The following is a 141,770-nucleotide window of genomic DNA, read 5'->3' on the forward strand; positions in this document are numbered from 1 at the left end:
CTTCCTTGCCTGCCTGTCGCTCCTCCTGGTTCTTACGTTCCTTGACGTGTCTGCTGTCTCGCCTTCCAGGCTCAGCAGAGACCTGCCTTTTCTGCCAGGATCAGCCGCAGGTCTTTTCTGGAAACGTGCAGGCAGTTACACAGCACGGGATGGCTCACACAGCGCCTCGGTGGACTTGAGCCCATTCTCTTGACCGTCGTCCCAGGGAAGTCTGGTTGGCGTCTGAGGCGGCCAGACTGAGGGGGCTGAGGTTGGCTGGCTGGAGCAGGGTCATGCAGCTCCGGTGAGGCGGGCTGGGGTCTGACCCATTCTTCTGCCTCCAGAGCCAGGCGATTCCATGGCCCCTGGGATTCACGGAAAGGTCTGCATTAATGCCCCTGACTGTGGAACGAGATTTATCTCCATGACCCTCACTAACCTGCTAATTGTGCTCGGTCTTTATGGGCCACTGGGGACATTCCTCTGAACTTGATTCTCCATGTGGTCTTTATCTCAGTCGATTTTAGCTTTAGCTCTGCTAAAGGGATCCCGTGGGGGATCCCTCGTGGTCCTGTCCGGTCCTCGATAACCTGCCGACGTGCTGGGGCTCAGGGCTCAAGAAGGGGAGCTTCCTGTCGCGCCCCGTCCTCCTGTGCAGCGGTTCCCCGACCTGGAGATCCACACCTCACCCCTCCACCCGCAGCCTCCCTCCAACACACCACAGGCGTGGTGCCTGCAACCTCACTCACTCACGAGCACACATGGCACTCTTCATGCTCATGTGCTAGTTCACAGTCACCACACACGTGCTCACACCCTCATTGCACAGGCGCTCACACCAAGGGCCAGTCACGGTAAACACGCTCACGCACAGCCACGTACCACATGACGCACCAGTGCTGGTGCGCCTGTGGTCCACACCTTGACACGCACTCGCTTACCTTTTGGTCACTAATTGGTCCCGGAAGCGGGGGACCCCACCCCCACCCCCCCACCCCCCCAACCCAGCATGCTCCAAGGATGCTCTGTAATCCAGGTTCCGGAGGAAGCCCCACTGCCCTCTTCTCCAGGGCCCGTAACTCCCAAGTGCCAGCTGTCTCCAGATAATCAGGTAGTTTTCCTGGTAGACTGATGGATGCATGCTCAAGGTATCCTTGTCTTTCGGGTGAGGGAGGGAAGCGGGAGAAGGAGGAGAGCTGACACAGGAAGCAGGACTGCCCGCCACACTTGGGAAATGCTCCCGGCAGTGCGTGAGGTTCCCTTGGGCAAAATTACGACTTTAGTCTCCGATTTGAGCATTGCCCCGCCCCTTCCCGACGCCTCCAGTTAGTCTGAGCGTGTAAATTCCTTTTCCTTATCGAGTATTGCAACTTCTGGACACACGACTGCATGTAGTTTGGCGAAGGGGTCAGTGTGTGTGCATCCCCGAGGGCATGGGTCTCCGTGCAAGGTGCGTGTGTCTGTGTGTTTGCCCCGTGTGTGTGTTTGGCCTTGTGCCGGAACTATTTGGGAAAAAAAGAAAAGGATTCTAGGGTGCCTGATGAAAAAGTTCCCGGTGTGAACACTCGGGAATACTTAGGAGCTGTGGAGTCGTGGTGTGAAAGGTTGACCCCTTTCTCCAGGCTGGCGCTTCACCCTTCTGACTTGGTCTGTGACGATCCGGAATGGGCCACGGGGCCTAGGATGTGGTGGGGGCCCAGTGTCTTCTCCTGTCCCCTCCCCCCTGGCTTGGAGGAGTCTGGGGGCTGCAGTGGGGGCTCCTGTGGAGCTAGGGGGTGTGGCATGCTGAGGACTGGGCCCAGAGAGGAGGCGAAGGGCCAGTCCCCAGGGATGAGGCTGAAAAGTGTGTCTGGAAACGAGGCATGGAGCCGGGCATCTGGGCTGCAGGCCCCTGCGCAGGACCATGGGAGCAGCGGGGAGCACACGGGTGGGCTCTGTGCAGCCCGAGGGGGGAGCAGGGAGGAGCGGTGAGCGGGGAAGTGGGTGTCAGCAGCATCCACGTGGCCAGATTGCCGTCTGCACCACAGCGGGCGGGGTGGGGGGGGGGGGCGGGGGTGGCGGGGAACCCCTCGCAGGGAAATTCCAGCCCAGAAAGCAGGCACAGAGAGAGGCTGCAGGAGGTGAGAGCCGGGCGCTCCCAATCCGGGGTATGTGCTCACTACGCTTTGCTAGAGAAAAGAATATTTGGAAACCACTTGTCCTGGGAAGGATGAGAATTAGCTTCTAGCACTTTCGAATTGGCTTGCTGGCCGAATGACTCATCGGAACAGATATGGGTGAGGAGAGAAGGGACACGTGCAAGGGGAAAATTTCTGACGTGGGGGGGGGTGAGCTTTTCGCTCACAGGACCGTGCTCAGCAGCTTAAGTTTGTAATCAGATGGGAGGACGTTGGGCATAGAGTCGCTGAAGGCAGAGTGTGGACCACGTTGTAAGGGACCCTGGTGTCTGGTTCTGGATCTCGTGGTTCTGGATCGGGATTTGCAGTGTGACAAGCGGGCACAGCAGGGATCCTTTCTCAGGCCCTGGGGCCGTCTAGTGACAGCTGGTGACTCCATGACTCACGTCCTTTCTGCTTTCTGCTCATTTGCATGTTAGTACCCGCGTGTCTTTCCAAGGAAAACACATTTGTTATGAAGACAAAAAACAAACTACCTGTTATTTACTATTTAACATTTTTTTTTTGGTATGTGAAATCTCAACGTGCATCTAGAAGAGAGTCATTCGAATAAAGAGAAACATTAATTTTTTTTTTCTTTTTTTTTTTTTTTAATTTTTTTTTAACGTTTATTTATTTTGAGACAGAGAGAGACAGAGCATGAACGGGGGAGGGGCAGAGAGAGAGGGAGACACAGAACCAGAAGCAGGCTCCAGGCTCTGAGCCATCAGCCCAGAGCCCGACGCGGGACTCGAACTCACGGAATGTGAGATCGTGACCTGAGCTGAAGTCGGATGCTTAACCGACTGAGCCACCCAGGCGCCCGAGAAACATTAATTTTTATGAAGGCATGGGCTGGAGGGCAATTTTAGTCTTGGGTTCTTATTTTATTCTTTATTTTATGGGTTTTTTTTTTTTCAATAAAATAACAGCAGGAAAAATAAAAATTTGTTTTTATGGTGTATTTTTTCAAGGGTTTTCACCGGATGGAGAAACAGGCTTCATTGTTTCCAGCTAGGCAGAAAGGAAGAAGCCCACATTGTAGCTTGGGCTAAATGACATCTTTTGAAAGTTTAAAAGGGGCAAAAGCCATCGCCAAATGTCCTCCTGGTTTTGGTGGGTAGATGCACTTTCGGCCGTCTACAACCCTTCTTTCCAGGCCAGCGGCTTCCTGCGGGGAAGAGCAGCCTTAGCAGTGAATGAACGTGGCTTCCCAGCCAAGACGACACTTCTGGGCTCCTGGCAGCTGAGGTGTTCTCTCGCGAGGAAAATGAAGTTAAGGGCGTTTCCGGGGAGAGCTGGGGGGCTCTCTGCCCCGCTGCAGGGGAGGCGCTGGCCCACTTAGAACCCCACTCCATTCGGCCTTCTCCACGCTCCTGGCTAGGGATCCAGCCCACCTGGGCGCCACCCAGCAAATGAAGCTACTAAGCGTGTCTCCTCAGAGCGGGCAGGAAACAGAGGCCTGGACACATTCCGTGGATGGCCCAGACCCGCTCTTAAAGTTATAGCCACATTGTTATTTATTGAACAGGAAAGGGAAATACATCATGTCCTCCAAATACATGGCCATGGACGTTTTTGGTCAAGTGTGCCGTGGCCTGGGGCAAAGCTTTACCTGGGGTGGGGCGGGAGGGCAGGTGGAGGTAGGCAGCGAGGAGGAGAAGGAGAAATAAGCTGAGACTGTTTCATCACACAGGTCAGCTGACACTTGAACCCCTCTTGTCACCTTGCAAAGATCTCCCCTTTCTCAAGGTGGTGCCGAAATCGGGATTTACCATGGGCTATAACCAGTGCTTGAATCAGTAGGAGCAAACTTCTCTTTTACTGAGGCATGGACGTGTGTGGGGGACAGCCCTTATAAGGACTTTTAATCCACCCTTCTAATGAGGGCAGCCACAGAATGCTCCAAAATGAGATGAAAAATATGGAGGCGAGAGATAATTATTCATTAGTTTACTGGAACTGCCATAAAACTGAATACCAGACTGGGTAGCTTAAACAACAGGAATTTACGGTCTCCCATTTCTGGAGGCTGGAAGTTCAAGATCAAGGGGTTGGTTTCTCCTGAGGCCTCTCTCCTTGCCTTGTAGGCGGCCACCTTCTCTCTGCTTTCTGTTCCATCTTGGGATGAATTCTCAATGTGGGACGAGTCTGCATGGACCATGGGCCCTGCAGCGGCTTGGAATTCTCCCCCTCTGGCCTTCTAGGTTCTTCACAGATATGATCGTATGCATCTTTGGAGAGACTCTCGTAGAATTATTGCTTTTTTCTCTTTCAGCAGTGTCTGGGTGATGGGCCATCAGCCAAGGATGGATTTTTACTGGGCCTTCGGAACCCTGTGCTGATTTTGGTCACCTGCACAAGGTGAGAAGGGACCAGGTGCTATTTAGAAGACCGTGGACGGGAAGCCGAGTGGCTCCCCAAGGCTGAAGTTAGTCAGCAGCAGAGCCCAGAACAGAGTCAGGTCTCTTATCGCAGCCCCAGAATCCAGCATACCCGTCCCTTCTGAGAACCATCAATCCCACCTTGCCGACACCTGATAAGCAGGGAAGCCACTCAGGCATGTGAATGAGGGGAGGCTGTCGCTCAGGATTCAGCCAAGAGCCCTCTTCTCGAAGCTCTGTTCCTGTTACATTCTGCTCCCCACCTGCCCCCTCCCATGGACTCTTGGCTTCTAATGATAGTCTTTGTATGTGTCTGTCTGTCTGCTAACTGGTGATCTGTCTGACTCAGGGCCTCTGTGCCGTGGGGAAATTTGTGCATTGCAAAACCCGCCCAGCTGGGCACGACAGCCCTTGTCTCATCTATAGTGTCAGACTGTAACCCCCTGAATTCAGGAAAGATTTAGGGTTCAGCTTTCTGTGGGTGACTCCCAGCATGTTGCTGGGCATAGAGGAAGCTTTCTGTATGCTTGTTGAATAAATGAATGAATGAATTTCAACATGGAATTTTGGATATGGTAAAAAAAAACACCGCTTCTTTCTTCTGACAGGTGCAGACATCTCTACGATGTCTTTGACTGCATGACCTTGAATGTTGTCAGGGATGGGGCACCCACTCACCAAGTAACAATTTCCCTACTGGGAAACATGGGCACTAAAAACAATTTGTTATAGCCGTTGAACTTTGGTTCCTTCTCTTTTACCCTGTGCTCTTAGCTCAGGGCAGGACTTTGGAGGTCCCTCATGCAGGGGTTCTCAGAAGGGAGAAAGAAAATGCCTTCTGGGTGGGGCCCAGTAGGGTGGAGAAGTCAAAGATCAATTGAGAAAACTAACGCACTGTTATATATTTTGAAATTTGGAAAATGAGAGAAAAACCCTATTATTTTAATGATAACAATTATTAGCAATAAAAGGATGAGAAATTATAAGGGGAGGGACAAGGTGGGGGGGGTGATCTGTCATGAGGAAACCGATTTCTCAGAGTTCACCTGGTTATGTTGTTTTGAGTTTTGAACCACATGAATATTACCGCCTGGGTGGAGTGGACATTAAAATGTTAAAATGAAAATCAGGACAAACACAATAAAAGGAGACGAATCTTACTCAGTTGGGATGAGAAGGACATAATGATTCCCTAGCCCATCCCCCACCCAATTGCTTTTGGCTGCCAAAACGGGGTCCCTTTTCGTGAAGGTTACCAGACACTTGGGTGATTAGGCCCCCTCTCTTTGGGGGAAGAACTGGAAACTAAAGAGGTAGTGTTCAGTCCAGTTACCAAACAGTCACCTCCATTTCTCTGCCTTTCGGACGCCCCATGTGCATAGGGATTTCAGATGCATAGGGATTTAGTAGGACACAGTTTGGCCTGAAAATGTCTGTGAACCCCTCCATTCAATTCCTTATGAGTTATTACCTTGGAGCTGACATCAGGTGTAGGTATTTGCTCCTCAGCTATGGAGAGAAACATTTGAAAACTTACTTCTCAACTTCTCTGCACCTACATTACATGACAAAATGAAACACCAGTCACTTGGGAATACGCAAAAAGGATGCTCATTTTTGACTTTATTGACTCATACTTGCAAATCAGATCAAGATGCCATTTCTTTTCCAATTATATTGGCCAAGATGAGAGCGTTTGGTCGTCTGCAGTATTGACGAGGTCGTGAGATAGGGTTCTCAAACGCTCTCGGTGGTAGTCCCCAGATTTGTGTAAATTGATTTAGATTTCATTTTATTTGGTGGCAATTTTACATTAAATATCAACTTCACAAGTGCATATATTTTGAGTCTTCCTTTTATTTTATTTTTTATTTTGGAAGGAGAGCAAGTGAGCAGGGAAGAGGGGCAGAGGAAGAGAGGGAATCCCAGGCAGACCCCAAGCCTGATACTAGGCTTGATCCTACAACCCTGAGATCATGACCTGAGTCGAAGTCAAGAGTCGGACACTCAATGGACTGAGCCACCCAGGCACCCCGAGGCTTCCATTTCTAATTCTAGGGATTTATGCTGCAACTATACTCTGACAATGTGAGTATAGGTAGGTGAGCAAGGTAAGAGCTTGGTAGGTAAATTCTGATACACTATAGAACAGAATATTATACTGCCACTGAAATGAGTAAGACACTTTTTGTGTGGAAAATATGACAAGATAGGCTATTTGACGTAAACAAAAAAGCACAAACTAGTGATGATGATATACAACTATTCTTTGCACAGAGATATTTGTACGTGTCTGTGTAGATGAAAAATTTCTGGATGGTTGCATAGAAAACTGTAGACAGTGATTACATCTAGAGAGTGAGGGGCTCTACGAAATGAGCCGGAAACTGTCTTGAGATTATATAACATTTTGGAGTGACCAAATTTGTTCTCTATGGGCACATGAAATTTTTGTTTTGACAAGGCAGCCCCTCCTGCCACCAAAAATCTAACCCCTCATAAGCCATTCTGAAAATCAGATTGGATAATTCAATTCTCAATTCAATAAACTTTTATACACATGGATAATGTTCCAGCCACTGGGTAATGTATGTAAAAAAAAAACTGCTTCACAAACTGTTAACCACCATAAAAACTGAGAGCAACGATTTATTTTAAATAGTACGGCTAATTAACCAAATATTTATAAGAACCAGCTTCCATTTATAAGAAGGAACCTTCTAGAACATCGAGATTCATTGCAAATAAGCAGCCATTTTATCAAGTGCGGGATTTTAACAATACAGAATCACAGCCTTAAAAAAGCACATACCTAACAGCTCCCTCCAAAGCCGTCCAGAAAGCCAGAAAGCGGTGTGAAGAAATTTTAGGAGCTTGGAGAGGCGGTACATGTCACAAGGCCTGTGATGGGCGGGAGGCGAGGGGACAGAGAAGGCTACGTCGCACCCATCTGTGGGTCACAGGGCAGGCATCCTTTCTCAGGGGAGCCATTATACCACCTTCATTCTCTGACTCATCCTTACTGTGACTTCTCAGCTTGTAGAGGTTTAAAGGTGTTGTAAATATTCGTCATTCCATTAAATAACATCTGGTCTGAGCACCCACCACCTCTGACTGCAGTGCTGGGCAGGGGGGTGGGGTTGATTTCCATCTCCCTGGACACTCCCAGGGCACTGATGGTATCAGGCAAGTCTCTTTAGCTCAGATTTCTTCTGTAGCCAGGTGGCCTGCCAGCTCTGGGCAGGTTTCTCCTTGGATTGTAGGAAATGGGCTATAGCGTGTGTCCTAATGGTCCTACGAGGCTGCGGCCGGTGCGTATTCCAACCTCGTCCCCCAGACCAGCGTGAGTCCACAGATCAATGAGCCGGCCATCCTGGCTCTTCCAGGACTATTCCTAGTAGGTAGAAGAGGATACAATTTCTTAGAGTCCAAAAGACACTACACTGCCCTTCGGGGTTTCACACGGCCGTCCTTCCTCCCCCTTCCCTGCAGGAAGCAGTCAGTGTGCATGGCCCAGCTGCTTCGTGCTTTGGAGGAGGGAAGACAGGCTGTCCTGCAGGCAGGATGGCTACTGAGATCGGTCTCACCAGGCGATGCTCTTCCTGGGGAGACAGGCCTGGAGCCATGTGACTTGGGCTCAAGTCCCAGCTCTGGTGCTAACTAACACCCTGGGTGGTCCAGGCAGCCTCTCTGTGCCTTAGTTTCCTGTCTGTGAAAGAGGGATAACAACAGTGAGATCACCCAGTGAGCCAGGACAGGAAGAGCAGAGGGGACCGGACTTTGGTTACAGAGGATAAAGGGAGCACAGAGCCGCGGGCACCTTTCTTCTTCTCTCCTTCTAGTCATGCTTTGGGTTGCAAGACTGTTCTGGTTGATCTGTTTTGGAGGCTTTTGACCTGAGGGCCTGTGGGACTCTGTGGGTCTCTGGGAAAGCCAGGGGGGTCAGTGTGGACCCTGAGCAGAGGAGGGTGAGGAGGGCTGCTCAAGGCCAGAAGCTCTAAGGGGAGGGGTACGAGGCTCTGAAAGGTGGACCCGGCTTCAAACGGGGCTCTGCCTTTGACTGGCTGGCTCTCCGGGTTCTGGTTTCCAAATCTGTAAAACGTAGATGGCCTTACACCAAGTTGGTTCAAGAACTGGAGAGATTAGGCATTTAGTGCAATGTGCCAAACTGGTATTTATCACGGAGCTGTTGGCTCTGCGACTGGAACTGGGGGAGGCGGGCGGGACTCAGGACGAAAGCCCTGCTTCGGGGAGGGAACCAGAGGGCTTCCCCTGGTTGTACCTGGGTCCTGCAGCACCCAGGCTTGCTGCAAAGCCCTGCCATTGTTCCGTGGCACTCATGGTTGGGGCCTGCTACGGCGGGCTGGCAGCTATGGTGACATTTGTTACTGCTGGAGGACACCTTGAGTGAGACAATGAGCTGGGACCGGGGAGACGGGGTGGATCTGGGAGTACAGGGTGTCTGTGCCTTGGCGGTGCCGCCGGTATATCCTGCCTGGCAGCCTTCTAGCAGGCAGAGCCCTTAGGGGAAAGCCAGGTTCCCCAGGAACCTGGGGAAGGGAAGGCCCCCCCCCCCCCCCCAGGAAGGCCGGTGGGGGAGGGGAAGCAGAAGTTGGACCGCTCACTTCCTCCCCTCTCTGGTGCGCACTCAGCACGCTGTACTCCTTGGGGTCTCGATCGGGTTCACCCCAGAGTAAGGCCGGCAGCCTCGGAGGGTCAGATGGGCCCTTCCAGCTGGGCTGGGCGTCTGCCTGGGGCGGCCTGGTGTTCACACCTGGGGTCCCAGCCCCAGAGCAGGCCTCCGGGCAGCCAGGGAGACCCTGCTATTCCTGCCGCACCGCCAAGTGCCGAGTCTGCCCTCACCCCTCGTTTTCTCACTTTACGGCAAAAGTGGGTAGAGTTGACAAGGTTTTTGACCTTCCAAACTCCAGTCTTTGGGTTTTGCGGCACACCCATCCCAAATTTGGGGCGGCTTTAAGATTTGTGGCTGGCTGTCTTGAGCTCTTCCATGCCCTGTCTTGGAAATGAGCTGTTCTGGCTCTGGAGGGGGTGATCTGACCCAGGACCGCCTTCGCGGCCCCTGTGGGGTCCGGCCTGGCCCCTGGCTGACTCTGACTCCACCCACGTCGGTGTGGACGGCTGCTCACCCCGCCCCCACCTCGCCCAGGCTCTGCCCCACCCCCTTGCTGCAGCCCCTCTCTACTCTACCCTGCGGCTCTCAACTCCTAGGCTTGTTCTGAGCGGTACACGAACCAGCCAGAAGTCCCCTGGCTCTGTACCCATTGCTCTGTCTTCTGAATTTGGCTCGAATCCTGCCTCCTGGACCCTTGGCACTGTGACCCCTGTGGCTTGCCCAGACCTACTCCGGCGTCCCCAGGGGTCCAATGTGAATTCGACTTTAGGAAGAGGCAGGCAAAGCTGGACACCTACAGAGGGGTGGACCGTTACTCGCTGCCTTCCCTCCTGCCCCCCGGCCTCTGAGACCTGCCAGCCCCTTTCTTGGAGCCCAGCGTCTCCTCCTGTGTTGCCAGCAGCTGAGGGCCAGGCTCCTGTTTGTGAGCTCAGAGCTGTGTTGAGGACAGGGTGTGGGAATACCATATGATTTCACTCATATGTGGAATTTAAGGAACAAGCAAAGGGAAAGAGAGAGAGAGAGAGGGAGAGAGAAACCAAGAAACAGACTGTTAATTACAGAGAGCAATCTGCTGGTCACCAGAGGGGAGGTTGGTGGGGATTTGGGTTAAACAGGTGATGGGGGTTAAGGAGTGCGCTTGCCGTAATGAGCACCCGGTGATGTAGGGAATCGTCTAGACGGTAGACCTGAAACTAATACGACACTGTAAAAAAATAAAAATAAAGTTACACTTACAAAAAAAGTAAAAAAGAAGTCTAACTCCACCCACACACGAAAAACATAGGGGAAAATAAAAAAGAAGGGATGTGGGAGCTGGTATCATGGAGGAAAAGCTTCTTCTAGAAGTGCCCAGTGCCACCTCTGGGGGACCAAGTTCCGCACTCCGTCGCCAGGAACCTGATCACTTCCGGGGCGCCTTCAACACGGCCACCTTTCCTTCTGTTTCTGAGCACGATGGCTTCTCAAATGTCAGTATCTTCAATTGTCACCTTGCACCGTCCATGTCAGGTGACTTGCGGCCAACTTAGAAGTGGAAATTCCAGACATTTCTGTGTGGTTTGAATAACAGTAATGAAAAAGGATCCTAAAACAAAATGCAAAAGGCCCCAGAAAACCCAAACGTTCACAGATCCCCAAACTCAGTTGTGCTTCTCCTTCCTCAGGAAAGCGACGGAGACTTGAGCTCTTGCTGCTGAGGTGTGTGACCGAGGGCACGTTTCAGGTGCTCTGGTGCCGTGGGGGCTCGTGACAACGGCGAGCGGGTCGCTCTGGTTCCAAATGGACCGGGAAGGTTGCAGCTTGTATTAGTCTCTGGACTAATACGAGGGTTCTCGGGAGAAACAGAACCAGTAGCTGATAGGAAGGGTATGTGTGCCTACATCAACAATTTTCTCACCCGTAAAACAGGTAACACTACTTTTTAACTTGTAGGGTTCTTATAAAGATTAAATTAAATGATGGATGATGTATATTTGATATGCTAGCCAACACTGGCTGGGTGTTTCCCAACAGTCCTGGACACTGTTCTAAGTACTGTACAGACTCATTTAACTCCTTCCCACAACCCTATCAGGTAGATATATTATTATTATTAATAATAATAATTTTTTAATGTTTATTTTTGAGAGAGAGAAAGAGAGAGAACTGGCCTGTGTAAGCTGGGGAGGGGCAGAGAGAGATAGAGAGAGAGATCCAAATGATCCAGGGGATCCACAGCAAGCTCCATGCTGACAGCAGAGAGCCTAACTCAGGGCTTGAACACCAAATATCACCTCCACGTATTTTTATTTTTTAAAAACAGTTTTATTGAGACATAATCCACATCATATGATTCATTGCTTCTTGGTAGATTACATTATCAGCTTTGTAAAATTGTGATAAATCATACGTAACATAAAAATGTCCATTGAAACCACTTGAAGTGACAATTCAGTGACATTAATTACATTTACAGTGCTCTGCAGCCCCCACCACTATTTCCCAAACTTTTCATCTCCCCCAAACAGAAACTGTGTGAGTGTTAAGCATATTATACCCATTTCATGGATGAGAAAACCGAGGCACAGAAAGGTGAGGAAACTTATCCAAGGTTACTCAATAAACACGTGGTGGAGGCAAGGTTTGGCTCAGGTAATCTGGGTCCAGAGCTTGTGTTCTGAATCTCCAGTCCACACTGGGTATCCGATAATGGCTAATGTGCACTGACAGTCCGGAAGTGCCCCCTCTTTTCTTCATTCCTTACAGGAAGGCTACAGATAGCTATTTATTGTCCCTATTTTACAGTTGAAGAAACTGAGGCTCAGGGAGGTTGCCTAAGCACAATCATGGTGTGTGGCAGGCAGAGTTGGCCGGCCTGCCTGCCCTGAAGGGTCACGGTCTTCCCACCTTGCAGCACACCCTTGCGCCGGACCAACGGGGTCTTACGGCTCTACTGGTCCTCTAACGCTCAGCACACGTCCAGTGCCCGAAAGACCAGCGGAAATGCCCTCCAAGACTGCACTTGGGAGACAAGCCCGGCGGTTTCCAGGAGCCAGAGGACAACGCAAGGCAGGGCGGAGGAAACTTCAACCGAAAGGCAGGGCCCGGGGTTCCTACTCTGGGTCACGAGAGTCGGCAGGGGAAGGCTCAGTGTGGAGCTGGAAGTGCGCGCGGGGGAAGGGATGCGAGTCCTCTCCATTCCATTCCACAGACGGTCCTCAAGGAGCCCCCAGGGTCCGGCGGCAGGGCGGCCCCGGGAATCTGCCTGAAGCACAGAGAGTCTGATCAGCCGTAGAGGTTTGCACAAGTTGCGAGGGTGGGGGTAGGGTTTTGGGGGAGTGTGGAGGTGGGGTGATTAAAAGAGAGAAAAATTATATCTGGGTCCAGGAATAACGAAAGGCCTCCTCTAAAAAAGTCTTGAGCAAAGAAACGGGATTTAAAAAGAGGTGATTTTGAGTTTCAGGAGATGCCAGGAGGCAGGCCCCGGAGGGCGTAGGGCGGACCAGGCTGGGAGGTTCACCAGGTGGAAACCCGGGCGGGGCGGGCGGCGCAGCGAGCGCGGGGTGGGCGGGGCCCCTCCGAGCCCCGCCCCGGGCCCGCCCCGGGGCCCGCCGCCTCTTCCCGTGAGAGGCGGCGGGCGGGTCCCGCCGCGGAACCTGCGCCTGCGCCCGCGCTGCGGACGCGGCGACCGGTTTTTCTGACCCAGCTGGAAGGGCCGGCGCGGGTGGCCTCGAGTGCGTGTTCCTCTTGGCCTCTGATGTCTGCGAGGGGAATTCAGCAACAGGGACTCCTGTCTGGTGCTCAGACCCCAGCTTCCTCAATCCAGGCTCTAGAGAGGCGCCCTCAGCCGAGCCCCGGGGTCCCGCGGGCCGCGGACCCTCCCTCCCTTTCCCTGCTCTGCACCCCGGGCCGGCGCTCCGTCCTGGGCGGATGCCCCTCTGCGCCCTGTGGGCCCGCGCCGGCGCTTGTCCCCGTCCCGACCTGGGTTGGCCATCACCCTGCGTTGGGTCGGGTAAGCACCAGTCTCCCCCCCCCCCCCCCCCCCCCAGCTCTGAGACCGCTTCTGTTTTAAGACCGCGCGTCGTGAGGCATCCAGGGCGTGTTACGGGACGAACGCGTGAGTGTGTGATTCCCGCGTGCCTCGGGCAGAGCGCCCCTTCCCCATGGCCGTGAGCAGGTGGAGAAAACACCGTCAGGGGGCATCTCCAGGGCAGGAGTGGGGCCTCCTCCCCGCTGGGGCCCGAGCCGCGCCTCTCCCCCCAGGCCCACATCCCACAGCGCAGGTGTGCCGCCCCTAGCCTGTCCTCTGGCATTGAGTCCCCAGGCTGGGTGAGGCCTGGGGCGGGGGAGGAGGAAGCAGCTCCAACACGCAGAGGAAAGGCTCTTTCCTACCGATTTGGGGCTGGTGGGGGTGGTGGCAGCCCGGCCCCCGCGTCTCGGGACTGCCTGCCCTCAGAACAGGAGCTGGGGGACCTGTGACTGGGACAGTGCCCTGTATTTCAGGGCTGCGGAAGGCAGCTCTAGACTTCTTCAACATTCCTGGAAAATGACCTCAATTTTCTGGAAGAGGGAAGGAGGATCTGGTTCTTGGAACATTCCCACTTCTTCACACAGATGCCACTCACTCAGTTGCACGTGAAGGCTGGGGCATCTGTGGTCAGCACTGGCCACCGCCCGCGGTCAGGCTGTCCCCAGCCAGGGAGCCCAGCCCTGGCTCAGCTCCTGCGGTGGCGATCCGTCCAGCGGCTCTGCGTGGACCTGCCTGCTCTCTCATGCCTGTCCTGAGCCTCCTTGACCGGAAGCCGGTCAAGCAGGCCAGTAACGGCCCTGGGGGCTTCCTGGGGGAACTCTTTTATGCTGTAAATGGCGTCCTCGGGCTGCTCTGTCCCAGGGCTGACTGGCCACCTGCCACCCATCTTTCTCTCTTCTGCCACTGTGCCTTTCCTGCGTGTGGCCTCTCTGACCAAGTCCTGCTGAGCAGGGAAGGACTAAGAGGTTAAGCAAGGGCAGGAGGAAGGTGGGGGTGGAAGGGCTTGCCACCTCTGGGCTCTGGGACCATGTTGTGACCAAGGAGGATAAGTGTCAGTGGATCCGTTTGGTGTCAGAAAAAGCAGGCGCCCTGGCCCTTTTCCGGAGGTGCTGGGATCCTTTCTCCATCTTTCCCTCCAGCAGGTGCTTCTGGCCTTGGTGTTATTCCTGCTTCCCTCCAGGGTGTCCTCATCCTAGAGGGCCGTCTGGGGGGTCCTCTGGGACCTTGGGTTGGCGGTGTCTCCGGGCCGCAGTCCACTTCACCCGAGCCCTTTGTGGCACGTGGCTCTCTCACGATTCCCCAGCGGGACTTGGGGCTTTGTTGCTGCATCTGGCTGTACCCGGGAGGCACTGACATGTCTGTTCACCGCTTGACCCGCAGGGGCTGTGTTTGTGCTTTCTGGCATTGTATTCGGCCCCGAGCGCTTACTGGACACTCAACAAATGGCTGTCCCTTCTCTGGCTGCTGTCTGCTAGCCCTCTCACCAGCCTGGGCTCTGTCACTCGGCCTGTCTGCTTTAAGGAGTACTCAGTCTACCCCAGCACGCTCCCTCTGCTTGAAGAGCAGGTGAGTTCTCTGAGTGTCTCTCCAAGCCCCGTCTCACATCCTCTCCCCCTCTCCTGGCTTTCGGTTCACAAAGGGCTGCCCCAGGTCCTCCCATGTACACAGAGGTGCTGCAATTTCCAGAAGAATCCTGGGGCCTGAAGAACCCACCCAGCAGGCAGTCGGCCCCATCACCCCGCTGGCCATTTCCTGGCCTCCCTAGGCCCTTCTCTCTACAAGCCCAGCTCTTGGGAACCCCGGCTCTTCCCTGCCAAAGGGGAAGGCCTCACCCCCACCTCTGTGACCCCAGGACAGTTTTGTTCCCCCTGCCTCAGCAGCTCTCCCACCTCTGGTAGGGTCAGCAGATTCTCTCCTGCCTGTTGGGCACCCTGCTCCAGGCCACATGATCTGGGCCACGTCACAGCTACCCACATATCTGTTCCGTTGCAACCTGTGACCTTGTTCTCTAAGACAAGGCCGTAGGTTTTTCTCATTTGCCCCAGAGTTACCTAAAGGGCTGTAGGGTGGTAGGCAGCCCCCACACCCTGAGGGCCAGGGCATGATCTGATGTGGTCACCCAAGGTTTCTCAAGGGAGCGTCATGAAAAATTTCTGAGTTCCACATTGTCGCAGAACAAAATAAAACCCTAATTGCTTCACACCCTATACCACCCTACCAGGGACAAAATCAGAGCTTGCACTGGGGGGGCAGTGATGGGTGCCTTTGTCACGGGGTGTGCAAAATTGCGTGCCTGCCCTTTCCCCTGCCTAGCCCAGTTCCCTGAACCCTGGGACGTATGGAAAGTCACAAGTGTTTTTTCTCGTGCTCGCTTCGACAGCACGTAGACTAAAATGGAAGCAACACAGAGAAGATTAGCGTGGCCCGGGCGCTGGGATGACACCCAGATTCACGAGGTGTTCCGTATGAAAAAAATAAAGTCACAACTGGTTTTTCTTTTCAAGTCTGTTGACAAGTTGCAGAGTTTGCCTTCCGAAAATGGATGCTCTGTTCAGTTTAACGCATTCGTTAAATAAGTAGAATTGCTTGAGTCCCTGCTATGGGCCAGACAGCATGCTGTGTGGACCGTGGGGACACAACAGGGAGCAGGGCAGACGCAGACCGCCCTCCCCGTCTTTGAATTCGGCTCACATCCCAATTCTGCCGTTTACCGGGTCACCTTGTGCAAGTCTTCGAATCTCTCTGCGCTTCAGTGCTTTTTTCCTATCAGACGAAGATGGGAGTTCCTGCCTCACTGTATTTGCCTGGCAAGTAGTAGGTGTTCAATAAACGGCCGCTATTCTCATTGCTCTTTTCCAGGCTGGAAGGAGAAAGGTGTCCTCTTTCTGCTCATGTGGAAATTGCCTGGGAAGCTAGTAAGCTGTTGGCTCTGAAGGCAGTTGGCTGTCCTGAGTTTTCGAGTCCCTTGGAAGGATTCTGGGGAGTTGGCCGATTGGCTGCAGGTACCTGCCAGGCTGCGGGCCGTGCCGAGTGACCCGGAGTTGGGGCTGTCGCTAATGTCCTGTTCTAATTTCTGTTTCTCTGTGTGCTTTGTAATTGGGCCACTCTTTCAGTCGGCTAGAGCAGTTAATGACCTTGAGAAATGATCCCAGCCCTGAATATAGAATCCTGCTCTGTTGAAGTCACCCACTTCCTTTGTGGGTCTAAACGTGTTTGTGTTTTCCCTCTCGGGCATGCCTTCTCTTCCGCTTTGATGCCCGCCTCTGTAACAACAGGGCTCGGAATTATTAATTCCTACTGCGCAGTGAGGTGCAGTTTTATTACACAGAAAGGAGGAAAATATAATTGCTGTCTCGAGTAATCATTTTCTGAAGGCTGCAAGCATAACCTTTCATTAATATTTCATTTGCGGCCAGGGTGGGTAACTTGAATAGGCCTAAAAATATTGTCCCCTTTGCATGGCGAGATCAGGAGCTGGGAGCCAGTGGCTCTTCAGTTGTTTGCAATTATTTCTAAAATTAAAAATGTTTAACCCATTAACCCATAAAAAAGCAGATGAGAGACTTACAGAGACACAGCTTTTTACTGATTGGGGGAAAGGTGCAAATCCCAGGCATAACGCATCTCAGCCCCTCCATTTGGGGAGTCATCTCACTGCCCTCGCAGTGGATTTGGGGCACGGGGTCTGGGGGCCAGTGACTCACTGATCGAAGTGAGGCCGTCAGGTCATGTCCTATAGGTGCCATGAGGCCGGACATTCGCAGGTCACTGGGTTTAAGGATGCCGTGGGAAGTGCCATGGTCTTTGATGTTCCCTGGAGAGAGGCACTTGAAGCCTTCAAAGTGTCTCCCTGGAGAGAGACAAAAGCTGATTCTCAGGTTGGGAACTGGGGAGACTCTGCTCTTGGGGCAGAGAGGAGGCAGGCCAGTGGGGAGGGCAGGAGCTGAGCAGGTGGAGGGAGCGTTTCGGAGCCTCAGTGACTGCTGGCCATTCTGGGCAGCTTCCTTCAGCTTCCTTCCCAGTCCTGGGGAGTCCAGCTGGTTGGGGACCCAGTGATGGCTCCTGGGTGACTAAAGTCCCTGCTTTTCATGTCCTCACATATTTCACAGACCCGAGCTCATCTGACGATGTGAACAGCCTCCTGAGACCTGCAGGCATGTGATGACATCAGTCCTTGTCCCCCTAGCTGGTCCACTTTAGCTCATGGGATCCTCTGACGACCTCCCTGGAAGGAGACGCTCCCTTACAGATGGGGAAGCTGGGCCTTTTGGCTGAAGTCATTGATTCCTGAGGTCACATGGCTATAGGTGAGCTGGGATTACTCAGTGGCCTGGCCGGGTGTGGGCGCCTGTGGATCCTGGTGGGGGTGTGGGCTGCTCAGCGCTGGGTGACCACAGCGGGACTGATGTGCGAGGCCACCGCACTGTGGGTTCTTGCCCGCCGGGCCTCCCTCCACGTTTGGGTTTGCAGGGGTCCTGGCTCCTAACTCCAGGTGTGTCCACGTGAAGGGGGGAAGATCACTAAACTCTGTAAGCATGATGGGGATTTTTAAGAACACCCTTGCTCAGGCCTGGGGTTGCTATGTTTCTGTGTTCTTGGCTCACTGTGTTTTCCTGGAAAAATAAATAAAAAACACTGGCCAATAGGTTTATTGCCATATATCATTCGTGACAAAGATGGTTATCTTTCTTAGTTACTAATCACCTTGGGATTTCTAATGTTTATTTATTTTTGAGAGAGAGAGATAGAGCGTGAGTGGGGGAGGGGCAGAGAGAGAGGGAGACACGGAATCTGAAACAGGCTCCAGGCTCCGAGCTGTCAGCACAGAGCCTGACGCGGGGCTCGAACCCACAAACTGTGAGATTGTGACCTGAGCCGAAGTCGGACGCTTAAGCGATGGAGCCCCCCAGGTGCCCCAGTCATCTTGGGGTTTCTAGATGTGCTCACGTTTGGGCCCCAAGATGTGGTGTTGTCAGGGGCTCTCTCTTCAGAAGAAAGGCCACAGGGTCCGTAAACCCTGAGACCGGGCTGGGGGCCCTGGGGGAGGCTGGAGAGGAGTGAGGACTTGAGGAGCAGCCGTGAGATTAGTTTTTCTTTTCCTCTGCACCTGGAACAGGGCAGAAGGCAGCAGGACAGACACCGATGGCGGCCCCCCTGTTCCGGGTGCTCGCTGTTGAGCCCGTTTGACCTGCTGACCTCGTGTAACACACGAGGAAATGGAAGTCCTCCGAGGCGAAACAACACCCAGGCCCAGGTGAGTGCACAGAGCAGGGTTCGAAGCCAGGTCCTGTCCCCGCCAGCCCAGGGGAGAGCTGACCCCACAAAGCGGTGGCTCCTGGCCTCTCCCTCTGCCGGACGTTTCCCCTCTTCCTCCCTTTGCTCCGTGATTATGTGGCTCTGCTCCTGCCAGATCCAGACCTGCTGGTAAAACCACTTCTGAAGAGGTTTAGACAGTGACTGCATTTCGTTTATTTCCCCCCCCGTACTCATTCCGCTTCATAAACATAAAGTATTGCTTACCGAGAGCCTGAGTTTTCTTTCCTAATCCCGTGCCCCAGAAGGAGCCGCAGCTGATGGCCTGGTGTGTGATGGGCCGGACTTCTGTTTCCAGGCAGATATGAACCTTTAAAGATATATGTAGATCTCTACACGCAGAGAACTTTTTATTTATCCAGAACGAGTACCTATAAGCAGATGATTATAGTGATGCTTGTGGAAGTCAAAGATTGCCAGTAGCCTTAATAGGGGTTCGGTTCGATCTGTGATAGAGCCTTCCAGAGAATTACTGTTTGTCTGGTAGAAAAAGGGCTCTGCACACACAGCCGTGAGAGCTGTTTACAACATGTCATTAAACGTAAAAACCGAAGGACAGATTGTCGGCATCATGCGGACACGGCGTCCTGGGCAGCTTCACATGGAAGCGTATCCGGCTTGGGCAGCCGTGGCAGACACAGTCCAGAATCCCCTGGGCCGACTTGACAGCACGGTCGGTGGCTGGATGTCTGTGGCCCAAGCTGCCTGTGACACCGGGACGCGTCCAGAGAGCCCTGGGCTCCCCTCCCCCCGGAAGTTACTCGCTGCCGTGTGCCAGAGAAGTCCTGTGGAAAGTGCTCGGCGGGCAGGGGTGGGGAGGGGCCGAGGGCAGGGGAGACCGTGGTGATCCCCAGCTTGAACTGAATCCTCCCTGGAGGGCACCGCCTCAGAACTGTTCCATTTGCACACAGGCAGAAACCCAGGCCCGGAGGGGGAAAGTGTTGTGTCTGAGGTCACACGGCAGGGCTGTGGTGGGGCTCAGCAGGCTCCCCAGAAGCACTCTGGGTGTGACTCTGGCGTCTGTGCTGGGGTGGGGTGGAGGGGGCTGCCGCAGGTCTCTTCTAGCCTTCCGTGGCATCTCCTCAACTTTCCTCTTCCTCTCCCTTCTCCCTCCTGTCTGCACCCCCCTCAATGTGGTCTACATACCCCCTTGTCAGAGCTGAGGAAACTGGGGCAACTTGTTGGGGAAATCGGGGCAAGCAGATCCTGGGTGAGAATCTGGTTTGATGCCCCTTGGATGTTCCTGGTGTGTGCTTTGTGCCTGTGTGTGTGCGTATGGGTGTGTGTGTGCACATGTGTATGTATGTGCGTGTGCGCGCGTTTGTCCATATGTGTGTGTAATATGTCCATATATGTCCAATTGTCCATATATGTGTGTATAATGCTTTTACATGTGTGCTGTGTGCACGGGTGTGAGTGCCCATATATGTGTGCGTGTATGGTGTGGGTGGTACATGCCTGTGTGTGTGCTGTGTGCATCTGCGTAAATGTGAACGTGCATGAGTATGTGCACACACGCATGCTGCGTGTTAGAGGAGACAGGGTGACTTCCAGCCACAGCAGTGTTGGAAGTGACCCCGGAGCAGGGGCAGCCCCCGGCCGCCGCGTCACCCTTCCTGCAGGCTTCCACGGGAGTCGTGTCTCCAGAGCCCGTCCCTCCCGGCAGAGCCTGGGGCTCCGGGTGAAGAGAGGCGCACGCTCAGAAATAGTAAACCACTGTTTTCTTGCCGGCTGTTTGCCCTTATTAATTCAGGTAGCAATTACCCATTGCGAATATTTGGCGACTAATTAGTTTTTCCTGTGGAGAAGGCAGAATGAGGGATGGTTTGCTCTGACCCGATCCACTTTCTGGGTTTCCTGAGGAGGGGGCTGGAGGGACGGAAGGAGGGAAGGGACAGAGGCTGAGAGAAACCTGCCCGGCGCCTGGGATGCCCCTTTGGCTGTTGGGTCTTTGCTGCAAGTCTACAGTGTGATAAAAATAACCCACCCAGTTTTGGTTTTGTTCTTGCTTTCATGTTGCCTGGCCCATTTCCCCTGCGGGTGCCGCTCCTGGCAGTTTGCCTGGTGATGTATCCGTGGTGTCAGAGCAAGAGTTCGAGGCCGCTTGCTAAGCCGGCGTCACCCCCTTTGGGAGTTGTGCCCCCTGAATCCACCAGGGGACCAGGGACCCTGCGTGCAGGGACGGCACGCCTGCTGAGAGGAGAGGCACCGTTGTGGAGGCTGGGAGGCCGAGAGGTGCACCTTTCGGGGGGACAGGTTGGGAAAGACAGCCACGTGTCCTGTCTGCCTGAGCTTAGCTGTGAGTTGACTTGGAGGTTGCCTGTAGTCAACATCTGGCCTTGGTTCATTTCGCCTTTTTAGTTCTTGAACTTTTTGTTCCTGGGGAATCGTCATCAGGGCCTGTATTGCTTGTGTGTGTGTGTGTGTGTGTTTTTTAAAGTTTATTTATTTATTTTGAGAGAGAGAGAGAGAGAGCATGCATGCAAGCTGGGGAGGGGCAGAGAGAGAGAGGGAGACACAGAATCCGGGGCAGGCTCCAGGCTCCGAGCTGCCAGCACAGAGCCGGACGCGGGGCTCAAACTCACGAACCGTGAGATCATGACCTGAGCAGGAAATCAAGAGTCGGATGCTTAACTGACTGAGCCACCCGGGCGCCCCAGGCCCTCCCTTGTTCTTCGAGGCACCTCTCAGAAAGAGTTCCAGTAGGCAGGAGGGTTTGTAAGTCAAGTCGGAGCAGCCTCCTGAAATGGAGCATGTGATGGGCATGAGTCTAGTTTGGGGAGGTGGTAAGTAGGTAAGTCAAACAAATATTGCTATACCTTCTCTGGGGACTGGGGAACCATGGCACCCAGACTGTGCGGGGGGAGGGGGGCGGGACACAGATCTGGGCACTGCAGCCCAGCTCACCAGAATGGGGAAGTGGGGGGCTTCCTCTGAGCCCCTCATGTGCTCGCTGCCTGCAGGGACACGCGTGGATCCACGAGGTCCTGGCTCTCCATCCAGCACTGTTGTGGTTTGTGTCCCTGAAGGGCACTCTCTACCCGCCTCCCATTTCAAATGAAAATTTCTGACCGGGATCGGAAGGCCTCCCGGCCACCTTCTTCCTGCAGCCGTGTCGTGGGGCCTGGTCTTGGCCGGGCCTGCCACCCTACTTCCTCGTTCTCAGCGGCCACCTAGGGCGGGCATCAGCACTTACGGCCCGACACTGGCTGGCTGCACCGGCCCCGCCCCCGCACAGCTGCAGAGGCCTCCTCCAGCCCCACCGTGCCCCTGACCGCTCCGCACGTGCTTGTCTGTCTGTCTGACACAGCTGGGCCGGCTCTGCTGATGCAGGAATTTGGCTCTGGTCATTGCACAGTTGCACGGCCGCCTCACAGCTTTCTGTAGTTCAAGGCCACAGACCTTGTCTTCTGCTGTGTGGGGTTTCCCCGGAGTGCCAAGGCTTGTGCTCTGTGGCAGAGGGTGGCTGATGCCCGGCGACCCATGCGGGCTGGTTTCCCCAAACTGTGGTGGTTCCAGTTCCTGCTCAGGGAAAGTGCCAGGGCCTCGGAGTCAGGCTTGGCTCTGTGTCCCGCTTCTTCCAGTTAGGTGCGACCTTGGGCAGCTTACGTAATCTGTTTGAGCACCGCCTCCCTTGTGATGCCTGTGTCTGTGGTGTGTGCTACCCGCATAGTTGGCATCAGAAGGAGCCGGACGCTCAGAGTTCCCGGTGAGCAGCCTGGACAGGTGGCCCTGCGGGCTCCCTTTAATTCCCCAGGAGCCTGTGGGGAACAGGCCATGGCCCCCTCCTCCCTGAGGCCCAGGCCGGGAGTTGGAGCGCCCTGTGGGAATGGGTCCGCTTATAGCCGAGGGTAGGGCGACTCCCAGATGGGTTCCAGGTTACCGAGGGGTGACGTTTAAATAAGCCCCCGCACCCAACCGTGTTTCCAGGCGGGGATGTGAAGCGGCTCGGGGCCCAGTCCAGCTGTCCCGATGGCCACAGACGGGTTTCCTCCAAGGCGTGAAGCTTCCTACACAATCCCTTCAGCTGTCTTGGGAAATGCAAAACACCAGGTGCAGGACTGTCGGTTAGAGTTTCCATTTACATTACCTGGGGCTTTTCTGCTCAGCTTTCCCCACCCCCCTCCTGCAGCTAGGACTTCGCTGTTCCCAGGCCAAAGCCACCTGAGGAATGTGCCAGTCAGCTGGGCTGCTTACAGCGGGCGAGGTACCTTCCACAGGGACTTTTGACCCCGAGAGTCTGGGCGGCACAACGGCTTTGGAGGCAGGGATCCTTGGTCCAGATCTCTCTCATTACCTGGGCGGGCTTGGGACAGCCATCTGAGCGTGGAGACTGTAATGCTTCCTTGGGGGCCGGGTGAGGCTGAGGTAAGCTAAGGAACAGAGACGTTTTGGCACAGGGCTTCATAAGTGACAGCTGATAGTATATTAACAGCAGCCACCCATGCCAGGCTTCCCAAACGTCAGCTCTGCGGAGTGCCTGAGAGCATCCCTCCTTCGGAGGGCGCAGCGATCTTAGAAAGCATGATTGCCCCCATTTTACTGATGGGGAAACTGAGGCACAGAGAAGAGAAGTAACGTGCCCAAGTTCACAGAGCTGGTAATAGGCAGAAGCCCACATGTGCACCCAGGGAGTCGGGCTCCAGGGCCCGTGGGGTCCCCATTCCTCTGTCCATGCAAGATGTCACCACGCTTGGAGGCTGCTGGCCAGTTTGAGCCTGGTTGAGATTCTCTCTCTCTCTCTCTCTGCCCCTCCCCGCTCACACACTTGTGCGCTCTCTCAAAAGAAATAAATAAACATTAAAGCAAACTTAAAGAAATTGTTTTCAACATTTTTTTTACATTTCTTTTTTTTCTAGAGAGAGAGAGCGGAGGAGAGGGGGCCGAGGAAGCCTGACATGGAGCTTGATCCCATAAGTGATTGAGTGATCTTCTCACAGTATCATTTCACCTTTCCCAGAACATCATATAGTTGGAGTTCTGCAGCACATGGTCTTTGCAGAGTGGATTATTTCACCCAGAAACATGCATTTACGTTTCTTCCACATCTTTTCATGGCTCGCAGCTCATTTCTTTTCGGTGCTGAATAATATTCCGGTGTCTGGAGCGTATTTATCCATAAGCGCAGCTACCGAAGGACGTCTTGCTCGCTCCTGAGCTTTGGCTCTTAGGAATAAAGCTGCTATGCACGTCATGTGCAGCTTCTCATGTGGATATGCTTCCAGCTCGCTGGGGGCAAACACCGAGAAGCACAACCGCTGGGTCACAAGGTAACGGTCTGGTTTTGTAAGGGGCCACCCGGCTGTCTCCCAGAGTGGCCGCTCCCCTCTGCACGCCCTCCAGTGAGCGTTCCTGTTTCTCCTCGCCCTGGCCCAGCGGGCGGTGTCCTCGGGGCTCCGGGGTTTGGTCCTTCTGGTCAGCGTGCAGTGGGGTCTCCTTTCAGTTCCAATGGATGTTAGCTTTCATTTCTAACCTTACCTAGGTTCCCCTGCTGTTTCTTTTTATGCTTTGCTTATTCAACAAACCTTTCCGGAGGAACTTTTCCTTTGAAGTGGGTGGGTTAATGGGCACGACTCAGTCCTTTCTCATTGCCTGTTAGAATCTGCATTGTGCCTTGTGTGGGTGCGTGTTGCATGGGTGATACCTAATTATAAGGATGTATCGGTGAAAGGGCTCTGCAAACAGGGTTCTGGCAGAGGTACTGGGGGCGGTTGGGGGCATGAATCACTGCAGCATTTACCTGCTCCTTGAGGGTCCAGGCAGGGACCCCTCCTGCCTGTTCTCTGCTTGTCAGCCCTGCAAAGTGCCTGAGCCCGGGGGGGACACTCAGGAAATGTTTGTTGAATGAAGAAGAGGAAATCAAAGAAGGCTTCCTGGAGGAGGTGGCCCTTAAGCTGAGGCTGAAACAGAATTCCCGTTTCATGAGGGAGAGCAGAGGGGAGATGGCAGGGGCCAGACTCAGAGACGTGGAAGGTGCACACAGCTTGTAGACCGTAATCAAGCAAGAGGTCTGGTTGGGCTTTGTTTTGTCACAAGCTATGTGTTTGGGGCAAGCGAGTTCCTGGAAGAAAGTAATAAAGATCCATCTGTTTGTTCAATAAACATTTACTTGCCATATACCCTGTCTGAGGCTTGCGGAAGGCTGACACGAAGCTGTGGGCAGCGCTGGCAGGCGAGTGGGGGAGCCAGTGGGGCTCCCATGGTGTCCTGGGCGCTGGGTGGGAGTCATGCAGGGAGAGGGCGTAGGAGGAGGGCGTCGGGCCAGGGTCAGAAAGGAGGGCGCCCTGTGGGAGTGGGTGTCAGAGAGGGAGGGACAGGCGCAGCAAGGAAGCTGGGGATGCAGGAGCCTCAGTGTGGGTGCCCTTGGGAGGGCCCTGGACGTGCCACGTGGAGGTTGGCAGGCGTGCAACGTTTTCAGGGCAGTGTGCTCATGTCTCACTGAGCTAGGAACTGCTTGGTAAAAGTGCAGATCCTTGGTTTCGACCTTGGTGCAGAATGCAGAGATTTTGACCCCATGGGCCCAGGCATGTGCATTTTCATTTTGTGGGCATGTTTTTGGCACCCCAGGAAATTCCGATTCTGCTGACCCTTCGACAGAGCAGAAATGTCTCTCTCAGGGCCTCGGGAACCCCTGCAGCGCAAACCCATTAAGGTGCCTAACCTTGCCGCTTCTGCGGGGGCCTGAGGCTTGTGTCTGGACTGCCTGTTCTGCTGTCAGCTGGCCCCTGGGGACACATGGTCCCGGAGGCCACGTGCAGGGACATCATATCAGGGCCTGATTTCCCTCCTTGGTCAGGTGACAATCTGACAGCTCATCTTGATTTCATCTCATTTCACATGTTGCCTGTTCAAGAAGCAATTTCAGGTGGCTTATAAGGCATAAAATACATGAATATGGCATAAATTAAAAGTGGAGAAAGATAGAAAAACAGGGGACGAAACAGAGTGAAGAATAATGACGCTCAGTTATCGGGCGTCACTTCCCTGAAACCTGTTCTAATTTCTTGCAGGGTTTATGGCTACTTTGCGGGCCGTGTGGAGGATTAGGGTTTAAGCTGCCAGTGCTCCTTCCGCTGCAAAAAGCCTCGAGTCTCTATAGAAGCTAAAGCCACCAAATCCGTACTTGATTTGTTTAATGAAATGTGCTTCTTAGCAGGCGCGCGATGTCGAGCGAGTATTGTCTGGCGGTGAGAAAGTCTGGATGCCCGGCCCGCAGTGCCGAGCGCTGCTAGTGACTTTTTTGTGCCGGTGAATGCGGGGTCCCGTGGCTGCTCGCTAAGCCGGCCCTGAATGCACAGCAGCTGGCTGCAGGGCCGCTGGGCTCTGTCCCTGACCCAGGGGGTTCCCAGGTCCCGGAGACTCAGGCCTCGGGTCAGCTGTAGGCGGCCACCCCACACTCCGGGGCCTTCCGGGAGCCAGCGGGACAGTGGGCCCCCATCTTTAGGGTGTTGGGTTCTAGGGGAAGCATCTGTGATAACATTTGCTTCATGGAGAGAGAAACCCCTGGTCCAGTAGGGTTAAAAGCCTCCACTCTTCTGTGATCTCCGTACTGCAGACCTGCCCTCCCCCCCCAATTTGCTTTTGTGTTCCTGGTGGTAAGAATACACTTGTGAGTGAATGAACCTCCGGGCTGACAAGGTCAAGCAAGCTAAGCTGGATCCGCCAGAGCAACAGCAACCTCCCTGTCCCAGCCTCTCCAAGGAGGGCGGGGCCATGCTGTGTTGTCTCCGAGGAGGGCGGGGCCATGTGTGGTTACCTGCCCAAACATAGGATTTTTTTTTTCTTTTTCTTTTTTCTTTTCTTTTTTTTTAGGTTTGTTTATTTATTTTGAGAAAGTGAGTGAGGGACCAGGGGAGGGGCAGAGAGAGTGAGGGAGAGAGAGAGGATCCCAAGCAGGCTCCTTGCTGTCAGCGCAGAGCCCGACCCAGGGCTCGAACTTACCAACTGTGAGATCACGACCTGAGCCGAAACCGATGATGGGCCCTCAACCGACTCGGCGCCCTGAAATATAGGATTTCTGAGATCTGTGGTAATTTCAGTCAATGTTCTTGGAATAGAGAAGTTGATTCTTTAATTCAGTGATCTTTCTTGTCTCCCCTTCTTGAATTTCCTCAGGAGCACTATGCCAGTGCAGCATCTGCACTGTGTGTGTGTGTGTGTGTGTGTGTGTGTGTGTGTGTGTGTGTGTGTGGGGTCGCGACTTTCTCTGCAGAGTAATGATTAAGCAAAACCAAAGGGCAGTCTTCTGTAAGGGCGCTGTTGACAAATATTTCGGTTACATAACCGTGAACTGAGGTTGCAAAGTGTTGTATCCCTAGGTCCTTAACTCACCCCTCCCGCCACTGGCTCAGGAGCTGGGCCTGGTCCCCTGGTTGACACCACCTTGTCCACAGGGGTGGCTTCTCTCCTGGGACATAGTCTTCACCCCTTCCCTCTACGCTCCCTCCTAGTGTGGCTTTTCCGGGGCCCTTCATGCGGGTTCCTGCTGCAGCGTCCTGAGGCCCTGGTGCTTTGGCTCATCTTGGCTGGTGAGAGCCTTTGGCTGTAGGGAGGAGCGTGCGTGCGGGTGTCCAGCCCAGGGCTCATCATCTTGGCCCGCGAGGCTCCTGGCTGCCAGTGGGGAGGATGAGGCAGGGCTTAGGTTGGGCTGCTGGTGCAGTGCCCACAGGGGGGCCCCAGGAGTGTGGCCTCAGGAAGTGTCCCCTCTGTGCAGCCCAGGGCTTTGGATGAACAGGGGCAGGTGAAGCAGTGGAAGAAGAAGGGTGCTCGGGGGGTGAACACTGGAGCTGCTTTCCAGGCTGGGGATCTATGGGTTGTGTGGGCGGGGAGAAGCAGGGGCCGGGAAAAGCGAGGGGCTGGTAGAGGCGGGGGGGCCAGAAGTGGGGGGCCGGGAGAGGTGGGGGCAGGGTTGGGCTCACCTGGGTGGCAGTCACCGTGGGTCCCAGATGGGTCACCAGGGAAGCGTGATGGGAGCTCAGTCCTCCGTGGGGTAGGAGCTGGTCTTACAGCCTCAGATGGCAGGTGGTTGGCAGAGGCCCAGACCAGGCTGGTGGGTGACCTGGAGGGAGCATTTAGCGGGGCACAGGGCTGGGACGTAACCCTCCCTCCCTCCTTCTCTCCTGTCCCTCCTTCCCTCACTTACTCATCGCCCACTCTGTGTGTCATGGCCTGGCGTTAGGCACCGGGGAGGTGGAGAATGTGGCACGGCCCACACTCAGGAGGTTTCTAGCCCCTGACTTCCTGGGGTAGGAGGGTCCGTAAACACCAGAGGGCCAGGCCCCAGAATTTCCAGCAGTCTGTGTGCCTCAGGAAACAAGGATTAGGGGTGTTTCTGTAGTAGCTTCCAGCAAAGAGTGACACCCCCTGATCTGGGTCCCGCCTCAGCCCTTGCTGTGTCAGGACCCCGGCTCGGGAGAGGAAGTGACCTGCCCCCGGCCCAGGCAGCGTGCCCCAGTCTTTCACAGAGCCAACCTGCTGCCCATGTAGACGGGATACTGACACGGAGAACATTCTAGAGGATCTGTAAGAGAGGACTCTGGGTGTCAATGGGGCTTTATTCAATGTGATCTAAATTATGAGGCATAATTAGATGTATTAGGTTAACTGTATAGAATTACTGTTTTTACAGGGCAAAGATGGTCAAATACGGTTTCATAGGGTCTGGCTAATGGTTGCAGGGAATATAAAGAGAACTCATATTGTATTTTAGAATATGTTAGTTGCCTCATTCTGACTGAGGCAGTGCCTCCAAGAATACTCGTTCGACAGTATTTCTCGAAGAGTAACCTGAGGATCTGTTTGGGGTTGGACTTGGGGGGTCGGGCTTCGACAGTCAATGTTTGAAGGCATAGCCCCATATTCTCCTGGGTTTAGAGATGTCCTGTGACTTGTTAGTTCATTAGCCATGAGTATATTCAGCCTCTGTTCCAGTCTGTGTGATATACTTTAGTATCTTTTGGGATAAGCAGTGTTTACCGTCTGCTGTGAAATGTTATTCCTTTTTTGCCTCTATATTAGGGTTTTCCAGAGAAACAGAATCAGTTAATGTGTGTGTATATTTATCTGTCTGTGTCTATGTCTGTGTCTATCTCTACCTGTATCTATCTCTATCTCTATCTCTATCTCTATCTCTATCTCTCTCTCTCTCTCTCTCTGTATCTATCTGAAAGAGTGAGCAAGCAAGCAAGAAATTTTAAGGAATTGGCTCACATGATTAAGACTGGCAAGTCTGAAATCTGCAAGGTGGGCCATCAGACTGGAGACCCAGGGAAGAGCTGACGTTGTATTTCAAGGCCAAAGTCCCTCTGCTGGCAGATTTCCCTCTTGTTTGGGGAACATCAGTCTTTGTTCTATTCAGCCCTTCAACTGATTGGATGAGGCCCACCTACATTAGGGAGGGCAATCTGCTTACTCAAAATTCACCAATTTAAATTTTTTTAAAAATGTTTTTATTTAGTTTTGAAGGAGAGAGAGAGACAGAGCACGAGCAGGGGAGGAACAGAGAGAGAGGGAGACACAGAATCCGAAGCAGGCTCCAGGCTCTAAGCTGTCAGCACAGAGCCCGATGCGGGGCTCGAACCCACAAACTGTGAGATCATGACCTGAGCCAAAGCCGGACACTCAACCGACCGAGCCACCCAGGCGCCGCTCAAAATTCACCAATTTAAATGTTAATCTCATCTGAAAACATCCCCATAGGAACTTCCAGATTAATGTGTGACCACATATCTGGGCCCAGCCAAACTGGAAAACAAATAACTATCACAGCACCTAAAATGACATCTTTCAAATAGCCAGAAGTTCCTTTGGTTCTAGAAGGCCGATATAATTAGTATATGCAGGGTAGGTTCTAGATCCCATGGGGTGACAGGAATGCTTAAAAATGATCAATAGATAGAAAGCCTGAGTTCTTTCTACCAATTAATTGGTAGGCATGGGATAGCCATTCTGTGCCCATCTTGGACAAGTGCACGCATTACATGGTTAATAACATATGTCAGAGTCTTCCTTATTGCAACTCAATTTTTTTGCCAAACCCACCCTTCCATCCTCTTCCCCTCCTTTCCTCCCCTCCCCTCCCTTCTCACTTCCTCCTTCCCTTCCTCCTTCCTTCCTTCCTTCCTTCCTTCCTTCCTTCCTTCCTTCCTTCCTTCCTTCCTTCCATATTTATTGGGCATCTAGCATATTCCAGGTACTAGGCCAGGCCCTGGGAGGTGGGGGGGAGGGGGTCAGGAATGAAGACATCCTACTATCAACAGTGGCTTAGAGCCTGAGAGGGGCTCCTGGTGTAGAGTTAGTTTCCCGAAGGTTTGAGGTCAGCCTTGGAAATCAAGTTCCTTTCCTTTTCTCCAGGGCTTCCTCAACAACATGAGGTCTTAACACGCAGCCTGCAATAGTCCTGGGTGGTCCTGGGGGGCAACACCGTGTCTTTCTTATAATGCGTCTTTTCTTCTAAACAGAGGGACCTTGCCCTCTTTCCCGAAAGGAGGGATGGAGGGCCAGCACCTCACCTGGCAGCTGGTTCGAAGTGCAGACCTCAGGTGCACTCACAGCAGCCTACCCAGGGAGCACCTGCATTTTAACAAGATCTTCAGGAGATTCTTGTGCACGAAAGCCTCACATGTGCTTTCCTAGTCCTCCTTTCCCTCAAAGACACAAAGTTCCCTTTAAGATCTGGAAGAAGTGAAGGTCTAGCCAATGGACTCGCTTCCTCGGGAAGATTCTCAACAAGTGCAAGAGGTGGAACTTTATTCTGAAACCAAGCAAAATAAAGCGTCCTCTTCTCAGGCTCCGACGGATGCCGACCGAGGCTCCCCCCGAGGGGGAGACGCTGTGTCTCTGCACCTGAGCTGTCCTCTGGAGGGAGCTGGGGCAAGATGCTTCACTTCTCCAAGACAGTTTTCCCTTCTGTAAAATGGGGATGAGAAAAAAGATCCTCCTTTCTGAGTTGTGGGGAAAGTTCACAGATCCACACGGGGTGGACGGTGTGTTGGGAGCCAGGTGTGGCTTATGATGTCACTGCAGTGGGGAGGGCTGGAGCCGGGCTCCTCATCGCTAAGTGGGGGTAATGCCTGCTGCATGGGCTGGCCCAAGGATTAAGAGGCTATGCACGCACGATGCCAGGGTGACAGCTATTATTTTCATAACCACTGGCTTGTGTAACTGCCCTGAGCGCATGGCAATCAGCCGTGGCTTCAGGGAGGCCCTGGTACCTGAATCATCCAAGGACAGGTGGGGGCAGGTGGAGGAAGAGGCCACTTTGGGCTGTGGCAGTGCCTTCTAGATCATTCACAGAGGCACGGTTTATCCCAGGGCACTCAGGCCTAGATTCCTGAGAGAATCCGTAAGAAGCACTGAAGTTGACATGACATGTTGCTAAGTAGATTTCTTTTAAAAGGTGTTCTCTCTCTGAGGTAATGACAGATGTGAGTGTTGCTATGGTGACAGGTTGTCTGTTTGGAAGTACACAGCACAACGGTTCAGGTGGCTTGCCTACAATTTATGGTCGTAGAATGTAAGCAAGGCCCCTTTTGGGAAATTTTACCAAGGGGTCTTCTCCTTCTGGGTTCTGGTTTCCAAAGCCGAGTTTATTTTGTGCCTTGGGTGACTGCGCAAGATGGGGAGACCATTGCATGTATTTAGAAGGACAGAATCTATGCACACCACGCGGTTGAAAGTTCAGGGCTTTCCAGGAACTGAAGGTGATTGAAAAAAGTCCCACGTGGAGCTTAGAGCGTCAAAGGGAAGCAGAATCTGCAGCGAGCCTCGAAGTTATTTTAATACGACAAGCGCTCGGGGAGTGCCCGCTGTGTGCTGAGGGTCCCATGGAGGTGGAGGGTGGGTGATGAGGTACGAGTGAGCCGCGGTCCCTGCCCTTCAGAGGTCAGGGCAGAGAGCCCAACGCAGAGCGGACTGGGCTACAGGCTTCAAGTGCTATGGACACAGCTGGGTGTTTGGGGGCTGGGACCAGTCCCAGTGTGAGGGCCGTGGTCTGGGGACTGTAGCAGGATCTTGAAGGATGAGCAGGGTTCCTGCAGAGTCCATTTATACAGTTGCCTATCATTTCATCCTATGGAAACACAACATGTGTTTGTTTTTTTTGCGGGGGAGGGATCTCCTCTTCGAGGCTCACCTAGGCTGCTTCCAAATCATCTCTGTTATGAGCAGGGTGGTGGTGAGCACTGTCCATGCCTTTTGAGCAAGACAGTTGAAATAGGAGATATGTGAGTATAGGCAGTGTGTTGTTTTGTTTTAAGAAAGCAGACTCCCACCCACAGCGTCTCATTCGGACGTGTCTGGGGTCTTGGAAGCTTGTCTACCCTACGTTCTCCTCCCAGTGGTCCTTGAGAGCTTGCTGGGAGGTCCATTGGTAGGAGGGGAGCACAGTCACTCATATACCCTTGCCCCAAGAATGGTCCTCCTGTGCTGGGGACGATCATCCTCTTCTACCGAGCACGTAGCTTCTGGAGGGACACACATGGGTGGAGGGGGACACCCGCCTAGCCACCCAGATCAGCCAGATCAACTCTGGAGATCAATGGGGTGACAGATGTCGCAGCCAGAAAGCCCCAGTATCCTGTTCCAGAGAAGTGTACCCCCAGGTCTCCCTGTCTGCCAGGGCCTGGCCTGCCAATGTTTCACCTTGAGCAGACGCAAATCCTCGTCTTGGTGTTTTATGGCCTCTGCATCTGTTCTTTGATTTTTCTGTATTGTGTCTCTTTTGAATGAGAGGAAAAAATGCCCGTTTATGAGAACAGAAAAAAAACAAGTTTCAGGAAGTGCGGCTCATTTCTTGGTGTACCAATGAATGGCATCTCGTTGCTGTCCAGCAAGTGGTCTGCTGTGGTTTGTTCACCAGGACCGTGAGCTGTCACTGACACTGTCCCGGGAACTTTCTTCTCAGGCGCCGGCTCTAAGCTCATCCTCTTGGGTTATTCTCTAGTTGCTTCTATTCTCTTTTCCCGGCACAGCCCAGAAGGCAGCCACTCTCTCTAGAATCCAGAGCCTGCCCTGCTCTTCTTCTCCTACTGGATCTTCTGATCACAGATCCACTGATGGAGGAGGGAGACTGTCTGAGGACAGCCCCGCTCCAGTGACGTCATTTCCTGCCTAGTATTCGGGACTCCTTTTGTTGGAATTACGAGAAACACGTGACACCTGTAAGGGGCTGCCTGGTACCTTTCCTGTGACAGTTTCCAGCAGGGATGGGACAGGGAAGGAAAGGAGATCGCCATCTGTGGGCCTCTATCAGACGTGGACCCTGGCCTAGGTACCCACGCACCAGCTAACAATTGGCTTTGACCTCACATCTGGGCTGTCTTGTGGCACTAAGTCGCAGACTTGCCAGCTGGCTTGTACGATGGCCGGTCAACTGTGTGTAATCCCACAGATGTGGACCCAGCAGAACCACCCAGCTACGGCTTGTCGCTGAGCGCACAACTGGGCTTGGACAGAGTCAGTTTGGATGACAGCTGTGTGAAAGGTCACATAGCAGTTTGCACATGGGCAGTGGGCAAATTCTCACAGTCCAGGGGCTGGGCTAGCTGTGCAGGCTCAGACAACAAATCGCAAATCCCTCTCTCTGGGGTAGACTCACATTAACCACGCTCATGGCACTGATGTCTATGCTGGATGTCAGCTTGTTATTTTACAATGAGAACTCCATCTGTCGAAGGGTCTAGAGGGCTGAGTCCTCGGCTTACCCTATTCTGTGTGGAGAAATCTACCTGGCAAACGGTTGATCTTAATCCAACGGTTGCCTGGTGACTGTGGGATCAGAGCCAGGGAGCAGGTTAGCAGATTTGAATGCTTAGTGACATTAGGTTTCCATGCATTTCTTCCCCCGATGTGTTGTGAGAGGCGCTTGCCATCGGGACTGGAGAATTAAAACCCATTCCTCAGACAGACCTGTTTCTCTTCTGGCTCCCTGTTGTTCTGGGTTTCTGTGGCTGAAAGCTTCTCTGCTCTAAAGAATCATTTTCTTTCGTTATGAGACTTGTTTCACAGGCTGTCTTGACTTTCTCACTCGTTCACTTACATCGTGGCTGTTCTGATCTCCAGGCTAATGGGGTTTCCTGTAAAATTGCCCGAGTTTCTCAGCACACACTGAAAAATGACTTCTGGGGTTTCACTGGGGTTATGTCTGCCCATTGGTAGCTCTTTGTTTTGGGGGGATTGGTTCTTAGTTCCTCTTTTCTGACCTTGCTTGTCGCTGCTCAGCCTGTAGGAAGGCCTACAAAAGGCTTGAGTGGGAAGTGTGCCTGCCCCTGTACAGGGCTGTGACACCAGCGTGAGCAGTTGTAAGGGCAGATGCAGCTTTATCGGGCTTATTCTTTTTAGGCTCCGCTTTAAGATGAAAGTACAAAATGTAAAATGTAGTATTAGGCACAAAAAATAACTACTTTTTTTTTTACACTTATTTTTTGGAGAGAGGGAGAGCAAGCAGGGGAGGGGCAGAGAGAGAGGGAGAGAGAGAATCCCAGCAGGCTTCACTCTTGTCAGCACAGAACCCAACGTGGGGCTCAATCTCATGACCACAAGGTCATGACCTGAGCCAACAGCAAGAATCAGATGCTTAGCTGACTGAGCCACCGAGGCACCCTCAAAACGACTACTTATTTAAATAGGGCCTAGGTTAGTAAGGACCCTGAGTTTTATGAAATGCATGAAAAATTGACCTCTTCCAGAGGCTGTGGTACAGATAGGGTGGGTTTGGGTCCAGAGAAGCCTTGATCACAGACCATGGGCACTCAGGATAGGGTCTTAAAAGTTCCTGTGCTTAAGCGTAAAAAGTTCACATTGACAATATTTACACCAATAACGCATGGATTTGCTCTTACACAACACAGAACAATCCAGAGTGAAAAGGACATAATTCTCCTCTAACTAATTCTGTTTCTCAACCTGCCTTCTGTAAGTAATCCCTATGGACAATTCAGGACGCACCCCGCCCCCCCCCCCCCGGGCCTTTTTCATAACATACGCAGATGCACATCTACCTTGTTATTTCAAAGGATTTCAAAGGATGTATAGTAATCCAAGCCAAGTGTACTTGGCCAATCACTTATTGATGAGCATGTGGGTTTATTTCAATTGGTTGCTTTTACAAACAGTGTGGCAGTGATTGTCAAAAAAAAAAAAGAGCATGTTTTTGCACATCTGGATGTATGGGGACATTTCTGCAGGGTAGGTGACTAGAAATGGCAGGTCGGGTGAAAGTGGGCGGGATTGAACGTGCTAGATTCAGTGAATCGATCTCCAGGAAGACGACCCCAATTTACGCTCCTACGATGGTATAATGGTACTTCTTTCTCTGTATGCTTATCAGTATCTATTTTTAATCAACATGATGGGTGAAGAATGGTATTACTGGTTTTTTGGGGGATTCTGCTTCCACATGAACGTATACGATCGTCAGGGAGTACATAACTCACTTGACTTGGGCTAACCCCAGAATGAATGTATTATCTTAAAATCGAGAAAGCCAGAACATCCCATTGAGCCAACGTCCGAAGTATGTACAGGTTCTGGACACTTCCGCCCACCTGCCCTGTTACCACCTGGTGGGTGCCACCATCTTCCTTGGTCTGGGCGACCGCCGTAGAGCCCTCGCTGGTCTTCCTGCCTCTCGTCTTGGCTATTTTCAGTGATGGCCGTCAGATCGTCCCGTTACAACTCCCAGGTTGGAGACCTTCCAGAGCTCCTGACCTCCCCTCCCGCCCATCAGTGAGTGTCCACCGAGGGCTTTGGCACTGGCTGTTCCGTCCATCTGGAAGGTTCTTCCCCCAGATGTCCACAGAGACAACTACCTCACCTCCGTCATACCTCTGTTTAAATGTCATTTTCTCAGTAAAGCCTTCCCACATTGAAAATGGCAAACTCTTAATCTCTCTGGCTGTGTTTATAGATTTTATGGCACTTTCAAACATATTATATAATTACTTACCATTCTGTGTATTGTTCATTATCTGTCTCTCCCAGCTATAACGTCAGATTCTTGAGCAGAGGGCTCTTCCCCCACCCCCTTAATTTATTTAAACAAACAAACAAAATACTAAAAACGGTTCACCCAATTCTCCCAACCCCTACACCCCACCTCTGGCAACCACCAATCTGTTCTCTATGAGCTTGGGAATCTGAGTGTGGATTTTTTTTTAATTAATTTTTCCCCCCTAAGATGCCACATGTAAGAGAGATCATTTATCTTTCTCTGTCTGACTTTTTCACTTAGCATCATGCCCTTGAGGTCCACTCGTGTGGCAAATGGCAAAATTTCATCCCTTTTCGTGGCCGAATAACATTCTATGACATAGATATACCACAGTTTCCTTACCCATTCATCCATCAGTGGACACTCAGATTGGTTTCCATGCCTTGGCTATTATAATCTGCAAAGAATATGGGGGTGCATCCTTTGAAGCTGGCATTTTCATTTTCTTTGGATAAATCTGCAGACGGGGAATTGCTGGATCATATGGCAGTTCTATTTTTTTGAGGTACCTCCATACCATTTTCCATAGTGGCCACACCAATTTATATTCCCACCAAAAAGGTGGCGGTTGCGAGGGCGCCCTTTTCGCCACATCCTCGCCAACACTGGCTATTTCTAGTCTTCTTGATGATAGCCACTCAAACAGGGGTGAGGTGATGTCTTATTGTGGTTTTGATTTGCATTTCCCTGATGATTAATGATGTAGAGCATCTTTCTGGGGACCAGCGGGACATCTGTAGGTCTTCTTTGGAAAAACATCTATTCAGATCTTCTGCCCATTTTTAACTGGATTTTTTTTCTTTTTTGTTGTTTTTTTTGTTTGCTTTTTGCTATTGAGTGGCCTGAGCTCCTTATACTCAGATATTAGCCCCTTATCGGATATAGAATGTGCAATCAGTAGGAAAACAGCAGCAGGCAATGTTGACAACCTTCTCTTGTGACAGAAATTCAGATGAGTGCTAAGGTCACTGCAAGGTGAGGGTCACCAAAGTTCCTCAAGAGGGAAGGCCCGGGTAGGACAGGACTCAGGTTAGAGCACACCTGAAGGACCTCGTGGACAGAAAGCCAGCGGCTGCTGGGTACTCCCTGGCCGCGCCCGGTGGTCCAGGCGTCACCTGTGAGTGCGTGCTGTGTGCTTTGGTTCCAGGTGTCAGTACCTATCTTGCAGGTACTTCCTGTTTGAGTCCCCTGTGCCGACTCCGCTCCTCTCGGAGTGTCTGAGTCAAAATGGTCAGCAGCCTGTCCTCCGCCCCGCCTCCCCTTTGCCTTGACGCCTGTCCCGGAGCACTGTGCCTCGTGGGATGGGGTCTGGCCCTGCCCTGCAGTGGGGGAGAGTCCCTCACGACTGGTACAGGAGGAGGCCCTTGCTGGGCGGGCTGGTGCGCCCCCTTCCCGGCGTGGGGGCTGTGCTTACTGGGGTGGCCGCTCCCGCACAGCTTCCCCCAGATGCAGGGCATCCCTGCTTCGTGCTCAGCTGCCGGACCGGAGCCTGTGGGCACTCCCCCCAGGTCACCCGTACTGTCACCCGTGCCCCCGCCGGAAGGTGATGATGGCAGGTCGCCTGCCGCCATCTCCTCCCGGCCCCGCAGGACTCGGGTGTCGGGGGCCCTGTTGCCCGGGCCTCTCTCTCCTCACTGACAGGAGGGGGAGGAGAGAGCCAGGAGGGCTGCCCATAGTTGAACTTTTCTAGATTCCTAGACACACTGTCACCTGAGACAGGGGCCACGTGCTGCCTGGAGGGTGGGAAAGCCGGCGGGTTGCGGAGGCCCTCCCACCGAGCGCAGGGCCCCTGGCCGGCCTGTCTGCCGAGTGCCAACAGTTGCCTCTAGTGAGGTCGTCATCAGGAGCTCGCTGGGTCCCCACAGCAGCACCGCCAAGCAGGCCCATTGTACAGCCGAGGAAACCGAGGCAGAGAGCAATCGGAAACCGGACCCACTCACGTGGCGGAGCCATGAGAGAGCCGGGATTCCAACGCGGCGACCTGGCTCCGGGGTCCATGGCCGGGAACATCCGTCTCGCTGTTGTCCCACACCTCAGAGAAAATGAACAAGGGTGAAAGAAGCGTACTGATTTTTTAAAATGTTGTTAAATGAAAAGGAATTAAATGATCAGAATGGCTTCGTGTGGCCCAACGTCACGGGTCATCGGCGAGGGGCTGGGTTTCTTGTCCAGGCTTTCTGCACAGCACGGTGTTGATGAAAAGGACAACTCACTGCCAAACCCAGTTGTTTCAGACCTGAAAATAAATGAAATGAGTCTATTTCTTTAAGAAAAATATCTGACAATATTTGTTGCCAATTATAAAATTGTAATTTTCAAGCGGCACCTGGGTGGCTCAGTTGGTTACGTGTCTGACTCTTGATGTGGCTCAGGTCATGATTTCACAGTTCATGGGTTCAAGTCCCATGCCAGGCTCCGTGCTGTCAGTGGGGAGCCTGCTTGGGATTCTCCGTCTCTCCCCCTCTCCCTGCCCCCCCCTCCCCGACTTGTGCTTTCTCTCCATCTCAAAATAAATAGATAAACTTAAAAAAATTGAAACTTTCAAGTGAAAATTAGAATTTTAGAAAACTTGTATCCACTGCTGTGAGTTTGATAGCTTCCTAATTCAGAGTTTTCTGATGAGCTTAAATGGTTATGTTATTGCTATGATTTATGGATGTTGTATAAGGAGATATGTCAACATATCACACATGCTCATAACTCAATGAATCAGTATTTCCCAAGTGATGAATGCATGATGTTGCAAATGCTTGACCAGGTAAAGAAATATCCAAAATATATTACAGTGGGTTTCAATGCAACGGTGTTTGAAAAATTAACTGATATGGTTTCAGATTTGACAGTGCAACTAACCTTCAAGAAAGTACCAAACAGGTGCCTGGGTGGCTCAACCGGTTAAGTGTCTGACTCCGGATTTCTGCTCAGGTCGTGATCTCGCAGTTTGTGGGATCGAGACCCACGGCTGGCTTTGTGCTGACAGGCTGGAGCCTGCTCGGGATTCTCTCTCTCTCTCCTCTCCCTCTACCCCTCCCCCACTTGCTCTCTTCCTCTCTCTCCCTCAAAAGAAATACACACATAAAAAAAAAAATAAAAAGGAAGTACCATATGTTGAGTTTTGGTGTACTATCAAAGAAGAACATCCACAATGACGTGAAAAAGCCATCACGACGTTGTTCTCTCTTGTCCAACTATATATTTGAGGCTGACTTTCCTTCACGTCCCTCAACGAAAACAGCATAATGTGCACATTGAAAGCAGAAGCAGATGTGAGGATACAGCTGTCTTCCATTAATTCAGACACTTAGGGAGCTTGGGAAATGCATAAACTGTTGCCATTCTGCTCACTGTTATTTTTGCTTCGGAAAATGCAGTTATTTTCTTAAAATGTAAAAATGTATGCCAATGTGTGATGAATCTATATTGTGACTTTTGATACAAATTGAAAAATATTCAAAGATTTTCTCAGTTTTAATTTCCAGTACAGTAAATATCTTCAAATACAACTCACATGAACACAAGCTCCTTAGGGATGCTCGATAATTTTTAAGAATATAAAGTGGTCCTGAGATGGAAAAGCCTGAGAGAAGGTGCTTTTTAGAAAAGCCAGCCTTAGTTTAGAATAGTCAAGAGACTTCCTTCGAGGCCCCCGGTCGGGGATGGCAGTGCCCTTCCCTGTCAGCTCCCACTAGCTCTAACTTCTGCCTTCCATGCAAATGGCCTGGACCCCATCTGGTGTGGCTGCGAGAGCCCTAGGCGAATCTCCCCTGTGGCAGGCTATTAATTTTTTTTTTTTTAATGTTTATTCATTATTTTTGAGAGAGAGAGAGAGAGAGCATGAGCAGGGGAGGGGCAAAGAGAGAGGAAGACACAGAATTTGAAGCAGGCTTCAGGCTCTGTCAACACAGAACCCGACAGGAGCTCGAACCCACGGACCATGAGATCGTGACCTGAGCCGAAGTCAGACGCTTAACCGACGGAGCCACCCAGGCGCCCCATGCGGCAGGCTGTTTAAAAGCAAAATGTAATGTGGGCACCAGCGTTTATTTCTGAACAACGTGCGAAAAGAGAAGAGCAGGATATAAAGTTCAAGAGTGAATGTGTAGTGAGTAATGTGGGTGTCATGTCCCGTGGCCGGGGAGCGGGAGGTGGCACCTGGAAGCCTTGGGGGCCACGCCGACACGGGGAGTGTGGGTGCGATGCTCCCAGTGCGCACCGCGGGCCTGCTTCACGTCGGCCTCTCACATCCGCACCTCCGTCTGCTGCCTGCCTGTCTCACCCTGGACTGTTGGACCTCGGGACCTCGCACGCACCGCCTCAGTGGCTCCACAGCTATGGCAGAGGAGGCCGTTGTTCACTGTTGACCTCGAGCATCCCCGTGCTTTCCTCCCTGGCAGGACGGTACCGAGTTTATGTCCTTCGATTTTGAAGTGGAAAGATACCCTTGGATTTCTGCGCACTAAAGAAAGAACGAGTGAAGCACCTTTGGTGTGTTTTATGCAGGAGTCCTATCAATGAACATTCTTCGTCTTCTTCACCATTCCCGACCATGTTTTCCGTGTCTGGGCCCTGCTCTGGATTCAGGGATGAATCAGACTCAGCGGATGAAAGTGCTTAGTCTAACTGGGATTACCTGGGCAGCGGGAGATATGTGGGGCCCGGAGAAAGCCGTCTCTTAGGACATGGGGTTGGGTGGTGGCCAGCGGTCATACAGAAGGGTGTTGGGAACGTTGTGCAGGTGAGCCAGAAGGCTGAGTCCAGAGTGCCCCGGCGGGAGTAAGCAGGTAGTGGTGATGAGGACAAGGCTGTAGGTTTAGGGAGGAAAACTCAGACAACTTTTCTGGAGTGGTTTCCTTGCTTTGATGAGTATTTTTTTTTTTTTTAAGTTTATTTATTTGGGAGAGGGTGATAGAGAGACAGAGAGAGAGCAGGAGGGGCAGAGAGAGAGAAAGATCTCAAGCAGGCTCTGCACCATCAGCACAGCCTGATGAGGGCTTTGAACTCACGAACTGTGAGATCATGACCTGAGCTGAAACCAAGAGTCGGAAGCTCAACCGACTGAGCCACCCAGGGGCCCCTTGATGAGTGTTTTTATTTAGCTGACCTTGTTGAACACGCACTGCCTTCCGCCAGGCCTGGCCTTGGGTTGCTGGAGGAGTCTTGGAGAAGTTCATTGAGAAGGTGGGGCATGGACTTGGCCGTGAAGGGTGGCCAAGATTTGAGTAGGTGAAGAGGAGCAGGAAAAACACTCAAGGCTTAGGAAATGGGGTGAACGGAGGCATGGGAACGGGAAGATTCAAGGCACATGGACCAGCTTAACTGGACCACCGTTACGTGGGGAGCAGGTTTGGGCTGCAGAATGGAAGGTCTTGAACTCCGGGCTTGAGTTCGGAGCCACGGATGGCCTTTGAGTGGTGACCGGGCCTGTGTGCGAAGGGCTCTCGGAAGGGACGTTGATGGCGGTGCTTGGAAATGACGGAAGGAGAAACTCTAGCCCTGGAGCCACAGGGTGCCTCCTCTTTAACGGGCAGTGGGAGAGAAGAGGAAAAGATAGAGAGAGAAGCACTCTAGGGGGGCCGCCCGAAGTCGTATGGCGAGGGCGTGGGAGTGAAACCTGCTGCCAAGTTTTGAGCCCGACGCCAGCGAAATACAAATACACTTGTGTTTCCTTACATAGCCGAGTGCGCCGCTGATCTTTAAGAAGTGCTTGTCTTATTTGGCACTTAGTTTCTGGGAAGAACAGGAGGAAGAATTCTCTCAGGCTGGGAATCAAGTTTTAGCTCACTTCGAGACTATTATTCTTACTTAAGAACACACAGTTGGGATCTCTGGGGTTAGGAACCGGGTGGGGGGGGGGCGTAGATAATGAGCTCACGCCTCACATTGTTTGTGGACGCCTGTCTCCTCCGCTAGCCCGATGTGGCGGGCGGCCTCTGAGGTGGCCCACGGCCCTCACTTCCGGTGTCCGTGCCCTACTGCAATCCGCTTGGGTGTTGGCCAGATCCGATGACCTTGCCTCTCGTCAAAAGACAACAGACAACGGCAAAAACGACAAGATGTCGCTTCCGTGACTGGAATACAAGTCAACGGTGACCTCTGTCCTGTTCTCCCTCTCTCCTGTTCCCTCGCTCTGAGCAGAGTGGCTGCTGTGGTGTGAGCTGCCCCTTGGAGAGGCCCACGAGGCAAGGAGGTGAGGAATCCAGCAACAGCCAGCTGAGACCTGAGGCCTGCCGGTCACCGCGAGAGCGAGCTAGGAACCAAGTCTTCCCCCAGTCTCCCCCAGAGGGGACACGGGCTCTCATCTTACTGCAGCTCAAGAGAGGCCAAAAGCCAGTCCCAGATTCCCGACCCGTGGGACCTGCAAGATGACAACTCTGTGTTGTGTCAGGCTGCTAAGTGGGAGGACATTTGTTACACAGCTGTAGATAGCTAATACAGTCAGATCCTCTTGGTGGTGTCTGAGAGCACTATTGGAGGCCAGGCTGCATAGGTTCAAGGCCTGGCTCTGCCGTTTACAAGCTGCCCAACCTTAAGACAATTACTCCCGAGTGTCCCAGTTTCTTGTCTGCAAAATGAGAACAAGAATAACACCTGTGTTGTAGGGTGATTGTGAGAATTAGGTAAGACAGTCCTCATAAATTGATCAGAACAGTGTTAGCGCTCAGTAAGTATTAGCTGCCATTGTTATTATTTTCTGTTCTTTAAAGGGGAACCTGATGCTAATCCCTCCTGCAGTTTCTATTGTACTGCTCAGCCCATGCTGACCTCTCCTGCTTGGAGTTTCTATGGCATCTTGTCTGTACTTTATGCCCTACTTTTCCATTTAAAGCCCTCGGTCTTATTCTCTGATCGTGTCAGATGTCGACACTCTTCCTAATGCTGAAGGGTCTCCAGGACTCAGCAGTGCGCTTGACACAGAAAAGGGGGTTAGGGATTAAATAAGGCAGGCAGATGAAGAGGGAAACAGGATCAGAAGTGACCTCCTTGAGGCCAGGGACATGTGGAGTTATTGGTTACTGTGCGACCAGGGCCAAGCGCTGCCCCAGCACAGAACGGTACGAAGCCATCTTGTTAAACTGGTGGATCGAGCGCGCACAAGACCGTAGACCCAAGACGCGAGACGTGCTGGACCGCACGCACGTGCACAACGGGAGAGGCCAGCACAGGGGGAACGTGGAGGCGCGTGCCGGGGTGGTCCCGATGACACAAAGTGGGTGCCGGACAGATGTCTGTCGCATGAATGGACACGGAACCCGAGGTGAATTCATTGGTGAAAGTTCACCAAACTGGCTGCAGTGATTGGAATCTGGATGATGGGGAGAGAGGCTCATCATGTGAGAGGAAGTGCAGAGGGGGAAGCCAGAGGGAAGAGCTGGGGCCTTGATCTGGGGCAGTACCCATCCCCCACTGGCCCTCCCCTCCCTGATGGCCTGGCCTGAGAGTCTGGTTCTTCTTGGCAGTCAGCTCCACACGGGGCAGGGCTACGTGGAAGTTTGGCAGCAGGTGGGGAGAAGGCAGAGAGCCCGACAAGCAGAGAAAAGGTGCCAGCGGCTTCTCCTGGGCACACGGTCAAGTGAGGATCGACCTTGTCACCCTGTGCCCGGAGTGGCCACAGATGGTGAGACGGTGAAGGGGCTGACCGTGCTCCTCTGTGCTGGAGCTCTGGGCGGGCACCGCGAGGCGACTCTGTCGCCCGGGAGGTGAGGCTCACTGTCAAGTCCCACCACAGGCCAGATGGCCTCCTGAACCCCCACTGCAAGTCCCTGAGTGGTGCCTGCCATGGCGGACGGCGTGGCTTGTTCAAAACCCTCAGGCGGGAGCTCCGTTCCCTCATCCACGCGTGTTTTCAGAGCATCCACTCTGTACTGGGCCATCCACGGGGGCAGGACACACCTAGATGCACTCCTGTCCCCTCTGCTCTCACCATCTAGGGCAGGAGGCCGGGGGCCAGCCTGCCAGGGTGTGTGGAAATGTCCACGGGCTTCTAATGCCGTCACAGTGGCTGGGAGGGCCACAGGCATTTGGTGGGTGGGGCCGGGCCCTCCTGCCAGTTCGCAGACAATGCCCCAGGGTAAAGCATTACCCTGCTCAAAATGCTGGTCTGCTCTGGCTTTGGGGACTCCTAGCCCAGGGGGAGAGATAAATGTTAATTAACCACACATGTAAGTGAATAGTTCCAAGCCTATTAACAGCTATGACAAAAATGATATAGGAAGGTCGGTGGGGGGGGGGGGGGATAATACAAGGTATCTCCTGTGTGCGGGTAAGGAGCAGAGGTGGCACAGGGAAGAAGGAAGGTCTTCCCGTGAAAGCAGTGCTTAGGCTGGAATCAGAAGCACGAACGGGGCATTGGGTTGCAGGGGTGAGTGCAGGGGCAGATAAGAGGAACATCGTTTGCGAAGAAAGGGGAGAGACAAAGAGAAAGAGAAATAGTCTGAGGCTAGTTATGCAGGCCCTAAGAGGCCACATTGGGATTCTGGTCTGTGTCCAAGAGCGTCCTGGGTGAGGGGGACCTGACCGCGTCTCAGGTGTGGGAGCAGACGGCGGACCGGAGGGCGAAGCGTGGAGGTGGAAGGACAGCTGGGTGGCTGTAGCGTTGCCTGGTCCCTGAGATGGTCCTGGCTTACGCTGGGGGGGTGGGGCGAAGACAGAGGACCAAGTGGATGCCAGGATGCCAGGCGGGAAACAACTCGGGGTACGTTAGTCCGGGGCAAGGGAAGGGGTGGTGGCAAAGAATCCATGGGGGTGACCATTCAGGAAGCTGCCGACTCGGGAAGCAGAACAGGTCCAGGGAGGGAGTCAGGAGCTCGGGTTTGGACGGGCTGAGCCGGAGGCGTCTCTGACCGGGCCGGAGGGGCTGGTTCGGACTTGCGCTGGTGTTGCTGTGGGGGCCGAGGGGAAGCCCGGACTGAGGAATCCGGGGGAGGCTGGGATACACACAGAGCAGCAGAGACCGTGGGAGTGGGCGAGCTTACCCACACGGCGGTGAGCAGGGGCCACGTGACCCCGTCTGAGGCTGGAGGCACCCTCATTTATCGGCCAGGCAGAGAAGGATGACCCAGGCAAAGAGATGGGGAAAAGAAGCAGGAGAGGAACGAGGGACACACATGTCCCTGAGGCTGAGGGGTCAGCAGGTCCTAATGGAAAGTTGAGTAAGAGGATGATTGAGAAATGTGTCGTGGATCGGAAAGTGGGGCCACCGGTGACGTGGGCAAGAACTGACGTGGTGGCTTGACGGGGGCAGCGGGTGGACCAGTGGGCGGGAGGACAGGAAATGGAGGCGGCCTGACATCCCTTTGAAGAAGTGTCGGAGGGAGGAGAGAGAAAGCGGCAGTGAGGGGGCGTCGGGTCAAGCGCAGGCGTGTCTGTGTTTGATTTGGGGTGGGTGAGCCTCTCACGTGCTCCTTCCAGACCAGAGCTGGCCGGGAGAGCCCCGTGTTTGACCTCGGTTACATCATCTAAAATAATAGCTCATTATGTACAGATTATCACCACCAGACAGTTACCCTTATAACGAGGGTGGCGCGACGGCTGTCCTCGCTTCACGTAAGAAGCCCAGAGTGGTTCTGTAACTCGCCCAAGGCCACACGGCTAGTCAGCAGAGCTGGGCTTTAACCAGACACAGTTAACCACAGGGTTAACTGAAGTGTCCACGTCTTAACTCTTACACGTGTCCCCCTAAGCCTCAGGCTGTCCCGCGAGCCTCATGTGGGGCGGCTGGTATATTCATCGCCAGTGATGTGCTGGTCGGTGGAGCTCATGGCAGCTGAGCGTGCTGTCTTCCCACGTCCACGTTCGGAGATCGCACTGGCCACGATGGGAGCATTTCCATCACCGAGGTTGGCACAAATCACACTCTGTTTCAGTCTCTGGCAGAGCCAGCGTTAGCGTCCCCCCGGAGGACACGAGGGTGAACTCTGCAGAAAGCCACCATCTCGGGCAAGCCTTCTGTGCTGGACAAGCCACCTGAGGGCCTCCTGGCTCCCTTGGAGCGCCTGCCCCCAGCGGCTCTGCACTTGGGGGGCCTCCCACCCCTCAGAGGCCACTTGGCCTAGGCTCTACGGGCTGAGCTCTAGGGGGGGCGGGCGGGAGAGAGTCGGGGCCTCCAGCCACCAGGCCGAGTGCCGCCTTCGCTGCCGGTCACACGCGCGGCCTGTGGGTCCCTTCCTGTCACCTTCTTCCCCTCTGAGTGTGCGCCCGCACGGCGTCAGCCCAGAGCGTGCCACTCTCACTTGCCAGAACGCAGCATGGTTTAAGTAAGGACACGTGAGAGGGGAGAGAGGCTGAGGACGCCCTCATGCCTCAGGGAGTGAGCCCGGCCCTCCCCAGCTGTGCATTCATTCGGAGAGCACCTGCCTGTGTGGGGCTCCTGGTAGGGACCCTCTACCCTCCCGGGATGATGTGACTACGCTTTATAGGTAAACAAAGTGAGGGGAAGCGGGGGAGGTGCCCCAGAGCACACGGATGGTGAGTGGCAGTTCTGAGATTTTCTCCAGCCCCACGACAGCCTCGCTTCTGCGTTCTGCTGCCCCCGGGCCTGCCTTGTGTGCGCTCCAGGCTCAAGGTCCTCGCTGTGGCCCTGGGGCTCCTGGGGTCAGCACTGTCGTGGGGCTTGAGCGGGGCTGCGTCCGCCCCGCCACCTGCCTCACACGAGGCCAGGCAGACAGCGGGTGCCCGAGGCTTCCCTTTTCTGCCTTCCACGCCTCGGCCACAGAGGCTGGAGCCCCGGCCCCGTGTCCCAACCTGCAGCCGGCCGCGCCCACCCCCACGTGACGGACTGGCCCATACATTTCCCCATTCAGCTGATGGTGAGTGCTGTGCTATTTTAAGCCCACATGGAAGTATTTTTTTTTTTTTTTTTTGTAAGGACCATCTGCTACCGGCCCCAGCCCAGATGATACAGTTAGAACCTACCCACAGCATCCTCTCCCGCCTTCAGACAGTTCCAGGAACAAGGGTGAGTCAGTCGCCCAGCTGAACTCCTGTCTTGCTACCCTGAGAGCTGGCCTCAGTGCCAGCAGACGGGCCGCTCCTGCCAGAGGGGCAGGTGCCCCTAGCGGCTTCTCAGCCCCTGGAAGGGCACCCCCGCTCCCCCAGCACTGCTGTCTGCAGGGAGAGCCGAGGAAGGCCCCTGGAGAGCTCCAGCCAGCCCTTCTCAGCTAAGCCCCACCCCCTGGGGCTGCAGTCTGGTTCTCAAGTTCCACTGCACATATGACAGCTTCCACCGCAGCTCCTCAGGAAGCCGGCTGCAGAGAAGCGAGGTCCAGAGGTCTCTGGAAGGACCCCTGGGTCTTTTCTGGGGAGTGCAAAGAGGCTGGGCCCCTTCTCGCTGGGCGGGGTGGGCCCGGCCCCGGGAGGATGTCATTAAACACTGACCGCAGGCACTCAGCTGGGGGCTTTGCTCGCCTGCCCTCCTTCCCTCACCTCCACACCTCCAGGCTCGCTGTGAATAGAGGCTATTTCACCCGGCGCACAGCGCAGAGACTGCACTCGGGTCGTGACTCTGGGTGCTGCCAGGGCAAGGTGTACGTAATCCCCTGAGCCTCAGTCTGTTCGCCTGTAAAATGGGGGGAAATCTGACCTACTTCTGAGGGTGTCTGAGCAGTCAAGAGTGGGAGGGACCTGGTACAGCACCTGGCTATTATTTTCTCTATCGTGAACTTCAGAGGGTCTGTCCTTTGAATGGCCCACAGTGCTGGGGGACTTTTCGACAACGTGGGCCTGTAACTCAGCACTTCCCCCCCACGCACTCTCCGTGGGCCTGGCCTCTCTCCTCCTGCCAGCTGGCTGTTTTTGCTGCAGGGACCCAGGTTTACGAAGCACATGGGCTTCAGCTGACTGGATCCCAAGGGTGTGATCATCAGAACCACTGCCCTCCCCACCTCCGCCGGTGACAGAAGCCCCTGGAACTCGCAGCCCCGGGGTTTTCTCAGTGCCCCTCCGTCCCTCTGACCCCGCTGCTCCTCCCCGGGGTGGGGGCCCGTGCCCGGCTGGCCTCGCCCTTCACTTCCCCGCGACCCCCCAGCCGCGTCGCCGAGCATTATCGGGCGTGTGCAGCCGGCGGTAGCCCGGGAGCGCCCCTGGAGCGGGCGTGGGGCCGAGGCCCGCCGGCGCCGCTTCCTGTCCCGGAGTCAATCTGCCGCTGCTCTGCGGAGTCCTACAGTTTATCTGTGGTCAGTGCTCCTACCCATTTCCTGCCAGCTGCTACTGGTTTTCTAGCCCCGCGGGCTACAGTAACTGGGAAGGGGCCCGGGCTTCGTGATTCCCCGGCGCGGGGCTGACCCGGTCCGAGGGGCGCAGGGGGACGCCCCGCCTCTGTGTCCGGGCCTTCCCCGGGCCGCGCCGGCGCCGCCGCCCAGAAGGCCCACACACTCATCGCCAACCGAAAGCTGGCGTGCATGCCTGCGCGCGTGCCCGCGTGTGCGTGCGTGTGCGCTGGCAGGGCTTCCCCTCCCCCCCCCCCCACCCCCACCTCCACCCCCCGAATGTGCCCGAGCCAAAATCAATGGTAGCGTGTCATGAGAAGTCAGAGCGTTCCTCTAGGCTGGGCTTCACCCCTGTCACGGGCAGCCCCGGGTCCCCGAGGCGTAACTGTGGTGAGTTTGCAGGGCCCCGGATTGGGATATCACAGTCACCCTGAAAATTTTACTTCCTGGCATTTCTATAAATGCAGAGCAAAATCCCCCGCTGTCACAAATGACTCCTTCAACTAGAAAACGGAGAATGGGTTCATGAATTTTTTTTTTTTTAGCGTTGTGGGCCAGAGTTTCGAAGTTGACCAGGATGTGGGGTACGCGTGTAGTCGAGTGTCTTGATTGTCTAGAGCATTTCTTCCTAAGGATAAGCTCAAGGCGAGGGAGCGGGCGTGGCGGGGGGCGGGGCCAGGCCAGAACCTGCTGAGGGAGCACCTGGGAGCTCTGGAGAAGTGCAGGATCTCCGGCGCCCCTGCAGGCCGGTGGGGCCAGAACCTCTGATGCTGGGGGTGGGGAGGGGGGGGCAGGCGGTCTGGGTTTTACTTGGCTCTCCAGGTGGTCCTGTTTTGCATTCAAGCATGACTTTCGTAGTAGATTTTATTAATTTTCTTGACAATGTGGTTTGTGAAGAAGGAAAACAGTCCCCCAGTGCTGAATGGAGCTGTTCATTCGGTGCCTATTTCTTGCCTCCTCCCGGGTCGACTGGGCTCTGTGCTGGACCCAGCAAGGCACTGCCTGGCAGCCGGAGCCCAAACCTACTCTCAGGGGTCCTGCTCTGGAGGAGACAGGATGTCACCTGATCTGGAGAAGCTCCCTCTTCTGACCTGGGCCTGGGGGGCTGGGGAGGAGCGAGCAGGGGCTGACTGGAGTCGTAGGTGATTTGGGGATGATTTCATCCATGGTGGGAATTAGACAAAGGGGCGGGAGAAAATGGAGAGAGGGTGGTGGTGGTGGTGGTGTGCAGAGAATGGCCTTGGGGGGCTTGGGACTCATCCCAGGTCTGACAGCGTACAGTGCCGGAAGCTCAGACAGGGCTCCGTGCTAAGCCTCAGTGTTCTCATCTGTATAGTGGGTTTAATGATACTTCCTTTGCTGACTGTGTTGAGCCTTAAAGGAGGTAATACGTGCAGAGTACTGAGCACAGCCCTCTCTAGAGTCTAAATGGACAATGGTGATTATTGCATCTGAAGACCCTGGGGCACCATCGAAGGGTTTTTGTCTCGTGAGTGACGTGAACACCGTAATCACCCCAGGAATGCCTCGTACACTTAGGCCAGCAGAAGCTCTCTGTTGAGCCGAAGATCCATATACCACTAATATTTCAAGCTATAATCATGTTTAAAGTGTGTCTGAGAAAATATCTTAAATCCTAAAAAGCATCCCTCCCTTCTCTCCATTGCCATATTTTTGGATTCTGAAATCAACAAATGCAGAATCTGACCACTTTCCAAAGCAACGTGCCTTTGGACTGAGCACAAAATTACCGAGCAAAGCTTTACTTTTTTCCTCTCAAAAAGACACAATGCCCAGAAGACAAGGGAACCTTGGCTTTCGAAACCGGCGCTTCTTGGGGGTGGCTGACAAGCCCCACTGCGCACGGGCATGACCAGCTCTGGAAGGCCCCGCTCTGGTGACCTGCTCTCCGCACTTGCTGGCGGGAACAGCCGTGGGCAATGCCGAGGAAGTGAGCCGAGCAGGATTTGTTCTTTCAAAGACGGACGCCCCCTCCGTCGCCCCCCAGGGAGCAGAGCGGGAGGTGAGCCCTTGGGAAGCATCACCGCCCCCAGGACCCTCTGGGGAAAGCCCCATTTCAGCGCAGCTCAGCACAGACGGCCTTTATCCTGCACAGGAATGCTGGGCGCCCTGCTCGCTCCGGTCTTCAGCGGGGGAGATGCTGTGCATTCAGCAAATCGAGCTCCAAGAACGAGGGCCCTGGTCCCGCAGCCACGCAGGGCTCTGCTCGGCTGCGTCTCCTTTCTGGCCCTAGGGTTGGCCCGACTGTCTGCCACCGTCAGAAGGGGGGACGGCATTTCAGGTGGGGCACCTCGCGGCACCCGGATGCCCACATTTGGACGTGACACGGGCGACCAGGTGCATTCGCAGGAAAACGCGTGCAGCTGCTGCACCCACATCAAAAGCGTGTGGTCCAAGCGTGGGAGTCCAGGGCGACGGGAGTGCTATTCCCGGCACAGGCACGGACTTCCTGATGCACAGCCTCCCTCTATCTCGGTTTCTCCATCTCTAAAACGGGGCGAGGTCGAATTTTCCTGGTTCCACAAAACCTCGTGGGCAAGCCACTTCCCTGGGAGGACCCGGGGCACCAGGGACACGCCAGACCCTGCAGTGTGCTCCCCGAGGTTTTCTGAGAATGTACCGGACACGGTCTGCACTGTGTTTCTTCGAGGAAGCGAGGCCATGAGAAGCTCCCTGGTTTCCAGGGCAAGCTTCTCGGTGGCTCTCCCAGCTCCGGCCGGGCGTCTGCACTGCCTCGCAAGGGCGGCTCCTGACCCGCAGCCTCGCTCTGCCTCTGAGGTGAACGTGCTCGCAGCCCAGAGCAACTTCGAGTTCCCCAGCGGGGCGGGCCCCTTTCCAAGTCCCGGGGCCTCTGCAAATGCTCCTCCCTCTGTGCACTGTCCTCCCTTCTAGTCGACTCGGCAGACTCCTCTTCATCCTTCAGAACCCAGCTCCTTTCCATGCCCTCTGGGAAGTCTTCTCCGGGCCCTGCTACTCCCTCCACCCTCAGGCTCAGCAAATGGGGGCAGTGCCGTGCCCGGAAGCCTGCTCCCCGCCCCCACCCCCAGGCCGGGCTGGCCGGAGCGCTGCCCCCTTCGGGACTCCTGCCCCCTGCAAGGGGGCCTTGAAGTCTGGGGTAGCCCAGGGCCTGTTCCTTAGGAGGGGCTGGTGCCCGTGGGGGCCCCTCTCTGTCATTTAGCACAAATCCACGTGGGGTCCTTGTTTGCCAGAAGCCTAGGGGAGGGCGGAGGGCCACCGGGTGCCAAGGATCCTCCTGCCCTCAGGAGGAAGAGGTGGCCGTGAGAAAGGCTGGCCCGACTGCACAGGAGATAAAGCCTGGGAAGGGAGGTGCTGGCAGCCGGTCCCCTTCCTGCCCCAGGCTGACAGCTTGTGACATTCAGATAGCTCCCTGGGTCTGGTTTTTCCTGTTCCTGGAATTGCTGCAGCATGGCCGTTTCTCCGGGCTAGGTCAGAAGTGGCCGTTGTGTGTGTGTGTCTCAGTTCACGGAAACAGGAAATTCGGGATTTGTACGAGCACCGAGTCCCACGCTGCCTTATTTCCTAGAAAGGACAGGGCTGATGGCACCGAGCTGGACCCCCACTGAGGTCTGGGCTTGGAGGAAGGGGCTCGCTCCTGGGTCTGACCTGGCTTTGGCCCATGGCAGTGTCTGATCCCGGCGTGTCCCTTTTTCTTCTCTGCTAGGATGAGGCCCAAAGCACTTGCCTGCCAGCCTGGAAGGTGCCGGTGTGGGTGCTGGGCTGGCTCAGTGAGGTCCTGGACTCGGCCTCTTGCCATGTCTCCGAGTTCTGGCGGCCTCTGTCCCGGGAAAGGCACCGCTGATGGGTGACATGGGCCCAGAGTGAGGGCAAGGCTATCCTGGAAGGGAGGGGGGTTACTGCGGGTCAGGAGCGGCTGGACGGCCAGGGAATCGGTGGCTGGGGGGCTCCTGGGATCTGTGAAGTGGCAGGTTCCAGACGGTTTAAGGCAGCGGGGCAGCCTGTGTCCTTCACAGTGGAGGAAACTGAGGCCACAGAAGTTGAGTGACTGGCCCAGGGTCCCGTGGCTCTCAGCTGCTGACACCGCCAGCCCCCACATGACGGTCTGAGACGTCCACGCTCTGAATTCCTGGAGGCGCGTGTTCCTTCCCTCCTCGCTGAGGGAGCCTCCCCTCAGTGCAGGCCGCGCGGGCCTCCCTGCTGGGGCATCTGGGCCAGAAGCCTCCAGTGTAAGCGCAGGGGTCTGGCTTCTCAGGTCACCATGAGGGAGCCGGCCCTGTGGCCCCTCGGGGTAACGAGGTCGGGCTTCCTGGGCTCCGCAGAACAGGTCATGGAGCTTGAACTCTCTGGACGTATCTCTGTCTCTATCTGCTAATCTCACTCTGCTCAGAAGAAACATGGTTTGGGTGTCCACATAGGAGGTACCCTCATGGGACGGGGAGGAGGCCTGGAGCAGCCCGGGGTGGGGGTGGGGGCGTGTCCTGGAGTCTGGGTTGTGGGTTCTGGGCCTCTCCCTGGAGTCTGTTTCTCTGGAGCTCCTGGGACCCAGACCTCAGATGTCAGGTCTCCCCACAGGCCTTCCCTCTGGAGGCACCTCCGCCTGAGCCCCCCCTCAGTGCTCCTTGCTCCCGTGGTTGAGTGGGCGCCTCTGGGAGGGGAGCTGGGACAGAGCCTGGGGCGGCCCGGGCCGGAACAGCTCACTCTGCACAGTCTCCCTGCACCAATTTCCCCCTTAGCTTGTTCCACTTTTAAAAATAGCTAATGAGGAAATTAATTTTGTCACCCAGATGTATTCGGTAAAAACATGTCAGGGAGAGATAATTAACCTCTGCACTGATAAATCCTTCCCAAATTAATGAAGTTAATATTTGTAGGTATTGGGACATTCATTTGGGGAGAGGGTCCATGAAAGTAGGGGCCCCCAGGCAGAGAAGGAGAAACAAAGAAAAGGGGGTAAGAGGGGGAGGAGGAGAGGGAGAGGAAGGGAGAGAAGGAGAGAGAGTAGGAGAGAGAGAGGCAGAGAAGAAGGGAGAGAGAGGGAAGGAGAGAGGGAGGAAGAGAGAAAGAGGGAGAGAGGAAGGGCGAGAGAGGGAGGAAGAGAGAGGAAGGGAGAGAGGAAGGGAGAGAGAGGGAAGGAGAGAGAGGGGGAAGGAGAGAGGGAGGGAGAGAAAAAAGAGGGAGAGGGAGGAGAGAGGGAGGGAGAGGGAGAGAGGGGGAAGGACTGGCTGAGCAACACAGAGAGAGGGAAGGGGAGGCAAGAGGGAGCTTCTAGGGAGCAGGGGAGAATGTTAAACTTTCGAGGCATTCACCTGCTGTAGGCTCTGGGCAGGAGGAGGCTTGACAAAAGTGAGTCACAGAATGAAGCATTGGGATGTGTTTAAGATAAGGAATGTTCAAGCCCACTCTGATGGGGTCTGCTCTCTGCTTAAGGGCTCTGGATTCTTCTTCTCATCCGAGGAGGCCTTGGGGAGCCCAGGCCCCGGGGAGTGGCTCACCAGCAGGAGGGGCCAGGCCAGGGGTGGGGGGTGGGGGGGCTGGCTGGTTCCCGAACACCCATCCCATGTCTCCTTGGAGAGTTCCAGAACCCTGACTGGAGGCGCCCCCAGGTTGAACCTCCCACCCAGCGAGGACGCCTACTTCGCCTCCTGCCCCTTCATGTCCAGGAGTCAGGCTGCAGACAACAACCCCTTAGAAGAGGCCAGCCTCTGCCTGAGTTAGACCTGTGCTTCCCAGGCTGGCGCTGGGGAGAAAGACAGCTGAGCTCATGTTAGCGAGCGGAGCGGTCAGGGGGTGCGGGCAGGCCGGCTCCCCCGTGGGCAGCCTAGCCAGGCCCTGGGCGCTTGCCCCTGTGGAGATTTGGCCCCCATCCGAGGAGCGCCAGCTTGGGAAGCAAACTGTGATGGGGCACTCGGGGAACTCAGATTGAAATGGAAACTTCTCGGGGGACTTCTGGCTTTGGAGACGTCTGCTAGAATGGCCGAGGGGCTGTGTGAGCTCTCGGGGTTCGGCCACCTCTAAGACTGAAGTCGGGCCGCTTCTGGGGTGCTGACTGGCAGGAGGCACCCGTGGAACCTGGCTGGTGTGTTTTCCCAGAGGGGGAGACCTGGCTGTCAGACGCCAGCCAGAGATGCTGCTCTGCTCTCCTGCATTAAAAGACCATGTCTTTATTCATTTCTCCCAAGTGCGTAAAATGCCAGCGAGACACAAGCATTCACCGTTTAATCCTGTCCAATGACCACTTCTGGGAAGGGGGTTCAGGACCGGGGTGGGGGGGGGTGGGGCCTGTATTGCCGTGGAGTTTCAGTCGGGAGGAAGAGAAGAAATGCGAGAGACACGTTCGACCGGGAGCCTGTCCAGAAAACCCAGAGGAAGCGACGATGACCAGCCAATGGGAGGTCCCGAAGGCTTGGGCCGCCATCTTGGGAACCCGAAAGGCCCTTGGGTGAGAGCTAATGGTGTGGAGGCCGAGACCCCGAGGGACCTTGCAAAGGAGAGGCCTGCCGCTCCTTCTACACTTGAAAAAGTGCCGGCGAAGCTTGTGTCATGGGCGCTACGGGCACAGACAGAAGACAACCAGATATGAGTTATCTCGAGTTGGATTTATGATGACCGGGTCCTCACTAATCTAATCTTTGCAGGCAGAGTGACAGGCTTGCAGATTGCAGGGAACCGATAGATGTTACCTATCTTGAGTTCGGTTAGACTGTTGCTCTGCTCTGAGTGACATACGTCCCCCTGCTCCCAACCAGGAAACAGGAGGGATATTTGTCCTGATCTCTGGGTCCCAAGTTGAGTAGGTCAGAGACGTCAAGGGCCCACCCGACTCAGACAGGGTCTCAGAGTGACCTCTCAGGGCCCAGATGGTGGCTAACACCCGGACGGAGGGCAGGACACCCAGCCGGTTTTGCAGAGGGCCCAGTGTGAGCCAGGAAGGCAGGGGGCCAGGCAGAGAGGCTCTAGATCCGTATGGACCGTGGGGAACTGCGAAGTGGAGAGAAATAGAGCCGAGGTATAGGGGCCAAGGGCAGAGCAGGGCTGGACGCACAGGGCGGAGGGCTCGCCTGGGCACCGCAGGGTCTGGGCCTGTTCATGGCAGGCTGTTTCCCAGCACTGAGCAGGACCGTGTACCGTCTCATTCTGTCTCATTCCAGGGAGAGGGGGGAGCCCGGTGACGCCTGCCAACTTCCACAGCGGGCTCTCTCTGCCTCCCACCTGCCTCCCACCCCCAGACCGCTGCCCCCAGAGATTAGTAAAGGCTGGAAAATTAGAAGCAGGAGGGAAGTTTGGGGGAAGCTGAGTCTGAGGGATGATGGTTACGTCTGCAGGAACACGAGGGTTTTTGCAGAATGGGTGTCGAGTGGGTGGTTCTCTGTCTTCTGCTCTGGGCAGAGCACAGGAAGCTGGCTCAGGCTGCTCGGGCCCAGGGCTGGGTTAGAGGTAAGGGGGGGGCGGAGGGGGGGCGGGATTCGCCAGCGGGGTTGGCTCTGAGCTCATTAGCCATGGGAGCTCCCTGGAGGACATTCCTGGCAGTGGCTAGGTGCTGCCTTCCGGTGGGTCGGTCGTGACCCATCCCGTCTGTGACAGGTGCATTGTGCTTCTGGGAGTCCCTCAGGCTTGAATTCCCGCCCAGCTACCCAGCCAGCCCCAGTCTCAGTTTCCCCATCTGTGTATTAACACGACAGCTTTATTTTTTTTTTTTTTTAATTTTTAACGTTTGTTTTTGAGAGAGAGAGGGGGAGAGAGTGAGTGGCGGAGGGGCAGAGAGAGAGGGAGACCCAGAACCCGAAGCAGGCTCCAGGCTCCGAGCTGCCATCTCAGAGCCTGGCGTGGGGCTCGAACCCACGAACCGTGAGATGATGACCTGAGCTGACGTCGGACGCCCAACCGACCGAGCCACCCAGGCGCCCCTGAACACGACAGCTTCCACCTCGTGGGGTTGCCGCGAGGATTGGAGGGAATAACACATGTAACACGTGGGTTTTTGGTTCCGCAAGACCACGTGCCTGCTGCTGCCCCAGTGACACACGCGTCTGCCAGCAAGTGCCCTGGGTTGGGATGAATTGAGCGTGTTTCGGGGAGCGCCCTGCTGCTCTTTGGCACTCACCCACTTCCCCGGCACCTTCCCGAGGCGCAGCAGACGGCACCCGTCTGCGTGAGTAACTAAGTGAGACCCCCCTCGGTTATCTTACCCCCTCTTCTGACCTTTCTCTGGGGGGTGAGGGGAAAGAATCCAGCAGAGCAAGGTCGCCGTCTGGGTTCACTCCCTCCAGGATGCTGACTCAGGACGACTCTTGAGGAGCACCCGCCCCCCACCCCCACCCCAGGAAGGGAGGTTTCATATACCCCTGGCGGCTCCAGGCCTGGGCTGTCCCTGCTGCCCCCAAATCTCTCGGCAGGGGCCCCTCCCTCTGGGCTGGGCCCGGCTGGCCTTAGGCGGCTCTGCGGGCCCCCAAGCCAGGCTTTGCTACTGTCAGGGGTTAATTAGCAACCACGCAGGGCAGAAGGGTGGGTACAAAAGGGGAAAAAGTGGGGAAGTGGCAGAAGTTGAAGAAACCTCCCAGAGCTCTGCGAGCCGGGGAACTAGTTCCTGATTGCTTGTTGAGATAGTGCCTCCGGCTCTCCTTCCACCCTGCGGAGAGCAGGGGGCCACTGACTCAGCTTCTTCTTCAGGGGGTGACCATGGCCAGGGGTCAAGTGCATTTCCCAGCTGGCCTGGACTGGACGCCTCATACTCAGGGAGGTCAAGGGACGAGCGCCCTGCTGAAGTTCACAGGGTCAGCGGTGCACCGCGGCGTGTGGGTTGGTGCCCGGAACTCGGCCCCGCTCGGGTCGAGGAACCTTGGCGAAAAGGTCTCAGTGATCCAGACCTCCCGCGTCCTCACCTGTAAAACAGGTGCCATTATAGCTCCCGGGCACTTGTGTTGGTCTCTGGGGCAGCTCAGAGTGGCGTAGCCGGCAGAGGCCCGTGATCTCCGGCTTCTGGAGGCTGGAGGTCACTATCAAGGTGTCAGCACGCTCCGTTTCTTCGGCGGCTGGGAGGGAGGCGCTCTCCCCTGGCTGCCGGGGGTCTGCTGAGCTCTTGTGTGCCAGGCTGTCCTCCAAGGCCTTGCCATGTCCCCTCACAGCCCCTAAGGGCCCTGCGCCTGCCTCCCCCTGTTGGCTGCCAGCCCTTCCTTGGTGCTGACTAAGCTCCAGCCCCAAAGCCAGATGCGGATTCTCAGGCTGCGGGACGGAGTCCTCCCGCTCCCGCCCAGTTCTGCGTCCTCCCTGCCCCACCGCAGCCGGACCCGGGTTGCCAAGGAAGAGCGTTCTTCTTGCTGAGCCTTAGGGACCAGGCAGGGACTGACGGGGGCTTCTTTTCCTCCGGTCTCTTTTGAATGAAAAAAAAAAAAAAAACCCGAATGTGTCGCCCAGTTTGCGTGCCTCTTGGAATTTGTCTCTGCGGCCGGCTGCTAATCTTACTGCCGTCCTGAGTTGTAATTAGTACCTGGGAAGGACGGTGGATGGATGTCCAGGGCTGGCGTGTGTTCAGCGCGGGGATTCCTCCCGGAGGCATCCAGAGCATTCCTCAGAGACTGCTGCTTTGTGGGGGAGGGGAGCCACCGGTCCGCCAAGGAGATCATGGTCAGGGGCCAGGGGCTGAAGTGCACTTTGGTCTCTCCGTCGTCTTGGCCAGACGTACAGCATCCTTTTCGGAACTGCTAGGGCCGACCTGACCCTGTCACTTGGAGCGGCCGGAGCCAAAGCGGAAGGCAGTTTCCCTTGGACGAGGAGGGTGGGCACACCCCGCAGGAGGGGTAAATTAGGCCCAACTGGGCCCCTCCCTGGCCTCTCCCATCCCCCCCGCCTTCTCTCTCTGTCCCTCCCTCCCTTCTTTCCTCTCCGTAGCTGTCTGTGTCTCTTTTTATTTTTTTATTTTTAGCCCATTCTTTCAGCCTCTGTCTCTGTTTCTCTATGTCCCTCAGTCTCTCTCGCTGCCTGGCGTCTTCCGTGCATGTGTCTTCTGTGCTCCCAAGCCATATCCGTGCTCCTCTTCTCCACCCTGTCCTCGGGTGCAGAGATCTGTGTGGGACCCTGAGTGGGTGCCTTCCACCACGAGGGAGGGGACGCTGTGAGAGCTGTTTCTGTCCCACGGATGAAGGACAGCGGGAGCCCTCTGGAGAAATCCTTGTCCCCTACAGGCCCGGCCGCCAGGATTCGGCCCAGCATCTCAGAGAAGCCCGTGGCCCGCTGGGCACCAGACGCATGCCCTCTCCCACCACGCGGTTCTGTCTTTAAGTCTTTTAGTGGCGGAAGGGGAACAGATATCCTCCTTCCTTTTCATTTTGAGGCAACTTGGATTTTGTTCTTGTGTGGAACAAATTAGTCTAAAAAATTGTTATGGTTTGAGTTTCAGCTGTGCTCCCCGTGTAAATATTTTAACCCAAATTATCAGAAGAATAATTACAGCCTGTGTCAGCGGGGCTCTGAAGGACGGCTCTGTTCTGTCTCCGGTGGCGGGTGCCCGCACCTTTCAGGTCGCCTTCCAAAGCCGTGCTTCCCCCTCCCTCTGCCGCCTCTGGTTTTCTTTCCCTTTTTCCACTTCCCCGATCTCAATAAGACATAGCCCTGGCTTGCTGGCTTGCTTTTTTTTTTTTTTTTGCCAGAAGGCAGCAACATTCATCAAAATCTGCACAGGCCAGACCTCGTGCCAGGACATTATCCACGCTCCTTCCTCGGAGAGCTCATAACTCCCCAGGGAGATAGATAGGCTTTGCTTGTTCCCATTTTACAGATGACCGAAAGGAGACTTGAGGAGCTACCCAGCGACTCTTGGCGGGTCTTGCGGTCAGGGCAGGGCGGCCGGGACCCACGCACGATCGTGGCAGGTCGGAGCAGCTGGCGGCAGACAGAAGGGCTGGGGGGGATGTGTGGACGTGCGTGGACGTGCACGCGCGTGTGCAGTGCGTGCGTGCACGGGAACACACGTGTGCATACCTCTAACGCGCCAGGGTGCGGGTGCCTGTGCCTGCGGTGCCTGGGGCTGGCCCGGGTCGCAGTGAGCCACACGGTGGCTGGCGATGTTGCAGGAGCCAGTCCTGGGACCACGTACGGGGCGCCAAGGACACGGTGCTGAGTCTGACCGCTGTCCTGCAGGACCTGGGGAGACACAGCTTTCAGTGGGAAAGTGTGTGGTCAGGAGTGTGTTTTGGAAGGCTCACCCCGAGAGCAGTTTGGAGCGTGGACTTGGGGGCAGTAGAGAGAGGGGAGGTGAGGAGGCCAGAGCACAATGCCTGGAGAAAGCCAGTGACGCTTGGTGGGGGCAGGTGGCCATGGGGGGGACACGGCTACTCAGGACAAAGGAGGCCGAATTTCCAGGACCAGCGAATGGGCTGGGCGACTGCACACGGGGCTCCGGTCTGGCGGGCATGAATGTGTGTGCACTGAGACCCTTCCCCAGGATGGAAGGGAATGTATAGAGGGAGGAGAAGTGGGCTTGGGGGCAAAGGGGCTTTGAATGCAAGACTTTGAGGACCAGAGGCCCTAATTCTCTCCATTCTACTGTCCCAAATCTAGAGGAATGGGAGTGAGCAACCCATCCCCGGAGGTATTCAAGCCTAGTCAGAGGGCCTCTTGGTGGGGGTTGTTCAGAGGGCCTTCCTGAAGGCCTGGGAGGGCAGGTGGAGGATGTCTTAGCTTGGACCGCCCTCCAGAGCACAAATTGCTGAAGACCGTGGGGTGTGACAGCAGAAATTCTCACAGTTCTAGAGGCTGGGAGTCCAGGTCAAGGTCTGGCAGGGTCAGGTTCTGGTGAGAAGGTGACAAAGAGAGTGCTCCGGTCTCTTCTCCTAAGGCCACCCAAATTGCCTCTCCAAAGCCCTATCTTCAAATACAGTCGCCCTGGAGGTGAGGGCTTCCGCGTGTGAACTCTGGGGGGCACAGCTCAGCCTGTGGCAGTCGATCAGCCCACCTGGTCCCTCTGGCTCACCACGCTGCGGCCCTGCTCAGCCTGAGCCCCTGGTGGCTCAGAGGAGGGGGAGAGAGCCAGCAAGCGGCGGCATGGCCCTGACCTTGGTCACGGTCCTCGGGGCCTCGGGTGTGCGTGGAGAGTGGAAGAGCCACCTGTGTGCCTCTGCCTGTGCCCCTCGGCTTTCCATCGTCCTGCGGAAGTCACCTTGGAGCCGACGAGCTGTTCTCCGCGTCCCGTGGCTGCCGCTGGCGCATCTAATTCGTCCTGCCCTCCAGCTGACAGCCCTCAGCCCCTCTGACTAAATGGCGGTTTCCCCCCAAGTGCTTCCCTCTGGCAAAGCTAAATATTAATTATCTCGCTTTACTTCGTGATTATTCATGGGCGCCAGCGTCACCCCGTGACCGAGTGAGAAGGCAGCACCGGGAGAGGTGAAAAAGTCGTGTGTCGTAGTGAACGGCCCAGCAGTCCTGGAACGCGTCAGAGATGGTTCGTTGCCCGGGGATCCCGGGCCTGTTTGTTACCGGGCGGCCTCGGAGCCGTGCCTGATGCACGGGCCGCCGTCTCGGGTGGGATTTCAGGGCCCCAGGGAAGAGACACAGTTTGCCCAGGCAGGAAGCGGGGGGCGGGGGACGGGGGGCGGGGGGGGGGGGAGACAGATGTCACCTGGAAGGGCCCTGTACGGCTCAGGAGCTAACGGGTGAAAACCACCCACGGGGCACCCAGGACACTGCTGGTAACACGGCGGCCCTGGAGGAGAAGATACGGCCCACTGAGCGTGCCGTGCTAAGTCTAAAACCAGACACGTGGCAGGAACCAGCCCCGGGGGGTGTGAATCTGGGTATACTGGCGTGTGTGGGGGGGGGACATTTGGCACACCGGGGTGACGGGGAGTAAGGGGAATGGTGAGCTGTGACGAAAGATCCATTTCTTCGTATGACACGCCTTCTCGGCACGTGGAGTTCACCACACGTCCGCGTATCAACTGAGACACAGCTGGCCGGGGTCCCGCCCCAGCCCTCAACTCTGGGCGTGCGGTCCCTCCGAAGGCCGCTGGTGTGGAGGTTGCCAGCATATAGCCCAGAGCCCCCAGCGTGGCGGGTGGAGAATGCGTCGGAACATTCTGATCATCTCCTAGTGACAGAGGTCATGAGGTTGTCTTAATTAGAATGGTATATAAATAATGTCTAGTTAGGCACCGTCCCACCTTTTCGAGACTTGTCATAGATTCAGATGGGAAACCTTTCAGCTTCTCTGTGGTGAGCCTTAAAATTCTCCATTAGTGTCCCGTCTCTCTCTCTCTCTCTCTCTCTCTCTCTCTCTCTCTGTCCCTCCTAGCAAGTGACAGGGCAGACCACATGCTCACCTTCCACGTATGCTCAGCCTGTGTGCTGGCCTGCCTTGGCCCATCTGCCATGCAGAGGGAGAGGCAGAGGGAGGGAGCCCAGGGGGAGACGGGAAGGGTTTGGAGAGGGCCACACTGCCCCTTTTGCCCACGGGGACCCTCCTCTTCCAGGAGACAGTGTCATTGAGGACGGGAGGCTCACAGTAGGCTCCGGGACACCTGACCTCCTGCCTTGGCCCGACTTCCCTCGCCAGGCTCCCCTGTGAATGCCCCGTGTCTCTCTGACCCTTGGTTTCTTCATCTGTGAAACGGAGCTGGTTTTTGAGTGGAGGTCAAAGAGGGAAGGGAAATAGCACAATGGGTCTTAAACAGAGTTTCTAGGAATCTCACTTTTCAAGATGGAGGGGAGGGTTTTGCTGCTAAAACCTAATGGTAATATCTCCCCCTGGGTGGTAGATGGAGTGACACAGCGTCCAGCGGCAGCGTTGGGACCCCATCTCATGGACTTGCAGGAGACTTGGCCCCTCTCAGGCATCTCTGAGTACTCTGCTCACTCCTGCTCACCTCCAGCCAGGTTGCCACGCTGGGCCTTTCCCCCTGGGCCCTCGGACCAGCTGGTCGCAGCATGTGTCGGCCCCACCCTTTCTGCCCCGCTCCAACAGTGACAGAGCCCTCCCCGTGTCCCCCAAGCTGCCATGTTCACCTGACCTCACCGACGCTGACGAGAGGGTGAGGCCAGAACCCGGCTCTGCTTCTGCTCACGTTCCTGGTCTGAGGCTGGCCTTTGGTCTCCTCACCCCCTCTTCCTCCTCGCTCGTGTGGCTGGGGCAGGTCTCCTTCCTCCAGACCGAGTGTCCCCTCCCCTCTTGCTCCTCCTCCTGCCCCTGCCTTTGAGACTCGAGGATGGGCCTTAACACCGTGCTCTGAAGAATCTGCATTTGGGGTATTTTACCGTTTAGGGCTTCCCCCAAATAACGGGGAAACACTCACCTCGCATCTGCATGAATGAAAGGCCAATCTAAGAGAAAGTCAGGGTTCTTTCTGAACATCAAACGGATGCAGTCACCAGAACGGACAGACTGCCTGGAAACCCAGTCGCCTCCTTTGTGTCAGGTCTTCTCACACAGACCAGGACATCCTGTTTGAAGTTTCTCTTTCATAAAGATTTTAAATTGCGGCAAAATACTCAAAATGGCAAAATTCACCATCTTAACTGTTTTTAAGGTGTGCAGATCAGTGGAATTAAGTTTCTCTGCCATAATTTTTAATAGCTGTTACTGGTTACCACCTGACAGTTGTACTGTCTTCTCTGAGGTGGGACAGAATAACATTTGAAGTCGAATGTCCCTGTGCCCTCGGGTGACAGGGGGCACCCGTCTTGGGGACACGTCTGGAGCCCTTCCCAGCCGAAGTTTTGGATTCTGCCCAGATTCGATGTCGGCCCAGAATCCTCTGCTTATTAGCTCTGTGGCTTTGGACGGGTGTCTTTGGTTTTCTTGTCCGTAAAATCTAAACAGTGAGACTTCCCCGGAGAGAGAGAATGAGTAAGAGAATAACGCCCAGAGAGCAGCCAGTGCCGGCTGGTGGCAGTGAGAGGCACATCTCACTGAGGCCGCCCTCGGGTGGTCACGAGCAGTGTCTTTGCCAAGCAGGAAGTGCTGAACAGGCCGGATCCTGTTAGAGCAGGTTAAAAAAATGAAAGTAACTCCAGCAGGAAGAGACTGGGTGAAAACCAGCCCGGCCTGAAGCCGATCACTGACCTCCTGCTTCGTGAAGTCGATACCGACTATCCATTTCCTTTCTGAGCCTTCACCTAGTAGGAAAGTCCCTGCAGGTGTGAGCTGGGACTTACAAAGAAGGTCGGGAGATAGCAGCCCTGGAAAAATAATTCCACCTATAAACACCTGTGTTAACAAGTGCTGTATTTGTACAGCTCTTTTCTTTTTCAAATACTGTTTACACACACCTATTCTCTTACCCGCTCAGGTGTGGGTTGCATGGCATCTGGGGACCCACTGGCTGGGGGCCAGCCTGCCTGGCAACGCGCGGCTCTGAGGCCGGGCCTTCCTGCGGCCTGTTGTGGCGCCCCCGCTCCTGGGGCGACCGCCTGGAGCTCAGCCAAGTCCCGACGAGCGAGCGTGCATACTGAGACAGACTTGGGGCCCATTAGGGGACAGTGACCCCAGCTGGATAAAAGAGGACACCTGCTCCCAGGTCGCTTTGCATTTTCACACGGAGAGGAAATCTGAACCCAGCAAGCACCTCATTACAGCCCCGACCCAGGACGTGGGAATGGGAGTCACCAAGGACCAAGAGCGAGTGGACGGCAGGAGAGGAAGCCGGTTCTGTGCAGACGGGTCTGTAGGAGCTCTAGATTTTGGCTAGAATCCCATTGGATTCCAGGGAAGCCCTTGGACGAACCCCTGTCTCAGCCTGGAGAGAGGTCTCCGCCGTCGTGCACGGGAGCCTCACCGTCTTTGGATGCCTGGTGCTCGGGCCCGGACTCCACACGAAAATCTCTGCATCAGCGTGATGTGGGGGCGGTTAAGAACAAGTACCCTGGTGGGAGAGCCAGACGCCTCTGCGCGTTTATTCACTATAAACCTTTCATCTAGAAAAGCTGTGCATTTACACACCCCCCTTGCTAACAGCTGACAAAGCCACGGCGTGTTTGTCTCCAGCAGGCCCCAGCGTCCACCCGTCACTGCGAGCTGAACTCCGCAGGTTGTTGGGATTTCGCTAGTTTTTCCCGGGTCCTTTTTCTGCCCCAGGATTTCCCCCCGGGATCCCTCATGACATTCGGTTTCATGTCTCCGGGATCTCTTCGGCCCCGTGACAGTTTCTCAGACTCTCCCCGTTTTGGATGACCTTGATGGTTTTGAGGTCAGCTGTTTTGTAGAACGCCGCTCAGGTTGGGCTTGTCTGACGTCTTTCTTTTCATGGTTTGTCTCGGGTGAAGGGTTTGGAGAGAAGACCACAGAGGTGAAGTGTCATTTCATGATGTCATGTGAAGGGAGCGTCCCATCAGGTGCCGGAGACTCTCGCTGTGGCCTTTGAATGCCTCTGCCAGGGGTCTCCGCTCTCAAGTCCCCCTGTGCCCCTTCCACGTCGTCCTCCTCAGAGGCAAGTCGCAGAGAGCAGTCCACACCCAAAGCGGGGGGCTGGTTCCTCTCCAGGGGCAGTACTTACAGAAATGATTTAGTATTCTCCTGCAGGGTGAACCCTTTCTTCTCCACATTGTGTATCTACTCAATCGTTTATTTATGGGGGTGCCGTTGATACTTATTTCCAGCTTTGTGCCACATTACCTATTTTGTTGCTCACCTGGGACAGTCCAGCTGAGGTTCCTTCAGGTTGGCTCCTGTGTTCGGGGCACGCTCCCATCCATTAGGTTTTCAGGGGCTCCCTTGAGAAGAAAGGAACTGCTTCGCTCGACACCTGCTGGCTTCTGTTTTGGGCGCTTTATTTGCATTTTCACTGTTTAATAATAACCACTCATTTCTTTCCTTAACACACTCTCTCTCTCTTCCTCTCCGACCTTCAGTTTTCACTCTTGTCCTAAGAGTGGCGTCACGGGGTAGTGAAAGGAACACGGATGGAGAGGCAGGCGGTCAAATTTATCCCAGTTTCACTCCTCACCAGCTGTGTGACCTCGAACCCCAGCCTCCAGCCTCCGATCTATGAGGTGGAGACACCACCGTGCAGCTCAGAGGAGGGCTGTGTGTGCCTGGGACCCGTGCAGACCGTGCCCGGCACATGGGAGGTCCTCACAGACACAGCTTTGCCTTTCCTGTCCCTGGCTCTGTCACTAATGACTGTGTGATCTTCTCAATGCTTTGAAGCTCAGTTTTCTTATCTGTAAAATCGGGACTGGACCAGATGGTCTCCAAGATTCCCTTCCTGACGTTGCCTGTGGGCTCAGGTGCAGTTGGTCGGTGGGGGGAGGCGAGGGGTGGGAGGGGAGAGAGAACAGGACAGAGGCAGCGCGTCCCGCAGCCGGCCCCAGCCCCAGCCCCAGATCAGAATGAGCTTTGCAATCTACCAAGCAGAGAAGATGGCATTTTGCACTAAATTTTACACTGAAAACGTACCCTGCACGTCTGGGCGGAGCCCCCCATGTGATTCAGCACTTAGCGTACCTTGGCTGGCTGGGCACCAGCTGGAGATCATAAGCCAGTCCGGTCTGCCAGAACGTGAGGCACGTTTGCTCTCACTCGTGTACAGATACGCACGTCTGTGTCATTCGTTCTTAGATATCGGGTCTTTTCAGCTTGCTGTGTCCTTCTCTCCCCACAGTGGTATTTGTCAGCTTCTGTCGGAAAGTGGGATTTGGGCTGGGGTATGAGGTTGGGTTTCTGGTGTGAATTTCCGAGGTTACAGGTGCCGAAACCAGGCTCCGGGGCCTGGCTGTCGGTGGGGTGTGGCCGCCCACCGAGCATCCTGTGGGAACTGGGTCTCAGTAGTGATGTGGGCCCGTTCATCAGAGCAGAAAAGGGGCAGATTGGGAGGGCAGGCCCTGGAAATGGCGCCCGGGGGTGCCGGGCAGTGCCGGGGGGAGCGGAGCAGGTGGCCACGGCTTGTTTGGCTGCGAGCGGATGGGGGTGGGCTGCAGAGAGGGCTGCTTAGAGCGAGCCTGAGTCTCGGCCCCAGAGGAAGAAGGCCAAAGACACTCACCCAAGCTGGGTCTCCGGTTAGCAGGAGCCCAGGGCTTTGGCCAAGGTGGTGGGTGTTCCATGGTTCAGGGCTGGCAGGGGGGTGAGTGAAGGGGAAGGGGAATCTAAGTGTGAGCCTCGGTGTTGGTGGACCCAGGGAGAGCGAAGGAGGCCTCAGAATTTCCAGTCAAGGGGGTGAGTGGGAACAAGGACAGGATCCAAGGGGACAGGTCTACTGGCCTCCCTTCTAAACGAACGATTGCACAGATTATTGTACATTACTGGGAAGATGTCTTCCCACATGTGTATAAGGATGCATCTACTAGGATGTTTGAGGAGGCAGTGTTTGTAATAGGGTAAAACTGAGACAATGAGAGTGTCCATCAGCAGGGGATCAGGGTTTATCTGAAATATGTATCTATACCGTGGGATACTCTGGGCATATTGCAAACAATAAAACAGGCCCGTAGGAATTAATATGGAAAACATTGAAGAGGTGCATTGCGGAGGGGAGAAACCAAGTGCAAAGCACAGAGTATCTTATTCCAATAAGTGAATCTACAAATAGTGCTTGTATATCATATCAATGAGGATGGGTTTTCCCGCAAGGAACAAAAGACACGACTAATACTGGTTAAAAAAAATAATAAGGGTTTATGTTTCTCCTGTAATCCCACATCTGGAGGGAAGTAATTGCGTCTTACCTAGGTTTTCAGGGATCCGGGTTCTTTCTTTCCTGGGCCACCTGCATGAAACACGTTGGCTTTTAAATCCTTCCACTTATTTCCTCATGGTCCTAAAGTGGCTGGTATAGCTGCCAAGTTCACATTCAAGTTCACGGAATGAGGAAGGGGACTGGTCAGTGCCAGATGCAATTGTCTTTTTTTTTTTTTTTTTTTTTTTTAATAATCTGGTCATCGAGAGCTTTCCAGATGCCGCCTGGCCCCTCCTTCCCCTGCCATGGGCCAGTTCAGTCCCATATCTTGTTCGGGACAGGGCCACATGCCCTTGCCCAGTTGCAGGGAAGGATGGGAGAGCAAATGTCTGGCTTTGTAGCCACTCCAACAAGGAGAGAGAGTCCGAAAAAGCAGTTAAGTTGGCCAGCCCATAGTGTTAGCCCTGTGCATGTAAAAGGCTTGTTGGAAGGGTCCCCAGGGGTGGGGGGCTCTTGATAGTAATAGCCACTGGGGCACGGGCTGTGGGCTCAGAGAGGGGAGAAGCAGCCTGTTTTTTCATTGTATATCTTCTCACACTCCGACTTGTTTGTTGCCGTGTGTATATATGGATTTTTCAATTATAAAAGCATAGTTAGTTAAAATCAAACTAAAGCATAATGAAATGTGGGGGATGAATATGCCCAACTGAGACAGTTGATTCAGGAGACAGTCGGGGTGAGCCCTGAGGCTCCTGCTTGTGGGGGGCTTGGGGGCGCGGCCCAGGCCTGGGTGAGCAGGCCGCTGATGGGGGGGTGGGGCGGCGGTGGTGGCCGCAGACCCCTGTGCTGGGCATCTGGGTGTGGAGCATGGGGGTGGGTCTCACCCAGGTCAGCACCAGCAGTGAGGAGAGAAGGGAGGCAGGCACAGGGGGGCTGGGAGAGCCGGATCCCCTCGTCTTCTGAGCATTGTCTGGGTGGGCATTCATGGCTTTCTTGCTGCCTCTTCTTCTAGAGGGCAGTGTTGAAACTAACTTCTGAGGAAAGTCCCTCCCTGTCTTGCCATCGAGACTGATGTATGTTTCTAATTCTGCTCACCAGCTGGACACATGTCTTTGATGACACAACTCCAAGTGGAAATGGGAAGATGATCCGAATCAGTCCTTGAACCCAGTGACCGAGGTGAAATTGGGAGAGAGTGCAGGACCATGTGGTTTTGCTTTTCCTGAGGGTGATTTCACTTCTGGTGGGCAAAGGGGGGCATTTGTGGCACTGCACCTGTGGGGGAGGGCCAGAGGGAAGGGGAGGCCAGCGGCCCCAGTAAGGGTCATCTCTGTCTTTCCCCACCTGGTGAGTGATTGTCATGGCCCTACATGTCATGTAGACTCGGGACAGGACTTCTGTGTGGACCAGAGAATGGAACACTCTGACCTTGACCTGGTTTTAAAATCAAGTTGCAGAGTTTTGCAGGAGAATGGTCCCCCAGCTCTCCATCGATCTATCTATAGGAGGGGCTTCCCCATCAAAGTCTAAGGTGGGATATACGTAGTTTGAGCCCTTGAAATTTCCCTTTAGCGAAGGATCTGTCTGTACCAGTGGGTATTTGATTTGCTTGCGTGTCAAGAGAACGCTCAGCATCGCATGAATCTCGATGCTCGTGAGCTGAAAAACCAGTGGAGAGTAAGTAGTGCTCCAGGACCTTCCTGGCAATGTATCGGGACCGACCGTAGAGTCCAGGAAGGGTTTTATAGAGACTCCAAGACTTTTCTGGTAGCCGTTCCTTGAACTACAAAGTACACGAACTGCCTGGATCTGAGGACATAAGGGCAAGTGTGTCAGTCAGAACTCACTGCGGGAAACAGAAACCGCTACAGACATGTTAAGCGGAAAGGGTCTTAATACAGGGGATTTGGTGTTTAGAAAGGGCCGAAGGAGCAGGTTCTAGGCTGGGCTACTGACAGGATCCTAGAAGAACACAGAGCTGGCCATCGGGAGAGCGGCTGCCTCTGAGCAGGGCTGGAAGCACGATGTACTGCGGCATCTGATTCCACTGGAGAATCACCCCCCCCCCCCCCCCCCCCCCCCCGCCACACACACACACACTGAAGGCTGCAGTCCAGGGCTCAGGAAGCCAGATCAGAACACCCAGGAACTGGAGGACGGATACTGTAAAGTTGCTGCTGATATCTCTACTGCTTCTTTGACAGCAGCGGTGAAGCTCTTACAGGAATATCATATCCACCTCACTCTGCCTGCTGATGGTGTCCTTTGGTGCGAGCCAGTTTGCATCCAGAACCTAGCTGTGAGGAGGCCTGCGAAATGCCTTCCAGTTCTTGCCTGGGGCAGAAGGAAAGGCCGAATGGGCCATTCCAGAGAGTCCGGCTCCCGGGGCAAGGCCAACAGGTATTGGATGGCTAGCGTGGATGTGTGCAACATTGATTCTCTAGGAAAAGTTCGGCTCAGACAGACCTCATGCTTTGGGTGGGTACGTTATGAAAAGCAACCATATCTCCCAGTTTCCACCTGTGATGCTAGATGCTTTCGGTCTTAGCTCTCACCGTAGTTTCACACGTGGCCTTGAACAAACCCCAGCTGCCCCAGTTGTCAAATGAAGGTGTGTGACAAACTCGAGGGCGGCTTTGAGCTCTGAGGCGATCCCGCACGGTATCTCTTGAGCTCACACTTTGGGTCTTGAGCTGAGCAAGTCTTATAAAACACTTCTGTGAAGAGTGACTCTTTGTTCCTGGGTTTTCCAGACCTCAAGGGCACTTCACTGGGGGGTTTTCTGAGAGCTCATGGAGATCAAAGCAAATTAGGAGGAAGAGAACTTGTGGAAAGCTTGGCAAAGCCCGGGCAAAAGTGGACTGTTGCCCAAGCAACCGTGTCTGCTGTTAAATGCTAGGCTTCGTAACCTCCAGGGCTCTGTCTCATTTGCTGCTTCCATGCTATAGCCTCTTTTCGCAGACGAGGACCCGTGGCTTGGCCAGCCTTGTGACGTTGGGGTGAGGCCGTAGGGACACACGGCAGTGGAGAGAAGAGCTGCCTTGGTCCCATGATATGTCCACTCAACCAACAAGGGTAAAGGGCATTTTTCCCCTTGGAAGTCTGTCAGTTCCCAGCCAGCTCCTTGGTATCCAAAGGAGGAAAGCGGGGGGCTCGGGGGGGAATCAAAGCGTCGGATGGGATCCCTCCTACCTGTCTACTGCTGGGCTCCAGTGATACGCCAGAAGCTGTTTAACAACTGACCAAAAGAAGAAGGAAAAAGCCCGTGTTTGACCATTTTTGTGGTGTCAATACTGTCGTCCTGTAGCATCTCAGGCCGGCCAGCGAGATATCCCCGAACGCACATTTGGGAAGCGATGGTCACACTTGGCTTAGCGATCTGGTGAGGGCTGGCCTTAGCATGCCACCGACTTCCGTGGTCCCCCTCATTCATACCCGTCGGTGAAATCCCCCGGTATTCATGGAGGGGCGAAGAGCAACCAGCCTGAGGCTCAAGGAGACGGCGGGGGGGAGGGGGGGGTGGAGCACAGGTTGCCGAGCCCAAGGGGTCTTGCCCTGAGGAGGCAGAGGTCGCCCTGAGGTGGAAGATGGTCTAATGTCACATGCGGTGACTGTTCTCCGGAAGGAATGGTTTCAGGGCCCCACCCTAACCATTTCCTGTCCGGTGCCAGTGACGTCAGATCAGGGACTTGTCCAAGGTCACATAGTAAGTAAGTGCCCTTCTCCAAAGCTCTTGCCTCAGCTCTGTAGATAAGCTCGTTGATTGGACGCCTCGGAGGGAGTGATGCTTCCTTGCGCAGTGGGCCAGAGGGGAAAATGCTGACCCGAGGCCTGCGTGGTCACTTCCCCACGCCCCCAGCCCTACCGGAACCGCACTCTCTCTCACCCGTGGCTTGCTACTCCTCCCTTCCCCTCTTCCAGACCCAGGAAGGAGCTGGAGTCCCAGGGCGTGCAGAGGACGTCCAAGGGTTGCCCCTGGAGTTGTTGGAGAAGCCCTGCGGAGACCCCTTCCAGCAGCGGGGCTGAGCCGGGCTGGCACGGGGCACAGATAACAGAGGCCCCGTGGCTTTTCCTGAAGGACTCCAACAGGAAGGGTCCCCCCCCTCCCCTGTTTCTAAGCCTCAGGCAACACTGCATCCTTGGGAATATGGCCTCCGGGACCCCACCTCCCACCACGGGTGCATCCGCTGTCTGGGGGAAGATGCCCAGGATCAGAAGAACTCAGACGGGCCCGCAGTGCAGCTGGCGCTTCTGAGCTGTGTGACAAGGAGCCTTTTGCTCCACCTCTCTGAGCCTCGTTTTCCTACCCTTAGCCAGGAAGCAAAGTGTTGCCATTTTTACTGGCATTGATTGTGAGGAGGAAGGAGGCACCTTTGTGAATGCTGAGTGAGCTCATCGAAATGTAGCCGACCCAGGGTGGGAGCACGGTCTCTCAAACCCTAGTGCCGAGCACTCCTCCCTTAGGGCACTCCTCCCCAAACCCTGTGAGGAGTCATAGTTCTTAGTAACCCAGCCTCCAGATGATCTGATGGAGGCCGAGGGCCGTGCCACCTGCCCAGAGGCCACAGAGCCAGGCCACAGCCGGGTGGGTGCTCGCCTCACCGTAAGCTCTCAGGCCACCCAGGAGGCCCTGCCCCCTCCTTCCTGTCTTTCCTCCTTTTGCCGTGTTTGAGGAACTCGGCTCGAGAAGCAGCGGCCACAGTCCTGAATGGGCCCTTTCTTCCAGGAGGACACCTGGATGGAGGCTGGGGCATCCGGAGGTGGCACAGTGACAGCAGATGTACAGTGGTTTCTGTTTGCTCCTTGGTTCTTGAGTTTTTCCTCTGATAACATTCACGGAGGGCCTGCCCTGCTGGACGTTTTCTTCCCGCCCTGAGGGCTGTCCGGGGCCCCGGCTGGGGAGGAGGGGGAGGGGCAGGAGGAGGAGGAGCGGGAGCCTGAGCACACTGCTCCTGAAGGTGTTTAGAGAGTGGCGATTTCTCCACAGGACCTTCCTTTTGGGCTGAGGAGTTCTGAGACATTTGCAATGTAAAGGGCGGCCGTCCCTCCATGACGCAGGGGGGACGAGATACCATCGGAACAAGGGTATATTTAGAAGACAGGAAATAAGCCCTCCAGCCTGCCCTGATGTTACCACAGGCGTTTCTCGCCCTGTGAGCACAGCGGCGGGCGGGCGGTGTTGAAGGAGGCCGCAGAGCCGAGTGAGAGGAAATGGCTAGGGCCTTCATGCTAATGCATCCTTTTTTTTTCTTCCCTTTTTCTCCTCCCTCTCTTGCTCTGTCTCTCGGCTGGCTGGGGTTGTCCCAAGGTGACGGGGAGAAATTGCTAGGAACTGAGTCATTTTGCTGGATTTTTTTTCAGCTGAGTCCCTGATTAGTAAACCTGTTTCAAGAATGGGAAAATGCACAGGGCTATTTTTAAGTGTTCTTAGCACCAACGTTCCTAACCAATTGCCTTTCTGCCTTCGAGTGTAGACAAACACTTAGCAGCTGCATGACCTTTGGCTAATTAGACTTGCTGAGCGCCAGTTTGCTCATCTGTAAAATGGGGTTAATAGCACCTACCTCAGAGGGCAAAGGACGGGATGATCTTGCGTGCGTGTCCTCCCCGGGCCCCCGCCCCCGGGCGAAGTGCCTCTTGTTGCTGCTGGGGTAAGGCTGACTGTTCCAGGACCCGCGTGGGGCCCGGCTGAGTTCCCCATGTGTTTTGTGCAGGTGTGTTTACGAGTTTCCAGTCTATCTTTGGTTAGCTACTGGAGGAACCAAACCAAAACTTATACTTAGATCATCAACCGGGGAAACTTGGTGAGTTTGTTGAGTAAACGGGCATTTGCCAAGCCCCTCTGTGCTCGTCCTGGGAAGGCCACTGGAGACAGAGGCAACACGGCCGGGGCCGGGGACTCTGTCTGGGGTGGAGACAGACACAGGAATGATTACAGTGGCAGTGTTGAGGGAGAGGTGGGTGTGGAGGCAGCCAGCTCAGCCTGGGGACTTGGGGAATGGCTTCTCTACAGAAAGTCCGAGGGTACCCTGGGGTGCAGCGGCATGAGAAAGGCTGGGGCAGCTGATCAAGGAGTTTCTACAGGTATGCTCAGGGCAGACACATTCTCTAATTTTTTTTTTTTTTAATGTTTATTTTTGAGAGAGAGAGGGAGTCAGAGAGAGAAAGACAGAGTGCAAGTGGGTGGGGGGAGGCAGAGAGAGAGGGAGACACAGAATCCGAAACAGGCTCCAGGCTCTGAGTTGTCAGCACGGAGCCCGACGCGGGGCTCGAACTCGTGAACCGTGAGATCAGGACACACGCCGAAGTCGGACGCTTAACTGACTGAGCCACCCAGGCGCCCCCAGACACATTCTCTCAGAACAAGACGCGTGGGATACGCTACCTTCCAAGAGAAACGCATCTATGTGTCTAATATAAGTACCAGTTACTGTCCGGTTAGTGTTTGTCGAGGGCTGGACACTGTGCTCAGGGCTCTGCAGGGGCTTCTGTCTTCAAAGCAGCTCCGTGGCGTCAGGACCGTAACCATCTCCAGTTTACAGATGGGGCCCAGACACGCGCTAAACTTTTTACAGTGGAGAGAGGGCGAGGTGGGATTTGGACAGAGGAGGCCTCAGCCGCTGGGTGAAGGGCCGGCGTGAGGCTCACCTGGGCAGTGTGTGCCGAGAGCGTGGGATTAGCCTCGCCGTGGGATGCCCAGCGTGCTTCACAAAAATCCTGGTTAAAGAACTTCAGCGGAATTACTGCTCTCCTCCACAATGTAACTCAGTGTGTCACATCACACGCGTTTATATTATGCGGGAAATAGGATACACAATTAGCTATATTATATATCACATGATTGCCGTCTTAGTTAATTCCCAGCCCCGCGGCTTTCTTGCCAGAGGGTCAGGGTTGAACTGAAATTAGTCAGTGTGGCTACCGGTTAGCATTCTCCATAAGTTCAGAGAGGGGGCCTGTGGGAGCTGTGGTTGGAAGGATCATAGGCGAGTCTTGACACTGGGGAACGGGCATTTGGATTATTCTCGAATGACCTGGAAAGCCCAGGTGTGATAGTCTGAATGCAGTTGAAGCATCGCACCTGGGGTTTGGGAGGCTGGTGTGCTGGGGAGGAGGGCCCCTGAGGTGTTGACCTGCATCCCTCAGAGCAGCTCAGTGTCTCGTGTGTGAAGTGAGGAAAAATCACGTTCCCCTGTTAAGAAAGAACAAAAACGCCAGCACAGAAAGCCATGTGCCGGGGCGATGACAAGGGCCACGAAAGAGTGATGGTTCTCAGCTGGGAAAGAGCCCCCGTGCACTCTCAGGGTGCCGTGATTGTGGGTGACGGCAGGGCTGAGGCATCTGGAGGGTTTGCGGAAGTTCTAATGTGCGCAGAGGCCCCAGTGGGTTTGCAGTGTCTGAGGTCCCCCAGCCCCTGCCCAGCTGCCGGGCTCTTAGGAAAAGAGGCCGAGGTGGTGCAGGAGGCCTCTTGCTGGCTCAGGCCTCGGCTTTGGTTTCCTTCTGTGCTCTCTAGCCACTCAGAGCCCCTGCGGGGGACCAGTCAAGACCCCGAGGCCCATCCTTACGTTCTACTCGTTGTCTGGAACCCACCGGACACTCCACGTTTGGTGACAGGAGGAGCAGTGAGGCGTGGAGAGTGCCCGGAAAATTCTGGCTGTGTGGCCTCAGGCCGTTTAAACTCTTAGAGCCTCAATTTTATCTTCTTTCCAGTGGGGATAAAAATATTTACGGCTCTCAGTGCAGAGAGAGGTAAACCACATGAGATTTTTACGGAACGCGCCCAGCACAGCGCCTGGCATACAGAAGGTATTTGATACACAGAAACTATTATTAATAAAACACAGCAGTTTGGGACAGCAGATTTGGCTTCTTTAAGGGAGCTGTCTGGGGGAGAGTTTTACAACCTACTGTACTGCTAAAGAGACAACTAAATTCCTGTTTACATATAAACCTAAACGCTCTTATTCTAACTGTGCCACCACCTTAAAAGACATATATTTATGCTTTCGGTTTTAACTGTTCATATGTTTAAAAGTGGCAGGCACTTCCAGAGTGATTATGCTAATGTACATAAGGAGTTTAACAATCGCACTGACTGCACTAACCATCTATTTGAACTACATTGTGCAAATAAGATGTTATCTTAAATAAGCTCCTAATATAACCCAGTAATCACTGTAATGCTTTTTGGTGAAATTGTGGTGTTATTACTGAATTTAGCCACGAGTCTCAAATACCAAACCTTTGAGGAAACACCAGCAGTGCCCGGCTGCTGCGTTCCTGGCCCCAGAGGAGTCGGATGGGTCTGTCCTCGTAGGCGGGGGAGAGCCAGGGTCGGCTGTTATGTGCACGGTCCCGGGACCCGACCCCCACAGCAGCAGGTGAGCCCGTGTGAAGGATCGCACCTACCAGAGGTAGAGCCGCCTTTCTCAGAATCCTCACCAAAGAGAGGAAAAGGAACTATAAACATCACGCCGCGTACCCATTCCTGTGACGGCAGAGGCAAGAGTGGGGCTCGGCCTGACTCACCTAGTGGAATGCAGACCAGAAGGGACTTCCGCCGGCTCCCTGCCCTCTCTGCAGGGCAGACCCCACCTGCCTGGCCTCCTGATGCTCACAAGGAGGGTGAGAGGGGGCCGTGGGACCTTTTGGGGCAGGTGGATTTCTCTGACTGGCTCCAGGCTGAAGGGAACGCTCAAGTCTTGAAACCAGGAGTTCGTCCTCCCATCTCATTAATGAAACGGGAAAATAGAACCTCAAGGTACAAACGGAGGATTTAAAAATATAACGACCTTCCTTCCTTCCTTTTTAAAATTTCAATGGTTGGAAGCATTTAGGTTCAAAGAAGGAAATGAGAGCCGAGCCAGCAGAACGCAAGGGATCACATCAAACGCCCTTCCAGGAGAACTTCGGAAGCCTTGGTTAGCCAAGGAGTCTGAAGGCAAGTTCAATGCCTGGCGGGGACATTTCAGGGCGGCTCTCGTGCAGTGCAGGTCCCTGAACTTTCCACAGGGGGAACAAAGCTTTGTCTGTGTGCCGTGGAGACAGTGCTGATCTGGTCAGCAGACCTAGGTGAAGAGTCCCCGTGGCAGGTCACTTAACCTCTCCGGGTCTGAGTATTCAGGGAGGCAACGTGCTGTCCCAGGGACGCGTGTTGGCCGCCTATTAAACGATGGGCGCCGTGAGGCACTTCGCACACCTAAGGCGGTCTTGGAATATCTGCGGGAGCTAGAGCGGAGAAGACCTTGCCTATGTGACCTGCTTGTCAGGACATACGGAGGAAGCTAACATGATACGTAGAGGCTCACAACGACTCTGCATAATGTTCACTTACGTAAGGAGTTGTTAGAAACGATCCCACGGTCAAGTGCCTGATGAACTTCCTTTGCACCTGGAGAAAGTAATCCCGGGAGTGGCTATGGCACTTGCCCCCAGTCAGTCAGTCAAGATGCAGAGAGGCTTACGAGTGGGGTCTCCCTGTCCGGAAGGCAACGTCCTTTCTTCCTTGCCCTACCAGCTTGAGGAGTGGCATACGTTTGCCTTCTCTTTTCTGATTTTATGGGTGAGCAGCTGGGAGTCCACAGGTGGAGTGTTTACATCATGAACAAAAATGGCACCGGGATCTGGAACCTTGGGGCTTCTCTCTCTTTCTTCTGGAATGCAGGGTGGCCTCACCTGCACCCGTCTGTCCACTCAGGAGGACACTCCTGCAGAGGACAGTGAAAGCCGGCTGGCTGGCCGGACCTATCGAGGGGCGTGTCTGTCTGCATCAGGGGTGCCTCTGTGGTCTTGAACCCTCTAGAAGAACTGCGATCTGTTTTCCTTCACAAACTCATAGACATTCAAAGAGGCCGGCGGAGTTTGGTGTGGAGGCGGTCTCAGGCAGAGGACTTATACCTGTGATTTAAATTAAATTATGGCTGTAAAATTAAACTTCCGAGGCATGTACAGTGTGTGTCCTCAGGTAGCTTCCATGTGGCGGGGCCGTTTCTGTTTGCTCCTTGTCCTCGCCCCAAGGTGCTTACTGGTGCAGACTTCGCGACTTAGGGATTTAGTATTAACTTCCCCATTTTACAGGTGAGGATATTGAGGCTTGGCGAGCTTTAAGCACGTGACTTGCCAGAGACTGGAGCTGGGCAGGGAGTCTGACCCATGAGCCTTTTGTCTTCCAACCCAAAGCTCTTCTGCAAACGAGTGGGAACTTTCTTCAGGCTCCAGTTCAATTTACAGGGCCGTGGAGAGGAGAGAGAGCACGTCTCAAAAGGTGGTGGGAGGGGCAGAGGCTACAGGCTCAGGGCGAGCACTGGACTCTGGCCTCTAACACCAATTTGCTGTGAGATCTAGGAAAAGCCTGGGCTTTCTCGTCTGTAAAACAACAGTTGGGGTGATATTATGGTCTGATTTGTGTACCCCACGTTCATATGCTGAGGTCCTCGCTCCCAGTACCTCAGAATGTGACTGTATTTGGAGAGTGAGTTTTTAAAGAGAAGATGACGGTAAAACGAGGTCCTCTGAATGGGCCCTTATCCGGTAGGACGGGTGACCACGTCAGAAGAGGCGATGGGGACACAGGCACACACAGAGGGCCGACCCTGTGAGGACACCGTGAGAACATGGCCATCTGCAAGCCACGAAGAGAGGCCTTGGGAGAAACCATCCCTCCCCACACGTCGATCGTGGACTGCCAGCCCCCGGACCTGTGAGAGCCGGACCTCTGTGGTTGGAAGGGCCCAGGGTGTGGTGCTGAGCTGCGGCGGCTCTGGCTGGCTAACCAGACGAGAGGACGCCGTACGTACAGATGGAAACGGCCGTGTAGGGAAACCTCGTTCCCCGCTGCGGGTTACGGCAGACCCTCGCACGATCCGTGGTTGCGGTTAGCTGGGCGCTGAGCAAACGAGACTGAGGTCTTGAGCTGACGTGTGTGTGTTCAGGGGACACCCTCCGCGCCTTCCCTCCTCACCGCCAGCACGCTGCCCTCCGGCTTCGTCTTAGCCAGTTTTGTCCAGATGTGAGACACAGAAAGCACAGCGACCCAGTAAGTGGTGTCGAAGGAGCAGGGAGAAAGGTCGGAAACGGTCTTCCACGGCCAAGGCCGGCCGGCCTCGGTGGAATGAGCGGCCCTCCCGGTCCCGTCGGTGGGGCCGGCGCACACGCGGCATCACCTGTCCGGGCCCCGCACCCCACAGGTGGGACCCTCGGGCCAGGGGAAGCGTGGGGTGCCCAGGCGGGGCTGCTCCTGGACCACCCATCCCTCGAGCGCCACTCGCGATTTTTACCGCGGATCGTACTCCGTGTGGGGAGCAGAAAAGGAATAAAACTTCTCTTCAGTTTCAAAAATGCCTGAAGCGGAGACAACAACCCGGGGGAGCTCCAGAAGTCTCCTCTGAAAGCAATTGCTTGTTTGTAAGGCTCATTCTTGGCTGTCTGCAGCGTTTTTAGAAACAGACGTTATCATCCGCCCATTGTGAGAGAACGACAGCCAAGGTCAGAGAAACACACACGCTTATCTCGACTCATCTGAAAATGACCCTCATCACCGGCATTGTCTGTGTCCCGCAGAAGCCCGGGCGCCAGTCTCACGGGGCTCTCTCCAGGTGCGCCCAGGTGAGGGCCGCAGAGGCGGGGGCCGGGCAGGATGCGCTCTGCTGCCTCCCACGGAAGGTGCCGGGTGACTCTGTGGCTGCTGAACGCCTCCCAGACCAGCCTGGCCTCAGCCCGGACTTTCTAAAGAACGGGCTTTGTGACCGGTGTCAGAAGGAAGCAAGACCAGTGGAATCGGACGAAGGCAGCTGCCGACCATGACCTGGGTTCAACTAGGTTCTGCAAACTGTAGCCTCCGATAATTGGGAGCCCACTGCGCGTGCTTGTCTGCGGGGCCTACGCAGCTCTGCAGGGCTTGTCATATTGCAGAGAGGACGTGGAGGGGCACAGGGGTTTGGGGACCCACGTGCCCAGAGTCACACAGCCAGAGAATGGGCAGAGCTGGAATTCACCTGTTTGTGGCAAAGCTGAACCCCTTCGTTCGACCCAATGCCCGTGACCTGGGGGGCTTGGTCCCTGACTTGGGACCGTCACAGCGGAGCATCAGGGTTCATCCAGAGAGCCACGGGCGTGGGGCTGGCGGGAGGTAGAACAGGGAGCACAGGTCTTTGAACAATGAAGTGCATGTCTAATTAAACAAGTCGTACTCATCGCTGCAAATTTTAAAATGCAAAAAGAGTAAAGAGAAGAGAAGAAAAAGAAATTGCTTGTATTTCCCCAACCAGAAGTTTGCTACTTTATGCTTTGGTACGTCTTGTTCTGGTCTGGTTTCTCCTACACAGTAATTTTCTTACCTGGTTGCAATTGTCTCCTGGCTGTAGGCCTTGGTAGACAGGATCCAAATTTCTCTCATTTTCCATTTTGTTCCTCTGACCTTTTAGTGCTCAACAACAAGTGGTTTTATTTTTATGTAATTTTTTAAGTTCATTTATTTATTTTGGGGGGGGGGTAGGGGCAGAGAGAGAAGGAGAGAGAGAATCCCAAGCAGGCTCCCTGCTGTCAGCGTAGAGCATGATGCAAGGCTCGAACTCAAAAACCTAGAGATCATGACCTGAGCCAAAATCAAGAGTCGGACGCTTAACTGACTGAGCCACCCAGGTGCCCCTCAACAAGTGGTTTTTTTTTTAACTTTTTAAAATGTTTTTATTTATTTTTGAGACAGAGAGAGAGCATGAGCAGGGGAGGGGCAAAGAGAGAGACTGAGACACAGAATCTGAAGCAGGCTCCAGGCTCTGAGCTGTAGGCACAGAGCCCGACGCGGGGCTCGAACCCACAAACCGTGAGATCATGACCTGAGCTGAAGTCGCACGCTTAACCGACTGAGCCACCCAGGCACCCCTACAAGTGGTTTTAAAAACAGTTGTAGAAAAAGAATATAAGAACAAAACAAAACAAAACAAAAAAAAAAAAAAGAAAAAGAATATATATCCAGTTTCGTAGCCTCTTGCTCTCATTTAAAATTAAATGTGTTTTCCCACATTTTCACTTTTTCCAACTAGCATCTTTTAAATAAATGCATATAAAACATAATTTAATGTACATCGCTGTTTCCCTACTGTTGGACATTTAGGTGTTTTCAGTTTTTCAGAATACAGTGTATTCTTAATAAATAACGAAGCAATGAACATCTTTGTACATAAAGCTTTATTTCCATATTCTGGGGTATTTCATTTGGATGGATTCCCGGAAGGTACTTAATGGACCAAAGCATACGAGTGTATCTTTTTCAGAGCCTTTGATACAGATGGCCACTAACAATTTTTCAGAGCACTGTGTCCGCGTGGGCTCCCAGCAGTAGGGCAAGAGGCTCAGGCAGACAGCCTGGGAGGTCTGAGGTCTACACAGCTTCTGCAGGGCTGCTTACCCCACAGGAGGGGAAATGCAGGGGCAGGGGGGGTTGAATCCTGGCTTTGCTACTTACTTGCAAGGGACTGTGGTCAATCACTTAACCTCTCTTGGCCTCAGTTTCCCCATTTGTAAAGTGGACATGATAGTGTGTAGCACCCGGGGCTCAGGTGTAATACTTGGGGCTTAGGAGGTTAGTCCTAAGAATGCTGTATTTTCCTGTCCACCTCCTCCGCCTGGGTGGAATCTGAGCCACAGCTTCTCGTGTGTTCCAGTTCTATGACTCAGTTTGCGGTTTGCTCCCTGGCCTGAGTACACAGCCTCACTGTTCTGTTACTCGTGGCTTCCAACGCTCTGTTTGCCAAAGGATCACGTCCAGAAGCACTCGGAAGTGAGCAGTGTAACTTCTTTTTTTTGGTTAGATAGATCAACATCAGAACTATCCCCAGAAGTCTCTTCCCAAAGCTGCAGAGGCAAAGGAAGAACTCGAAGAAACACATGCTGAATTGCAGCCCCCGGTTGGTGAGGGACAGGTCACAGGAAGGGACGAGGCCAGCAGAGGGTCACAGCACAAAGGGAATATACATCTGGGGAACGAGTTCATTTCCCACCCTCATCCCTCTTCAGCTTCCCTTCTTTCCTGTGTGCTCCTTTATGCAGTGTGCACTTGTGGTGGGGACGTGAGGACTCAAAGGCTCAGCCCTGGCTCTTAGGGGCTCTGGCTCTCAAGGCTGCCACTTGGCAGGCAGGTGGGCTCTGGGGGACGGGGCGGGGGCTGGGCCCTGGGGCTGGGTGCCTCAGGGGACAGAGATGCTGCCTGGTCCAAGGCGGGGCGGGGCGGGGGGGGGTGCAGCCAGGACTCCCCGGGCCCAGGAAAACCTCTCTCCCAGATCCAAAGGGGGTGGCAAATTCTCCTGCTGCAGCTGTGCTGAGAACGTGCGGCACTCTCCGTATCCGGAAGGAAGCTGCTTCGCTGCTCGAACACATCTTCCCATCTCGGCGGACTCCCGTGCCGGGAGCGGGGCTTTCTCAAGTCGGAGCGTGCTCTGACCATCAGGGGGAAAAGGGCTTCCCCTTTTGGGTCTGTGCTATCGAGGATGGGGAACCAACTAGGTGTTTCTTTCTCCTGTCCTTCTGGGACTACACTTGGCCGTCTGTAAAAACGCACAGGTGCTGTGGCTTGCCCCAGCGTTAAAGAAAAATATCAGTAAGTGCGTGTATGGAGGGCACTCCACGTGCCAGGCCCTGGGCTTGCACGCTGAAACCCTGTGCTCTAAAGAAGCCCGCGGGTTAGGGACCACACGTCGCCGTTTTACACGTGAGGATCCGAAGCTGAGAGATGCCAAGTGGCTTGGTCCAGATCACACAGCTGGTAAAAGGCAGACAGCAGGCCATCGATGCTGGGATGCACGGTCCTAACCACTCCTCTGTGCACCTGCGGCGGAAGAAAGGGCACGGCAGCGTGTGTGGTGTGCCTGGCTTGCAGGGAGTTCTGCATTAGGGAGCTGGAGTTGTCGGGCCCCGGTCTGGAAGCCTCCAAAGAACGTTCATCTGGGCCAGGCCCTGGAAGCAGGTCTGGGTCAGAGGCACAGGCCGACGACTTCCGAACGTCTGAAGGAAGATCGATACAGAAAGGGATTAAAACGGTGACTGGTGGGCTAAGACGTGGAAGGGAGGTTAGAGGGCGGAAAATAGCTCACGGAGAAATTTAGCACAATAGAAATGAGGGGCCCTATTAATAATGAGATCAATGGTAAATGTGGAGTAAAGCCGAGAAATGTGCTCGGGCCAGCTCGCGTTCCAACGGCATCATGCATCCGTGGGAGCCTGGGGCTGCCTTAATTCTTCCGAGTCTCCCTTTATCTTCAGTTGGAGAGGGTAAGGCAACGTGTAACTCACAAGGTACTTGTACAGATTAAGGAGAAAATATACTTGGAGGCACCTAGACTCACTGACACACACTAGGGGCTCAGTAAGTCATATTTCCTTTCCAACAGTGAGAACTAAAAATGGAATAATCTGCCTCCGTGGGTGGGAGACACCCCACTGGGGCCTCAGATAGCCTCGTGGTGGGCTAAGGCATGAGAAGGATACTGTGATACGGCCCCTCCCCCCAGCGCGATGGCACAAGGACAGTGCAGGGGAGAATCCCTGCCCAAGGGCTGGGGGATCGCTCCGGGCTCTCGCGGGCAGCAGGGGGGCTTCTGCAGCCCTCTTGTTGTCTGCCTCCTGCCTGATAAGGATGTTCACTGTGTTGAGGACTCGGCTTGAAATCCGCCACACTAAACAGAGGGATGGTGGGCGCGGTGGTCGGAGTGGGGCATGTTTCCTGTGGTTAGGATCCTGGTCAGGGGAGGGGCAGACGTGGGGGACCTTCCCTGACCTTCCATCACAGCCGATAGCAAAGCATGCGAACCGGGTCCTGCCCTGATGCCAAACCCCTGCTTTCTATTTGGGGAGGAAGATCTATTCCCATCAAAAGTCAATAGCAGTAGGGGACGACTTATGATTGAGCAGCATCAGGTAAGAAGTCTGAGTGGTGAGGTTACTGGGGCCGGGGGTGGGGGGCTCTGGAGGGGGTACAGGGATGGGACCGCCAACACCCGCTGTGTGTGCTCCCCGCTTCTGTTGACGCCACAGGAGCCCAAGACAGCACATCGGACAGGTTGGGAGCGCTGAAAACTTTGGCTTGACCGCGGCCACTGGAAGGGGTGACGGTCCTCCTGCTGACTGTCACCTGCTGAGCACCAGCCACGCAGCACGAGCTGTGCTAGGGGCTTGACACACACACGCTCAGCCATTTCCCTGAGGAAATGGACACAAGACGAAGAAGCGGATGGCTCGGTGCAGCGGGCCAGCAAGGGGTTCTGGGACAGAAGCACAACTCCCCGTTCTCCAGCCCCCCCTCCGGCTGCCACGTGGTGGAGACTTCCTCACGCGTTCTAGGTCCGGGGAGCAACCTCCCCGTGGGGGGTCAGCCATTCCCTCTGTGGCTCAGCATTTGCCCTTCCCTGAGTGGCGGACTTGGAGCCATTGGCCAGAAGCTGGTCCCCAGTAAGTGCTAATGGTCTGGAGGACTGTCTCATTCCACCCCCCCCCCACCCCGCCCCCGTGGTCATGGTCAGTCCACAGTTTTCAGCGCTCCCAACCTGTCCAAGGCACTGTCCTGTGTGTCAACAGCACGATCAGCTGTTTCCGTGCCCAGTGGGTTCCTTGCAGGAAGGTGGGCAGTGGATGCCGAGTGAGTGACTTCTGCAGAAATCCTGCAGGTGATTTGTGAATCTCAGAGGGCTCACAGGGCCCAGCGCCGGCCGCCTGCGCTCAGGGTTATCTCTCCTGGGCTCAGTTATGACGGCCAGTCGCTGTCGAGCCGACGGTTCTACACAGTAAGCGTGGGTGTCGGCCAAGCGAGACTGTCCCTGGTTCTTCAGGTCTTCCCATCTCTACCACGTCCTGTCTGCATCTTCTTTCATCTAAGGAGCAGGAAGTGTTAATGTCTGCTGATAGGTTAGGTTAAGTATGTGTGAGGTCCCTCCACTTTGTTGAACATTTATGGAGTGTCTGCTACTTGACAGGGGCCATGGGGGAAAGGAAAAGCTCTGAAGAGCTTGCAAAACACTAAGAGAAATAAAATTATTCATTATTCTGACATAAAGTAGAAGGCAGTTGAGTCCCTTATGAGGAATAAAGGTTAGGGACGTGGATCTCGGTTTCTTTGCAATGGAGGCCACACAAAGAAGCTGTGTGTGTGTGGGGGGGGGCATTTAAGCTGGATGCTGTGAGAATGGGAAGGGCTCTCCTGGAGGAAGGAACAGCATGAGCAAAGTGCAGAGATGGACATGGGCCGGGGGTGTGGGGGACCCTTGGGCTGGTGCATTACGACAGTGTGGTGACAGCTCATGGGGGGCCTGGAAGCAAGACTGGGGTGTGGACTTCATTCTCTGAGCAAAGAGCAGGAACTGAAAGGTTTTGGTGACCGTTATGGGTTGCCTCGTGTGCCCCCAAAAGATATGTTGAAGCCCTAGCCCCTCAGTACCTCAGAATGTGACCCTGATTTGGAAATACGGTCTTTGTAGGTGTAATTAGTTACGATGAGGTCACGCGGAACCCGGGTGGGCCCCTGACCCAGTATGACTGGTGCCCTTATAAGAAGAAGAGAAGACACGGACATGAGGGGAGGTGGCCACATGACCATGGAGAAGGAGACTCCGGTGTTTCAGTTTCTGGCCAAGGAACGCCAAGCGTGTCTTAGCTCGCTCGGGCCGCTCTCATGAAACACCATAAACTGTGTGGCTTGTCCACAACAGAGGTTGATTTCCCACGGTTCTGGGGCTGGAAGTCCAAGACCGGGGTGCCACCGTGTTCAGGTACTGGTGAGGGCCCTCTTTTGGCTGGCCCTGTCTCCTCGTGCATCCTTGCAGGGCAGAGAGAGAGTGAGCTAGCTGGCTGGCCTTGTCCCCTAAGGACACCGATCCTGTTCATGAGGGCGGTACCCCCAAGGCCCTGCCTCCAAATATCATCACACTCGGGCTAGGGGTTCAATGTGTGGATTTGAGGGGGACGTCAGTGCTCAGTCCACAGCACTGGGGATGGATGGCCAACCCCTGGAAGCCTGAAGAGGCAAGGAAGGATCCTCTGCTGCACGTTTCAGGGGGTCGTGGCACTGTTGACCTTCATTCTGGACTTCTTTCCCTCAGAACTGTGAAAGAATAAATTTGTGTCGTCTTATGCTCCCAGTTGGTGGTAGGGGGAGTCTGTTGGTGGCACTGATGGCCTGTTTGGCCTTGCTGTCTTAGCCCAGGGCCCCCTGGGCATGGGTTGCTCCTCAGCTCACTCCTGACCTCCAGAGTTGTGTGTGTGTGTGTGTGTGTGTGTGTGTCTGTGTATGCGTGTGGGGGTGCTGTTCACTGTTTCCACCCAAGCCCAGCTGAACCACCCAGTTCTGATGACGTTATGGGTCGGTGGTCAAAAGCTTGAATATATTTGTTGTTGTTGTTTTCGGGGAAAAGATACGGGCTTTGGGAAGAAAACGATATCGTATGAAGAAGAGAATTTAGGGGCAGAGTGCTAAAGTCCCTATGGGGGGAATGGGTGCTGAGGCCAGGGAGGAAGGGAAGGGGGAGGCACCTGTCAGTCAGGTGCAGGGACCGAGGATGCCATGGCCTGCGTGGGTCTGGTTGGGGAGAAATGCCGTGTGCTTCTGGCTTTACCTGGTTAAACTATCGTCTGTGTGGCTGTTTCTGCACACGCTAGGAAAAGCAAACAGGGCTGTGGGGCTGGCTTCAGCTGATGGCTGCAACCTGTTTGAACCTGGCTTGGCTGGCTTTGCGTGAGTCCAGGGCGGTAGCTGCATCTACTGAGAGAGCGTTGACATGGCTTTCCCGTCGCCCACTGTGTCCTGTGCAGCTCTTCTCACTGCCAACACCGTCCCCCCGCCCAGCTCCTTCATCAGCCTGTTTGTTCAGAAGAGGTGAAAGAAAAAGTCACCCTTACTGGATACCGATAGACTGGCTGCCTGTGTCCTGCACACTGAGGACATTGTTCAAGACGGTGCCACCTCTGTAAAAATATTGGTTCTGTAGTGTTGCCAAGATTTCTGAGTTAGCTATCAACCGGCTCTCCTTGGGCAAACCCAATCTGCCTTCTGACAGGTTTAATCAGCGTGCAATCCCTTTAAGAAACTGCACACAGTACTTGTGTGCACACTTGCTCTGTGCCCTGCTTGCCACCGGCAGCCCCTGGGGTAGGGGTGACGTGACGCTGTGAACTTGGGGGCAGAAGTGGGCGATCAGAAAAGGCAAACAGAAAAGGGCGGGAGAGCTCTTGCTTGGACGGGCTGGGAGAGATGTTGTCTCCCAGAGATGCCGTACGGATGTGTCTTTAGAGAAGACCTTCAGCCAAAGATTAAAAGGAAAGGTGTCCCATCGCTGGAGGAGACCCACTGTTGGTGCTGGAACCTTTGGCGTGTAGATGCTGAGACCGTCATTAAGGAGGATTTTGAACCACAGGTATCTACTGGCCTGGAAGGGAAAACTTGGTGGTATTTCCTTTGATGCAATCACCTTGGAAGATGGAGTGTTGCAATTCCGAGGCTCTCAGCAAACTCCACAATCTGTTTTTGGTAAAATAATTTTATACAGGTACGGAGGTTGACAGGTAGAATTTCTCTGAGAGTGCGGTTATTTTAGCCATTAATCCACATGGGATTAGAAAAGATTGTTTTCAAGTTCTGAAAATAAATAAGGAGCTCAAAACGTAAGCAAACCTTCGGTTAACATTAAAACAAATGAAGCATGGACCAAAATTAGTAATAAAATATGCTGGACCTTTGAAGCAACTGATTTGATACTCAGCGTGTACAAAGGACAATAATTTGATAAAATTATCAGATACATTGCCACGTGCCTTTCCTGACTCTCTCGCAAGTGTCCTAAAAATGACTGTCTTGTATTACGGACTTACAGTAGGAAATTAATAGAGACACGTGTACTTGGGGCAGGGGGCTGGGAAGTTAGTGTTTGGGCCGCTCTTCTCTGCTCTTGACTTACTGAGTGACCGTGGCTGAAGCGATTAACTTCTTCGGGTCTCAGCTTCTCCATCCGTGAAAGAGGAATATTGAGTGTCAGCTGCCATACAAGGGAGTAAGACAAATGAGCCAGCACTTGGGAAGACAAGGAAAAGGCTCAGAGACCTTCGGATGAAAAGCAGCAAGGGGAAGAACAAATGGTAACTCCCCCCAACCCCCCGCCCCCCCATTCCCCATGCCTCCGATTCTGGCCCCTTCTCAGGACTGGTTGGTGCCTCATTATCTGTGGTGCCATGTTGATATGGTCTGTGACTCAAAAATACTGAAAGCCAACATTAACTCTAGATAACGTAACTTGAGCCACGTGAAGGCCAGTGAACCCAGAAAAAGAAAACTATCAACCGTATTTTAAAAGGATGGCACACGATGTTTCCAGAACTGCTCATAAATTCCTGGTTTGTGGCAGCAAGAACACGTTTGAGAAATTAATGCTGGGGTATCTCGAGGCAGCTTTATAATCGTGTCAGATCTGCACGCTGTCCCCGATTGCTGAAACTCTTCATGGCTGATAAGGTGCTTGTTACAGAAAATGGGAACTAAATTCATAGTCAGCTTCTGTAGAGCCAATTTACATGTTGTGCTGCTGGAGCTGAGAAGGAAAGGAAATGTGCTTGAAGCCAAAATTGGCTTTGTGGCTCTGGTTGCCTCGGCTCAGCACCACCTGCCTCCAATCAAACTGTCCAATTACAGGAAACAATTGTTTTCTTGCTTTCTGGGAAGTGAAGAAATTCATCCAGTAAAGGTCTGATTTCTAAATGTTTCTCCCCCTTCCCCACCACCCCCCCCCCGCCGCCCCTTAAAAAGAAAAAAGAGCAGGAAAAAAAACAAAAAAACAAAAACAAAAATCCAAAACATCAACACTGTTTTGGGGGAGAAAATGTTTCTTTAGCAAATTGCTTTCCAAGCTCAAAAATCAGGACGATGCAGTCCATGCATTTTGGTGTTATTGACCAGACACCTGATCTATAATTACCTCGTATAATAACGTTATTAGCCATTCAGAAGAAAGAAAGAGTCTCCCTTTTAAGACGTGAGGCAGTAATTAAAGGCTGTGAATTTCGCAGGTGAAATCTTGCAGAAAGTGCAGTTTTAAAGTCAAAGAATTTAGTGATCCACCTCTGGTTAATTAAACTTTCTTCTCAAAATAAAATCTTGTATTTGAAACAATGAAATCGGTGGCAATGATACTATTTATCTCCGAGCCCAAGCCTCGTTTCTTTAAGCTCTGATTTGACTTGCTAAAGCTTACTTCTCTGAGATGGTTGAGGACTTGAAGGAGAAGAGACCATCGGATGCATGTAGATGATATTGAGCATACACAGAGCACGGATGTAATTACAGAGCATGCGTTCCTCTGGCAGGTGACATTTTAATGGAACTAACAAGCAAACGTCACTTGATATGTTTCTATGTCACCTCCTGAGTTTTGCTTTTTTTAAAAAATAAAAACAGAACTTCTCAATATTTCATGATCCGGTTAAAATGTGACCTCACGAAAACCCCTTATAGGTACCTTTTCATATTCGAAGGCATTTTTATCTTTCTGAGACTACCTCCCCAAAGCTGACTTATACATTGGATTTGTGCCACATCTGGGATGCCCCGAAGTTATTTCAAGGGAATAATCCCACTCCACGCCATGAGTTCTCCTGTGCTTGGGACATTGGCTCCTAAGTATTCCTGTTTTCCTCCTCCAGGAAGCCCCCCGGTCTGATCAGCTCTTAAGTCAGCTCTCTGGTCAGCCCTGGTTTGGCCTCCGTCCCGGGCGGTGGTTTCAGACCTGCCCTGCAGACCAGTCCCCTGGGAATATGAACTTGTTGAGGACCAGCCTACCTTTTCCATTCAGAAAAAAACGAATAGGTGGATGGTTTCCTCCTCTTTTTCTGGGTATTTCCTCTGAGGTCCCTTAGAGCCGTTTCCTTCTCACCAGGAGTCCATCCTTAACACCTTTTCCTTTCATTCCAAACACTGCCTGGGGACCTTGTGCCCTCTCGTGAGCCCACTATACCTTGTGGCCCCCAAACAGCCAGGCAGAGGTCTTGGGCGGGGGCCAAGCACGCAGGCTCTAGAGCCTGACCTCAGGGTGGGTGCAATCACCTGAGTCTTTGTTTTCTTACCTCATCGGGGGTGGGATCCCGGCAAGGTCAAATCGCTCTACAGACCTCGGCTCTGCTCATGGGTCATGGCTCTGAGGTCCCGGCTGCCTGCAGGCCCACCTCTGCCACCAGCTTCATGCGGCCCGGGGACCTCCCCCATGGCAGGCAGGACCTGCTGCTTGCTCCTGTCAGAGCCACTGGGAGGTGAGTTTCTCCGGGGCCGGGGCTGAGTGTTACTGAGCCTCGTTTCCCTCCTGTCTAGAAGGCTCTCAGGAAATCTTCACTGAGTGGATGTTTTAACAACAGAGTCTGTCTCGTCCTGCACGATGCTCTTTATCCACAAGAATGAGTTTCGGGTACTGAAAATCTACCGCTCCACGGTGATCTGGTGACTCAGGGGCTAATTGTGGGCATGGGGGCTTTCCAGCAACCTAGTTAGATGAAACCACATAGCAACCTTCCCACCCCACGGGGTGACCTATTTCTCAATTTCTGTAGTCTCAACATCCATTGCCGCAGGAATCTGATGAGGCGGGGCCGTTTCGCCGCCGGTGTTTGATGAGAAAAGGGAATTGAAATGGAGGTGATTGATTTGGACCTTGAGACGCTGATAGGAAGTCATCCCGTTCTTTCCGACCGTGGGAGCTGCTCTGTGTAACGGAGGCTTCCCGTGACCCCTACTAGGCCTCCCGGGTCTAATCTGTCCCCACGGGGCGAGCGGGGTAGGAAGGCTGCCGGGTCTTACCGAGCAAGAGACTGATTGTCTGGGCTCTCGTAGCCTCTCTGGGTGAGTTTCCCAATTAGAATGAAAAATCTCTAACAATTCTGTTTCCACCCAGATCCTCATTTTGCTTCGTAGAGCTGAAGTGAAAATTGAACTCTGTGAGTCTTGCCTGATGGCGTTCATCTATGAGGCAATCGGGCTGGTGCGTGGAGGTCCTCTGGGCCGCTGGGCAGAGGTTCCTTCCTCCCCACGCCCAGCGGGACCCAGAGGGGGGCAGAAGCCGGCCGTGTTCTCTCTGCCTGCTTAGCGGTACGCAGCAGGGGAGATAGGTTTCTTTTTCTCCCTTGTCCCGTCGGCTAACTCTTACCATCTTAAAGTGCCCCCCCCCACCGTGTATCCTTCCCTGACGATCCCCACTCCTCCCCAAAGTACGTGGCCCAGATCTCACCCCTGTGACCTCCCTCGTGCCCTGGATCTCCCCAGCGGGAAAACTCCTCACATTGGGTGTGGCTCACTCAGCCTGCCACCCGCCTGGCAACTCCTGGAGGGCAGGAAGTGGGTCGCTGACCACTGACCGGGGCACAGCAAGAGGGACCACTCAGCACACATTTGTAAGGAATGAGAAAAGCGTGTGATAGTAATTAGCCCTCTGCCCGGTGGGCTATTAGAATCTTCCAAGGATTGAAAAAAGCACGCAGAAGCCCAGGCCCTACCCTGGGCCAATGGAATCAAAATCTCTGGTGCCGAGGCCTGGGCATCAGCATTTAAAAAGTTTCCGAGGGGGTTTCTGCTGTGAGGCTAACTCAAAATGGCAGAAGCCAGGCTTGGGTACCTGACTGCCTGGGCCTGTCCCTGGCTTTTCTGCCGACTGTGGTTTTCTCAGTTATAATGGGGAGGCCTGTGAGGTGAGGTTGCTGGTTTCTAAAGTACCTCGAAGAGACTAGGCATCCAGTGACCTTTAACCTCGTAGGCGGAAATGCTTGGCACGCTTGGGTGTAGGCCTATAAGCCTTGGAGTTAGGCAAGGCCTGGTTTGAGCAAGTTACCAAATATCTGAATCTGGGTAGGCCATTTGACTTCTCTGAGTCTCAGTTGTTTCTGTGTGAAATGGGGATAATAATATTGCCTGCATCACGGAGGCGTAGGATGAAATGAGCTAAGACATTCTAGTAATAATGTTTGCTCGGTAGCTATTTATTATTGTTATTATTAGGTCATTGGATATGCAGGGGAAGAGCATAGGGTGAGTGCTGATTGAGTTTACAGAAGAAAACACAGGCAGATAATGCATACAAATTGTGTTAATTCGGACCTCCCTTCTAAACATCCCTCTTTAAGCCTTGAACTTTAAGGAAAAGCTGTGTGCTTTGATTTCTCACCTTCGTAGGTCAAAATCGATTAGACTTTGTCTCTATTATATAATGCTGGGTTTGTGAACCTTCCAATACATTTCTGGAGTGGAAATACATTTTCATCTGCTAATTTCTGTTAACAAGGCAACAAGCTTTCTTAAATAAACAATTGTATTTTTAGGGAAGTGTAAATTAAAGCACTATTCTTAATTTTGCTAAACTTGTCCTCCCTCTGACTGTAATTTACTCTGACGATCTCAGTGTTCTTGTAGTTGCTGAATTATGCCGCTCACAGCTAGCCCTGGGTCCTAGCTGTTAGAGCATTGTGATAGAGATTCTGTTTGGGACTGAGGCCTGTGGACTGGGAGGCAGAGTTTACAAGCTGGTAACTGAGCCCCTGGCAGCCCCCCGGCCCTTCATTCCCTACCAGGGTTACTGGAGGTAAGGACACCATGATCCAAAGGTCAGCAACTCAGCCTTCTAGTATGCGGATGAATGGGCGAATGCATTCCAGCCATGAAAAACCAGGGAAATGCTTCCAAATTATGGAGGAAAATTATGAACATTAATTCAGAAAAATGATGGATATCAAACTGGCTCAAAAGCTGCTACCTGAGCGAGACCGTGAGGCTCCTCCCAGAGTGCCCCCCAAGTATTTCTGGCATTTCCCCAAAGTCCCCCCACAAACCAGGTCACTTGGGGTCACCGACGTCCCTGCCATCGAGGGCTGCCGCTTGCGAACAAATAAGCTGGCGTCTTACTGCTGTCATTGTCAGCTTCCAGAAGGCCACTGTCCAGGGCACAGTGCTACCTCTGGGGGTCTCCCCAAATCTCCGGGCCTCAGGGGGACAGCAGGTGCTGAGTTTCCTGCAGAGATGGATGAACAAGGCACATGTGCTGCCCGGTGTCTCCCCATGCATCCAGGGAGTAGTTCTGGGGTCCCCTTCCTTGGGGTGGCCCCCCAGGCTGGTCGGGGAAGATACTTGCAGTCCTCCCCACACTGGACACCTCGTTACAGAGCACAGTCCCTGCGTGTGCACGGATGCAAACGGGTACAGATGTGTGAGTTCAGAGGAGGGAGTAATAGGTGAGGTCCTCACTTCGCCAGCTGAAAATTCCCAGGTACAGAAGTAAAATCCAAACCGATCTCATGAAGCAACCGACAAAGGTAGCATGACGTGGTAATGCCTTCCTAGAGAGCAACTTGGCAATATTGATCAAGAGTCTTAAAAATGTTCACAGCCTTTTACTCAGCATTTTAACTCCTAGCAATTTCTTCCTAGGAACTCTTTCGATGTGTTCGTAAAGATCTATGTTTGAGGATTTCATTCTAAAATTTAATCTCACTGACATAGGTATAAAATTGGAAACTAACAACCTTAATGTCCAAAATAGAGGAATAGCTAAATATATTCTGATATGTACATACATATTTTAAAATATTTTGAAGCCATTAAAATCATATTGAAGAGTAGTTCAGGATATAGGAAGATGTTTATTCTGGAATGTTACGTTTAAGCTATTGCATATAGAATTATCAGTATAGTGTGAGCCAATCATGTAGAAGCATGTATATATAGCATATATTTTTTATGTGTGTGTGTATGTGTGTGTGTGTATCATCATAAAAAGACTAGAAAGAATGCCACCAAGACACGGAGAGTGGCTATACCTGCGCAATGAGACAACTTAGAATTTTTTTTCTCTTTTATAAGTAGTCTGTTTTCGGGGTGCCTGGGTGGCTCAGTCGGTTAGGTGCCTGACTTCTGCTCAGGTCATGATCTCGAAGTTCATGGGTTCAAGCCCTGCGTCGGGCTCTGTGCTGACAGCTCCGATCCTGGAGCCTGCTTTGGATTCTGTGTCTCCCTCTTTCTCTGCCCCTCCCCCTCTCCCCCTCTGTCTTTCCCTGTCTCTCTCTCAAAGCTAAATAAACATTAAAAAAAAAAGTACTCTGTTTTCCCCTAATTTTCTCTACAGAACATGTATGACCCCATCTCAGATGCTGCAGACTTTACCTGGGACCTGTGTGAGTCTGAGCCCTGAGCCCGGGAGAGCCATCGTCCCTGTGGGGTCCTGCGGCTGGCAGACAGTAGCAGGTAAAGGCATGGGCTCTAGGTTCAGCTAAGTCCGTGCTGGCTTCCCAGCTCCGCTGCTTAAATACCTTCGGACTTGGATGGGTCTCCTCACCTCTAAAAACCTTAGTTTCCTCACCTGTCAAATGGGGATAACCATAGCACCTGCAGGATCATAAGGGAGATGATATATAACAGGGGCTTATCATTGTCCCTGCCATGTAATAGATGCCCTGTAACTGCTGTGTGTGTATGTGTGTGTGTGCAAGTGTGTGTGTATGTGTGTGTGTGCACCTGTGTGGCTGGGTGTGTGTTTTCACCTGATAAATGGATCCACGGTCATTTTCACCGCTCTCTTCTTCGAGCTTTGCATGAATTTATGTAAGAGCTGTGTTGTGTGACCCCCTGGGCCCATGCCAGGTGGGGCAGGTGGGGGTCTCTTTGCGCTGAGGAAAAGAAGGGGGTCAGGGAAGGGTGCTCGCCATCCGCATGCGGACAGAACTGTTGTCGCCCTCTTCTCTCCACAGCGGAGTGGAGGAGGGCTACCTGTCCACCCTCCGTACCCACTCTCCTCCCAGCCATGCGCTTGGGCCACGGCTTCCCTGTGCCAGACACACTTTGCTAGGCAGAAGAGCCCAAAACAGTTGCGAATGCCATTTCCCTCCCCCCAACAAGGAAATGATGCGCTTGAAAGGAAGCCGTGTAAGGAGTGGATGAGGTCCAGGTGTTTTCCTGGAAGCTCGGAGCCTGCCGTGGCCCTGCTGTGGCCCTGCCGTGGCCCCTGCCCTCCCTTTGCCGCCGGTTCCCTCCTCTGGACTCGCCCTGCTCGGAAGCAGCCGTTCGCGGACCTGACCATACCCCTTTCTGGAAAGCACTGCTGCGGCTGTTAGGTGAGCTGGCGGGAAGGCAGGGTGTTCTGGGCCCGGCTGCGATGCCAGCCGCGGAGGCCGTGATGGAGCTTCCGGGCCATCCTGGCAACGGGCGCGCGTGCAGTTTACGGCGATCCCGCGCTCGCACCATGGGGGTGATGCCGGCGAGAACGACACGGCACGGGGCCAAACGCAAATTGTTTTAAAACGCACGAGCGAACTTGGTTCAGGTGGTGCCAGAGAATTCTCGATTTCAGCGGAGGGTGATTTTGTGCACGTTTACTGCTCTCATCCAATAAAAATGCAACTCGCGGAGACATTGGGTTGCGGTTTTAGGAGACACTGTCAAGGAAAGGCCACAAATGGAGCCCAATTTGCCGCACCGAGTTTGGTTGCTTTCTTCAAAGCGCCGTCAGCCCTTCAAATCCGCGAGCTTTCTTTTTCTCTGCGAAACGGTTACTCTGACCGTTTGGAATAATTTGAGTAAGCGACGCTCAACTTGAGCCACTCAAAGTGCCCGAGTGCCCTCAGGTGAGGCCTGTCAGGTGTGTGGTGTGGTTCCTGATCCCAAGGAGTTACAGAAAGACAGCCTCGAATGGCAGGGTGTTCATGGGAAAACGTGGCACGGGCCGTAGGTCCCACCAGGGGTCAGGGAACGAACGGCTGGGGTCACCCACCGTGTAAGCAACACCTGCTCCATCCCGAGCTGAATTCACAGTGTACGACCCGCGTAGCTGTAGAGAGGGGGTCACGCCAGGGTGCATCACGTCTGCACTTAGAAGGGTCCTGCCCGTGATCGAATGCTCCGTGTCACCGTTTTGAAACACTTGGTCACCAGAGGCCTGGAACTGTGTATTTGCATTTTGTGCCGAAGCCGTTTGCTTTTCTTTCTGGACACACAGCTCGACCCCATCGCTCACCGTCTCTTGCAGCCAGGAATGGCCACGTGACTAGGTTTAGCCAAAGGAATGTGAGTGCCGTTTGCGCGCCTGGCCCTCCCCCAACACGAGCTTGGTTCAGGGGGGTGCCAGAGAGTTCTGGAGCTCAGCGGAGAGTTACTTGTGTGCTTTCACAGCCGCCAGCCAGCCACGATGCAGCTGCTCACGGGGTCATTGGGTTGTGCTTCTAGAAGCTGCTGTCAAGGAAAGTAGACCAGGCTTCCCCCCCTGTGGCTCACTGGGCTGTGTCCCCCAGGGGGCTGTGGAAGCCCGCGCTGAGGCTGGCGTAGCCGCTGCTGGCCTGTGTCTGGGCGTCCGGATAACTGTGCGGAGCAGGAGGCCCCCTCCCTGTCCCGGGCACTCGGAGCTGCTCAGGACTCTCACCGGAGCAAAAAATAAATGTCTCTCGTCAAGAGACTCCAGACTCAGTTCTGTGTTTTCTGTAGCCCCACCTGCCGCGATGCTTCTTTTCAGAGGAAGGAAGTCTTTCTCAGAAGTCTCCCCGCGACTCCCTCCCCTTGGATTGTTGTTTGGAATTCAGCCTCGTGGCCGTCCCTACACTGATCCCCGTCCAGGGCAAGGGCCCTGCCACCATCCGCTTGGATAATCAGGACTTGCTCCTGGAAGGCCCGTGGCTCTGCACAGCTCAGCACAACTGGGCTTTGAACAGCGGGCAATGAGAGACACTTGCCAGTGGGAGAGCAGCCAAACAGTATTTGCCACAGGGCAGGAAAAGGAAGGCTGTGGGTTTTCTTTTTCCCAGCTTTATGGAGATAAAATCGACTTATAACATCGCATAAGCTTCAAGTGCACAAGGTGATGATCTGATCCACGTATGTGTCAGGAAACAGTTACCACAATAAGGTTAGTGAATACATCCATCACCTCACATAATCACATTTGTTTTGTGTGGTGAGAACATTAAAGATGTACTCTCTTAGCAACTTTCAAGTCTATGTGCTTTTTTTTTTTTTTTTAGGAAACAACAAATATTCAGTTTTGATTTTCTTAGGTGAGAGAGTGACCATTTTATTTATTTATTTATTTATTTATTTATTTATTTATTTTGAGGTTTATTTATTTATTTTTGAGAGACAGAGCACCAGCAGTGGGGAGGGGCGGAAAGAGAGAAAGAGAGAGAGAGAGAGAGAGAGAGAGAGAGAGAGAGAGAGAGAATCTCAAGCAGGCTCCACACTGTCAGCACAGAGCCCGACACGGGGCTCAAACTCACAGACCATGAGATCATGACCTGAGCCGAAATCAAGAGTTAGACACTTAACCGGCTGAGCCCCCCAGGTGCCCCTATTTATTTTTTTGAGTAACAGATCATCCTGTGTAAGTTCTCATGAACTGGGGGAGGGAGGTGAAAAAATGATACATGTTGCACTGGGGAAGAGAAACCTGCCCCGTGACCGTGACATTTCTCTGAAAATAAGAACGTTCCGTGTGGCTCTCCAACAATAACTTCTAACGTAAGCCCTCCATTTTCCCACCTCGAATGGTCACAGTGCCACACAGGGACAAAGACTGCACAGAGCTCCCTGGGAGTTAGTTAAAATAGGCCACCAGGCCCAGGGTGGGGCCGCGGTGATTGAGTGCCTGTGGAGTTGCCTAAGCCGTCGGACAAATGACTCTCTGCTTTGGTCCCCTGGCCAGAACGGGGTGACGCCCCCCGCCCCCTGCTACCAGGGAGGCCGGAGAGCGAGGAGCATGTGGTTAAGACTGGCTTAGACCAATCACGGCCGTCACCCGGGCCTGTCCTACGGCTGCTCTGAACCGAAGTGGGATTCTTCTAGCAAGAAACAAGGAAGGAATGGACATCGACTAGGCAGCAAATCGTGTATGTCACGGTCTGCAAAGATGTCCGGGAGAGGTTTATAAAAACAGGACAAGTGAGGTTTAAAAAAAACATCGCCTGCCCAGGGGGTGGGAGGGTCTAGGTCTGGAATACTTCTTGATACAAGCAAAGCCGAGATCAAGGTGAAAACTGGAGCACAGCTGGAATCTGAGCTGATGCTGATGTCCAGCACGGAATCTAACATTCTTGCTGTTAGCGTTTGTCCTACTGTTAATCCCGTCCCTGTTATCTTTCTCGGGTGTCATTGAGTCTCTCTAGGACAGGCCGTGAGCGTGGCAGATGGCCTGTCCAGACAGCTAGACCGCTGGTGAGCAGAGCTTGACCTTCATATTTGAGCTCTTTAGGCCCGAGTGTAGCATTTCACGGGCATCCCCGTGGCCTTCCTTGTGGGCCTTCCTTCACTGTCTCTGCCTCCCTGGGTCACAGGAGCTCTGTGGAGCTCTGTCCCCTCGCCGTCCCCACCAGGTCTGAGCCTGGAGAGCAGCGCCGCCCAATAGACGTCCCAGGTGAGCCGCACCCCTAACTTCAAACTGTCTAGGAGCTGTGTTTTAAAAAGTAAAAAAGAAACCCGTGGAAATAAATTACAGACTGTATTTTAGTGGGCCCCGTATGATACAAATGTTGGTTCAATACCCAATCATAGAAAAATTATTAGTGCGCTACGTCTCACTCTCTTCCAGCCCACGTCTTTGAAGTGTGGTTTGTAGCTCACACTTTACACGTGTCGGTGCAGACTAGCCACGTTTCAAGTGATCAGTAGCTGCACGTGGCTAGTAGCTACCGTGTCAGAGTGTAGTCGTAGAGGACACGCGCGGTTCCCTTCACCTCAACAGTAGGCCCTTAGTAAGTGCTGAAAGAACACGGGTGGCCACACTGTTGGGAATGGGTCTCGCTCAAACATAGATATTGGAGAGGTAGACCAGGAAGTCTTGGAGCAGTGTGGGTGGCAGTCAGGACCACGGACTCGTATACCCAGCCCTAGGTGTGGCGTTATCATCAGGTGGGCCAGATCAACCCGTTCGGCCTCTTTATGGCCACGTCTCGTCATCTGCAGAGAGTCACAGCCACATCTATCTTGCAAGCCGCGAGGAAGATCAAATGGGAAGGTGTACTCAAGCTGCGTATGTAGTACCTGGCACGTAGGAAAGACGGGAGAGGCAGTCGCTGTATTATTTTAAACTAGATGTTCTGCGAGTCACGTGGACAGCTCGGGTTTTCGTGGCAGCAGTGTGGCTTGGCCGGAGCAGTGCCGATGTAAGGTATGGTTTCTCCCTGCTTTGGGAATTATCCTGGGGAAACCTTAAAGCGGTTCTTCTAATTGTTTTTCTTTTTGGCCGGAGCCGCCAAAAGTCACATGCCATCCATGGGGCTTGATAAGTATGGGCAAATGCCAAAGGGGGGTGGCCCTCGCCCTGGGAGCTGCTAACTGTTCATTGTCTGTCCACGGCCTGAGGGTTCAGCTTCCCCTGGGAACTTGGTGGTAGTCAGGCCCTTTCAGAGCGGGGTGAGGACCCGGGTCCCTATGCCTGCCGTCTTCTGCTCCCACCGGGCCAACCTCACATGCCTTACCCCTCCTCCCTGCCCTCCTCACGATGCCCACTGACGTGTTTTGTCGAAATTGACTGTCTTGAAATATGGTTGTTTTAAGCAGTGGAAACAAGTGTTTCCTTATCATACCCAGTTTTGAAAACAAAACAAAAAAAAAATGGGCAAAACAAGCCACATGCATAGTGACATTAAGAAAAGGAAAGGCTAACTTTATTAAAAAGCTTCTTTGTGGTATCAGGCAGGAAGTGAAATGGCTTTAAATGGCAAACATTTCTCAATCATTTCATGCACCAGTAATCTTGGCATTCTTTTCTGTCCCCTTGAAGAAAAAAAAAAAAAACAGTGCCCAGATATAACCCAGACAAGAGAGGGGGAGGAAATTGAGTCAGTGCATTGTCATGGAGTCCCTCGGAAGGCCACTTACCCCTTCTGCGAAGGTTCGCGGGAGGGCCAGTGATGGACGCATTCGTAGAGGAAGGTGCACTTTCTGTTGTATGTTTGAGCCTGGGCCACCCAATGAATTGCTTTCTTTTCGTTGGTTCTTCTGACCAACTGGTTCTCTCAAATCTGTCCCTGGTGGAAATACCAGAAATGTCAACTTTTGGATTTTACCTTGGAAATCCATGTTCAGAGGATGGTAAAACCCCAGCCCCCACATACAACATTTACTCCTCTGGCCAAATGCCATTGTCCTTTCTACTGTAAGTTACTCTCTTTGCACAGAAAATAAAAACGCAGTGAAGCATGAGCGGCTAAATCTTTTCTTGAAGAGAAAAAAAGTTGCACTTCCTTGGTGAGTACCAAATGAATAGAAATGAAAGGGGGAAACCAGGAGATTTATAGCAGATATACTCTTGCTTAGTTGTACTTTTTAAGACTTATTTATAGATGTCAAACAGGATATGGCACATGGGAGGTGTTCAGTGAATACTCCTCAATTGATTACAACACAGAAATACATTTGAAAATCTTTAAGGAAACAGGTAGACTTAAAAAAAAAAAGCAGTTAATTTTAATCGGTAACAAAAAATGGTGGCCGGATGAAGTAGGACATCAAGTCTGCCCATTATAAAATAGCTCTCAAGTGTTAGGATTTTAGGATCTCCTCTAAAAATTCTCAGGATGGTTTCCAACATCTTTTTTTTTTAATTAAAAAAAAATTTTTTTAATGTTTATTTGTTTTTGAGAGAGAGAGAGCACAAAGAGGGGAGAGACACAGAGAGAGGGGGAGAACCAGAATCCGAAGCAGGCTCCAGGCTCCGAGCTGTCAGCACAGAGCCCGACACCGGGGCTCGAACCCACAAATTGTGAGATCATGACCTGAGCCGGAGTCAGAGACTTAACTGACTGAGCCACCCAGGCACCCCTCTCACATCTTCTTTTAATCTTTGCACTGTTCTGTCCTATCAGGTGGCAGTCATTCAGAAAATGTACTAAGGAAGTAGAAGTTATGTCCCAAGATGTGGCTGGAACTCAACAGTTTCTGGACTTCCAACACCATTCTTTCTCATCCTATCTCCACATGTGTCCTTCCAGCAAAATCACCCTGTCCTTAAACCTCAGAGTGGAGGGGTTGGTTGCCATATCACCTGCTCCTACCCCTGGTATGGTACTGGTCCCCGGTCCCCGTTAATATCGTTGTTTGCTTAGTGTCTGTGTTTCTCATGTGGGCGCCTCAAGGACACAGGCCTAGAATTATTTTCCTTGACATCCTGGTCACTCCCACGGTGTCTGGGAGGTAATAGTTAACAAACCCTGTTGAATGAATGAAGAGCAGATTTATTATTCTTTGGCGTTCAAAGCTATTACCTCACTTTGTTGGTGGTGTTCTTCGTGGTATATTTCTCATCCTGCTTCTTGTCCTTGTCCCCTTTCTCCTGAAGATAAATAATGAAGCCAGACTTCTCACCTTGCAAAAGGTTAGTCCTATTTCTAAAGCCATTTGGTGGGCTCTTTTGAGAGGCTTGAAATGTCTCCTGGATCCCCGGGGAGACTCTTAGGTGAGGGGCTGGCCGCTGTGGCTGCAAACCAAAAGAGCTTGCCCTTGAAGTTAAATGAAAAAGGTCATTGTGTCCCTTCTCTTTTAATTTTAATCCCCGTCATTGTCATCGGTCTGGCAGGGAACTATGCAGGTTGGGGAAGCCTGGTTTCTCTGCTTCCCCGAACTCCCTGTAGCCAGACATAGTTTGTGATTTTCCTCTCTTTGTTGTTGTTGTTGTTTTTATCCTGCTTAAATGTACTTGAAATAACCTTCTTGAATATGGCAAGGGGCGGCCGCATAGTCCCAGCAGCGGGCAGGGGTCTGCCCTTATGCTGGCGGTGCTGGGCTGATTTCAGCAAAGTGCTTTTGTGAAGCCCTGACAGCAAGTGGGTTTTCCCAGGTGGTGCTATTGTATAAACCTTCTAAACAATGGCTGCTTGTGGAGCCCAGTAGAACTTGTTGGGCTCACATGTCTCCAAAAGTGCTCACGGGTTGATGGCCCGGTTACGGTTCTTCCTTGTTTCAATCCGTCTGATTATTCTAATCATCAGACCCATGATTCCCTGTTTGGTAAGGCTCCAACCGTTCAAGGGAAGTCCTCGTCATCTGGGCACCTGGTTTCAGGGACAAAGTGCTCAGCTCCCAGCCGGGTAAGCCATTTCAAAATAACCTTTGTTCAGGGATCTGAAAGAGCCCAGTAACTCAGCAGTGAGGACCATCCTACTAGCTGGGCAGGGGGCAGGGATTTCAGCCGAGCGGGGCTTTGGCAGTTGCCATGGAGACTATCAATTGGTTGCCGAAACCTGCTGGGAGGGGGTGGGGGTGAGAAACTACAAGACAATCATCTGCCCTTCGGCAATTTGTTAGCACCTAATGTAGCTCTCAGACTCAAGCCTTCGCAGGGGGAGCGTTATTTGGGGCTCCTGCTTCTGGAAATTAAGAGAAGTTAAGATACCTCTTAACTTCTCTTAAGAAATGCATCTGATTTGTGCATCGGGGGCCTTGTGATTCTTTTGAGGCCCTCAGAGCCTGACGCTAATTTTGTTGTACGTGTGTGCATGCGGGGTGGGGGGGTGCTCTTTACCGTAAGTCCCCTCTTGGGGCCTGTGCACAACCTGGCGGCTGTAGAATTCCCTGGCTACAAAGAGGAATCCTCTTCTCGAGTTTTCTGTTCGGAAGCCTAGTAACTGGTCGCTCCAGTGTCGGGTGTTCAGCTAAGGGGCGGTAATGTCAGCTGTCCCGTATCGAGGACCTCCCAGGTGCCAAGGCATTGCCCACACCGTCCCATTAGTTCTTACAAAAACTTTGCAAGGAGGTCTTGTTAACTGTCTTTTGCAGAGGAGGAAGCAGAGGTCCAAAGGATGGAAATAACCTCTTTGAGGCCACGAGCTAATAACTGCCAGAACAGAGCCTTCACACCCGCTGACGGTGAACTTCGTGTTCGTCCACTGCGGTGTTGTCTCGGGGGATTTGATGAAGGCACGCCCTCTGTGGCATTGCTAACAGGCAGTCACTTGGGGGAACTGCTTCATCAGCAAATCCAACGGCCCCTAGGGATGGCCTTGTTTCAGTTCTCTGCGGCGTTCATCAGTTTGATGCACGCCCTTCCTTGAGAGGGGCCAGTCAGGACTGTCACCTGCTAACACTTGGTGGGGTAAAGGGGGGGCCCTCAGCCATTGGCCACCCTGGGTCCTGCCGAGGGCCAAGTCCGTCAGTCTGATCAACTGAACGTGGGTTTCCAACTTTGCAAAATGGCTTCCAACAGAACCCCCCGTGAAAAGAACTGCACTTTGGTTGTTCTCGTGGACACTCAACAGATTTGTCAGTCTAGAAACTCAAGCACTGCTACTGACCGAGGGTGAGGGTTCCGTGATGACTTGGGGCATGGACGGCTCTCCTGGGGAAATGATTTAGACCACCATGATGCTGTCGCTTCCTCGTTAGACTTGGGTTTCTTGACATGGGCTCCTTTTCTCATGGGGAAGACTCCAGACTCTATGGACAGGTGGGGCTAGCTGGGGTCCGGGTAACCCTTTCCCTGGCTATGGTGTCTGTTTATGCCTCTTCGACCATGTCCCTAAAGAAGGACTGCCTTAGAAGAGCAGGAAAGGAAAAGTCGAAGTCTTCCTGGTTCATCATCTTATTTACAATATCTAACGACCCCTGTGGCTTGTGGGAACTCTTCTTCTAGAGCCGTAAGCAACAACACTGGGAGAGGGGGTGTGGCGGTGGCAGTGGCACCAGACAGACCTGGCTCTACCGGGACCATGAGGGGGAGGTCATTTACTTCTGAACCTCACACTCCATACCTGCAAAAATGAGAAGAATAATGTCCCTATTGCAAGGATAAAAAATAATGCAGGTTAAGCACCTGGTAACAACCATAAGAGGTTGTTGTTGTTGTCATCATTATATAACAATCTTATCATACGAACCTCAAGTTTTCAAGGTCTATCTACGCTCATGGGAGTTGGAGGGGCTTAGCAACATTGTTCCCAGAAAGGATCCCACCGTTCTCTCCCTCCTGCAGTTCTTGGCTGGTCTGGCCGCGAGATGTGTTGAGTGACCAGCTTGTCATTACATTCAAATACAGACTGTGTCTCATCTGACTCTTAGATGGAAGCTCACAGTTGGTGGTAGAGCTGAGTACGAACACTCATCCTGGTCCTCATTCCAGGGGGATAGGGAGCGTGAGGCAGCAAGCTCTTGAAACTCAGTTTCTATTGATTTTGCACAGAGGTGGGGACTAGCAGGTCTCCGCTGTCCCCAACTGGGCCTCTGGCACACAGCATATTTGGTAGGAGCTTACCAACTTGCTGGCTTTCCAGTCAAGGCAGGTGGCATGGCTCAGAAGCACCCCTAGAGATACGGGCGGAAGCTCCTGATAAAGAGGACAGCCATGGAGGAAGTGCTCAGACAGTGCGGGGCTAGCAGGAAGTGGGAGCTGTTTCTAGCACAGACAAGGTATGAGAAATGAAAGTCAAGGAGGAAGTAGAAGTAGGATCCGTAGGTGCCTCGAGGACAAGGAAGTGGCTTTGTTGGCAAAGGTGGAAGGAGAAAACAGCATCTAGGCTGAGCGTGGAGGTGGGTGTGGAAGCCATTTTCTCCTCTTATAATGTGTGCGTGAGGGCTGGTGTTGGAAGCCCGGGTTAGACATTTGGTCAACGGAAATCCTCAGTCAGCCCTCATGGAAGCCACTCGAGGAGAAATTTCACTCCTGAAGGCAAAGAAACACTGAGTTCGAAGAGGTTTGGTTGACTGGCTCGTGCTGGTGTTTTAGTTCCGAGGCAACGTGAGGTCCTGTGGGGCGTGCTGGTTCCTCTCGCGAGGCAGCTCTGGTTTGCCTTGACAATGAGGGACTTCATAAGGTGTACCGCCCGCTGAGCACCAACCAGGTGCTGGGGGTTTACAGATATTGAAGAATTTTATCCGCACAATAACACCACGGAGTGGGCAAATGCTATTACCCACATTTTACAGAGATGAGGCAGCTGAGAGTCACAGTACCTGGGTATCTTGTCCAAAAGTAGAGTTCAGCTGGCAACGCGATCTCAACCAGGTCTCTCTGATGCCAGAATCGAGACTCTTTCTGCCAAGCCGCCTGTTCACATACGGATCTTGCCTGAAACATTTTCTCCCGTGTATAAGAACAGGGAGCGTCATCAGAGGCCATATTTTGGGTCAAGGACCCCTTTGAAAATCAGATGAAAGCTAATATGTGAAAGTAAACATCCTCTACAACTTTAGGGGTCAAGGACTCTCTGAAGTGATCCATAATAAGCCTCTTACTGTCCACGGACCCAGTTCAGGAACTCCTGAGGTAAAGAGAAGGTAGCCCGGAGAAGTTAGAAAAGAAAGAAACTTCAACAGAAACAGATTTAAAAATTGAATTGTCAATACAACGTGTACATTCTGAATTTGTTGCCTGGCACTTAACCATCTAAATAAACATGGTTGTATTACCTCACAGGATAAACGTCCTTCTTGTGTGCAATGTACATGTGAAAAGGGACAACCCATTTGAACATGGTACAGGTAGATCTTTTCTCCTACCGTGGGGCCAAAACCTAAAATAACTTAAAACACTATAGTGGGATGCCTACACCATAGGATCCATTTCCTTTTCCCTTCCTACACAAATATTTTATGCTTTGGGTAACCATCCATTCTTACAAGTCATGTAGGGGTGACTTCCATGAAGTTATCCAGAATCGTCTTGCAATATTGAAGTCATTTTTTTAATGTTTATTTTTGAGACAGAGAGAGAGAGAGAGAGAGAGAGAGAGAGAGAGAATGTGAGCAGGGGGAGGGGCAAGAGAGGGAGACACAGAATCCAAAGCCGGTTCCAAAGCTGTCTGCACAGAGCCCGATGCGGGGCTCAAACCCACGAACCGAGAGATCATGACCTGAGCCCAAGTCGGACGCTTAGCTGATGAAGCCACCCAGGCGCCCCTGCTAATCTTGAAGTAATCTTAAGAGGACTTGCATCTCATTGGAATATAGTTATTTGTATATGTTTTATTAAACTTATTGTTTATTTTATGTCACTTTTAGACAATACTTGAAAATGCTCATGCCAGAGACTCATGAGCTACCAAAGATAGCAGGGAGCTCAGAGATCATCCAGCCCAAATCATCCTCCTTTGCAGAAGGGGAAATTGAGGCAAAGAGAGGTTACACTGACAGTCTCCAGGCTACTGGTTGAGTTCATAGCAGAGGGACTAGGGCCCTAGTGTCCCGACTTCTTTTAGGGCTCATTTCCTTGCAACATGTCTGTCCTCTAGGCATTCAGTGCCTACCTGTTAAATGTTTGGCCAGATGGAATTTTCTTCTAGCCTTACTCCCTCCTTCCTTCTGCTCCAATGTTCTGGAAAGGAGGGCATCTTTGGTCACAGAGGGAAGGCACAGAGGCTTTGCTAGCCAAGAGACCCCATGCTCCTGATGAGGGCCATGGCCATGGTCAGAGAAAGTGTGCTGGTCCAGGATGTATAGGTAAGACCTACCTCTGCCCTGGGGATGGGGCCAGAAATAATGGTCATCACCAGCCCAAGGACTGTGGGTGGCAGCTCTGGGGTGGGGTGATGTCCTAAGGGGCCAGAAAGTTCTGGCATGTGGGGCAGGGACAGGAGGGCTGTGGGCCCTAGAGGAGAGGACTCTCAGTGCTCCCTGAAGTAGACCCTGTGTAGATTGACAGGTGACTTGACAGCAAAAGTGAAACAATGTGGCTTGGTGTCTTATGCCTCTTGTGTGTTTGGGACCATCTGGGGTGGGGGCAGAGCCCGGCTATCGGCAAGTGTGAAGGCACTTGCGTGAGCACATTTTGGAGGCGCCATGGGAAGTCATACAGGGTGGGAGTTGGGGGGGTCTCCCTTCCAAGTTTCCTAACCTCAGAGGCTGATGTGATTAGGTTCAAATTAGCCCCTTAACCTTTGGGGCTTCGTATTTTCAGATATTTCTCCCGTTGGATTAAAACCTGGCTTGAAATGCAGTGCAGGCCATCACCGACTGGGCAGCCTTGAATAAGTGAATCTCTTACTTTCTTCCATCCTAGATTTCCTTGCTGGCCTAATGGGGCTTCTTCCAGACAAGTAATTGGAAACAACCCACTTTAAGATTTAAACTCTCATTCAAATGAGAGGAGAAAAAGAACCTGGCTCCAATCAGGTCACAATATGAGCACGCCCAAGGAAAGAGTGTGTATTTGCCAAGGGGAGCGACAGTCCTGGAGGGGAACACTCAGGGGGCAGACCCTGGGGACGGTGCCCAGCCTGGGACCGCCCACCTCCAGTGTCAACAGGGCCCTGCTATGAGAACAGGCTCACCTGACATCAGGACACATTCAAATCGTAGCCAGTTCTCCACGCTCTCGCTCTGAGGTCACTGAACAAACTTCTGATTCTAATTTGGTTTCCGTGTAATTTGCCTCCACGGAGCAAATGTTTGGCCATAGGAAGTGAGTGCTGTGCCCTCGATGGTCATACTTTGTTTTAATACGCTGACCCACTCTGGTGTCTGCACTCTGTTCCCCTGTGGGTTGGTGAACAGGAGTCAGCATGACCCACATGCACAGCCTCTGACCCCAGTGCTGTGTCCTTCCACAACAACGTGTCATTCTCTTTCCTCCCAGCACTGCCGCTGTCCCTCTTCGCTGACCACCAAGCATTCTGAGGCAGTTTTAATTCCAAGGGAAGGCTGTGGGCTGTCGCTCAGCCCCCATAACCCCATCCTATTGTAGGAGGATCTGTGCCCACAACCTGAGCCGAAAGGCCTGGCAACACTCAAAAATGCTAACGAAGGAATGAATGCTTGGATTTATGCAGAAAGATGATGGAAGGCAAAACTCTGTCATTTGGAGGGTGTCCCTATTTGAAGTTAGTGGCGGGAGCTTTAGACATGGGGACTGGGGCTCTAGGCTGGTTCTTCCTTTGGTTCTCTGCACCATTGTGGGAATATCAATGGGGTCCTTATTGGTAAAACAAAGTCGTTAGAGTTGGGACCTCGGTATCATGGGTGGGAAGGGACAACATCACAAAGGCTTCAGTACAAACTTAATACTAATCTACAAATTCCATGCAATTCATGAAACTTAAATAGAGAATTCTAAAGTTCACGTGCAAGAGTAAAGAACCAAGCTAATTTTAAAGGAAAAGAATGTGATGTGGGACTTGTTTTCTAAATAATAGGATTTATTAAAAATAAAAAGCTGTTGTGATTAAGACAGTACATTGAAGTTACAATAGGAAGTCAATCAACTGGGCAGGCCAGAAAACCCAGAAAGTGAGCCATACGGAAAGTTGATCTAGGACAGAGGTATATTTACAAATTACTGGGGAACGTCTGATTGAGACATTTGACCATCTATATGGGGAAAAAAATGTCACATTAGAGCTTTACCTCATAACATACAAAGAGGCCAATTCTAGTAAGTTAAAGATTTACATGGGAAATGTGGAAATAGAGGAGAATATCTTCTAACATTGCAGGGGGGAAAGCATTTTAAATAAGATACCAGAAACAAAAGTCATCATGAAACATTCATAAATTTTATATTCAAATTAAAATTTTGTACAATAAAGATGAAGACAATCATGGGGGGGGAGATAATTGCCACGAATATAATCAATAAAATATAAGTATTAGGAACATGTAAAAGTGACAACAGTGTGACAGCTCCTCAAAGAATTAAACATAGAATAGTCACATGATCCAGTAATTCCCTTGCTGGGTATATATCCAGAATAATTGATAGTGAGGACTTAAATATATATTTGCACACCAATGTTCATAGCAGCGTAATATCCAAAAGGTGGAAACAGCCTGAGTGTCCGTGAATGGATGATGAATGAATGGATCAACAAAATGTGGTCTATACACATGATGGAATCTTATTTAGGCTTAAAAAATAAGGAAATTCTGGCACAAGCCACAACAACAGACGGGACCTTGAAGACATCAGGCTAAGTGAAGTAAGCCAGCCACAAATGGACAGATACTGGCTAATTTCACTTATATGATGTACTTAGAGTTAGTCAAACTCATAGAGACAGAAAGTAGGATAGCAGTTGCCAGGGGCTGGAGGGAAGAGGGATGGTGGGGAGTTTTTGTTGAGTGGATATAGAGTTTTGGTTTGGGAAGAGGAAAATTTTCTGGAGATGGATGTTGGTGATGGTGGCATCACGATGTACTTAGTGGCACAGAATTTGTACGCTTCAAGATGGTTCCAGTGGCACCTTTTATGTTATGTACACTTTACTACAATAAAAAAATAAATCAAGTGTGGTTACATGTCACAACAAGGACAAACCTTGAAAATATACTACATGAAAGAGGACAATTACAAAAGACCATATGTTGTAGGATTCCATTTGTATGAAATGTCCAGAATAGGCAAATCCAGGGGGATAGAAAAAAGATTCGTGGTTGCCTGGGGAAATGAGGAGACTGGAGGTAGGGGCTAAAGCGCACAGAGTATTTCTGGGGGCTAATGAAAATTTTCTGGAATTCTAGAAATTGCTTCTAGGATTGATTTAGTGATGGACACCCAACTCTGTGAGTATACTAGAAGCCACTGGATTGTGCACTTCAAATGAGTGAACTGTATGGTATGTGAATTATCTTTTAATGAAGATGTCACCAAAAAAGTAAAAAAAAAAAAAAAAAAAGAATATACAAATAACTCCTTTAAAGTAAGGGCAAGCAACACGGAGCAAAGTGGGCAATAAAAAAAAATGTGATTAGATAATTCTCAGGAGACTTGAAAGGACAGCAAATATATGAGGCCAAGTTCAACCCCAGAGACACACCCGTGAGAGCGACAATGAGATTGTGTCTTACACTCTCCGATGGGCAAAAATTCAAGTCTGAAAGGCTGGGCGTTGGGGAAGATGTGAAACAGTGGGGACCATCACGTGCCACTGTGTTGAAGGCAGAGAACTTGGAAACACCTGAATGTGTATCCCGAGCTAAGAGATGGACAAATTGTCATATGTTCAAACAGTAGAATACTATACGGCAGGGAAAACGTACCCTACGTGGGCTGTGTTAATGTCGATGAGGTTTTCAAACAAAGCATGAAGTGAAAAAAATTAGCTATTAAAGATAAGTAGCATGTGCCATTTATATAATGTTTATAAACCGGCAATACAATATTCATATTACTTATAAAAAGGGCTTTAAGACATCCGCGTTGTTCTTTTCTCTTTTATTTTTTTAATTTTTAATTAAAAATGTTAAATTCCAGTACAATTAATGTACAGTGTTCCATTAGTTTCAGGTGTGCAATGCAGTGAATCGACAATTCTGTCCTTTGCTCAGTTCTAATCACAGTAAGTGTTCTCTCAGTCCCTCCACCTTTTTACCTGCTCCCCCACCCCCATCCCCTCTGGTGACCACCCATTTGTTCTCTATAGTTAAGAGTCTCTTCCTTGGTTTGTCCCTTTCTTTTTTCCCTTTGCTCGTTTGTTTCTGAAATTCCACATATGAGTGAAATCCTATGGTATTGGTCTTTTTCTAACTTATTTCACTTAGTGTACCATTTAGGTCCATCCACACTGCTCTAAATGGCAAGATTTCATTTTTTATGGCTGAGTAATATTCCGTTGCATGTATACGTATCGCTTCTTTATCCATTCGTCTATAGATGAACACTATGGGTAGCTTCCTTATCTGTATTGTTTTTTCAAAATACCTTTTTCCTTTGGGGTGCCCGGGTGGTTCAACTGGTTGAGCACCTGACTTTGACTCAAGTCATGATCTCACCTGAGATCACGTGGCTACGAGCCCCTCATCGGGCTCCCTGCTGTCAGTGCAGAGCCCGCTTCCGATCCCCTGCCCCTCCCACTCTGCACTTCCCCTGCTCACGCGTGCGCTCTCGCTCTCTCTCTCTCAAAAATAAATAAACATTAAAAAATCACTTCTTCCCCTCTCAAATGAAAGCCCTGAAGGAAATTTGTCAAAATGTTAGGAATTATTAAATCCCAAATGTATTCCTATGGGTGTTGTATTATTTGTATAATTTTCTGTGTATTTGAAATATTACACAGCTCAAAAAATATTTTAAAGACACTGTTATATAATCGAAGTCGTGTACATTATTTTGGAAAGTAGAGGCTTCCCCGCATTTCATTTAATGGTAACCTAACCAGCAGGTCTCCTAGACCAGGGGGTAAGTAAGCCATTTTTAGCATCTAGACTCACTCTGTGCCATGACTCAAAGAGCAAACACTTCTCAGTCACCCCCAGCGGGAGCAGCGTGAGGGCACGTCCCGAGTCCTACTAAGCTTTTTTTGTGCCTGCCCTGGTACCCGGCATAAGTGATTGCCTAGTGGGTGAACTGCTACCTTGACATACTCAGATAGGAAATGCTGACTTGAACCTGAAGAACTGATTGGGGTTTTACAGAAATGAAGGTGTCGAAACCTCAATGGCTCTGCCAGCTTGATAACAAAGCTATGTCTAAAGATATTCACCTTCTGCTTGTTTTTCTAGATTGAAATGCAAACCTACATGCCACGGGGCCACCTTAGTAGGCTCATTTGGTCTTATGGAAGACACTTCTATTTTTAATTTTTAAAAAGAAAAATAATTTATATTGAAGGTGTACAACGTGATGATTCGATGCACAGGAAAAGGATTACTAGAGTCAGGCTAATTAACATCCTCCCTCAGAGTTGCCATATTTCTCTTGTGATGAGACAAATCCGGAGTCTACTCTCTTAGCAAGTTTCTGGTGCTCAATACAATATTATTAACTATAGTCATCATTGCAGTACTTTAGATCTCTCGATTTCCTCGTCCTACATAACTGCAACTTTGTCCCCTTTGACCAACACCTCCCCTTTCTACCACGTCTCCACCCCTGGTAACCACTGTCCTACTCTCTGCTTCTCTGTAGTTGGTTTTTATAGATTCCACATATAAGTAAGATCATGCAGTTTTCTTCTTTCTGTGTTTGCCTTATTTCACTTACTATAATGTCCTCCACGTTCCGCCATGTTTTTGCTAATGGCGGGATTTCCTTCTTTTTTTAGGCTGAATAATATTTTATTGTCTATCTATCTATCTATCTACCTATCATCTATTATCTATCTATCTATCTATCTATCTATCTATCATCTATCTATCTACCTACCTACCTGCCTATCTGTAGGTGTATATTTATATACCATGATTTCTTTATCCATTCGTTCTTGGAAGATACTTCTTAACTATGTGGGCAACCACAACCTCTCTGAATAGTGTGAGTATTTTTAATTAAATGAAGTAATGCTCATCACAAGGCTATCTATACCCCTTTCTTAAAAATGAAAAAAACTTTATTACTTTCAGGCAACTTGATAAAGCAGGCTGGGGTGTGTGCCCCTGCTAGGCTGAGCAGAGATGTTGGGCTTTCATTGCAAGTGGGGGAAAGAAAGAAAGCATAGCAGCTTCTCTTTTGTTGATGTGATTCTTTTCCTGACACGGGCAAGGGGGAGCTGACTGTTACGGACACAAGAGACAAGACAGTTTTGCTGGGAGAGGTACATGTGTGCACGCGTGTGTGCACAAAGGGAAGAGAAAGCAGTAGTTTTCCTCTTTAAACTAAATTATTTGATTTTGCCCTCATGAGCATAGCAAGATGCTGGCCACCGCCCTGGCGGTGAACGCACGACTGTCTCACTTCTGGTCCAGCAGAATAGCCCGGACACCGTCTCCACCGAGCGCTGAAGCATCAGGAAAGCCCGCAGTGCCTTTAATAAAAGCCCTTGCTCCTCATTTCTGTGCAGAAGAAGGAGTTTAACAATCATTACCTTAGCAGCTGAGATCCAGGCGGCAGATTTCCAAGTGTTGACGGCTTCAGAAATGTGTTTGCTTGGCCTCCAAGTAATGACTGAGAATATATTCAATTTAATGCTGAAAATCTGAAAATAGTGCCCAATTAGCTTAGTGTGGAAGAGTGTGATAATATTTTAATAATATGGGCTTTATGCAAAAATTTGCTTTCATCTGAGTAATTAGGGCTGGTGAAAGGTTTAATGTGTATTTATTGAGCACATAGTAATAACAGCACGTGAGCTGAATAACAAGGCAATATGGATGCATTAGGGGCTTTCTTTTCCGTTCACTGAAAGTTGAGTCCTTTTTTCATTATGTCTGTCATGCTGAACAATAAGATTGGTTCTCAATTGAAATTAGAATGTCTAAGTGTTCAGCCCAAGCGTATTAGAAAAATTACATTGGTAGAACACTTCCTTCCTCTTGAAATGCTTTTGGGAAAATAGTTTCTTAAATTGGCCTTGCAGAGCCTTTGACAATATTCTCAGTGCTACAAAAGCCTTATTAAAGAACGCCACAAATCTTTGCTTTAGTCTAACCAGTGGGGAGTGATGGACGGCAGAAGAGAAGAGTATCGTTTAGTTTTGAATTTTAAAGCACTTTGTGTAACATGTTTCTTTCGTGTCCGTCGACCTCCCATTTAGAAAATAACCCAGCTCTAGGAGAAATGGTTTCGTGGGATTTGGACTCTTGATTCCCCCGAGAGGGATTTTCCTCTGTGGATGTCACCTGGCAGAGAGCAGGCAAATGGTAGGTGGGGACCGACAGGACAAGGGGCAGTGTCTGGCCTGTGTCAGTGGCAGGATCCACGCACCGGGGGGGCCCCGGCACAGCCTGACTCGGGTGGGCAGCCGGCCAGCCCGCCCGAGGGCCCGAGGGCCAGGACACTGCATGGCTGCTTTAAACGGTGGAATCAATGTCAAATCCACAGAGAAGTCATAACGTGTGACCAGAATGACAAATTGGGGTTAAAAATTCAGAGCCATGTCTTTAGTTTCATTCTTTGACCTTAGCAGTTAACATTAATTTCTTTCTTAAGTAGGTGATTTCAATGCAGCTTATCAGAGGATTTTTTTTTTTTGAGTCTCTGTGGTTCCTTTTATGTAGCTTTTTTTTTTTTCTTCCCCTTTGCTTTTCCCTCACTAAGTGCTTTACAAGGCACGACTTTGAGAAAATAGTCATGTCTCTAGGGTCCGTCCCAGCAGATCCTTGGAACCACATCCAGCAAGGAAGCAGGAATCCAGGCCAGGCTGGGATGGAGACAGAGCTCCTATGTCCCCGCCTGACAGCGTGTCCTGCCCACGGCCTTGACCGGGCTCTGTCTGGCTATCCTTACTCAGGGTCCACACTGGCTGCTGGGGAGGGTGGTGGGTGGGCCTCCGGGAGCCAGCTGGGTGGTTGGGTTCTTCCACCTGGCTTCTGAACTGCCTTCAGGGGCCAACCCATGCCTTCTCCCTTGACCCTCACCCGCAGCTTTTTAAAATTTACTTAGAGCACTTTTAGGGTCTCCTCTTACTTCAAACTGCTCCCCCACGATGGTCTCTATGTTCCTCATTGCCTGACCTCTCTCGCCATGGGTCTGCTGTCCTTAGCCGCCCCCTTGCTCTACTCCAGCCTCCTAGACACGCACCTTCTCTTTGGTTCCGTCCTTAACCGACTTCCCTTCATCCTCCACGTTTTCTCCCCCTGGGTTTTATCCACGACTCTGTGCCAGTTTTTTGTTTCTATGCGATACCCTTCTCCCATCTCCTGAGGCTCAGCCCCACATTTCTATTTTCCACTGGCTTTTCCCATCAAGACAAGTTCTCAGTCCTAAAACCGAAACCCACGTCCCATCCTTCCCTGTATCACAGCCCCTGGATCCTGCCTGGATCTTACAAGAGCCAGTCCCTGGTGGGGGGGTGGGGGGGAGGACTTTCCACTTCTTCTCTCATTTGTCTACTTGCCCCTCGCCAGCACATCCCTCGTCCTTTGCAGAGACTTCAAAGTCAGTTCTCTCCCCTCCATCTCAGCCCTCTCCAGTCTATCCTGGGTACTGCGGATGTCATTCTCCCCAAAATGGGCACCCCTCTTCCCTGCTTGGCTTCCGAGCATATTAAGAACGGAGACGGTGAGTAACGAAGGAGGCATCTTTATTCCTGACGGAGGATATGACTCTGCATGTGTGAACCAAGTGGCTTTCTGGACAGACCTCAGTGTAGGCTGACCACACGGTGGGTAGAAAGCAGGGCAGTGCCTAAAGTCCTACAATTAGCGGATGACAGACACACCAGCGGAGTCCCGCTCCGGTGGATTCCACAACAGGGTGCCTTCCGTCAACACTGCCCCGTCTCCTTGATGAAAACTCCATTTTTCTCTGAGTCCCACCAGCCTTTTCTTTCACACTGCCTGTGTTCCATATTGTATTCTACTTGTTTGGGTAGGAGGTACAACGTATCGCAAGGAACCACCGCTCACTTTTTCCCCCTTGAATTCCTTTTTTAAGTTTATTTATTTATTTTGAGAGAGGGAGCGTGCGTGAGCAGGGGAGGGGCAGAGAAAAAGGGAGAGACAGAGAATCGCAAGCAGGCTTTGCACTGTAAGTGTGGAGCCCTCTGCGGGGCTCAAACTCGTGAATCATGAGATCATGACCTGAGTGGAAGTCAAGAGTCCGATGTTCAGCTGGCTGAGCCACCCAGGCGCCCTTCCCCAACCTGGCTTTGAACTCCTCAACTGGAATCCTATGAGAAGGTAGTGCAGTGACTGGAGTATGAGGTCAGGGTAGAATCTGTTCCCCAGTACCGACGGCAGATTCCTGTCTGGTCACAAAGGGACTGCCATGAAGACTCCATCAGTGGGAAGAACTAATCAACCGATTGGCAAGGATATTTGAGCTCCTTCTAAACTAAACTACACTTGCTCCTTTTGGGCAGGACCCAGAAAAAGAAAAAGACGAAGACATGGGCCCTGCCCACGAAGATACACATGGGGAGACCAAAACATCCCACGTGAAACCACGGTGAACACGACAGGACAGCCTTATAATTAAATGCTCATTTGAAGGACGAGAAGGGATGCTGGATTCAGGGGTGGGAGAGATTTGGGAGAGCTGGAGCAGCCCGGAAAGACTTCGTGGAGAAGGTGGGACCTCATTTCAGTTCGGAAAGATGAGCAGGATTTGGAGGAGGACAGAGGGCACTTTAGGCCAGGGCAACAAATATCCCAAAACACTGCCTTCATGTCTCAGAGACAGAGCATCTCTGTGGCGTTATTTGTGTTGGGCACTCTGACTTCATGCTAGGGAGCCTCCACCACTGCCAAAAGTGACTTGATATTTATTCAGACTTTAAAATACATTGGCCTATTACATCAGGTATGAGGAATCTCATTTGGACAGTGACTGGATTTGAAGCATTGGTTCTTTTGCAGTGTCGGTTTTGTGTGTGTGTGTGTGTGTGTGTGTGTGTGTGTGTGTTAATTCCATGGCGAATTCAGTGAATCGAAGTTAAATGAAAAGCTGACATTAATATAATTTTTTAACTCAATGAAATCTGAAAGTCTGGGAGCCGCTGATCTCAGAACACAGGGAGAAGGGGACAGTGAGGAAGGACAACTGGTCGTAGCCTTTTTAATCCTTTGATTTGTTTGCTCATGCACTCAGGGAATATTTATTACTGGCCCTGGAGCCCATGGTTTTTGTTTAATCTGAGCCACTGCAGACTTTTGAGGAGATGAGGGGGGAAAACGGTCCTGTGCTGCATGCGTGCTGGCTTTGTGGGGTCCCCCTGCAGACTCATTTAAGGTGACCAGGCCAGCCCTCACAGGGGAGGGAGCCTTGGGGGTACAGGAAGAGTAAAGGGCTGAAGAAAATCAGGGAGCCAAACACACATACCTTAAGGGGCATTCAAACTGAAAAAGTGTAAACATGGCAGGTTCTTCTGGCAATTGTGGGTCCAACAAGGAATGTTTACTGAGCGTAAGCCACATGTTGTGCCAGGTAAGTCCTAGGTTACTGAATAACGATGTTGATTTCCCCAACCTAAGTTGGGTCTTAAAGACCAAATGGGGGGCGCCTGCGTGGCTCAGTCGGTTGAGCGTCCGACTTTGGCTCAGGTCATGATCTCGTGGTTTGTGGGTTCGAGCCCAGTGTCGGGCTCTGTGCTGACAGCTCAGAGCCTGGAGCCTGCTTTGGATTCTGTGTCTCCCTCTCTCTCTGACCCTCCCCAGCTCATGCTTTCTCTCTCTGTCTCTCTCAAAAATAAATAAATATTAAAAAATAATTAAAAAAAAAAAGACCAAACGAAATCACAAAGTGATCAGAAGTCCCTGTATCTTCTGATTGTTTCAGGGAGTCAGTAGTTGAGAAAAACACTGGGGTGAATTTAGTGTGTCGATGCATAGTCATGCATGCATGGAGTGCAGTGGAAAGATGCCTGCATGACTGGGATTGGCGGGGCCATGACGTTTCTGGGGTGGGGAAGGGACCCATGCAAGAGCCAGAAGTTCAGGGACTCACTGGTTTTTGAAAATGCCATTTGTAGGCCCGGTGTGGTTTATGCCACTGATCCAAATATTATGCACCTCACTGCAAACTTGTACCTGGTCACGTCAGTATGGTTAGCAGTTGTGGCTCAGGTGGTAAGGTGGGTGGGATTTAATGCCCAGACACTTAATGCCTGGAGACGTGAGTTGGACTCCTGACATCATTTCAGAGTCAGAACTCAAGTATGCCAGCTTAGGGAGGAAGCAGGTCTGGTCACGGACTGACACTGGAGTAGGGGCTGATGAGTCACGCAGGGTGTGGTGCCCAGGTGACATGCTGCCTGCTTTCGGCTGGGCATTTGTATGAACACGAGCATTCTAGGTTTATGTCCTTCCTCTGCTCCACGGTGTAATTTAGTAATGATTTGAGCAAGGTAATAATCCTCATTTCAGTATGAAATATGCCAGAGACATGAAACTAACCTATGAGACCAGAGGAGCAGACGGGCAGATAGATGAAGTCAGTCTACAGCATGGCGGGTCCCCCGGTTCCCACCTGGAGTAACGGATCTGTAGAAAGGAAAAAAAAAAAACCAACAACACTCATGTCTTCTCTCTATCCCATCAGCTTGCTTGCATGCCACATTTAGAATGCATTCACTCCCTCAGTTGGAAATTGGGATTTTCTAGTAAGGCACTAAACATCAGTAAGTAAATATGGCAACAGTGGGGGCTACCCTGGGAGCTCGAAGAAATAATACAGAAACCAGGCAGAAAATGCAAGGTATTTTCCTGTGGTGTAACCCAGCACTTAGTTTTTTATGCTGATTATATAGTTACTATTCAGTGTTATTTCACATCTGGAAAATTGACTTTACTGTTCAGAGAGGGCAGACTGTAGGATGGGGTGGGGAAGGGAACGTTCACAGGCCTTAAGTGGAATTAAAACTGCTTGCTTACATCAAACAAGGAAGGTACCAAGAAAAACAAAACAAGCCAGAAAAGGTCCAGGAACCCAGTGAGACCCTAAATATAGTAGAGCAGGTAACAGAGGATAAATATTTCTAGCAGGTAAAAGCCTAGAAGGTAAATACCAGGTGGCCTGCCCTGGTTTTTCTTATCTAACTTTTAAGATAAGCTGTCACTGGTTTCCCGTTTTTCCACACCTCCAGCTGAGGAAAGAGACTGTTCCTGTAGGAAGATTCTGTTTGCAGTGGTTTCTCTACATCCCCTTCCACAAGGCTCTGGCTTTTCCGATGATTTCATCTTATGGATTTACCCGCCATGGGGAAGAAGGCCTTTGAAACCCGGGCTTGGGATACGTGGTTGCTTATTTTCCATTTTTTTTATTGAATACGCTTAAATACATAAATGAGCCCTGAGTCATTTCTCCACACTTCTTTCTGCAAGAACTGTGTGCGTATATACATCCATACTCAGTAAAGTTAGAAAGAAAGAAGGGCTTGAGAGCGTCTCTCTGTTGCACAGACCTGCAAGGCTGGCTGAGTAACTCCACCCCACCCCTCCCTGCGTGGGGCTCAGAAACCCAGCTTTCCTGCCCGGCTCAAGGGTGCAAGGGTGCGGGTAGGCAGGAGCGCGGTGCCACAGGCTCCAGGGTGGGGAGGGGAGACAGGGGAGCGAGCGCGCCCAGCTTCCTCGCAGGTGCAGTCACCCGGGGCAGGGCGTGGGTGCAGCCTGGAGACAGGCGCCGCCACGGCACCCCCTCCCCCGCGCTCCCCCACCGTTGGCCTCCCGTTACCCCTCCATTCCTGCCCCCCCCCACGCCCCTCCATCCCTCGCGCCCCCACCCCGCTCCCACCAGCGACCTCCGGGGGGCGGGGGCGGGGAGCAGGTGCGTCCCCCCGGGCTGACCTGGGGACCCGAGCAGGGAGCAGGGGGAGCAGCCTCTAGCCTGGCAGGTGATGCAGCCGGCGCGGGGCTAAGCATCCTTATCGGTCCTGAGTCAGAAAAGACTGCCAGGTGGACTGAGTTCTCCGACACCTCTCCGGCCACGGAGACTCAGTTTCCCCTCCGAGGGTGTCTGAGGCAGCGCAATCCCGGGAGAGGGGGGTGGGGTGGGGTGGGGTGGGGTGGGTGGCGGGATCAGCGCCCCCAACTCCCGGTGGATGAGGCTGCGGGCTGAGGCCCGGCCGGGGATCCTGCACCCCCACCCCCAGTGCCCGCCCAGGTGCCCCAGTGCTCGGGCTGCCCTGCCCTCTGCATCCTCCCTGAGGGGCTCTAACCAAGCCCCGAAGCCGCCTCCTGGGATGCAAGATTATAGGGGCCCCATTGCCCCTTGGCCCGAACAGCCAACTTGCCCGTTGCCCATCCCAAGACGAGCAACAGAAGAGCCCCCACCCATCATACAGCCTCGGCTGACAGCGCTCAGTGGGGTCCGTGGACCTCCTGGTGGAGGCTTCCTCAGAGGAGCCCCCGCCCCCCCCCCCCATACCTGCCGGAGTCGGTGGCTTTGGGACATCACAGAATCTCAAAGATCTGCTACTTTACCCACAAAGCCAGCCTTCCCTACCTGCACCCCCCCCCCCCCCGTTTGCTTTGGCTGTGAGTGAGGCTGCAGACCTGGGGGAGGGGGGAGGGAGGAGGGGGGCGAGAGGAAGGCTGCAGGCGCAGATGGGGCTTTGCGTTAAGGGGGGACCTGCACTGAGAGCCTTTGAAGGGCGTTTTTGGGGAGCAGGGAGGCTGAGTTCCAGGGACCAGACAGCTTTCATTTCCTTGGTGGCCTTCATCAAGATACCTCATGCTTTGACATTTCCTGCCCAGAAACCTTTGAACCAAATAGATGTATTTTTTGCTGATTGTGTGTTGTGCTCTCTGAAGGCATGGGTTTTGAGTCTTTGCTGTGGCCCGGTGCCCTGTCAGGCCGAGGGAAGGTGGATGGGTGGATGCGTCTCTGCCCCACTGTGGGCCGGAGAGCGGGTGAAATGGGAGGCCTGTCTCAGGCCTCGTGCCATCTGTGGGACATCACGATCCCCTCCCTGCGCCGTCGTACTGGTCAGGGAGAACCCGACCTTGTTTAAAGGAACCCAGGACAAATACCCAAGTGCCCTCCTCAGATCAGACACGTGCTGTTGCCTACATGCCTCTCTTGGTCGGTTGCCCTCTGACTCTCAGATCTGAGCACGTCTTTGTGAGTAGGCACGTCACTGCCACGGCCAGCGCCGAGAGAACGTCCACTGACCTGTCAGCGATGCCGTATTTGGTATCTGGGTCAAGATGGAAAAAAACTGCTTTTCTGTTCAAAGGTTCCTTATGAGTCATCTGTGAGGACATACTTTCTTGGTGTTCAGGGAACATGTGAAACGGGTGCTGATGGCCGGATCTGGGGGAAATTCCCACAGAGCTTACGATGTCCCCTGGTCTCCCATTTGTCACGGCCGTGTCTGCTCTGGTCTTGGGTGGCGTTGTCTCTGGGTCTGTCCTGGTAACCCGTCTTTGTGTGCTTCCAACCTGGAGGGGGCTTAGGGGCTGTGCCTTCTCCCCACCTGATGTTTCTCCCCCCGGCCTGTGTGAACACGGTTCCCTGAGGGTGGAGTGGGGTGGGGCTGGGGGTGTGGGCCTGAGGCTCTGCTTTCTCTAGTAATGGTTTCCGTGGCATGTGGTGGAGGGAAGGGAATAAGCAGCTAGATCCGGAATCCAGCCACTGGCCTGTGTTTTCATGTTTGGCCTGATGAGGAATGGCCTCTACAGACAGGATGGCTGGGCTCGATGGGGTGCCATCAGAGGAACTCCCGGAAGGTGGCGCTGGACTCCTGGGAGCCCTCACCCCCAGATGGCCCCAAGAGTGACGCAGGAGCCACTGCCATCCCTGATCTCCATAAAGGAAGTACCTTTCTTCCCCCGTCAGCCCCGATTGCTCGCTGTGATGATGCATTTTCATACTGGGTGTCTTGAGTGTGGGCACCGTGAAGCGCCATATTGAATGGAGGAAAGATCTAATGAGTACACCCGGGTGGCTGGGGTGACGTGAGGGGATGGTTGGATGCTGCGGCCTTAGAAAGGATTGTGGCCTTTAGGGGTTGTTTTAAATTTCTATAACGACTCTTGTGCTTCCCAGGGTCCTCTTCCTTTGCTTTAAAACTTTTTTGTCTTCAGCTCAGCATCCAGAGCCGTCCCTGCTCCACTTCTGAAACATCCATGTCACAAAGTGTAGACACAGGAGGTAGACCACCTGGGTTGGAATCCAGGTTGGAATCTGGTGGCCAATTATTAGTTGTGTGGCCTAAGTGTCTTTGCGCCTCAGTGTCCTCATTTGTCAGTTGGGGGATAATAGCAGTATGAACTTCACAGGGTTGACTGAGTTAATGTAGGTGAAGCTTCTGGATGGAGCATGATGCACTCGAGGGCTCTGAGCTGTTATTTTACTCTTGTGTTGTTTGGCTAAGCCACTGATCTTTATCTAGCTCTTGGTGCGTGACGTCGAATTTTCTTGTTTAGAGAGAGAGGGAGTGAGAGAGAAAGAGAGAGAGAGAGAGAAACCTATTTGACCTATTTCACTATTTGACCTAATGGAAACCATTTGCTAATGTGCTAATGTACATCCTGGGGTTATCATTTACTTAGTAGATTCATGTGGGAATAACCGGGTTAATTTCATGTGAGTTTCTAGGTCTTTAGACAGTTTGGAGTGGTGAGGCTTGAGTGGAGTTCTGGAAGAACACTGGTGCCATGCACTGTTTACCCTGGCGAGGGCTCCACGAAGGGGAACCTATTCCAGGAGGTGCCGGTCTGGGCAGAGTCAGTGTTAGCTCCAAGTTTATATAAAATGCCGTTTTAGGAGGCTGTTGGTCAAAACAGCCCCTAGTCTTATGAAAGTGAAAAATGAAGAAAGTATGGTGATTGTGTCAGTCTGGTCACTCGGCACCAGTATCTGAAGGTCGCAGGCATGCCCCGCCAGAGGGAAATCTCTGGAAAACCCAGATGGAGCCGCGGGCTGGGCAGAGGTTTGCTGTCTATTTCTGACCAGTGTGAGGCTGGGCAGCATGTCAGGCTGGGACACATTGAGCAGGACGTGCACGAGAGCCTTGCGTGGCTGCGCCTGTGGTTGCTCGGAATGTCTACCCCACCTTCGGGAGAATTCTCGGGCGCAGTGCCTGCCGATGGGTTCCGTGTCCTGAAATTCTTCCTCTTCTGGGAAGCTCTTTATGGCAATGATTCCCAATGGAGAGCTCTGGGAGTGTGTTTGGGAGCCTGCATTTGTTGTTCTTATTTAAAAAAAATTTTTATGTTTATTTATTTTTGAGAGAGAGAGAGAGAGAGAGAGAGAGAGAGAGAGAGAAAGCAGGTGCAAGCAGGGGAGGGACAGAGAGGGGCAGAAGATCCCAAGCGGATCCTGTGCTGACAGCAGGGAGCCTGACATGGGACTCAAACTCACCAGCCAACCATGAGATCATGACCTGACCTGAAGTCGGAGGCTTAACGGAGCGAGCCACCCAGGCGCCCCCGGAAGCCTGCGTTTGCGACACCCGGATGATAATCCCTGGAGCAAGTACTGAGTACTGAGTCAGGGAGCACAGTGGAAACCCCTGGTTTGCACCATGTACAGAATGGGCCATAACTCAGAGCAACTGTGCCACAGACTCAGTCTCACTAAGACAAAGTGGTTTGAGTTGTTTTTCTAGAAATGGAAACAGGCTTGCCCTGAGTCATTCACGCCCTGGCCAAATCGCTTTTGTTAGCAATCGTTCACATTTCCTAGATAATCTTATACGCACGTAGGCTCTTCTCAAACACACCTCCTCCACGCGGCCTGCGGAGTGACCAGAATTATGACCTGGGAAGTCGTCACTCCCTGAGCCGGCTGGGAAACTCAGAAGGATGCCCGGTGGAAGTGTCACCATCTTAAAAAAGAGATTAATGACGATACAGAAGAGAAAGGGCCAGCCACTGGCTGCTGTTCATTGTGCAACAGCTATATGCGTGCGCTGGCTAAGGGCTTACACCCCCAGATCACATCTGCAATCTTCATAGGCAGCGTGCCGTCTGCGTCGGACAGATAAGGACAGTGAAGCTGAGCGAGGACGTGTTCGTCTTAGGGTGGATTTCAGAGCGAAAGGAAAGGCTGCTGACACATCGCCAGCGGGTTGTGTTCTACCCCTGGGAGGGGCGACGATGTGCTGATTCTCCACCGCCTGTTGTTTCACGTGGTCTCCTCTGTGGCTGGCGTTTTGAACGTGACCGGGCGTGGGGCGAGAGAGGGACAGCGGACGAGCAGCGAGGCCCGACAGGGGACCGTGTGAGGACTCCAGCTGTCCGCTACCTTGACCTTGGCTGGGGAGGCAGACTTACTGCTCTTTGCTGCTGTTCCATGCACGTCTCCCAGTTCGGAAAGCTGCACGCTTGTTGCCTTAGGGCAGATGCAGTGCAACGGAAGAGGGGAAGCTCAGGCTTGAGTTTCAGAAGAACTCAGGGTGTGAACAATACACTCGGCAGAATAGTAGCTTGGGGCCAGTTTTTGTTCCATGCCTCCCGGAGATTAAAAAAAGGTTCTAGAGACTGGGGAAGGGAAGAAGGGCTCCGAGTGGGTGCCCAGCTGTGAGTCCCGGGTGGGAGGGGTCGTGGAGGGTCCCTACAGAGACTCCAGATATGCTGGAGACGCCCCGCGGGTCTCCTGTCGCCCCTGAAATTCCCTGGGGGGATCCGGGAAAGTAGCTTTAACCCAGAGTCACCCTAGACGGGCAGGTGAACGTTTTCCCCAGGGATTTAGGCAGACAGGTCTGAGGGGCCTCGGCACGGGCTCCTTGACCTTGTGCTGACTCTCCCCGCGTGCAGAACAGGCAACAGCTCAGAATGTTGACTTTGTGGCCAGAGAGGCCCAGGGGCCGCTGTACCTGCAGAGGGCCCACAGCTGGGACAAGGAAGATGTAGGTCATGAACTGCCACCGGGAAACCAGATGGAAGGAGAACGTTTTGGTGAACACCAAAAACGTATCCGCTAATAGATGGCGGTGACCAAGGGCCATATCCTCACACTAATGTTTCCATCCCACCTCACTGTCTGGGCACGAGGCACTTCAGGGCTTTGATGTGACCCGGTACAGGAGGAAATGAGACCCTAAAGTTAAATGTAGACATCACAAAACTAAACGAACTGTTGTTTCTTGTGCACTCAAATCTGAAAGCCAAGATTTGCAGCCATTGCTTGCATTGGCTAGTGACGAATTTGCTCTCATAGAGGTGCTGGCAATTAGAGTTCTTGGTCACGGTAAGGTTTTAGACACACCTTTAGTGACAGTGCTGCAGGGTCATAGGAGAAGGGTCATGGGAGTTTGAAAGCCTGGTGTTTGGTTCTGACCTTGACCTTTACTCAAAGCATGGCTTTGACCATTGATTCATTATTCTGGACCTTTATTTTTTTTTTAAGTGTTTTATTTATTTTTGTGAAAGAGAGAGGGGGGCAGAGAGAGAGAGGGAGACAGAATTCGAAGCAGTCTCCAGGCTCTGAGCTGACAGCACGGAGCCCAGTGTTGGGCTCGAACTCATGAACCATGAGACCATGACCTGAGCCGAAGTTGGACACTTAACGGACTGAGCCACCCAGGAGCCCCTCTATTTTTTATTTATAAATTCATGTTGGGTGAATTATCTCTAATGTCCCTCGGAGTCCCAATTTTATAAGATCATAAAATTAAAATCAGATATTAAATTCATTTCAGATGGGGAAAGGAAGACACCACATGGACTTCCTTTCCCCCCGTTACTCATATTATCAACCAACTCACAGTCTTTTCATTTCTACCCTATTTTGTGCTTACTTCTGAGGCAGCCTCTCATTGTGTGGCTTTTCTCCCAGGTGGCTGCCTAGGAATTCTTGATGTTTGCACTGGTCCTTGGTTCTCTGGTATCCTGCATTTGGTCTTAAAATAGGCACATGCTTAATCATGTGCTGACCTACTAATGTGAAGAAATCCCCAGTGTCGATGAGGTTTAAAAAGGGAGCCCCAGGACGATCACAGCATTCTTGACCCCAGTGACAGTCATTAAGTATGCAGCCTTCTTCATGCGGACATCTGTCCTTGGATGTAAGTTTTGCACTTTTCAAAACCATGGTACCAGCAAGATCAAAACAGCGTATTAAGTACATAGGTTATTCCCCAAACAAGTAGGAATATCTATATTGGAAGATGTGTGAATTCTGATATTTTATATTTTCACTACTGTCCTAATTGTTGAACATATTATTTAGTTCCAAGGGAAGACTGAAGGAGGATATAGAGAGATGTAGTTACACCAGCAAATTGTGCACCTCTCTCTGTGCCTGTGTCCTACACATGATGGCCAAGAATTTAAGAATTCAGCGATACAAAATATGACTTTACAGAAATAACAGTGCGTTTCCTGTGATTTGGACTAGCTATTCGCCCTCCCCCAGCATGGTGTCAGGTGCCCCTCTTCTGTGTTCTCATGGCACCCTTGACTTACCTCTCCTATAGCATTTGTCACCCTTTCTGGTGATTTCTGCTAACTTGTCTACTTTGCACAACGGATGGTGAGCTCCTTGAAGACAGGAATTGTGTCGTTCATTATTGTAACATGAGTGCCTACTGAAGGGTTGAATGGATGGAAGGATGGGTGGGTGGGTGGATGGGTGAAGGGTGAGGGGCAGAGGTGGTGAGTAGAAAAAAGGAGCAGAAAACAAGTGACAATTGTTTGGCACAACGAATCCCTGTCAAGTGATGCGTGAAGTTAAACTGATGTAGGTGAGCTGCCCGACCAGTTGGAAACTCTCTATGGTGCAAAAGTACGGCTCGTAGCTAGAATTGTTGATTTGCACACAGGTTTTAAAGAGGGTAAAGATAATTCATCATGTAAGCAATTTACTTGTCCATGAAGGCATGAGGCATATTTGTCCAATTACCAACTTGATTAGTGAAGTGATGTAGGAAGTCGGGTTTGGCTCATTTGATGTAGTTGACCAATTTCAAGAAGGATGTCTAATTTGAAGCTCTGCTCGTTTTAAAAATACCAAGCTCGTTATCTTATAGCATTGGTTCTCAGGCTCGGTTATACAGGTGATCCTTGAACAACTCGGGGATTAAGGGTGCCAACCTCTGGGGCAGTTGAAAATCTGTGTATAGCTTTGACTCCCCCCAAACCTTAGCTACTAATAGCCTACTGTTGACTGGAAGGAAGCCTTGCCGATAACATAAATACTCGATTAACACATGCTTTGTATGTTGTATGTATTATATACTGCAGTCTTACAATAAGCACAGAAAAGAAAATATTAAGAGAGTCATAAGGAAGAGAAAAGACATTTACAGTCCTGGGCTGTAAAACATCGTGTATAAGTGGACACAACACAGTTTAAGCCCACATTGTCAAAGGTCAACTGTATGTTAGAAGCACTGGGGAAACTTGGGAAAAAAACCCTGATTCTCGGGGATTGTCTCAGATTCCTGGAGGTGGTACCCAGGCAGCAATGGCTGTTAAAGCTCTCCGAGTGATTCCAAGAGGCATAATGACCTCTTAACTGGGCTCTGACATACACATGGACACTAGACTATAAATTCCAAGAAGGAATTGGCCCAAATACAGCAGCAACTTCGTCTGGAGCTTTAAAATGGATACTTTCTTTAAAAAAATTTTTGTTAAATATTTATTTTTGAGGGGGGGGGGAAGGGCAGAGAGAGAGGGAGACAGAGAATCTGAGCTGTCAGCACAGAGCTGGACATGGGGCTCGAACTCACAGACCGCGAGATCATGACCTGAGCCAAAGTCAGACGCTTAACTGACGGAGCCACCCAGGCGCCCCTAAAATAGATACTTTCTAAAAGCATCTTCAATTAATAGTTTAAAAACTCATACTCACTAAAAATAGTGAAAGTGCCCTGCAAGTCAGTTTCATTGTTTTGAATTCATTATTAACTAAAGTCATTGTTTTGTGCCCAACTTCACTGGATGTCACGCACTGAATCGAGCTTTCCCCATGCTTGGAAAGATAAAGATGTTTACAGCTCCGTGTAGACGCTGTGTGCGTGGGACATGGGCCGGTTTCCTGGCTCAGCTGCCACTCACTTTGTCTCAAATGCCACAGGTGCGGCAGGCCAAGTCTTTTAATACCACGTCCACCCTTGGGGATTAAATTCATTCCCAGAGAAAAGGGATTCATAAATCCTGGCCCTGCCTTCCAAACGGCAGTCTGATTTCACCAGGGTGATAAATTGCTCCTATCAAAACAGACATCACGTCTCCCAGGGAAATAATGGGATCCGACAGAACCGAGGGGAATGTCTTCAGCACTTACCAACAGGGGACCGATGAAGAATCAGGTCTTGGGAAATCAGTGACTATTTTGTTTCATTATTATTTTCGAGCCTCTCTCAACCTCTCTCTTTTTTTTTTTTTTAATTTTTTTTTTTTAACGTTTATTTATTTTTGAGACAGAGAGAGACCGAGCATGAATGGGGGAGGGTCAGAGAGAGAGGGAGACACAGAATGTGAAACAGGCTCCAGGCTCTGAACTGTCAGCACAGAGCCCGACGCGGGGCTCGAACTCACGGACCGCGAGATCGTGACCTGAGCCGAAGTCGGACGTTCAACCGACTGAGCCACCCAGGCGCCCCACTCTCAACCTCTCTTAAGCGGTAAGAGGTACAGAAAAGCAGATAGAAGGGATAAGGTGATTAACTTTAAATGAAAAAAATCTGTCATAAAAATGTCCCAGCCACGCGTCCGTTGGAGGGTGTGGGATCGGGCGGGGGGTTGGGTGGGCTGGCGCAAAGGCGTGTGGGGTTATCTCTTATAGTCTCTTTGGCGAGAGGGGGGCGTGGGGAAGCCGCCGCAGGGGTGAGGTGATTTCCTGGGCAGAGAGGCAGTCCTTGCCGAGAACCCCTTCCTGCCCACCCTGCCCCACAGTGAGACCTAGGGTCTCATGTTCCTGGTTGGGGGGTGGGTGGCGTGAGAAAGTCCGAGGGCCTTGGAGAAAATGCGAATGTTATCTGGCCAGAAAAACTTCTTAAACTCTGACTAGCTAGTAACAATTTATGGTAAATCCCTTTCCCCAAATAGCCAACTGGCCTCTTCCTTGGGCCTACGAATACATGGGAGAGTGGAAATTGATTACATAACTTCTCTTTCGCCGATTTCCCAGCACCGTATCTTGCCAGACTTTAGGTTTCACTTGTACTAGGACAATAGCCTCTTCCCGGACTCCCAGTGTGAGTCAGGTTCCTGTGGCTGTTTCCTCGGCTGGAGATCTTCTGGCTGTATCTTCTGCCCTCCCCACCCTCCCAAAGCTCTCGGAAGTCTCTCCGAACATCCCCAGGAGGATTATCGGCTGCTTTTATCGCTCTTTGTATGTCCTCTAATACTTGGGAGCAGAGAGTAGCCCTTTGAGTGCATTCACTCGTGCATTCATTCAATAAGACATATCGAGCTCCTCCTCCTATGTGCCAAGCACTGTGCCACATACCCAGGATAGAAAAAGAGAGAGTGGAGACAGATCTGTCCCTGCGGAGACCCAGATCAATGTGCTTTGCGTGGAATTTCAGTGGTACTGGGAGGCTGCCCTGGGTCCTGTGAGGAGGGGGCAGAGGGGGCTGACTTTCCTTGCCGAGACCTGGCTTTCGTCAGCAGTCCAGAACACTGGAAGCGTCTTCCAGTTCTGAGTTTCTGTGAACTGGAGTCATCTGAACCAGAAAGCCTTTTTTTTTTTTTTTTTTTTAAGATGTGATTTGTTTGGTCCCTTAATTGCTAAAGTGATATACCTTCCTTATGGAAAGTTTGTACCATACAATGAATCGGAAAGGAAATAAATTCGTCATAATTCCACCACTTAGGGATAATCACTGGTTAACGTGCTGCCTTGATAATCAGCCTTTCATTATGCATTTATTCCTTTAATGAGGTCAGGAGCAACTACTTTCTTGTTTGTCCATGAATTCCCACAGGCATATATTGTTTTCCCCCTCAGTGCGTCTTCCCCTTCGACACGATTTTTACGGTTTACTGTTACTACTGCCACCATTAGGATTAGTTCTTTTATCATTAATTGGCGTGGGTCAAGTGTTCACAACGCGTCAGGCACGATTCCGAATGCCCAGTGTCCAGGTAAAGCGGGTGGTTACCGCTGTTTCTCACACGAGCCCATCGAAGCCCACAGTGCCTGTACAGCAGGCTGAAGACTCGCCTTGCAAATCGGTGTCCCGGCTGAGGAGCCTGGGTGTCCTCTGATCACACCACACGACCCGGAGCTCCACATCTTTTCCACGTCTGAGTTCCAAATATCGGGCCCATCGCTGCTACTCGCCAGTTTCCCACCGTTAGAAATGACACCTTGAGGGGCGCCTGGGTGGCTCAGTCGGTTAAGCGTCCGACTTCAGCTCAGGTCACGATCTCGCGGTCCGCGAGTTCGAGCCCCGCGTCGGGCTCTGGGCTGACGGCTCAGAGCCTGGAGCCTGCTTCCGATTCTGTGTCTCCCTCTCTCTCTGCCCCTCCCCCGTTCATGCTCTGTCTCTCTCTGTCTCCAAAATAAATAAACGTTAAAAAAAAATTAAAAAAAAAAAAAAAAGAAATGACACCTTGATCGAACCCTTGCAGCTACAAATTTGCATAGGGTGTATTCTTTTTTACTTCAGATGAATCCTCGCTGTAGAATCATAAAGTCAAAGGACATGCTAGCTCTCGGTATATGTTGCCAATCGCTCCTCTGTCCATAAGTAGAGGTGAGATGTCCAGTGCCCCAAACCAGGCGATGAACAGACAGAGGGGCCGGATGCGATGCTGAGGCGGAAAAGATCAGACACATCCAAAGACAGACCAGGACGCTGAGTATGGAGGGAGAGGGCTCACCGCATCCTGGCACGTCCAGCTTTGCCTGTACCAGGAACCCTTGATTTATGTTTCGTTTTTAAAATTTATTTACTTATTTTGAGAGAGAGAGGAAAAGCAGGGGAGGGGCAGAGGGAGAGGAGAGAGGGAATCCCAAGGAGGCTCCGCACTTTCAGCTCAGAGTCCAATGTGGGGCTTGAACTCACCAACCGTGAGATCACGACCTGAGCTGAAACTAAGAGTCGGATGCTTAAGCGACTGAACCACCCAGGTGCCCTGGAACCCTTGATTTATAGCAGGTACAGGGACAGCCTTATAGGTTATGGGTTTTACCAGCTACATCATCTAAAGTTAACTGATACCACACAAATGCTGACTTTTCATTTGCCCCCAGTTAAAAAAAAAAATTGTGGGTCTTTATTGTCTTTATCTGCCTTAGTCAAGCCTGAAGCTCATGCCGACTCTTCCCATGTAGAAATGTCAGACGAAATCCCAGTGCCATCAAATGAGACCTTTCTTCCTCCACCTGCACATTATGACTCTAATAAACACGTTATCAGCTCATGAAAATGATGGCAAACAGGTGACTGAAGGGTTTGGTAAGTCAGCAGCAAAGATTAACAGTTCCTTTCAGAGCAAGCTGTAAGAGGTTCCCCTATTTAAAACAATTGTGGCATGTGAATTTACAGCACTTAAATCATTATCGGCAATTAGTCCTTGTCAAAAAGGTTGCAGCTGGCTTCAATTACAGGTAAGATTTTTCTAATTTGAACTTAGTAGTGCGTCTGATAAGTAGGACTTGGAGAAACACCCTTTGGGAGATTTACGATTTGAAGGAAACTATGGCATTTCAAAATTCAAAAATTCATCCTTGTCAGCAGCGCTTTGTCACTGACGTCTGTTCTTAAGCATCTAGAAAAATTTCCATAAACTTCATCCTTCAGCTGGAGGCTTCCCTAACACAAAATTTTACTGATGATTAAAAAATTGCTTTTTAGATTACAAAGCACTACATGCCCATTATATAAACAAAATTCTGAGAGGTATAGACGATACAAAGTAAAAATAACTGTCTTTGACATCCCCTCATCCTTACTCCACTAAGGTTCAGAACTAAGCAATTTTGGTTTTAAGATCTAAGCAATTTTGGTTTTAATTCTTCTAGAAATTACCACCATAGCTTTATCTAGAATTATTTTTACCCCTGTGTCTTAATCAATTAACTTTGGAGGGTGTGTATTAACTATTTACTAAGGAAGATGTGGGGGGCGCCTGGCTGGCTCAGTCGGTAGAGCATGCAACTCTTGATCTTGGGGTTGTGAGTTCAAGCCCCACGTAGGGCCTACTTAAAAAAAAAAAAAAAAAGAAAGGAAAGAAAGATGTGAGACTTAGTGCCTTTACATACCCTCCCATCTTTCCTTCGCATGTTGACTTTTGCTGATTAGGTGCTTGAGTTTTTCTGTAGCTTCAGAACTTTAAGTACTGTGCTTATCTATTCCTTGATCCAACAACTTTAGATTTTCGCCATTCTGATAGGTGTGTTGTGGTATTTTGTGGTTGTTTTAATTTGCATCTCCCTGATGACATAGATGTGGAGCATCTTTTTTTTTTAAGTTTAAAACAAAATTTATTTATTCATTTTGAGAGAGAGCATGAGCAGGGGAGAGGCAGAGAGAGAGAGAGAATCCCCAGCAGGCTCTGCAGGGTCAGCACAGAGCCTGACATGGGGCTCCAACTCACAAAACCGTGAGGTCATGATCTGAGCTAAAATCAAGAGTTGGACACTTAACCAGCTGAGGCACCCTGGAGCATCTTTTCATGGGCTTACTTGTTGCTAGTCTATCTTCTTCAATAAAGTGCCTGTTCAGCTCTTTTGCTCATTTCTAAATCAGTTGTTTACTTTCTTATTGTTGAGTTTTAAGTGATTTTTGGGTACATTTGGGGTAACAATTTTTCCCAGATACATATTTTGCAAGTATTTTCTCCCAGTCTGTGGCTTGTGTTCTCATTCTTTTGACCATGTCTTTCCCAGAGGAGACGTTTGTAATATTAATGAAGTCCAGCTTATTAATTCTTTACGGCTCATATCTTTGGTGTTGAGGAGCCATCAACTTGAGGCATTATCTGTTGATTCCCCATTAAGAAAGGTGAGAAAATTAGCATCTTTGTAATCCCCACCGTTATTCTCTCTTTATCCAGCTATGTCATCGTACTTTTATATTATATTTACATGTTTATTGTAACTAAAAGTTTTCTATGTTCCTAAGGATCAATTCTGAAAACAAAGAGTTGAAAAAACAGCATTTATATTACAACAATTATTTGTTTGTTTGTTTGTTTATTTATTTATTTATTTTAAGTTTATTTATTTATTTTGAGAGAGACAGAGACAGCATGAGCAGGGGAGGGGCAGACAGAAGGAGACCAAGAATCCCAAGCAGGCTCTGCCCTGTTTGCGCAGAACCTGACGCAAAGCTTGAACCTGTGAACTGTGAGATCATGACCAGAGCCGACATCAAGAGTCAGACGCTTGGGGCACCTGGGTGGCTTAGTCAGTTAAGCATCCGATTTCAGCTCAGCTCATCACCTCATGGTCTGTGGGTTCAAGCCCCATGTCGGGCTCTGTGCTGACAGCTCAGAGCCTGGAGCCTATTTCAGATTCCGTGTCTCCCTCTCTCTCTGTGCCTGCCCCACCTCTCAAAAATAAATAAATATTAAAACAATTTAAAAAAAAGAGTCAGATGCTTAACCAACTGAGCCACCCAGGTGCCCCACTACTGCGGTTATTTAATATTTTTCCTGCAAAACAAATGAAGGAAGAGTTCTCTGTTATTACACTGGTGCTATTTGAAGGATAATCTTCCAAGACTCAAGATTAAACATATTTTTTCCCCTAAACTCCATCTATTACTCAAAATTAGGACACCTTTAAATTTGCACCTTCTTTAGGTCATGCATATTTTGCACTCCTGCCTCTTACCCCCTGGTGTTTCTTGTTTCCATTCTTTTTCTTTGTTTTTTATTTTTGTAGCCATTGACTGAAGGAGCATTTGCATCCTCCTGTCTTTTAGACCTTTTAGGATCTTAATTATACAATATCCATAAATGGATTTGTTTCTGTCTTGAAGACTTTCCCTGAGCCCTCTTGGTTTCTCTTTTTATGGGTCCATTGCTTTCCAGACACCCAGCACAGCCCTCAGCCTTGGACTGCTTTCCTTGATCTCCTCCTTAGCTCACTGTGAGTTAAATTTTATAGCATCTTTATTTACTTTTATTTTTTTTACTTGAGAGAGGGGTGGGGAGAGGGGCAGATGGAGAGAGAGAGAGAGAGAGAGAGAGAGAGAGAGAGAGAGAGAGAGAATCCCAAGCAGGCTCCATGCTCAGTGCAGAGCCTGACATGGGGCTCGATCCCATGACCCTGGGATCATGACCTGAGCCAAAATCAAGAGTTGGATGCTCAACCTACTGCCCAGTGTCTTTTTTTCTTGAGTTCCTGTTTCATTTTGCCAAAGTGTAACTTCTCTGTGCCACAGTTTTTTCATCTATAAATTTAGAGTAAAAATAATGCCATAGGGTTGATGTGAAGGCTCAAAGTTAGTTCCCGCGAAGTGCTAAGAAGACTACCTTGCAAGTATTGCTCTGTAATATTTTCAGAAAGGGAAGTAAAACTCCCTGAGTCCAAAAACTCTTGAAATATCTTTATTTTCTACCACACCACTTGGTTGATAGTTTGGAATAGAATTTCAGTTTCAAAATAACTTTCCCTTAAAACCTGTGCCTTCATCCTCCAACATTATATCCTGTTGGTAAGTCTAGGGTCAATTCAGTTCTTGTCCTTTGTAGACCATCTTTTTTTTTTCTTTCTTCTAGAAGCAGCTAGGGCTCTTGTTTTCTCATTGGGGTTCTACAATGTTAACAGAGTATAGGAGGTAGTTTTGTATTCCCTTCCACTCGTCCTACTTGGTACTTGCTATGCCCTTTCTATTTCAAAACTCAGGTTCTGTCTTTAGTTGAGAAGATTCTCCTGTTTTATTTCCTTTCTTTTTCCTCCTCTATTGTCCTTGTTATCTGATTCTGGAGATCTAAGGACGCCATTAGAATTTTAAAAAATTATCTTCTCTTCCAATAGTTATTTCTCTTCCCACTGGGATTAGTTGTCCATTTCTTCCTCTTGGATATTCTATTTTCTTTTTTTCCTTTTCAAATTCCTGCTGTTTTTTGGTTGCGTCTTCATGAATGTTGAACAAAGGTAGTTGGTGAGCAAAGGTAGTTGATGTGGTTTCCTGTGCAAATGTGTTGGTCTGTAAAGCAGAACCATCACCCTCTTGACCTGGACGCACATGGGCGGCTCTGGTAACAGGTGCGCTTCCCCTGGGGTGCCAGAGCAGAGAACAGGCTTGAAACCTTCCATGATCGGTTCTTTCCCCAGATGATCCCAATTCTTCAGAGGTAAAAAATATATCCAGTAAAATAATTATTTAGTTGTCTCGTAAGGCAAATCCGTACATTAACTGAATTTTATCTGCTTTCATTCTGGGGAGAAGAAGGCAGCAGAGCACATGATAAGGGACCAAATTGTAATGAAGGACTGGGCGGAGAGTTGATAGAGCGGCATAAACGTTCGCAGAGACAAAGCACCAGTACGTTTCTCCATTCGTGATTGCCCGTGGCTCATCTGGCGTTTCGTTGCCCAAGAGGCTGACAGCCTGGTGGGCCTTCCCACGTGCCCCTCCACGCATTCCCGGGCATCGCTCACTAGACGCTGGTGCTGGATCCATGTGGTGGGTCTCTTCCTACCTGGTCCCCATCCCTGGGGTCTCCTTGCAGTGGCTGACTCTCCTGGGATCTCTGTGGGATCTCAGCCATCGTCACAGTGGTTAAACCTCCGTCTCTAGCCCACGTCTCTCTCTGAAGTCCCACCTGGGGGTCCCCTTCTCCCACTCACAGCCCCCAGGCTGAGGTCAGCATCTTTCCTGCTCTCTTGTTCCCAAGTGCCCCATCTATCTATCTATCCAGTGTCCCATCTACCCGGTGATCCGAGCCTGGCAGCAGGAGACATTACACGCAGGGCCCTTTATTTCACCTCTGACATCTTAGTAATTACGTGATCTTGTCTTTCGTAGCGTGAGCTGCTTCAACGAACACCACGGACTGGGGGGCTTAACCAACAGAGATTTATTTCTCACAGTTTTGGGGGCTGGAAATCTGAGATCGGGGTACGGCCTGAGCAGCTGGGGGTCCTCTCTGTAGTTTGCAGATGCACGCCTCTAGCAGAGAGAAGGTCACCTCTGGTGTCTCTCTTAGAAGGGCACTAATGCCACTGAGGGGGCTCCACGCTTATGACCTACTCACCTCCCAGAGGCCCCTCTCCCGATATTGTCACACTGGGGACTGGGCTTCAATGCGTGGATTTTGGGGGACACTCACTTTCAGTCCGTGGACTATCTTGTATCTTTCATGCACCTGTTGTGTGTCCCCTTCTCAGTCTTCTCATGCTTTAGCTCAAGTCTTCCTTGTCCTGGTCTGCGTGGCCTCTAGATGTTTTCTCCCTGTGCTTGTGTGTGTTTTTCTCTGACGACACTGCACACATCCAGAGTGTGGCTCTTGTGCTGCAAGGTCTTGTGTGCGGGACCATACCTGTCTGTCTGTCTGTCTTCTCCTCTAAGTCCTTAGGGCCTCCGTCCCCAATCTCTTATGCACCCACAACAACAACAACAACAACAACAACAACAATGACAACCAGTGGCAATTAAGCTCCCCATGGGTAGGGCTTTTTATACTTTTCCTGTTTTATTCGCGGCTGGTCTCCAGGACCTAGAACAGTGCACGACCTATCATTGGTGTCGAAGAAATAGGGTATGAATCCAGTCATACCTATTTCCATCCATCTGACAAGTGAGTCTTCCCCAGCTCCTGTCCCTGTCTCCTGATTTTTCCTCTTTCCCTCCCTATCAGGTGTCACACACGAATACAAACCACTCTGATAGCACCTTCCGGATAATAGTGGAGAAGAATGCATTGGCCACGCCTGTGGCTGCATCCCGTGGGCTGGGACACGTTAATCAGCTCTGGCAAAGCTACTCTGACTGGAAGTCACAAAGGGGGTTGCTGCTCGGTTGTCCTGTCCTGTAGAGTGTGTCGGGATTGTTTCCAGGCCAGATTGGTGAATGGAATAGATGTGTGTTGGGTTCATACCCTGCACCCCCCTCAGTCTTCAACCTCTGGTGTTCCTTCCAGGTATGTGATGTATTTTTGGTTTCCTGTTAATGGGGCAGGAAAGCATTTCAGGGACTTCCATTTAATTTGCCCACCGAGCCTACTCTAGAAATGAATATAGTAGTTTTCCAACTTTCAAAGTCCCTTTAAATTATATCTTTGGGGGCCAGGGGAAGGCCACGGTTGGGTCTGTGGACACAGGAAAGCCACTCTGAGCCAGACCTAGCCGGGTCTTCCTTACAGCTGGCCCCCACGCCTCCACTTTAGTGGGGGGCTTCAGGATCATGCCTCAGGTCCCCAGTGATCAGTGTCACCTCAGGTCTTGTGCCCAATAGTCCTCAGCGGGGCTGGGCGTCTCTACTGTCCTCCAGGGTGTGGTCACCTGAGTATGTGGGGTGGCCTCTCTAGGGAAGAACGAGGGGAGTCATTCACACGTGCACTTGCTGTGAAGCTGCGGGTCTTTCCTGGGGACCCTTCTGTTCTTGGGTCAGTGGGTTCTAGACCTAAAAGCTGGCTCCGGTCCAGGTACCAAGTCTGGTGCTGAGATCTGGCTTTTCCTGGGGCGGTTCGATTGTCCTGGTTCAGCCTCTTGATTGTCTTTCCTTGATTTTTTTCTTTTTTTTTTTTTTGAGTGTATAGGTTACACAATACATCTCTCTTGGCCACCCATCTCCTACAATCCCAGGCATGCTGTGTCCACGACTGTCTCTGGGTCAGGCCCCTCTGGAGGCCGCTCCAGCCATGTTGCCAAATTATAGCTGTGCCCCCTCCCCCCATCTTGCATCTAGTTCAATGCCACAGTGTCTTTTACCATTTCAAGACTCCATCAGCCCATTTCCAGTAGGGAGTCCAGTTCTGCAACAACAGGACGGCCACTTCTGGGCTTTGCAGCCGCGTTCTCCCAGCCGGGGCGGCCCTCTCGTTGGCTGTGCACACGAGTGCTGTTTCCGGGGCTCTTTTTTTTTTTTTTTTTTATGTTTATTTATTTTTGACAAAGAGAGAGACAGAGCATGAGCAGGGGAGGGGCAGAGAGAGGGAGACACAGAATCGAAAGCAGGCTCCAGGCTCTGAGCTGCCAGCACAGAGCCCGATGCGGGGCTTGAACTCACAGACCGCGAGATCGTGACCTGAGCCGAAGTCGGACGCTCGACCGACTGAGCCACCCAGGTGCCCCTTCCGGGGCTCTTTTGATGCACATGGCTGGTTGGTGTTCGGAACTCACGTGATACCTCTGCTCTGGAAAGCCCACTTCCCTGAGCCTCTTCCTCTTTACTACCTGTGTGGCCGTCCTGGCATTTCTGCTTTTTTAGTGTGGGCCGTCCCAGGAGCATGTCAGCACAGCCTTGGGGCCTTGCCGGAGCTAACACTGTGCGTGTTATGGCAGACACGCCCATGTGGATGTATTCTCCCTATTGCACACTTAGGGTCTGTGCATCTCGGTCCGGCCCGTGTGTTCCCTTGGGTCCCGTCCATGCCTCTCAGCCACTTCCCCCACTGGGTGTTGCTGTGACCTGGTCTGGGGGTAAGAAGGCAAGTGGGAGAAATCGCTTCTTGTGGGGCACAGGCCTCTGCAGCATTTTCACACCAGGGAGGAGTGCTAGCCTTCGATAGAAAGAGAGGGTCACTTCTGCAGGCCCAGAGGGTCCTTAAGGGTTTTTCTGTGACCTCTGACCTAGAAGTCCCCATTACAAATATCAGGGTCCCACTCCCGTCAGCCTTTGGCATTGTGGACTTGTCGGGGCTGAGGATCTAACCTTCTCCGGAGCTTTGCAGCCCTGATAATTAAGTCCTGAGCCTGATCTTCAGCGTTCCCTAACCTCTGGCTAGAAGAGATGCGTCTTCTCAGGTGCTGCCGGTGAGGTCTCTGACTTGCACGAGTCACCTTAAATTGGTGATTAATAATTCTCAGGTGCTCATTGTCTTTCTCCCATAGACGATGAGACTCAGGGACCGCCGTTCAACTCCATTATCCTCGTAATCACCACTTTCCAAAGTTCTCCAGCATCTGAGATGTTGTACTTACAGTGCGTTCCTTCCCTTCCACGCTGTCTGTCCCAGTGCGCCAGTGGTCAAAGTTTTAACACTGCGCCATGACATCCTGCCAAGGGCTTTCAGTACCCCACCTGCCACCAGTGTGGTAGATGGATGCCGTGCACTCCAGGGCTGAGTTCTCCCATCTGAATTGCTACTTGTAGACAATCTGATGGACTGGGCACCTTGGGAGCGTAAGGAAGATGCCAAGGGTAATTCTTCAGCCTTTGTTCTGACGAAGAGCACAGGGCGCGTGTGTATTCCCACTGCACTGATTTGAAAATGCTTGTGTGTGTTTACAGAGGAGGGGACTTGCCAGTTGCAATGGTGGTGGGCCTCATGGGCGCAGGGACGCCTGGCGGGGACCTAGGGACCAGCAGGGGATTTCCATCACCCAGAAGAGAGAGGTAACTTAGGCCAAGAGTGAACTTGTTTTAAATGGCAGGAGTGGCTAAAGACTCAGGTAAATGAAGAGAGAGAAAGACAAGATTTGAAGAATCTGGTAAACAAATAGTTAGCCTTTGTGTGTCCTAGGAATTTTTATTTTTTCGGGATTTTTATTTGCATTATTATATTTTTGAAGCTTATTTATTTATTTTGAGAGAAAGAGAGAGAGAGGGGGAGAGAGAAAGCTCCCCGTGCTGTCAGTGCAGAGCCCGACACGGGGCTCGAACACACGAACCACGAGATCATGATCTGAGCTGAAACCAAGAGTCGGATGCTTAACTGGCTGAACTACCCAAGTGCCCCTTTTTTCCAAGATTCTTAAGAAACATACTGTCGAGCCAGTAATTCTCACCATCAAATTAGTAAACAAGGCCACACTATTTTCTTGGGAAGGACCTTGGCATAATCTCTTGAAAAATGACACGTGACATGGCACCATCCCTGCCCCACCCACCGCCTTCTCCCTCCCCTCTTTCCTTCCTCTCAGTCGTGTCTCTTTATTGAATGCCTACCCTGTGCCACACACCAGCATCGTCCCGGGATCACTCAGCCAGAGGGTCTGTTCTGTCCTTCCCTAGTGGTCTCATCAGCTTGGGAATGACCTCGAGGGACTCGAGCTTCCTAGGCTCCATTCTCACAGATTCCCTCTCCAATGTATCCGGGCCCCTTCATAAGGACTCCCTCCTTGATAGAATGAACGGAATGATACTTTACATTGATTTAAGGAGTCTTAATTATTATTTATAAAGTGTTGTTGAACATGCAAAGCACAACTGCGACAAATGTGAACTTAGGACACATTTTACTGAGTTTCTGTAATTGCTAGCATGTTGGCCTGGCAGGGCGTTATCGACACGACCTGTTACCGACTGCATACATTTCCTGGTTTTAAAAAGAAAAATCTCATTAAGGAAAAACTCATACGTTAGAGTTATCCTTTACACGGGAATCCACATGCAAGCCCGGTGCAAGGCCCGGTGGCTTTCTGTTTCTTCACGCGGGAGCCAATGCATCCAGTAATTAATCTTTTGTTGACTTCGAACTTTCACGTTCAAAAGGTTTCGTTTTCACTTCCAAACTCCCTGCGCTTTTGTGCACTGAATAATTGTACTGTATTTCTAATTACGAGGCTTCACTGCGACTCTTGAACACCGCTTTTCTTCTCGTTCCTCGTCTGAGAAGTGCGCAAGGAAAGCAGAATTTGTATGTTTCCCTGGTTTGCACGTACCCTCACGTGGGGCGGTCTCCGCTTGGTCCTGGGATCTCTGTCTTCTCTGTGTTTGGACTATATATAGCATAGATATGGTCCTCTCAAGATTCCGACCGGCAAGGAGCTGCTTATTTTGGTCACCAATCCTTTCAAGCCAGAATTTTTTGAAATGATAAAAGGAATTTATAAAACGCGTCCCCTGGGAGCAGCTGTGAGGCCACACAAGCGGAGGGCTGAAGCGCTCACTCTCCTTGACGTACCCGTGCTTCCCGCTGATTTGCTTTTAGTCCCCTTGCTTTCACTGAGTTTGGTCACTCTAGGAAACTGACAGTCTTGCATGGACATTCTTGGGAGAGCAAGGAAAGAAAGCAGGTATGGGTTTGCCCGCCCCCAGTGTTTGGCCCGTGGAGGGAAGGGATGGTTGTGTCCTCATCTTCGACTCATCAGGATTTGGCTCCATTGGGAACTGGAGAAACAAAAGAATGAATGATTAAAAGAATGAATGGGTAGGGGCACCTGGGTCACTCAGCAGGTTGAGCATCCGACTCTTGATTTGGGCTCAGGTCATGATCCCAGGGTTGTGGGATCGAGCCCCGCATTGGGCTGCGTGCTGAGCGTGGATCCTGCTTCGGATTCTCTCTCTCCCTCTGCCCCTCCTCTCCCTCCTCTCTAAAATCAATCAATCAATCACTCAATCAATCAACAAACAAACGAATGGGTGAATAGTAGGTGTGCAATCAATGTTTACATTAACTCTGTGATGTAACTCTGTATAGCTGTAGAGTGCACAGAGGCATGTGCTATCTCCCTACACTTCTCCCGTGTGGTTGGAATTCCATTCCTAGTTAGATTTCCCTTCCTTTCTCCTTCCCTCCCTCCTCCCTCCTTTCTTCCTCCGTTCTTCTTCCCTCCTTTCCTTCCCTCCTCTTCTCCTCCACCATCTTCTTTTATGGACCAGAATCTCAGTATCTGTGAGCCGCTGGCTCACATATATCGAGTCATCAGCTTTACAGCGCCATCAAGAATTCTTCTGTCTCACTGACTATGCCTTACCTTTATATAATACCCCAGAGCAGAGCCAATTTATCCATTAGGTATGGAGGAGACGGTGCCTGAGGCCCAAGATAGTTCCCGGGGCCTAAGAAACGTTTTAACTTTAACTGAAATTGAGACAAGAATTTTTACATTGAAGAAAATGCCTGAATAAATAATATTAACATATTCATCTTTTTAGCAACATGTAGTAAAATATAATTTTAAGTATTGTTTTGTGGAAGGAAAAGAGGCAAATGCCTACAGCCATGAAAGTCGTAATGAGGTTCCATCTATGAGGCTTCATAGATTTTGATACAGCCTATGGTTCTGGGTCTTGGCTGGACATTACGTCACCTACCTTTTGAAAAAAAGCCCAGACTCCATACCATTCTTTTTTTTTTTTTTTCTTAATGTTTATTTATTTTTGAGAGAGAGAGAGAGAGGGAGTGTGTGTGTGAGTGGGGGAGGGACAGAGAGAGAGGGAGACATAGAATCCAAAACCAGCTCCAGGCTCTGAACTGTCAGCATGGAGCCCGACACGGGGCTTGAACTCACGAGCTGTGAGATCATGATCTGAGCCAAAGTTGGACGCTTAACCGACTGAGCCACCCAGGCGCCCCAGGCTCCACACCATTCTTAGGGATTCTGAATTAACATGTCTGGGGTGGGGCTTAGGCAGGGGTTATCTGAAAGCCCCTCAGATTATTTGGATATGCAGTCCGGGTTGAGAACCACTGGTTTGAGTGTTAGATGCTTTCAAACTCTACCGTATACAGCAGTCACCTGGGGGGTTCGGTAACTGGAGATTCTGGTGCAGTTGGCCCGGTACTGGGGCCAAAACCCCACATTTCTAACAGGCTCCTAGGCGACGGTGCTGCTGCTGTTTGTGTCCCACTCTTCCTGAACAGGGGTCTAGAGCGTGTCCTTCATGGAGGGAACATGCCATTGTCTGCCCGTAGTTCTAGCACCTGCTATTTGTTGAGCACTGCTATTTGCTGGTCACTAGGTGTGTTTTCCATGCTATTTTTAATGTCATAACTTCCTTGTGAGGGAGGTGGTATTATCCCTGTTTTACGGATGAATAAATAGAGGTTTGGAGAAGCTAAGATCGGATCCCAGGATCCCACAGAAACGAACTGGTAGTGCTGGGATTCGAGGCAGTTCTGAGCCGTGCTACGCCCACAGTCTTTCCCCAGCACCCTGCTCCTCTGGCCCCCAAGCGTCTACCTTGCTGGATGCCGAGCCCTGCAGCCAGGGGGTCATCGCCTTCTTGCCATGGTTTTGAGGAAAGAAGCGTGGTTTAAAAAGAGAGAACAAATAAAAATCAAGACGCGAACTACATTATTTTATGTTATATGGTGGACCATATTATGTGTCATATTGGCTAACTCCAGCCTGCATTGTCTCCTATTGCTCAATTAAACCCAACATTGGTCTCATGGCATCATCCCCCTGCTCACAGGCCGGCTAAACCATCTGAGTAATGGTCAAGGACCTCTGCAGTCTGGCTCGGCACACCGTAGAAACTTCCCAACACACACTCACTCACTCAGCAACCATTTCTGAGCCTCTGCTCTGATGCAAGGCTCTTGTCTACACGCTGGACCTCCTGGTTTGTGGAGGGGCCGTCGCTATTTGGGCAAGCAGTAAAATAAAGACTTACGTAACTTAAATTATATGTGTATTCTAGATGAAATTTAATTTTCTTGACACAGCTTCAGCAGAATAATTATACTGTTATACTTAAGATTCCCACAGAATTTGTGTCCTATTTACAGCGAATATCTCAATGGATAAAATATCAAATGCAACTGTTTTCAAAGTCTACAAAATTTGAATACATTTTCATTAAGGTATACATTTTAAGTATGCTAAAACTTCAAGCTATCAGAGTTATTTTTCACATATGTTTTCAAGGAGTTAGTTTTCTTCCAAATTGTTTGATCTGTTCCAAAGCAAAGTTAGATTGTAATTCATACGTTCTGACAGTTAACATCGAAATTATTTGAATGTAACTGGTCTTTGTTTTTGAAAAATAAATCTATTGCGGTTTTCAATAGAAAGAAAAGTTTGCAATTCTAGTATTCAATACCCATTCGGTTGCCCATATAAAGAATTGGTACCATGTTTTATGTCTGGACCTACATATATACAAATATAAGAGTAATTGCTTCATATTGCAGAATATTCCTCAGTCACCGTGTCCACACCGAATGGTGTAGGCTTCTGGAACCATGAGTTGGAACATGAAGAGAAGCAGGAACAAGAATGATTAGCTTGTCTGGGAATCCACTGCAGGTGTGCCCTTTGAGAGAAGGGATTAGACAAGAACATTAATCTGTCTTTTCTCTCACCTCATTGTTTCTACTGCTCCAACCCTTCCTTCCTTTCAAAGCAGTAGCAGTATCCAACCCTCAGACCTTCATGGCCTTTGGATACGGCCATTTGATTTCGAAGACCCAGGGCCAGCAGCGTGGTGAGGCACAAGCCTGGGCCTGCACGGTGTTATCATGAGAACAGGGGTTCCCATGTGCTACGTGAACTTCCTGCTGCCTCTGTAATAAGTCGCACCACCAGGAGGGCTGACAACAACAGG

At 51.9% G+C, this 141,770-nt stretch overlaps 2 long non-coding RNA genes and 1 other non-coding gene across 5 annotated transcripts; all 3 read left to right on the plus strand.

Moving 5' to 3' along the window:
* The first annotated feature begins 12,792 nt into the window (after window positions 1-12,792).
* LOC102971968 lies at window positions 12,793-24,432 on the plus strand. Its single transcript, XR_006215294.1, has 6 exons — window positions 12,793-13,143; window positions 14,542-14,727; window positions 16,021-16,163; window positions 17,271-17,468; window positions 18,278-18,415; window positions 23,334-24,432. It is a non-coding gene; the product is annotated as an uncharacterized LOC102971968 (long non-coding RNA).
* LOC122237492 lies at window positions 15,526-15,632 on the plus strand. Its single transcript, XR_006216103.1, has one exon. It is a non-coding gene; the product is annotated as a U6 spliceosomal RNA (small nuclear RNA).
* Window positions 24,433-43,532: 19,100 nt separating the features above from the next.
* Window positions 43,533-92,609, plus strand: LOC122237445. Of its 3 annotated transcripts, none has more exons than XR_006216038.1 (5): window positions 43,533-43,623; window positions 46,329-46,418; window positions 67,362-67,442; window positions 68,468-68,663; window positions 69,212-69,612. It is a non-coding gene; the product is annotated as an uncharacterized LOC122237445 (long non-coding RNA). The 3 variants fall into 3 exon arrangements; XR_006216037.1 differs by having other exon boundaries at window positions 68,471-68,663; XR_006216039.1 differs by lacking the exons at window positions 68,468-68,663; window positions 69,212-69,612 and adding an exon at window positions 92,384-92,609.
* The last annotated feature ends 49,161 nt before the right edge of the window (window positions 92,610-141,770 follow it).

Source organism: Panthera tigris, chromosome A3 (genome assembly GCF_018350195.1).
Source record: "Panthera tigris isolate Pti1 chromosome A3, P.tigris_Pti1_mat1.1, whole genome shotgun sequence".
NCBI classification, from domain to species: domain Eukaryota; kingdom Metazoa; phylum Chordata; class Mammalia; order Carnivora; family Felidae; genus Panthera; species Panthera tigris.